The sequence below is a fragment of the Leucopleurus acutus genome (assembly GCF_964270905.1).
Source record: "Leucopleurus acutus genome assembly, chromosome: Y".
NCBI classification, from domain to species: Eukaryota; Metazoa; Chordata; class Mammalia; order Artiodactyla; family Delphinidae; genus Leucopleurus; species Leucopleurus acutus.
Genome location: NC_139164.1, coordinates 723684 through 864992, shown reverse-complemented (window position 1 = coordinate 864992; position 141309 = coordinate 723684). Strand labels below are relative to the sequence as shown.

The 141309-nt window shown below is 52.8% G+C and overlaps 5 protein-coding genes across 5 annotated transcripts; 3 read left to right on the top strand and 2 right to left on the bottom strand.

The window, feature by feature from the left end:
* Positions 1-655: 655 nt before the first annotated feature.
* Positions 656-27267, top strand: LOC309978902 (putative bifunctional dTTP/UTP pyrophosphatase/methyltransferase protein). Its single transcript, XM_082865566.1, has 13 exons — positions 656-838; positions 2244-2375; positions 3568-3615; positions 5614-5678; positions 6406-6467; positions 7940-8048; positions 9937-10324; positions 13161-13323; positions 17341-17528; positions 19001-19118; positions 19924-20067; positions 23230-23352; positions 26988-27267. Exons 1-13 carry the CDS (start codon positions 746-748, stop codon positions 27185-27187), a joined length of 1833 nt encoding a protein of 610 aa, XP_082721692.1. The 5' UTR covers positions 656-745; the 3' UTR covers positions 27188-27267.
* Positions 27268-32394: 5127 nt separating this feature from the next.
* Positions 32395-35493, top strand: LOC309978878 (ADP/ATP translocase 3). Its single transcript, XM_082865531.1, has 4 exons — positions 32395-32602; positions 33230-33716; positions 34380-34520; positions 34949-35493. Exons 1-4 carry the CDS (start codon positions 32492-32494, stop codon positions 35104-35106), a joined length of 897 nt encoding a protein of 298 aa, XP_082721657.1. The 5' UTR covers positions 32395-32491; the 3' UTR covers positions 35107-35493.
* A 1812-nt stretch (positions 35494-37305) lies between these two features.
* LOC309978903 (interleukin-3 receptor subunit alpha-like) lies at positions 37306-58630 on the bottom strand (the record flags this gene model as incomplete). Its single annotated transcript, XM_082865567.1, has 11 exons — positions 37306-37505; positions 37793-37874; positions 39054-39150; positions 39769-39889; positions 41616-41642; positions 44058-44176; positions 46250-46428; positions 46516-46648; positions 48177-48291; positions 50316-50458; positions 58567-58630. The coding sequence occupies 11 exons, from the start codon at positions 58628-58630 to the stop codon at positions 37431-37433; spliced, it is 1155 nt and encodes a 384-aa protein (XP_082721693.1). The 3' UTR covers positions 37306-37430.
* Positions 58631-80730: 22100 nt separating this feature from the next.
* On the bottom strand, positions 80731-101544 carry LOC309978861 (granulocyte-macrophage colony-stimulating factor receptor subunit alpha-like; the record flags this gene model as incomplete). The annotated part of the gene is made up of 13 exons (XM_082865508.1): positions 80731-81045; positions 81439-81544; positions 82268-82349; positions 84145-84241; positions 85997-86132; positions 86835-86864; positions 87328-87461; positions 89712-89884; positions 89977-90106; positions 93370-93493; positions 94497-94639; positions 95107-95214; positions 101508-101544. 12 exons carry the CDS (start codon positions 101542-101544, stop codon positions 81446-81448), a joined length of 1293 nt encoding a protein of 430 aa, XP_082721634.1. The 3' UTR covers positions 80731-81045; positions 81439-81445.
* Positions 101545-112103: 10559 nt separating this feature from the next.
* Positions 112104-140851, top strand: LOC309978839 (cytokine receptor-like factor 2; the record flags this gene model as incomplete). Its single annotated transcript, XM_082865486.1, has 8 exons — positions 112104-112170; positions 116365-116683; positions 131715-131878; positions 132804-132937; positions 134865-135027; positions 135800-135905; positions 138215-138299; positions 140585-140851. The coding sequence occupies 8 exons, from the start codon at positions 112104-112106 to the stop codon at positions 140849-140851; spliced, it is 1305 nt and encodes a 434-aa protein (XP_082721612.1).
* Positions 140852-141309: the final 458 nt, after the last annotated feature.

The following is a 141309-nucleotide window of genomic DNA, read 5'->3' as shown; positions in this document are numbered from 1 at the left end:
TCGGTCCCCCAGTGGCTAGGACATGCGCAGACGGTCGGTTGTCCCCAACTTGGAGGGCAGCTACTGCCATCTAGTGGACAGAAACCAGACATACTGCTAAATACCCTGCAATCGCCCAGGGCAGCCCCACAAAAATCAATGACCTGCCCCCAAACAGCACTAGCGCTGAGGCTGAGAAGTGCCGCACGCCCACTGCGCCCCGTCGACCCCATCTCCGCCCCCCACCGCGCCCCGGGGACCCGTCATCTCCGTCCCCCACAGCACCCGCGGGGACGCCTCCACCGATTCACACGGACACTCCTTTTTTTTCCCCCATCGCCCTCTTAGCGCTCCCAAGGTGCCCCTTGGTCTCCGGGTTCTGAGGACCTGGAGACCGCCCTCGCCCCAGGCCCCCAGCCCGCGCCCAGCTCGCGTCGCCGGCTGCAGGGCGGGGACGGGGCGAGCGTGGGGGCGGGGCTTCGTGGGTGGGGCGGGGCTTCGTTCGGGGCCGGCACGGAAGCGGTCCGGAGCCGCTTCCTCCGTGGGGGGGGGGGGGGGGGCGGGCCCTGGGTGGGGCTTCGTGGCGTGTGGGGGGGTGGGGGGCGGTGAGGCCTGGGCGGAGCTCCAGTGGCCGGGGTGGGGCTTGGTTGGGGCGGAGCCGGGGCGGGGCCTGGGCCGCGGTGGTAGGCGCCTGTCGCTGGGCGCGCGGCCTGGGGCGTGCGGTTCTAGGCGCGGAGTCGAGCTTGGGTCGGGTCGCGGCGGCACCATGGTGCTGTGCCCGGTGATCGGGAAGCTGCAGCACAAGCGCGTGGTGTTGGCCAGCGCCTCCCCGCGCCGCCAGGAGATCCTCAGCAACGCGGTGAGCGTCCGGGGCCTGGCCTGGGCCGGGGTCTGCAGGGCCGGGGTCTGGGGCGGGCCTAGTGGCCCGGGGGCTAGTGACCAGGACTTAGCTGGGGGCGGGGTGGTGTCTGCAGGGCCGGGGCCTAGTAACTGGGAGTGTCCAGTGATCGGGGGGCAGGGTCTAGTGGCTGGAGACGAGTGACCGAGGGTCCTAGTGACCTGGGCTTAGTGGGGGGCGGGGGCACGGGGGTCGGTTGGTCTGCAGGGCGGGGGCCTAGTGACTGGGGGTCTGGGGTCTCTGCAAGGCTGGGGCCTTGAGGGAACCAGGGGGCAGGACCCTAGTGACCGTGGTCCAGGCCTGTGGGCCGGGGGGAAGGAGGAGTCTACCTGATCTGGGGGCCAGCGTCTTCCAGCCAGGGCCTGGAGACCTGGTGCCCTGCCGGCCGGGGTCTGTGGGCCTTCAGGCCAAGGCCAGGTCTGTGGGCCTGAGCCGTGTCTGTCCAGGAGCCGGGAGGGAGCGGACAGAGGTTCCAGCGGAGGCTTGGTCTTGGTGGGGAGGCCCTGCCTGGCGGAGGGGAGTGGGCTGGGGTAGGGGTAGGTGCCGAGTAAGGGGTGCTGCCTGTACCTCCAGGGGGAGGACGGGCGGGTGCTGTGCTGTGTGGCGTGGGAGGGTAGGGGAGGGGGGAGTGGAGGGGGCCCTGGCAGGACATGGGCGGGGTGAGGAGCGGTAGGTGCAGAGAGAGGGGTGCCGGCTGGGGTTGTACAGAGCCAAGGGGGGCTCACAGTGTGGTCCAGGGGGACCTGGGGGTGTGGGAGGTCCGTGATGGAGGGGAGAGCGCTGGGATGCGGGGAAGGTAAGAGCCAGCTGGGTGCTCCACGGGGTTCCCCGTGGGGATGGGAGTTTTATCCTCTGTGGGTAAGACCCGCAGTCCTGTCCCCCATCCCACTCTGGATGTCGCTGTGTCCATGACCTGCCTTCCACAGGGGCTGCCTGGTCACACGTGTTAGGGGACCAAGTTAAAGCAGCCACGTTCACCCTCGCGCAGCCCTCGTTAGTGGTATTTTTCTGGCATTTCCTGCAGGCGGTGTCATTTCAGTAGTTTGACCCCTGTGGAGGCAAAGCCTTTGGGACTCTCTGGGAGCCCTTTGACCCCTCGGGGCTGCAGGCCCCAGCATCGTAATCAATACAGCCCTGCTGGCCTCTGCGTGTGCAGAGGTCTTCCCGCCAGCGCCCCTGGGTCCTCTGCAAGTCCCGCAGCCCCTGCGGCCGGGGGCTGGCGCTGGGTCAGCACCCAGTGTCTAGACCAGATAGTCAGGGAAGGGGGGCCGCGCGGGGCAAGGCCAGTTCCTGCAGAGCCTGCACATCCGTCAGCATCCTCAGGTTCCTCCCATAAACCCTCCTGACCCCTTCTGTCCCGTTTCAGGGCCTCAGGTTCGAGGTGGTCCCTTCCAGGTTCAAGGAGAAGCTGCACAAGGCCTCATTCGCTACTCCGTACGCATACGCGGTGGAAACAGCCAAGCAGAAGGCCCTGGAGGTGGCCGGCAGGATGCACCAGGCGAGGGCTCCTGCTTCTGCTTCTTCCTGGGTCTCCTGCTAGGAGGGCATCTTCAGGTGTTAAACATACGTGTTATCAATAAGTGCAGTTAGTCTAGCGTCTCTGCGGCTGAGGGTCCTCGTGTTGTCCACTGCTGTTAATTTATGTGATAGTATCACTTATAGAACATAGCTTACCTCTTACTTTGCTAGGATGTAACATACTATTGCAATTCCCATCATAGTATCGTTTACGATAAAGAATTGATCTACCTGATCTATTACTAGGTGTTACCATGTCATATGCTATTGTAACTAATGTAATAGCATCGTTTATGATATAGAATTAATGTAGTTTATCTGTTACTAAGTGTTACTATATAATATATTGTGATATTTAATATAACAGCATCATTTATGGTACAGAAATAGCCTAGCTTATCTACTACTGTTCCTATATAATATACTATGGTATTTAGTACATCAGCACCATTTACGATATAGAAACAATGTAGCTTATCTATTACTGTTACCATATAATATACTATGGTATTTAATATAACAACGTCATTTATGATATAGAAACAATACAGCCTCTGCATTACTATGAGTGTTACTATAGAATATATCATTGCAATTAACATAACAGTATGACTTACGATATAGAACTAACTATAGAATTAATGTACCTTATCTATTATTAGATCTTATTATATAATATACTCTTGTAATTAATGTAATGGTATCATTTATGATATGGAATTAATGTAGCTTCTCTATTGCTGTGTGTTACTATATAATATACTAATTAATATAATAGTGTCATTTACGATACAGAATTAAAGTAGCTTACCTGTTACTATGTGTTATAATAATACCTAATCGCAGTTAACATATAGGACCCATATATTCAAGTTAATGCTGTAAGAAGTATTGGTATAAATAAATGAACATTGATAGACTGATTTCCGGCCGTGGAAAGGTTAGAATTTAAGTGCAGCCAGAGCAGAAGGTTGTGTGCAGGTTTCCAATGAGTGTCTTGGGGTGTCGAGGACACTGAAATCTTGGCGTGTCGAGGACACTGAAATCTTGCTTTCCAAAGTGAGACTGGATTCGCAAGTAAGCAGCGATGCTGTGTCATGTGCGTCATGGCATGACAACGTGTAAGACGTGCAGAGTCGTCCTTTCTAAACCTGAGTCTGGATTTCTTGCAGAAGGACCTGCGGGCCCCTGACGTTGTCATCGGAGCAGACACCATCGTGGTGAGTCTGCTTTCTGGCTCTCCGTGTGGCGGGCATGTCCTTGGTAACTGAAATCAAGGCCTCGGCAAGGCTGGTTCTTTCTGGAAGACCTAAGGGAGGATCCGTCCCAGGCCTCTCTCTCTCTCCCCGCCCCCGGCTTCTGGTGGTTTGCCTGAAATCCCGGGTGTCCCTGGGCTTGTGGCCGCATCCCTCCCATCTCTGCCTCCGTCTTCACATGCCTTCTCCTCTGTGTCCCAGTTTCCTTCTTCTTATAAGGACACCAGTCGTCATGGATTAGGGCCCACCTACTGCAGTACGACCTCATCTTAAATTTTCTTACATCTGTAAAGACCCTGTTACCAAATAATGTCCTGTTCCCAGGGCCGGGCATCAGGGCCCCGGCATATGTTTTGGAGGGCAACGGTTCTCGCTAAGATAGGGGTTTTGGCCACTGAGGGTTGGACTTTTTGGTGGGAGGTCACAGTGATCGGTACGGTAGCTCTGCCGTGCTGGTGACAGCCCTCTGTCTGAGACCCTCGCTGGCCCGATGGCAGGCATCTCCCAGGGATGCTGGGCCTCATTGCTAGGGTACCGTCATGGTCTCCAGGCGAGGGACCACCTGTTTGAAAGAGTCTGGAGTTACTGTGTAGAACAGGGAACTATATTCAATATCTTGTAATAACCTGTAATGGAAACAGATCTGAAATACATATATGTACATATATATATATATATATATATATATGTATACGTATAACTGAACCACTTTGCTGTATACCTGAAAGTTACACAATATTGTAAATCAACTGTAAAGAGTCCAGGTTTGGAAAATGCCAGATGGGGTGATCCCAGGGTCTGCCTTGCCCTCAACGTGGCATTTGTTTCTGTGCAGCCCAGGTGGATGGGACCTACCTGTGTGCAGGTGAGAATCAGACATTGTTTCTGGTTCATGGTTAAAGCTGCATGGAAGTAAAAGAGTGAACGGTGCAGGTTCTTCAAAATGTTAATCGAAGAATTACTATATGACCCAGCAGTTGTGTTATGGGCTGAACTGTGTCCCCCAACCCGATTCCTATATTGAAGTCCTAGTGCCCAGAACCTCAGAACATGACTGTATTTGGAGATGGGGTCTTTAAAGAGGGGATGAAGGTAAAATGAGGTCACTAGGGTGGGTTCTGATCCCACAGGACTGGGGTCCTTATAAGAAGGGGAGATCAGGACACAGACACACACAGAGGGATGACCCTTTGAGGACACAGGGAGGAGACTGCTGTCTACACGCCCAGGAGAGAGGCCTCAAGAGGAACCAGCCCTGCTGACACCTGGATCTCAGATTCCAGCCTCCAGGACTGGGAGAAATAATATCTGCTGTTTAAGCTGCCCCGTCTGTACTGCTCTCGGGCAGCCCCAGCTAAGACATCTACGCTTAGGTACATGCCCCAAAGAATTGAAAACAGGTGTTCAGACAAATATTTGTACGTGAATGTTCATAGCATTATTCGCAACAGCCAAAAGGTGTGAACAGCCCAGACATCCCCCCCTTTGATGGACGGATGGGGTCCATCCACACAGTAGAATATGACTCAGCCGTGAAAAGGAGTGAAGCCCTGACACAGGCTACAGCGTGGATGGACCTTGGACCACAGGATGCTGAGTGAGAGAAGCAGACCCAGAAGGACACACAGTGTGTGATTCCATTGACAGGAAACGTCCAGAACAGACAAATCCACAGAGACAGAGAGCGGGTTGGGGTGTCAGGGGCTGGGGAGGGAGGTGGGGAGTGACAGCTCACGGGGATCGAGTGTTCCAGATGATGAAAAAGTTCTGGAACTCAACAGCGGTCCTCGCCCAGCCCTGGAAATGTACCACACGCTTGAGTTCAAAATGGTGAAATTCATGTTATACACATCTCTCCTGCTTTTAAAAAAAAAAACGTGAATCTAAACAGTGGACAGTGCCGCTTGCACAGACCAGCCCAGGGAGCGGAAAAAGACGCTTTCCCTCCCGTTTCTCTTGCAGGCGGTGGGAGCGATGATCCTGGAGAAGCCTGTGGACAAGCAGGACGCCTACCGCATGCTGTCAAGGTGGGTGGGCCTTGGCCATCCTACGGGGAAGTAGCCCTGCATCCGACAGAGCCTGGGCCCGGTGGAGGGGCCGGGCTTCCTCGGGGTGGGCTGTGGGTGTCCGTGCATCACCTCCCCCGTCTCCCACTGGCAGCCCCTCCAGGTCCAGGTCCGAGGATGGGCCGGTGCCTCGAATGTCCGCTGCGCTGGCTTCGCCCTAACGGGCTCGTCCGGGAGCCCCGTGTCTGCCCCTCCTCACTTTCCTCATCCTGACTCCCCCTGCCTTGTCGCCCCAGGAGCCCAGTGCCCCCGAGCTCCCGCCATGGGAAGCAGGCCCTGTCCCTCTCAGCGTCCCGGAACCCTGCCCCCGGGCGGGAGCGGGGGGCCACACCACCGCCCACCTTCAGGGTCTCTTCCTGGCTCAGCACCCCCGCGTGTCTGCGCCCAAGAGAGCGAAGGGACCCGAGAAAGAGCCGCTGAGAGCTGCCAGGACCCGGGTCCTCCCGGCGTGGCCCAGGTGCTCCGTCCTCGCATCCCGTGAGACGGCCCGGCCATCCCCCAGCCCCCACTCCGAGGGCACCGAGCGCCCTCTCGCCTGGACCTGCGCGCTTGCTGCGGGAAGGTTTCCCCGGAGGCCGCATGGCCAGGGCCGGCGGGTGGACCAGGGGCTCGCGCCCGGTGGTGGCAGGGATGGCGCTGTCTCGGACACCCCACACGGTCGCCTGCTGGGCCCCGTCGTGTTTTGCAGGCTGAACGGGAAGGAGCACAGTGTGTTCACAGGCGTGGCCATCGTCCACTGCTGCAGCAAAGGTACCACGGCCACCTCCGTCCCCGTCCCCCACCCCCACCCCCGGAGTCGGGCGTCGTGAAGGGAGCCTGGGGTCCTCGGGGACCCGGGTCCGCGGGGGCGTCTCTGTCATTGCTCCCCGTGACCCTGCCTTCCCGTCCTGCCTGGGAACGTCAGGGTCCCACGGGGAAATCCTGGGGTGCACCCTGAGCGCCCGATGGAGACCGTGCTGGGGGGTGGGGGCCGTCATAAAAGCCCGTCCAATGCGACCGGCCCAGATGCTTTCTTTGAGGTTTTTGGTCTGGAAGGTGGAGGAGTTTGGCCCCTGTTGGCGAGGGTTTTTCTCTGTGTGTGTTTTGGCCGAGCACTGTGGCTTGTGGGGTCTTAGTTCTCCGACCAGGAATCAAACCCGTACCCACTGCAGTGGAGGCGCAGAGTCCTAACCACTGGACCACCAGCGAAGTCCCAACGGGCTTTTTTTTTTTTTTTTAATGCACAATTTTTAAAGCTGCTTAAAAGATATTTTAGGTCCAGGAAGGACCCTGAGGCTGACTTTGAGCTCTTGGGCTCCCCGAGCACATCCCACAGGTGGGTGACCGTGCACCTGTCTGCTAATTAGTGATTGGGTTACTCTTACCTTCTTGGTCTGTCCTGGACTTTAACCTGTGCTCTTTGGGGAGAAAGCACTTGCTGGACAGTGTGGTTCCTTTACCTGGGGCTTGAGACCACAGGCATCCATCCTCCCCCATCCTGGACACCAGACGTCTGAGGTCAAGGTGGCCCAGGGCCGCGCTCCCTCCAGAGGCTCCAGGGGAGGGTCCTTCTTGCCTCTTCCAGCTTCTGGGGGCTCCAGGCATCCCTGGACTCGTGGCCGCCTCCCTCCCATCTCTGCCTCCGTCTTCACGGGTCTTCTTCTCTGTGTCTGTGTCTCTCCTCTTCTGTCTCTTAGAAGGACCCTGTCATTGGATATAGGGCCACCCTCCTCCAGGAGGACCTCATCTCAGACCCTTTGTTCCATCACATCTGCAGAGACCCTGTTTCCTAATAAGGTCCGGTTCTGAGGTTTTCAGAGGGTGTGACGTTTGGGGGGCACCGTTCACGCCGGGACGGCTGCTGTGGAGAGCCCTCACAACTGGCCGCCATGCACAGCCACCGTGCTGTGTGCCTGGGGCATTTCCGGCCCCACAGCCGAAGCCTCGTGTGGACTGCAGCATCACCCTGTGGTAGCTCTGCCCCACGACTTAGCGCAGAAACCAGAGGCCCGCGCCACCCGGCCCTGCAGGCCGCAGCTGTTTCTCCTGCTTTCGCCAATTCTGTTGCCCTCTTTTCTGTTTTATTCTTTCTCTTTTCCCTTGTCTAAAAGGAACCGTTAACGACCGTGTGTGAATTCCACGCAAAGCTCAGGCCAACTCCCCCCAAAGGCAGCGGCTAGAACCTGGGGACGCGGGGGCCTGGCGCCGGCCACATACCCTCACTGCGGGGTCCTTCCTTGCAGACGGCCGGCTGGACACGGAGGTCTCGGAGTTCTACGAGGAGACCACGGTGAAGTTCTCAGAGCTGTCAGAGGAGCTGCTGTGGGAGTATATCAACAGCGGAGAGCCCATGTGAGTCTCTGTTGGGAGCTGCGGTGCCGAGTCCCCACTGTGGGCGGCGGATACACCAGGCGCATGGCTCAGCCTGTGTTGGGGGCCAGGGCTCCTGACGAGCCCAGTGCCCCGGTGCCTGGAAGGTGCTGGAAGGATGCCTTCCTAGAGGTCCCCGTCCCGTGGATGCTCCTACAGCGCAGCCGGCCCTCCCAGGGCGCCACACCCGCTCCCATGATGGTGGGGCAGCCGGGGCCGGTCCCTGGAGGGCAGAGGTCACCATGACCCCAATGTCACTGACCGCCCCAAAGCGCGCCGGGTCCGGGCAGCAGTCTTCTCAAGGTCACGGAGGCTCAGCTCGTCCTGCAGCCTCGCTGGCTTCACTCCCCACCCCCGCCGGGGCTGGGCTCGGCGCCAGCTGGTGGCTGGTGGCCTCGCCACGGGTCTGACGGTGCCCCGGGGACCAGCCTCCCCATGTATCTTCAGGAAGCGGCTCACTCAGGGTGCTCGCGAGGGGCCGGGCACCGACAGCCGTGGGGAGGTGAGCGCAGAAGCCCTGGGCTCCTGAGACCGAGGGTCCGAGCGTGTGTTCTGCTGGTTAAAGCCGGTCTCAGGCCTGCTCAAGGTAAAGGCAGGGGAGAAGAGTCTCCCTGGGGTATTGATCTTGTGGAAGCAGCCCCAGCAAAGGAGCTCCCCGACCGGCCTGTCCTTCTGGCGGGCGTGGGAGCCCCCTTTGCAGGGTAGTACGGGAGTGCTGTGCGCCCAGCCCTGTTCTCACCATCTTCTGTGATGATGTGTCCTCACAGGAGCCTTAGATCTGGGCCATCCTAGTCTGCTTGGGGCCCTAAGAAAGCGCTACAGGCAGGGAGCTTGTAAACGAGAGACTTATTTCTCACCGTCCTGGAGGCTGCAGGTCTGAGATCCTGGCGGGGCCAGACTTAGCGTCTGGTGAGGCTGCTTCCTGGTTCATAGATGGTGACTCCTCGCTGTGTCCTCGCCTGGAGGAAGGGGCCAGGGAGCTCCCTGGGGTCTCTTTTAGGAGGACACTAATCCCATCCACGGGGGCTGCACTCTCATGACCTCATCACCTCCCCGAGGTCCCACCTCCTGACACCATCGCGTTGTGGGTTAGGATTCCGCGGGGCGCCGGGCTCTGGGTGGTGACGGCTGTCAAGAGCGGAGCTGCTGGGTATCGGGGTGTCTGATCAGGACAACACACCAAAACGAGGGGCAGGGTCAGGCCGTTCACCGCTGCAGCTGCAGCGGGACCAAGAGGCCGAACCAGAGGGCATGCCAGCTCCCCTGTCCCCTTTCCCCCAGGAAAGGGCCCGGGCGAGGGTTGGGGGGTGAGCGCAGGCGTGAGGACCATGGGGGTGGGTTCACTGCCGGGGGGGGGGGCCCAGATCACTGCCCCTGTCACTTTATGGACCCGTGTCTGGCACAGCGGGAGAGGCGGGGGAGTCAGGGCGGAGGGAGGGGCTTCACGGGCCCCTCTTCCCCTGTAAGGAGGTCTCAGCAGTGGCGCCCGGGGAAAACCTGGGCCGAGGACCCACATGAATGGACATCCGAGGGACGGGGATGCAGGTGGCAGGAGAGTACGGCCGGGGGCCTGGGTCCTTGACAGCAATCCCCCTCCCCTCAGAGAGCCTGCTGGTGGCCATGCGCCAGGCCTGGGGTCAGGGGGCAGCTTCCTGAGTGGCCGCCAGGTGCCCCTCGTCACGTCCCAGGGGCGGGACCGAGGGGTCACTGGGATCTGGGCCCGGACGCCCCAGTGCACAGCCACCCGGGTCCAAGGTTGGTGGGTTCCCCTGCAGGGGTCCTGGCTGCAGGTCTGCTGACCCCAGGAAGGTCAACATCGCTGCCATCTTCTCTACCCTCCTTCCCTCCCCGCTGTGGTTCCCCGCCCCAGGGACAAGGCTGGCGGCTACGGGATCCAGGCGCTGGGCGGGATGCTGGTGGAGTACGTGCACGGGGACTTCCTCAATGTCGTGGGCTTCCCCCTGAACCACTTCTGCAAGGAGCTGGCACGGCTGTACTGCCCGCCCCGCCCCGAGGACCTGCGGCGGGTCAGGCGCGACTCCATCCCCGCCGTCGACACCTTCGAGAACCTGAGTGACTCGGAGGCAGGTGGCTCAGAGCCAGGTCAGAGCGCCAAGGACGGCCACGGTGGCGAGCAGGCGGACGGAGACCGGTCACAGGCTCCGCACGCGCTGGATGCAGCCCTTAACGGGGCGAACAGCCGGCCCCCGTTCCCCACAGGCCTCCTGGAGCTGATGGACGGCTTCAAAGCATCCAAGGTACTTGTGTGATTCATGACCACATGACCCCAACACAGGGGGAGCCCCAAACCGCAGGCATCCATCCTCCCCCATCCCGGGGACCACAGCTCAAGGTGTCCCAGGGCTGCGCTCCCTCCGGAGGCTCCAGGGGAGGGTCCTTCCCGCCTCTTCCAGCTTCTGGGGGCTCCAGACGTCCCTGGGCTCGTGGCCGCGTCCCTCCCGTCTCTGCCTCTGTCTTCACGGGGCTTCTCCTCTGTGTCTGTGTCTCTCCTCTTCTGTGTCTGTCATTGGATGTAGGGCCACCCTCCTCCAGGAGGACCTCATCTCAGACCCTTCACTTCCTCACATCTGCAGAGACCCTGTTTCCACATAAGGCCTCATTCCCATATTTTGGGGGTCAGGGCATGCACATATCCTTTTGGGGCCACCGTCTGCAGAGACCCTGTTTCCACATAAGGCCTCATTCCCATATTTTGGGGGTCAGGGCATGCACATATCCTTTTGGGGCCACCGTTGAGCCCATAACTGTGGTCTGTGCCTGGAGGGGGCAGGGCAGGGTCTGTGCGGGTGTTTGAAGGTAAGCAGGCCTCACGTGACCCCAGCAAGGGGCCACATTATGTCCCCAGTCCAGGGAGGTGGGGCTGGAATGCCGGCCGTGCGGCCACCTCTGGGACCCTGCAGCCCTGCTGGCCGGGCAGCAGGTGGATGGTGGCCCCCAGGACACCAGCTGCCTGCAGGGCAGACCAGGTCAGCGTGTGTGTCCTCATCGTCCTGTGGCCTCGGGATCCTGGGCAGCCGTCCCAGCCAGAGGGTGTCCTGGGCAGGGGAGGGGCCAGTGCTGGGCCAGCTCGATGCTTCCTGGAACCACCAGGTACCTTTGACCACAGGTTGCCCTGTGCCCACGTGCAAGGCAGCTGTGTGCAGGTGCTTCAGGGAAGCCCCAGGCCCGGGGCCCGATGGGAAGTGGGCTGGGCAGCGGCCCATCCAGCTGGCCTCCACCATCTCTCTGGCTCTTGCGGACGCACTTGTGCACCCGCCCAGCTGTGACACGTGGCCCGGCCCACCCCCCTTCCCCACCAGACCCTCTCCTGCAGCTCTGGGCTCCTGGGCCTTGCTCGCGCTGGGGCCCCTCAGGGGTAGCCTCAGTGGCTCGTGGAGAGACAGGACACTGGCTGGGGAAGGACTGGGGGCCTGGCCTTCCCCCCTCCACCCCGGCCACCTCCCTGTCACCTCCTCCTCAGGAGAGGGGACCTGTGTGCCTAGGACAGAAGGTGGTTATGCTGTGTTGTAGGTCAGATTCTCTGATCCACCTGGAGGTGCTGGTGCAGACAGCGCTGCTGCAGCCCGTCAGGCTGGCGCTCGGTGGAGCTGTGCTGTGCTTCCACGGTCTGTCGCTCTAGCATCTGTCCATCCATCCGTCTATCCATTTCATTTGTCTGTCATCTATATCATCAAGCTATATATACTGTCGTTATCGTCTGTCTGTGTACCTGTCATCTGTCCATCCATCCTCTGATCTAGGTATAATCTATATCCGTCGTCTATGTATGTCTATTGTTTACCTGTATCTGTTGTTACTGTCATCTGTCTACCTTCTGTCCATCCATTCATACATCTGTCTCCCTACCTATCATTTATCTCTCCACCAATCTATCAATCATCTCTCCAGCTGTGTATCATCTGTGTCTATATCTATCATCTATCTATACACATCATTATATATATATATCATTATCTATCTTCTCTGTATCCACCATTAATCTAGCTATCATTTACCTATCTGTATCTATCTGTTATCTATATTTATCTATTTGCATCATCAATGTATGCATACCTATGGTTATCTATCTATATAACTATCATCTGTCTATCCATCCCTCTACTTATCTGTGTATAATATATATCTATTGTCTCTCTGTATCTGTTATCATCTGTCTTCTCTCCATTGTTCATCCATCCATTTTCCCATCATTTGTCTGTCTCTATCTCTGTTTATCTATTTATCTGTCATCTGTCTATCCACCTGCTTATCTGTCACGTCTATCTGTATCTATCGTCTGTGTCTATTATTATTCCTATCCATGTATCCACCCATTTATTTATCATCTCTGGCTATCTGTATATATCATCTACATGTCTATTATTATCACCTGCCTACCTGTCTATCCCTCCATCCACCCATTTACCTATCTATCACCTGTCTGTATCTGTCACCTATCTACATACCTCCCCATCTGTCCATCCACCCTCGTGTGACACGGGTCTCCCCTGCAAAGGTCTCCCAATGGCTGACCGTGCCGACCAAGCCGGGGTCTGCTGGGGGTCTTGGAGCAAGTGTCACCCACCCCCGCCCAAGGTCAGTCATGGTAGTTCTGGACGCAGCTCAGGTAGGGCCCTTTCCCGAAGTGCCCCTTTACTCGTCCCTGGAGGTGTTTGCGTTACGACGAGGTGAGAGCTCCAGGGAGGTTTACGGTGTCACGTGAGGGTGTGTCCTGAGCAGCGTGGAGCGTCCGCGTCCTGCGCAGAGGCCCCATCTCCACATGGTCTCATCCTGAGGTCCTGGGACTTGGGGCGTCGACGTAGGAACCTTGGGGGGACACCACACAGCCCCTGACAGCAGCGCTTTGGTCTTTCTCCGCTGGGACAGTTTCTCTGCTTGGTGTTCATCGACTTGGTCTTACCTGGAGCAAACCTTGTACAACCTGGAGCCTAAACCCACTGTCCTCTGCAGAAGTTTCCCTTGATGAGCTCGATGTTTTTGACCATCCTGCCGTCCCTCTTTGGAGTCCCTGGGAATAAAGAGCAGTTGATAAGTCACGTTGTACGTCTAACTGTAACTGTTCTTCACGGACAGGTCCTGTTCACGGCTTGCAAGCTCAGACTGTTCGATGTGTTAAAAGACCAAGGCCCCCTGCAGGCCGTGGATGTCGCCCGCAAACTCAGCACCTGCGCGGGCAGGACTGAGCAGCTGCTGGATGTGTGCGCGGCCCTGGGTTTACTGGAGAAGACGCGCAGAGGTGAGGGGCTTCCTGGGTGTCTTTCCAGCAACTGTGCCTGCGAGACCAAGTCACCAGGTGACAGTGGCTTCTGAGCCGAGGCAGGGAGGACAGACCATGCCTCATCCCTCTGCCCCAAGAATGCCCCAGAGGGTCAGCAGCGGAGGATGGATGGAAGGAGGAAACGCGCGCGCCTGTGTGCATGTGTGCGTGTGCGTACGTGTGCGTGCGTGCGTGGTGTGCGCGCGTGCATGGTGCGCGTGTGCACGTGCATGTGTGTGCGTGCGTGTGGTGCGCGCGTGCGTGTGTGGTGTGCACGTGTGTGCGCGCGTGTGTGCGCGCGTGCACGTGTGTGTGCGTGTGCGCGCGCGTGTGCGCATGTGCGTGTGGTGTGCATGTGTGTGTGCGTGTGCGCGTGTGCGTGTGTGGTGTGTTAGGAGACAGGCTTCTTTATGGGCTCAGAGGGCCTGTATCAGCCAGGGCTCTCGAGAGAAACAGCCCATAGGCTTTGCATGTGTGCACAGCATAGATAGCAGTTTATTCTTACTTATTTGTTTAGATAGGCAGACAGATGAGGTGGATGGATGGATAGATATCGATTGATAATAGAGATGATAGATAGGTACATGGATGGATAGCTAGATGATAGATAAACAGATGATACGTGGATGGGTGAATGGACAAGTAGGTAATAGATGGGTGGGTGGATAAATGACGGATAGATAGATTGTTTGGTTGATAGGTGGGTGCATAGATATGTAGATAGATAAGCAGATAGATGGATGAAGAGGTAGAGGATAGAAAGATAGCTAGGTTGATAGGTGATACATAAATAGACGACAGGTGGATGGATAAATAAATGGATGGATGGGTAGATAATAGGATAAGTAGATGGATAGTTGATAGATAAATAGATGATGGATGGATGCGTGGGTGGATAAATAGGTAGTAGATTGATAGATCAATAGATATAAATTGATAATAGAGATGATAGATAATAGATGGGTGGATAGACAAATGATAGATAAATAGATGGGTGGATGGATAAATAATAGATGAATAGACAGATGATAAAAAGATAGATAATAGATATAGATACATACACAAATGCTAGATGATAAGTAGATACATAGATGGATACATGATGGATATAGATGATTAATAGATGAGAGAGATACATGTAGATGATCGATAGGTCATAGATGCGTAGCTAGATAGATAGTTTGATAGGTGGATACTTAGGTATGTAAATAGATAAGTAGATGGATGAACAGGTAGGTGATAGAAAGATAGATAGATAATAGAATAGATATGATGGATTAGATAGATAATAGAATAGATATGATGGATGCATAGATCAATGATAGATAGATGATAGATGGTAGAAAGATAGATAGATAGATGATAGAAAATACATGATAGATGGAGGGATGGATGAATAGATAATAGATGGGTGGATGGATAAACGATAGATGAATAGAGAGATGATAAAAAGATAAATGATCGGTATATAGATCATGTATACATGCACAGGTGATAGATGATAAATGAATAGGTGGATGGTAGATGGATGAATAGGTGATGTTGAAGATAGGTGATTACTAGATGAGAGAGATACACGTAGGTGACTGATAGGTAATAGATGGATAGGTAGATACGTAGATAGAAAGACAGATAAAACGAAGTAGACGGCGTATGTGGTAAATGGACGGATGAAGGGTGACAGTGTGGGTTTGCTGGGTGCACAGAGCTCTCGAGGGTGTTCTCAGAGCAGAGGGTGCTACGCATGGTCCTTGAGCAGATGGAGAGAGGCAGGGGCTCAGAAGACCCCAGAGCAGGAGACACAGCATCCCTTCTGTGGTGAGCAGGGAAGCAGGGTGCTGGCGGAAGCCCCCCAGAGCCACCCCTCATACGAGAGGCGGACAAGTACACGCTAAAGGTTTGGGTTGCAGGATGCAGAACTTCCCCCCAGCCAGAGCGTCTTAGTAATGCTCTCCTCCATTTTTTAAAAAAATATATATTTATTTATTACGTTTGGCTGCGTTGGGTCTTTGTTGCTGCGTGCGGGCTTTCTCTAGTTGTGGCGAGCGGGGGCTACTCTTCATTGTGGTGCGCGGGCTTCTCATTGCGGTGGCTTCTCTTGGTGTGGAGCACAGGCTCTAGGCGCACGGGCTTCAGTAGTTGTGGTTCACGGGCTCAGTAGTTGTGGCTCGCGGGCTCTAGAGCACAGGCTCAGTAATTGTGGCACGTGGGCTCAGCAGTTGTGGCGCACGGGCTTAGTTGCTCTGCGGCATGTGGGATCTTCCCAGACCAGGGCTCGAACCCGTGTCCTCTGCATTGGCAGGCGGATTCTTAACCTCTGTGCCACCAGGGAAGCCCCTCTCCTCAACTGAAAATAATGACCAAATGTGGAGAAAGGGTCCAAGGTCCGGACTTCCAGTCCCTGCTACCTGGCAGACGCCCTGCAGGGTCCTCAGCTGAGCCCTGCCAGCCGTTCCTGTGCCTCTGCACGGGGCCTGGGGTGGGGCGGGCGGGGTGGGTGCTGCCCATCAGAGGACCCCAGGCCTCAGAACTCAGAGCTGTCGGTCACTAGGGAACACTGCTCAGCGTCTGTGACAACCTAAATGGGAAAAGAATTTGAAAAAGCACAGATACGTGTCTACGTGCAACTGAATCACTCTGAGTGCACCTCAAACTAACACAACATCGCTCACCAACTATACTCCAATATAAAATAAAAAGTTTAAAAAATATATATATTTATATAATTAAAGATAATAGTCTTTAAAAAAAAAACGTGTGAGGACGTCCCTGGCGGTTCAGTGGTTAAGGCTCCACGCTTCCACTGCAGGGGGCCTGGGTTCCATCGCTAACTAAGATCCCGCGTGCCGTGCGGTGCCGCCACAAAAAGGAAAAAAAGAAAATTAAGCAACAGTAAAAATCCAGTTTCTAAAACAAACAAAGACAACATGTAAAGTGCCAAATGGGGCTTCCCTGGTGGTGCAGTGGTTAAGAAGCCGCCTGCCGATGCAGGGGACACGGGTTCGAGCCCTGGTCCGGGAAGATCCCACATGCCGCGGAGCAACTAAGCCCGTGCGCCACAACTACTGAGCCTGCGCTCTAGAGCCCGCGAGCCACAACTACTGAGCCCGTGAACCACAACTATTGAAGCCCGTGCACCTAGAGCTCGTGCTCCGCAACAAGAGAAGCCACCGCAATGAGAAGCCTGTGCACCACAATGAAGAGCAGCCCCTGCTCGCCACAACTAGAGAAAGCCCGCGTGCAGCAACAAAGACCCAAACATAAATATAATTAATTAATTAATTAATTAAAAAAGAAAGTGTCAAATGGACAGTTAGTTTCAATAAACTTTTTAAAAGTTCAGAAAAGGAAAACCATAGACACCATGCTGTTCTGTCCGTCCTACGACAGACGGTGTTACGTGGGGCTGTGGAGGTACAGGGGGTCTCAGCCACCGTCCCCTCTGCCTGCAGCCTCCAATTCTGCAGGTAGGGGTGTCCCGGAAGGGCCCTTGGGGGCCGGGCCGGATGGACAGCCCGCCAGGAAGTGGGAAGAGAGCGGGCTGCCCCGTACCCCTCAGGGCTCCGGAGAGGCAGACCCCGCGGGATATGGACAGATGGGTCCGTGCCTTTGGGCTCCGGCGCGTCTGAACCCCTGCGGCTGGCCGCTCGGTGCTTCTCTGCTCTCAAGGCCGTCAGCTGATGGGATGAGACCCACCCACGTTACATAGGGTCACCTCCTTTACCCGAAGTCTGCTGACTTGCAGGTGCGAAGCACATGACCAAACCGCGCCCTCTCCCCGACGGGGACGTCTCACTGGGGACTGTAGCCTGGCCAAGTGACCATCCCAGGGGCTTGGAGGGCCACCTCGAGGAAGAGCAACACCCTTGCGTCGTTCTCTGGGCCGCCTCTGGGCGTCCGTGCGCTTGGCACTTAGTCAGTAGACATCCCGATGACGCTGGGCGGGGGCTCGCCCCGCGGTCAGCTGAGCCGTCACACGGCGCCCCGTCCTTTCAGGTTACAGCAACACGGAGGTGGCGACCCTGCACCTAGTGTCAGACGGCGAACACTCTCTCCAGGGCGTGGCCGAGTACCATGACGCCCACGTCTGGGGCGTCTTCACACGCCTGGGCCTGGCCGTGCGGGAGGGGGCAGACCAGACCCGCGGGGCTCCGGGGGCGATGGAGGAGGAACGCCTGTCCCAGGTACTGTAACCCCCGTGTTCCTTTTCACGCCCCGCCTGTGCTGCGAAAGGACCAGTGGGCACGGAAACATCTCAGATTCTGGCCGACGTGGGAATCCCTGCGGGAGGCCGCCGTGGCGGGGAGGGTGCGGCTGGCTGGTCACAGCTCCTGAAAAGAGGGCTTTTCTAGGAAGGGGCTGCCTTGAATCGAGGCACCGTGTTTCCTACGTGGAGTTGCATTGCACAGACTCCTGGTTCTTAGCTCAGCGCAGGGTGTGCAAAGGGCTTCCCGGCCCTTCCCCCGCCCCCTGGCACCCACGACCCCTGTTCACCGTTGTGTGGGAGGGAAGGAGTCTCAGAGGGTCTTGGAGGGTCTTGGGTGATAATCTGAGGGTCTTGGGTGGTCTGGGGGGTCTCGGGGGGTCTTGGAAGATCTTGGGTGGTCTTGGAGGGCCTCGAGGGGTCGTAGAGGACAGTGTCCTGGGAGATGCTGAGGTCCCCAGGCCCGAAATCTGGGTGAAATGGCAGCAGCACCATCGTGGCCTCAGGCAACGAGTCCGGCCCCCTCGGGCCCCGGTCTGCACCCCCCGCCCCTTGGGATTTCAGCTGACTCCCTGCCCATCCCTCGCCTCCTGACCACCCTCAGGAGCCCTAAGAGTGTCAGGCCCAGGCGGGTCTCCTGCACGCTGTCCTGCCGGCCTCCTTCTCTGCCCCAGGGACTCATTCCCTCGCACCCGGGTGGGGCCCGAGCACACGTGGACCCCACCGGGGAGCTGGGCAGGGAGCCCTGGTCTCTGTAAACGGTCAGATCAGATCATCCTCAGTGAGGTGACAGCTGAGGGGGCAGGGGGTCGTTACCCCCTAAGTCCTCCTGGTTTGGTCCAGTGAGACCCGAGTGGGGAGTCGGCAGTCTCCCAGGAGGAGACCCCCTGCAAACTGGAAATCAGACCCAGAGAGTGCGCTGTGTCAGGGTGCAGTGGAGCTGCCCTCCTGGCAACGCTCCAGCCTCACCGCCTAGGTGGACACAGTTCAGACCCAGTGCCCCCTCCCACCCTCCTCTACCCAGGCCCCTCCCACCCTGCTCTACTTAGGCCCCTCCCACCCTGCTCTACCCCGGACCCTCCCCGCCCTCCTCTACCCCAGACCCCTCCCACCCTGCTCTACCTAGGCCCCTCCCACCCTGCTCTACCCCGGACCCTCCCCGCCCTCCTCTACCCCAGACCCCTCCCACCCTGCTCTGCCTAGGCCCCTCCCACCCTGCTCTACCCCGGACCCTCCCCGCCCTCCTCTACCCAGACCCCTCCCACCCTGCTCTACCCCGGACCCCTCCCACCCTGCTCTACCCCGGACCCTCCCCGCCCTCCTCTACCCCGGACCCCTCTCCATGATCCCTGCTGAGCTCCCCACCCACACGAATGCCGGGTGGAACCACATCCCGGGTGCAGGACGGCCTGCGCTCCGGGTGGGTCTCCTCAGACCTGCTTCCACCACCAGAGCAGGGAGCTGACGCTGCAGTTCATGAGGGCCAAGCACAGCCTCAGCAAACTGACCGCCCACCACGTGGCCACGGCCTTCGACCTGTCCCGATTCGCCTCTGCCTGCGACCTGGGAGGTACACTCACCACCACCCCCCACCCCCCGCCAGTCGGGTGCAGAGGGCTACGTGCTTTTCTTCCTTTGTATTAAATCTAGGACACCTTACCTGCTAATGAGACTTGCAGAATGGGTTTATCTCTACAAACCATCTGAGGACCTAAATATATCCAGGGTGGGTGCGGGGGCTTGAGCTGATATTCCCAAGTGCTAGGAGGTCCCGGGGATGGCCCAGGACCCCCGTAGAGGTTATGGGACCCTTCCTGGTGGCTGCCAAGTAGGGGAGGGGCTGTGGAGCCCGTCTGCTGCCATTGCGTCAGGTCTTATTATGCCGCGCACACCCTCCACCCCATCCCAACCAGTCCTTTCCCCAGGACGGTGGACGGAGGAGGAGGAGTTGCCCTGCCCAAGGGGTGTAGTGGGATTGGTGTCCAGGAGGGCTCCTGCGCTGCCAGCTTGCGTTTCCCCACCCTCTGCACGCCTGTCCTCCTGGTGGTCCAGAGTGGCTGCTGTGGCAGCAGCCATTGCGTCTGCATTCCCGCAGCAGAAAGGGGCAGGGAAGAGTACGGCTGCCTAGAGCTTTGCTGCCAGGATTCCCCACGAGTCTGTGCCCACCCCACTCACCTGCTCTGGGCCAGCACCCGCCCACGAGGCCCTGACTTTGAGACACCAGTGATCTCCCCACTGGCTGACCTCATTTCAGGGCACGAGCTCAGGCCGCATCTGAGAGCATCGTTTTGGTTTTGCCAGAGCTGAACTCTGGAGACACTCCAAGGGTTTCACACATGCCAGGAGGGTCCAGAGTCTGCCTTTGCTTCCCGCAGGCTGCACGGGCATCCTGGCCCGCGAGCTCGCCCAGGAGTACCCGCGTCTGCAGGTGACGGTCTTTGACCTCCCAGAGGTCACTGAGCTCTCTGGGGGCTTTCAGCGTGGCGGACGACAGACAGAGCGGATCCGCTTTGTGCCAGGTTAGCGTGGCTTCGTGTCCGCCGGGTGTCAGCATTTGGGTGACCTTATTTATCTCGTATGCAGAGCGGGTGTGTGTGTGTGTGTCTGTATGTGTCGGTGTACGTGTGTCTGTGTCTGTGTGTATCCATCTTTCTCTGTGTTTCTGTCTGTATGTCTGAGTGTGTACATTTCTGTTTGTGTGTTTCTGTGTGTGTGTGTATGTGTATATATGCACATTTCTGTGTGTTTCTGTGTCTATGTACATGTATATGTATGTATCCGTGTGTCTGTGTATAGCTGTCTTTGTGTGTCTGTGTATGTATCCATGTTCCTGTGTCTGAATGTTTGTATCTGTATATCTGTGTGTATTCTCTGTGTGTCTGTATGTGTCTTATATCCATGTTTCTGTGTGTTTCTGTGTCTGTGTGTATATATATACTGGTGTATCTGTGTGTCTGTGTGTGTCTCAGTGTGTCTGTGTGTCTCTATACATGTATGTATCTGTGTGTCGATGTGTTTGTATATGCGTATGTGTCTGTGTGTGTGCGTGTATCTTGGTGGGTGTTTGCACATCTGCACACAGGGGAGCATCTGCAAACCCCGAGAACAGGAGTTTGAAGTTCTCAGCGAGGGGAGTAGCCGGGCGGGACGGCAGGTGGGGATGGGCACGGGCCAAGATCGGCGTCTGCAGATGTCGACCAGCGACCCAGGCCTCACAGGGAAGTGACACGGGGGCTACAGCAGGAGGGCCTTGGGGTGGATGTGAGGAAGGACTTCCCGGCGGGACCGGATTGAAGGGAAACTCTTGGCATCTGGTGACTCATCCACACTGCGGCCCGGCCTGAGGGTGGATGTGCTAGACGGGCCTGTGCCCCACGACCACCTGATACTTTCCTACTTAAAAAAAAAGAGCCAGTCACCCTGCTGTGGACTGAATTGTGTCCCCAAGTGCCTATGTTGAAGCCCCACCCCCAGTGTGACTCTTATCTGAAGGTAATTAAGGTGAAGCTTGAGGTCACAAGAGTGGAGTCCTAATCCCGCAAGACTGCGTCCTTAGAAGGGATACCAGGAACATCTATCTACGTATCTATCGTTTATCCATCATCTATCTATCTATGTATGTAGCGTTTGTCTATCATCTATCCATCCATCCTCTATCTTTGTATGTATGGTTGATCTATCTCTTTATCGTCTATCCATCCATCCACTTATTTGTCTATCAGTGTATCTATCCGTATCTATCCATCTATCTATCATCTATCTATGTATGTATCATTTATCTGTCATCTATCCATCCATCATCTATCTGTGTATCGTTTATTTATCTATCATCTATCCATCCATCCACTTAGTCATTTATCAGTGTATCTGTCTGTCCATCCATATCTATTTATCCGTCTATCCATCCAGCTATTATCTATGTATGTGTCATTTGTCTATCTGTCCGTCCATCATCTATCTACCTGTGTATCGTTTATCTATCATCTATCCATCCATCCACTTATTCATCTATCAGTGTATCTATCTGTCCATCCATATCTATCCATCTATCATCTGTCTGTCTGTCCGTGCATTATATCTACCATCTAGCTATCTATCCATCCATTCATCCATTTATTCATCTATCATCTATGTAACTTTCAATGTAGCTATCTATCCATCTGTCATATCTATCTTTTATCTACCTGTCTTTATATCACTCATCTATCATTTATCTATATATCTATCATCTATTATTTATCATCTATGCATCCATCCACCTATCATTTATGTCCTATCCTATTTATCTAATATCTATTATCTGTCTATATCATGTATGTATCCATCCATCATATCTATTCTATTATCTATCATCTATTTATCTATCACATGTCTATATCTATCTCTCCATCATATCTATTATCAATCTATGTATCATCTGTGTATCTATCATTTATCTATTATCTATATCTATCTATTCAATATTTATCAATCTATCAATCATTTGTCTACCTCTCTGTCTTTATAGCAATCATATATCTATCATCTCTTTACCTCTCTATTATTTATCATCGATCTCTCCGTCCATCCATTCACCTATCATTTATCTGTTCTTTCTATGTATGTATGTATGTATGTATCTATGTATCTATCATCTATCTCTCCCCACTGTGAGGACACAGCAAGTAGGCCACTACCTACAAGCCAAGCAGAGGGTCCTCCGCAGGAACTGACCCTGCCAACACCTTGATCTCGGATGTCCAGCCTCCAGACCATGAGAAATCAACGTGTGTTGTTGAAGCCCCTGTCGGTGGGACTTTGTTGCTTCTGCCTGAGCTGACAGAGACACACCCTAGAGCTTCAAATCTAGGAGCAGCACGATGGGAGCTGTGCTGCTGCTTCACCACGTATAGGAAGGAGAACCACGAAGGCAAAAGAAAAAGTGCATATTGCCCACCTCTGTGCAGCTGTCTGGGGCCACCCCGTGTAGACGTGTCTGCACCCCCGTGTTTACTCTCCCTTCATGCCAATTTGAAGCGTCTTCTTTCTTTCTTGTTTTGTTTTGTGTGTGTAAATGTGAGCTACATCTAACCCTTTGTGGAACGAGGCAGGGTTAGGAGTCACAAATAGCAAAGGTGTCTGTGTCCACAGTTACAGGTACACATTTGGTAGATGCAGGGACAAATGACCCCAAACTGGGGGCTTAAAATGACCCAAATCCATCCTCCTTCAGTTCTGGAGACCAGACCTCTGAGGTCAAGGTGTCCCAGGGCCGCGCTCCCTCCAGAGGCTCCAGGGGAGGGTCCCTCCTGCCTCTTCCAGCTTCTGGGGCCTCCAGGTGTCCCTGGGCTTGTGGCTGCCTCGTTCCCGTCTCTGCCTCCGTCTTCCCGGGGCTTCTCCTCTGTGTCTGTGTCTCTCCTCTTCTGTGTCTTAGAAGGACATTGGATGTAGGGCCACCCTCATCCAGGAGGACCTCATCTCAGACCCTTCCCTTCATTTCATCTGCAAAGACCCTATTTCCAGAGGGCCCGTCCCCAGGTCAGCCCTTGAACGTCTCTTCTTTGGAGAACACAGATCTCCCCACTGCAGGCAGCGTCTCTTTCGGTTTCATCCCTTGTAGAACGTGGTGCAACTCCTTTCCGTCGGGTGCAGGACCAGTTCCTGTGGCCCTAACGGTTCAATGCCATTTGTTTTTAAACCAGGTGACTTTTTCAAAGACAGCCTCCCGGAAGCAGATCTGTACGTCCTTTCCAGAATTCTGCAGGACTGGCCGGATGACAAACTCCACAAGCTACTGAGCCGGATCTCAAGCAGCTGCAAACCAGGTGAGACCACATCATGTACTTGCCTTTTTTAACACGTAAAGACAGTTTCCAATTTTAAAAAAAGCGTACATTTTATAGAGGAAGCTCCCCGTCCTCCAGCCCGCCGTCTGGTGCTCAGTTTACCGGCTCCCTGAGGACGTACCTGATTCTCGGGTGTCAGTGATGCGTTTCGGAACTTTATGGCGCCAGCGTCTGGGGCTTGGGCTCGTGGACGCCCCCCCACCCTAGCCGTGTCCCTCCCCGGGCCCCGCCTGGCTCAGGGTCTCCCTCCTCCGATGATGATGATTCTCCCGGCTGCTCTGTGGTACCCAGCCTCTCCCCACGGCGCTCGGGGCCAACGTGGGTCATCGGGCTCGTGGAGTCGAGGGCAGCAAGCCGCCCGGGCCCCTCCCTGGGTCCCCACGTCTAGCGGCGCAAGACGAGCTCTCTTTCCACATCCTGCGACCCCGGCGTCTCCCGGGGCACCTCCACTGCCTCTTCTGTGCGGTTATGAAACAAAATATTCAACAATCCGGGGTCATCTTCAACTCCCAGGAAAACGACCCCCATTCCCGATATTTTATTTGGGACAAAAACCAGAGCGAGGGTCGAGTCCATGCAGGCGGTGTCTACAGGAAGTAACCACGTGGCAGCCGTCCTGGGGCCCCGTCTCCTATAGCTGTGACCTGTTCCCAGGACCCGCGCGGTTCAGTACGACTGCAGCCCCTCCCCTGGGGTCTGAGCCCTGCAAGCTGTGACGAGCATCTCCATCCGGGGCACCCAAAGGGCCGTTTCTTTTTTCTTTTTTTAGATTGATTTATTCTTTTTTTAGACTGTAGTTGCTTTACAATGTTTCGTTAGTTTCTGCTGTAGAGCAAAGTGAATCAGTTGTATGTATACATATATCTCCTCTTTTATTTTATTTAATTTTATATACACTTTTTGGCTGCATCATGCGGCATGCGGATCCTAGCTCCCCATCCAGGGATCAAACCCGCACCCCCTGCATTGGAAGCGTGGAGTCCTAACCGCTGGACCGCCAGGGAAATGCCTAGGAAAATATTAATAAAAGCGTGGAAGGCTAAGTAAATTTTTTAAATGAGCCAGTTTTAGTCCCCCAAACAACAGTGTAGTTAAGGCATTCTTGTTGGTCCCTGTAGCACAATGAAGAGGGTCCCCCCCCAAATTCACGTCCACCTAGAATATTATTTGGAAGCAGGGTCTTTGCTGATGTGATGAAGTGAAGGGTCTGACATGAGGTCCTCCTGGATGAGGGTGGCCCTAAATCCAATGACAGGGTCCTTTCAAGAGACAGAAGAGCAGAGACACAGACACAGAGGAGAAGCCCCGGGAAGACAGAGGCAGAGACGGGAGGGACGCGGCCACAAGCCCAGGGACGCCTGGAGCCCCCAGAAGCTGGAAGAGGCGGGAAGGACCCTCCTCTGGAGCCTCTGGAGGGAGCGCGGCCCTGGGATACCCTGACCTCAGGCGCCTGGTCTCCAGGACTGGGGGAGGATGGAGGTCTGTGGTTTTAAGTAGTTTGTTCCAGCCGCCCCAGGACACCCACGCAGCCTGTGAGATGCAGGTTTTCGTGTGGTCACAGGAGCATCACACGGACATTCGGGGTCCAAGAATGTGGCCCCAGGAGGGCCGGTTCCTGTTTGCTCCCTGCTGTGCCCCAGCCCGAGAACAGAGTCCCCACATAATGGATGGAACACAGTTCAGAAGGAAGGAATCACAAAACAGGGGTGCCCCCGGGGGCGAGGAAGGGCCGGGAGATGTGAGAGCTGGATTCTCACCCGCCTCAGACAGGCACTGAACCTGGGGACAGTCAGTTCCAAGTTGCCTTTATGCTGCGAAGGGTTTTTGGGGGTGGGGGTGGGGGGGTGGGCATGGGTGTGTTGGAGCTTAGACCTGCTGGCTAGAACCGCTTGTTAAATGTTCAGCACTCCTGCCAGCCAGCTCATACCAAGCTGTCAGCGTGAAATTGGCAGTGGAGGAAATCCTTAGAGCTCAGAAATTGGCAGGCACGGGGAACCAGGGCTTCCCTCCACCCCCGTAGCTGGGATTGCAAAGGTTGCCTGCACCCTGGGGACAGTGGGGGTCACAGATAAGAACTGAGCGTGACCTCCTGGGAATTTCCTGGTGGTCCAGTGGTTAGGAGTCTGCGCTTTCAGTGCCGAGGGCGCGGGTTCAACCGCTGGTCAGGGAACTAAGATCCTGCCAGCTGCACGGCAAGGCCAAAAAAAAAAAAAAAACCCTCAATATAGGGCTTTTGGAGCTGCTGAGTTAATAAACCCGTGTATCCATGAGTCTGAAAAACATAAAAACTGACAGAATGAGCACACCATATGATCCCTTTTTTTTTTTTTTTTTTTTTTTGGCAGTACGCGGGCCTCTCACTGCTGTGGCCTCTCCCGTTGTGGAGCACAGGCTCCGGACGCGCAGGCTCAGCGGCCATGGCTCGCGGGCCCAGCCGCTCCGCAGCATGTGGGATCTTCCCAGACCGGGGCACGAACCCGCGTCCCCTGCATCGGCAGGCGGACTCCCAACCACTGCGCCACCAGGGAAGCCCGATCCCAATTCTTTTTTTTTTTTTTTCCCAATTCTTTTTATTGAAGTATAGCTGCTGTACAATGTTATATAAGTTACAGGTGTACAGTATAGTAATTCACCATGGTTAAAGGTTACACTCCATTTATAGTTATTATAAAATATGGACTCTATCCCCTGTGCTGTACCATACATCCTTGCAGCTGATTTTATACCTAATAGTGTGGAGCTATGATCCCAGTTTTGTTAACTTCATGTTTACTTAAATGCCTAGAACCCAAATGAGATTTTGCACCAAAATTCTCCCAGTTACCGTCACCAGCAAGCAGAGCTGGGGCTCGTGTGCCACCACCTGCTTTGTGTCTTTTCTCAGGGTCTCCCCCGGTAACCCAAACAAAAGGAAGAAGCAAGCGCGAGCTACCTCCTGCCCCTCTGCTTTCTGTCCCAAGGCTTATCTTCTCCCGGCTTGGTTCCCCCTTCTTCACAAGCCCTTCTGAAAATACATACACAGAGAGTTGGACAGATACAGGTGTGTGTACACACACACACACGCGTACTTTCTACTTCTCAAGGCTCTCATGTAGGTTGTTCCCACCAACAGTGCAGCTCCACATATAAACACCACTCTATATGAAACAGAGAACCAACAAGGACCTACTGTACAGCACAGGGAACTCTGCTCCCGTATGTTGGAATAACCTATAATTGAAGAGAATATCAAGAATATATATTTATATACATACATGTATAACGGAATCACTTGTCTGTACACCTAAAACTAACACAACGTTGCAAATCAAGTATAATTCAAAAAAAAAAAAGATAATCTCGCTGAACCAATTAAACGTCAGAAAAAAACAAATCGTGCTCCTGGCACCGTCGTGGCCGGTGCCGTCCCTGTGCCACGCAGGTCCGCCAGGGACGCTGCTGCCAGGGAAGTCCCGGTGCGAGGCTGCAGCTGTGTCCCTACATTCAGACTCCCTGCCGTCCGTGTCTTCCTGCAGCGAATCCCTTCAGTGGGGAGCCCGGGGCACCCGCAGCCTGGGTCCTGAGACTCTTCCCCCACCCCGTCTCTCTCTGTCTCTGTGTCTCTGGCTCCCCAGGCGGTGGCCTCCTGGTGGCTGAAGCAGCGGCAGAGGAGGGGGCATCGCGGAGCCCCCGGCTGCGGACCCTGAGCGCCGGGCAGCCCCGGAGCCCCGACGAGCACCGGCGCCTTCTGCAGCGACACGGCTTCCAGGACGTGCGGGTGGCGCGCGCGGGGGACCTGCTGTGCGTGGTCCTGGGCACCCGAGCTGCCCCCTGAGGGTCACCGGGGACCCGGCGGGCCCAGCACCCGGAAGTGAAGGGTTCCTGGAGAGCAGGAGTCACCGGACACATTAAAGGAGGCGGAAAGCACGGCTGTCTCCGCGCATCTGTGACGCGCCCGGGTGGTGGGATGCGCGGGCGGGGGGGACCCCGGGGCCGGGGGGGACCCCGGGGCCGGCGAGGGATGCGCGGGCCAGGCCAGGTCCCCAAGTGATGTCAGCATCTCCCTCGCTCCCTCTTAGCTGGTGACTAGATCTTGGCGCATCTAGACCCTACTTTCCAGTGTTTCACTCCTATTTTCAGTGCGTTTGTCCTCTGCCCTGCCGGCCGCGTGCACCTTCTCTTACCTTCAGGGCAGCGGAACCTACCTCTGCCCCCGTCCATGGTGAAACCGCGTACAGGAGCTCACGCGGTGGGAGGTTTATGGGGTCAAGATGCTTGTTTACTGCAAACGTCCTCCAGGTACCTGGGTGAGGCTAAGTGTCTCTTCTCTTAATGACTAGGCGAGTACAGTGGTGACTGCGTAGCAATGTATACGTTGTCTGTTACGTGTACACCATTATTGTTAGGAAAAAAATGCCCCGAATGTCAGATAGGGTCCTTTCAAACAGGCCCCGTGAGTGTTGACATTCACCTGTGCTTTCCAGCTAAAACCACCACAGACTCTTAGATACATAACTTCCAAGAATAGAGACATATGTATAATTTTCTAGGTGTAAGGATATATTTTAGGGGCTTCCCTGGTGGCGCAGTGGTTAAGAATTCGCCTGCCAACACAGGGGACACGGGTTCGAGCCCTGGTCCGGGAAGATCCCACATGCCATGAAGCAACTAAGCCCATACGCTGCAGATACTGAGCCTGCGCTCTAGAGCCCGTGAGCCACAACCACTGAGCCCGTGTGCCACAAGTACTGAAGCCCATGCACCTAGAGCCTGTGCTCCACAACAAGAGAAGCCACCGCAGTGAGAAGCCTGTGCACCGCAATGAAGAGTAGCCCCCGCTCGCCGCAACTACAGAAAGCCTGCGCTCAGCAACGAAGACCCAACACAGCCAAAAATAAATAATTTTTAAAAAATCCCTTAAAAAAATAATATATTTTATATATTTAGAGCATATAAACTATGTATGTCATATATAAATGGGTAAGTATATATTTGTAACATATAATATATACACACACACTAGTATATAATTTTGGACGGACTCCAATTTTTAAAAAATCACAGATTGTGTCTCCATGTGAGACAAAGACAGAGGAGGGAGGAAATGAAACACTGGCTATAAAGGGAGCTGCACCATCCCGATGGAGCGCCGGCAGCTCTCCTGAGTGAGAGGGACAAAGGAGAGGGGTCACGGCCCCTCCACCCGTCTGGCCCCGGGGTGGACCTGCAGCCTCAGTGAAACTGCAGCTAGGGTCGCAGGATACCGCCCACCCGGGTCCCCTCTGCCCGCCGCGTCCCTTCACCTGAGCAGGGCGGTGCTTGGCTGCTGGCAGGGCCACATCCCCTGCGCGGTGGACCCGGGGTGACGCCGACCCTGTTCACCGGGGGCCACTCCCTTCCACCCCCTTCCTACCCGGGAGGAGAGGTGAATCCCTGCAGGTGACCCTGCCTCGGCCAAGGGCACTGTGTTGCAGCAGGGCTGGGTCCCCAATAACAAGCGACGGGTACAGGGCATGTGGAACGCCCATGCTCTGGCCGGGCAGGGAGCCAGCCGTCTTGACACTGGGTTTGCTAGAAGAAACTGCACTTGTAACCAGAGGTGTCAGAGCGCCTGCCTCGGCCGGCGGAAGGGGGGTGGTACCCGACCCCCCCTTAGTCCTGGCTACTGGGAGCCCTGCAGGCTGCGGGCAGGGGGCCTGCTACAGGCAGGGCTCTGACCCACGACTGTTCCCGTAAACCAAGGATGGCCCGAGGGCCACGCCCAGTTGGAAGAGTAACTAACAGGCAGATGACGCTTGTGGAAGCAACGAAGGGCCCATGGCTTCCTTGTACCGCTCCCTCTCCTTGTGTTGGAACAGTTTGCAGTAAGAAAAAAAGATAAGAAACTAAAAGGTGAGAAAAGAAAGTGTGACTTCCACACAACCTGTCTCTTCATTTCTTAGAAATACATGCAAAAGCAGGACTTTTAGGGAAGCTGGCGTAAAACAGCACACGGGCGTGGCTGCCCGCACGTGCCTGTGTCTTTAAATCAACAGGGATTTCTAGGTTGGAATCGCCCTGGACCTGACCCCCGCCTTCCGGGTCACATTCATTCATTCATCCATCCATCCATCCATTCACTCAGGAGATGTCTGAGTGCCCACTGCAGACGGGGCCTGTCTGGATGCATCACTGGGTGACACCTCTGTCCTCTCCACTTGTCTGGGGTGGATGGGCAGTGGGCATAGGGGACGATAAGGATGACACCCGAGACAGCAGCGTGTGGTCCCCCCCAGGTCTCCCCTGCAGCGTCCCTCCACCAGGCAGGCGCCTTCCCTGAGCAGCCCCCCGCCCCTCACCAGACCAGTTCACTTAATGGCCACGCCCCCCAATGCCACCCTCATCCCTTCTGTGACTCACTCTGAGCCGTCAGTGGAAACCCGATCATCTTTAAGCACCTCCTCCTTTACTTTTCGTTAGGCCACCCGTTTTTCAGATACCCAGTTTCTAATACTGTCCAGGTCGCAGTAAGACTTTGGGGCAGCGTGAGGAAGGGGGGGCCATACCTCGGCCTCCCCACCCCTGCCCCTGGGGATCCTAGGACATAACCCCTTCCTCTCCCCGCCGCAACCCCACCTCTCAGCCCCCTTTCTCCCTTTCCAATCCCCGGTGCGCAGTCTACCTCCTTCACCAGGTACACGGTATTCTTGTGCGTGGTCCTGCCGCCCTCCCGGGTCAGCCCCTCTGAAGCACGAGGGGTGGGTCACCCCCGCTCAGCCCCACCCCGACAGAGGCACATATGCACTGGTTAGACAGATGGGTCTGTGTCTAAGGCCCGCATGAGATGCTTTTTAAAGAGAAACGCGTTCTGAACCCCAGTTAGCAATGGGGAAGAGGTCACAGCCATTCATTCCTCCCAACAGCGAGGTGCTGACCTGCGCGGGGGGTGGGGGGTGGGCGCTGGGAATGCAGGTGGGGCACAGGGAGGGGTGTCCCTTGCCTGGGGGAGGGGAGCGGGTCGCTCAGAGGTTAACCGCTCCCGCCGGGGCGGGAGAGGCTCTCCAACAGAAGCGCCTACTTCCAGGGCCTCACAGCCGGAGCCTGCAGGACCAGCTTCAGCTGGTTGGCCCCTGTCGGCCCAGCGGGCAGTGATAACTATCACAGGCTCCCTGCACGCCCAGACAGGCAGACAGGTGGCTCCGGCGTACAAATGCAGACAGGAGAGATGCTCTCTTCACCTGGGAGTGCCCAGACGGCGCCAGCACCCCGTCCCTGCCCAGAACCCACGGCCGCCCTGTCCTCTACCCCAGAGCCCTGCGGTTGCTGCCAGCGGGAGCCGGGCAGGGCCCCCCAGCTCTGTTCTGTCCCCCAGTCCCGTGAAGCCTCAGAAAGCGCCAGAACATCAAGCCCCCCCCGACACACACACACACCCACACACACACCCACCTCGCGCGCGCGCGCGCGCGCGGACACACACACACACACACACACACACACACACACCTCGCCCAGTGCTTGCCCTGAGCCGCCCCACCCTCTGCAGCGGCACCAGCCTCAGGTCCCGCCTCTTACCTGCTTCTCCACGGAAGTTATGAGAGGGCAGAGCAAGGCCCTGCAAGGACACCGGGGACCGGGGAAACGAATGGCAGGCTCCGGGTGCCCTGGGCTCTGGTGGGCCCGCCCCTGGCATCCATCCACCCAGCGTCACCGGCTGGAGGGGATGCAGGAAAGCCCCTCATGAAAATACGGGGGGTGGAGCAAAGAGAAAAAAGAGGAAGAGAGAAAGAAGAAACAGCCAGGGAGGGAAATAAATGAAAGGACGCATCCTTGCACCAAGAAAAGGATACTTTCTTGACCTGGGTGCTGAGACACCATTGCACTCACTTAGTGAAAATTCACAGAACAATACACTTACGACTTGTGCCATTTAGTTATAATTCAATAAAAAGTTCACAGCATTTCAAAACACCTAGGTCTCAGGAGACTTCCTGGGGGGGAGGGGGGTAGATGTGCTCCTGCGGGTGACATATGTGCCTGTCTGCGTGCGTATGCAGGTGTGCGTGCAGGTGTGCGTGGGCATGTGTGGGCACGTGTCTAGACATGGGCACGTGGATGCATGTGTGAGTGAGCGTGTGCGGGCAGCACATGTGCCCCCGTCGCTCTGGGAGCCGCCACGTCGCAGCGCGCGGCATGGCAGGGGGACCCGAGTCTGAGGCCCACTGGGCCCCGGGAGGTCAGGGCCCAGGGAAAGCGGCCGGGTGGGTGGAGAGGGACCCCCGGGACCCCCCAGTGCCCGGCGCGCCCAGTGCACCCGGAGTCTCGGGGTCAGGGTCGGGGGACCCCACAGCAGGGCGGGGTCCTCCGGGGGCGCTCCTACGGGCGGACCTGGGGCCTACCGGGCAGGGGACAGGCAAGCCCTCGAGAAACCGGGCCTGGGGGGCTCGGAGCGGCCTCCTACTCCGGCCCTGACCCCGAGAACTGTCGCTCCTCCCGCGGGGCGATCCCTGGGGTCGCGGCCGGGACTCGGGAGTCTACAGGGGTCATTAAGACGAGTCCGGGGTCGCCGCCGGTCCTCAAAGGTCAGCGGACTTAGACTGGGGGTCGCGGTCGGGACTCGGGAATCACCGGGACGACCCCAAGGGTCCGAGGGTCCGATGCCGGGGCCGGGGCAGGATGAACATCGGGCGTCGGACTCAGCTACCCCTGGCCTTCCCCTTACGTAACCGCCGTCTATCGCGTCCCCCTGGCCCGGCGTGACCTTCATAAGGTCAAGGCGGCCGCCGCGCCCCCCCAGCCCGCAAGGCGCATGGGCGGGGCCCGGCTCCCTACATGCCCCGGGCGCGGCTAGCGGGAAGGGGAGGGACGTCGGCGGCGGCTCAGCCAATGGGCGCGGCGCTCGAGGGCGAGGGGCGGGGCGCAAGCTGCTCCCGGCAGCCCGTGGGGGCGAGACGAGCGGGAAGGGGCGGGGCTTGTGCGGTGGCGCAGCCAATGGGCTCGGCGCGCGGGGGATCGGGGCGGGGCGTGGGCGCCTTAGCGGCTGCGCGCTGGCCACCCCGTCTTTTCGGTCCCGGCGGCGGCAGCGCAGACCAGCGGTGCCCACGCTCCGGCTCTCCGCGCCTCCCCTCCACTCTCTTCCCGCTGCGTTGCCCGCCTCGCCACCATGACGGAACAGGCCATCTCATTCGCCAAGGACTTCCTGGCCGGAGGCATCGCCGCCGCCATCTCCAAGACGGCCGTGGCCCCGATCGAGCGGGTCAAGCTGCTGCTACAGGTGGGAGCCGGCTACGCACACGCGGACGCCGGGCGAGGTGCGAGGGTCCGGGGCGCGGGGACGACGGGCCGGGCAGGCCGCGTGCACCGGAAGCGGGAGGCTGCGCCGCTTTGTCCGCGCGCCGCCGGCTTCCGGGGATTGCCCGGGCGCGCGTCACGTGGGCGCTATGGCTTGCGCAGAAAAGGGGCCGCGGGCGCGTACGCGCGTGCGCACTGGGCCTTGCGGCACAGTTCGGGGAACGCATGCGCATGGAGCAGCCGCGTGGACGGGCCCCGCGGGGCGAGGGCCGTGACCTTGGGCGGTCACGAGGGCAGTCGTCGTGTCCTTCATTGGACTTCCGTTCTTTTCCCCTTTTTATTTTCCTTTTGCTGTTCTGAGTCAGAATAAGCTGTTTTTGTTGCGGGATTGTTAGAAATGTAGCGCTAATGCAAACATCGTTGCTAGTTTGTTGTTTGTAACACTTGTAGGGACCCGTAGTGACCAAAAGATGCTTTTTTTCTGGTAGGACGTTTGGCCAGCTTAAAGGCCACATGCACATGTTATCTTACGAAGACGGCACCTTTCGTTGGGGGTTCTTGGGGGCGTGTGACTTAGGCCCTCGTGTAAAACCCGTCTCTCTGCCCCCAGGTACAGCACGCCAGCAAGCAGATCGCGGCCGACAAACAGTACAAGGGTATCGTGGACTGCATCGTGCGCATCCCCAAGGAGCAGGGTGTGCTGTCCTTCTGGAGGGGCAACCTGGCCAATGTCATCCGCTACTTCCCCACGCAAGCCCTCAACTTCGCCTTTAAGGATAAGTATAAGCAGATCTTCCTGGGGGGTGTGGACAAGCACACGCAGTTCTGGAAGTACTTCGCCGGCAACCTGGCCTCCGGCGGGGCGGCCGGAGCCACCTCGCTCTGCTTCGTCTACCCCCTGGATTTCGCCAGAACCCGGCTGGCGGCTGACGTCGGCAAATCCGGCACGGAGCGGGAGTTCAAAGGCCTGGGAGACTGTCTGGTGAAGATTACCAAGTCTGACGGCATCCGGGGGTTGTACCAGGGCTTCAACGTCTCTGTGCAGGGCATCATCATCTACCGGGCCGCGTACTTCGGCGTGTATGACACCGCCAAAGGTGAGTGCGCTCTGCTCTCGGGGCTGACTGGACAGGTGCTGGGCGGGGGGCTTCAACAGCATGTCTGTGGACTCCCAGTCCTGGAGGCTGGAATCTGAGATCGAGGTGTGGGCAGGGCTGGTTCCTCCCGAGGCCTCTCTCCTTGGCATGTAGACGGCTGTTTCCTCCCTGTGTCCTCACAGGGTTGTTCCCTTTGTGTGTCTGTGTCCCAATTTCTTCTTATAAGGACACCAGTTCTATGTGATCTGGACTCATTCTGATGACCTGATTTTTTTTACTTTAATTATCTCTGTAAAAGCTTTTATTTCCTAGTACAGTTACGCTCTGAGGTCCTGGGGTTTGGGGCTTTAGTATATTTTGGGGGAGGACACAGTTCACGCCCTGTAAAGTAAGTCACCCTGGAGGTCGGGGCCCAGGCCCGCTGGCACCTTTGCAGTGGAACGGGTGTGAAACCTTCCACTTGCCAAGGCCCGTCTGTTTCCCTCTAGAGAGGCCCCTGCCGCCGGGTACTGGGTTGGTCTCTGGGGCCATCCTCCCAGCCTGCAGGTGGCTTCCCCATGTCTGGCTGGTGTGCTGACCCCAGCGTGACCAGTCTAGTGTCACGTGGTGCTGGGATCCCCGCGTGGAGATCCCTGGGGCCTCACGCCCACGGTGACCCCGCAGGCATGCTCCCCGACCCCAAGAACACGCACATCGTGGTGAGCTGGATGATCGCGCAGACGGTGACGGCCGTGGCGGGCGTGGTCTCCTACCCCTTCGACACCGTACGGCGGAGGATGATGATGCAGTCGGGGCGCAAAGGAGGTACCGTCTCCGCCCTGCTCCGGGCCGCCTGTGCTCTGGGGGTGGGGCATCGCTGAGTGGCCTGGCGTTCGGCCCTTCGGAGGTGCACGGCCAGCACGTGAGGTGCTCTGTGCCGGGCGGGGGGGGGGGGTGGTGCAGCATTTGGTCCCGGAGGGAAGTAGCTGGGCTTCGTGGGGGAGGCCTGGGCCGGGTGCCTGCCCCCTCTCTGCTCTTGATCCTCGGGTGTGCTGGGCCCTAGGGAGGCTGGGGCTCGAGTTTGTGTTCGATCCCCACCCAAACTGTGGGTGTGCAGAGCTTCCTTTTCCTGCGGTTGAAACGCCTAGCCACCCAGATGGTGGCAGCTGGGGCCCCGCGTCGGCACCGTGTCTCTCCGGGGCCTGCTTCGCGCCTGTGTGATCCTCTCCGTGACCCCCGCCCTCTCCCCGCAGCCGACATCATGTACAGGGGCACTTTGGACTGCTGGCGAAAGATCTTCAAGGACGAGGGCGGCAGAGCCTTTTTTAAGGGTGCCTGGTCCAACGTGCTCCGCGGCATGGGCGGCGCCTTCGTGCTGGTCCTGTATGACGAGCTGAAGAAGGTCATCTAGGCGCCCTGCCCACTCGCCACAGCGACCAACACCTCCACATAGAGGAATACCTGTTACGGACCATTGACCTTCGAGAAATTCCAGTGTCCTCGCGGAGGGCTGGGGCAGCCCTGCAGAGGGCTCCTCGTGACCGTCGGCCCTGGGTCCATGTATTGATTACGGGGGGAGGGTAATCGTGACGTGTTCGTGGGTCCACAGGCGGTGAGGCACCTCTACCCGCCAGACCTAGATTCCAGGTGCTTGTAGGACCGACTCGTGTTTAAGTATTTATTTAAGAAAATCTCGTCTCCATTTGTACTTAAGCACTATTCTCTTTTGCACAGCCGAATATTTAGTTATGTTCTATGTCAGGCGTTCTGCTGCGAAACAATAAAATTAGGACACACGAACGCTGGTTTTGTTTCTGAATTGAGCGGCCTCGTGGGGTGGGAGCAGGAAACAGCAGGGTCTCAAGCTGGGGAGGGGGAGGCCCTGGCTGCCCATCTGTGGCCTGGCCTGTCCCAGGGGCCGCCCTCAGGTGCTGAGGGGAGCACGCAGATGCGGGGACCCTGGGGCTTCCTAACCTGAAGTTCCCTTCCCCCAGTGCCCGCCCTTCCAGGCCTACCTGTCACTGGGGTTTAACCACAGAGAAGCCCCCCAGGGTGGTAGCAGCTGTGTGTCCCGTGGGCCACCCCTGCCCTGGGCTCACAGGGGAATCCCTTGCAAGGTGAGCACGTGCACCCTCTCGGGTGTGCCTGACCCCCAGCCCCAGGCAGGCAAGCATCCTTCCGCCCCTTGGAGCCGTTATCTGCAGGAAGCCTGATGTCTCCCAGGCCGCCCCAGGGTCCTGGTACGTCATCATGGGGGAATGGGGTGTATTCTGGGGCTTGCTCTGGGTGTTCTCAGGGTCCGGGACTGTGCCTGCAGGGTCATCACCAGTCTGAGGTCTCACGGTCGCACACAGAGCCGCCCAAGAACAGAACTGTCCCCTGGGTCCACGTGGAGCTTCCAGCACCAAGTGACCTTGAAGAGGTCAGACGGGTCCGCTGCAGGGGCTGGAGAGGGGAAGCCAGCTGCAGGCCACAGCAGGACCGCCCCGAGGCCGGCTGAGTTCATCGGAGAGCAGAGCTTCCATCTCCAGCCCAGGGTGAGGTCGGTCAGAGAAGCCAAGCTGGAGCTGGCTTTCCCCAAGGTTACCTTGCTGGAGCTGGGTGGGGGACAGGACGGCACGGCCGCCACACGGCCACGTGGGTCCCGCCAGCCCGGGCTCCACAGAGGAGTCCTGAGTGGAGCTGGGTGGGGGACAGGACGGCACCGGCCGCTACACGCTCACGTGGGTCCCGCCAGCCCCGGCTCCACAGAGGAGTCCTGAGGAGCAGCCTGGGCTTCTGACCCACCTGTGCCCCAGCCCTTGGGGTGGAGTCACTTAGAACTGGGACATCGTCTGTCTGTCTACCCAGACCTGTGCTGACTGCCGGGGTCACACCTGGGACACGGTTCCACCCGTGTGCATTTAGGCCCATAGACTGTGCACCATCCTGCAGACGCAGCAGGAGTGCCTTCCGCAACGCTAGCAAGTCTGCATCTGCCGTTGGGTGTGAATTCTTTGCTACAGAACTTGACATATTAAGCGCGTAAACAAGGGAACGAAATTAGAAGTACTCCAGGGAAGCCTTGCCTCTTGGAGACTCGGGTTCCCGGGGGCCAGGCAGTGCACATGGGCGTCCTTTTCCGTGGGTGTACAGGTGGGTGCCTTCACTGCCCACCACGACCATGTCTGGACGCAGGGCCACACCTCTGCGCCTGCGGGTCCCCGAGGCCCACAGGCCACGCTGCCCTGACACCCCCTTTCCTGCCGCCTTGACGCCCGTCTCCCATGTGCCTTCCCTGGGGTCGCACACGTAGCCAGGGGAGGGATGTAGACACCACCCCCCCCCCGGCCCCGCGTTGTCACACAAGTGATTTAAGGGGCTTACAAAGGGGAAATGCAGCAAGAAAACAGTTCAAGACAGAGAAACCAGGCAGGCAGGGCCCCTTAACGGACTTGGGAAGGAGCAAACCCAGTGGGCATGTGGGCGTGCGAGCACTGGCCAAGTCCAGGAGGCTGGAACGTGGGGCTCAGCGGCGCTGGGGGGTGACCCCCACTTCCAGGGGTCACGGATGAGGAAAAAAGCCGTGACATGAGACATGAGCCCAACACATGTTTTGTTCTTTCTTCCTCGAGGTGACCCCGTGTCAACTGCACCGGGCTTTCCCATCCCTGACCCCGCTTGAAACATCCACGACCTGCCGTGAGCAGGCTGTGCGCCCTCTGCCTGGCGGAAAACCGGGCCTCTGCACCAGCTTCATGTTTCCCCCAGAACCTGCACCTCGGCCACTGGACACTCCTCCTGGCTGTCTTGGTCGGGGTCCCAGGTCATCTGCGGGGTGAGGGAGGCGAGGTGAGTGCAGAGCCACCGTGGGGGCAAGTGCACCCTGGAAAGCCCCAGGGGCAGGGCCAGCGCAGAACACACGTCGGCGGGAGGCTCCCCAGGGGCTCCCGGACCCGCATCTCGGGGTGACCGCCCGTGCCACAGGACCGGAGCCGGCTCCTCCCCTGCCCATCACATTCCCAGGCCACCCTCCAGGGCCAGCAGTGCCCTGCTCCCTGGGTGGGGCTGCAGGCACCTGGCACCAGATGTGTCCCCCGGCGGGAGACACCACGTACCGTCCTTCCGTTCTGAAGTTTGCCATTGATGTGGTCTTTCATGTGAGGGATGGGAGGGAACAGCTTCTGCATCACCGAGAACCTCGGAGGAGAGAGAGAGAGACACCTGTTCTGAAACCCGCACCCACCAGCGGAGGGGAGACGCGGCGTCCACTAGAGCCCCAGCGAGGCCCCGATGTAGTAGGAGTGCAGCCTCCTTTGGGAGGGGTCCCTGCAGGAGACGTGCGGAAATGAGAAAGCGGAGCCCTAGCAGAGCTGCATCTGCTCAGTCAGCTGCACCGCACGCACCTTGGCACCTCTCCCGAGACCCCATCCTATCACCATGGCAACCTCCCCCCCCCCCAGCCTCCGCGCCGAGCCGGTGGTCCCCTCCCTGGGGCGGCGTCCCATCCGCTCCCAAACCAAGCCCCTGGGCGGGGCGGCTCTGCCTGAAGCGGCTGGGAGGGGTGGGCGTGAAGCCAGCAGCCAGACGAGGCAGGAGCCGGCGCTCGGGGCGGGGCGGGGCCGGGCGGGGCCGGGCGCACCCTTTCGGCTCAGCACGCAGGCCTGTGGAAGGGACCGCAACCGGCCTGGCTGACGCTGCCGCGCGCCTGCTGCCTGCCGGGCTGGGGAGGGGTCCCGGAGCCCCGTCCGGAGGAGCTTCCTTTTCTAGGGTCGTTTTTACGGCTGCCCCAGGGAACCAAGATGGTCGCCCAAGAGAGAGCCCGGCCAGCCCCCCTTGGGAGACGGGAAGATGCCTGGTGCTCAGAGGGGCCTGGAACCTTAAGCTCCCTTTGCGTCTCAGCTCAGGCTCTTGGCATACAAAGAAAAATATTCTTTCTAATCACTAGAAGGTCAGTATTCGTGGTGGCCACCGCCGGTGAGGTCAAGAAGAGTGGTGGCATCTCGGGTGTCAGAGGGACGGAGGGGGCGGCGTCGGGGTGAGGTGTGAGGTAGCGAACAGCGCGGGCATGTGGGGACCAGCAGACCCCCACACAGGTGCTGGGGAGGGAGGGGCCCGCAGGGTGCTGCACGGGGGACCCGGCTCCTTGGGTTCCGCGGGCGGCAGGGACCAGGTGGCAGAAACCAGGCTCTGGTTGGCAAAAGACCGCTGGGGCGACGAGAGGCGGTGGCTTGCGACTGGCGGGGGCGCGTCCCGCAGCCCAGACGCACGGGCGCACGGGGCGGGGCGGGGGCGGCGGAGAGTGGGCAGCGCGGGCTGCGTGGCCTGCGGATCGCACTCCAGAATACGACCGCGCAAACCAGGGGCCCGCGGGCTCACCTGCAAAACCGGAGCACGAGCCCCATAGCCAGCAGCGTCCCCAGCGCGATCAGCAAAGACGTCAGCCAGACGGGGAGGCGCGCGCCCTCCTCACACACTAGGGAAGAGGGGCGGGACGCGTCGGGCAGGTCCCGGGAGGTCCGGGGTCAGCACCTCCACGGGGGCTCGGGGAGGAGGTGGCCGGCACGGGGGGCGGGGGGCGCGTCCAGGAGCGCCGTCCACCTGGGGACAGCGGCCACCTGCGCACCGGGCCGGGCCCCGCGGGAATCCCTCCCAAGTCGCCAGAATCCCGATGCCCCCCGACCACCGACCGACACTTGGAGTTGGGGGCTGGTAGCGCCGACCCCTCGGATCAATTCGGGTCGCGGGCGGGGGGGAGGGGGCGTCAGCCACGCCCATCGGGAGGGGCGGGGCCAAGGTTGGTCTGTTCCCCACCTCCCTCCCTCCCTGCCACGCTGCGTCCTGGGTGCGCGCTGCCTTAGTTCTTGAATTTAATATATGGATTTTTCGCCTCAATTTCGATTCTTTTTTTAAACTGCATTAAAAGGTTTGTCTTGTAACTCAGAGTGTTGGCGATAGCCGGCTCCGCGCGCCTGGCGCAGCGCCATGGGACAGCTTGGACACACCATCACAGACGGGAGGGAGGCGGTCACAAGCCCAGGGACGTCGGGAGCCCCCAGAAGCTGGAAGAGACAGGAGGGACCCTCCCACTCACCGAAGTGTTGGGGGACACTCCATGGGCCCCAAGGTTTGTAATGGGAGAAGGTGGCATCCCTGGCCCTTACTTGCACCGTGTAGGTCCCAGGATTGTTCAGCTCCAAGAAGGCTTTATAGATCTGCAGTTTAAAAGAAAGTAGAGGGGGGAAAAAAAAAAAAAAAGAAAGTAGAGGGGAAAGTCCATTCCCAGTCCGTGGCGGAAGAATGGGGCCTTCAAGGGGTTGAGTGGGTCCTCCCCACATTCACGTGTTGGGGTCCTAACACTCAGCGTCTCAGAAGACGACTTTATTTGGAAATAGGGTTGATGCAGATGTGATGAGTTAAGAGGAGATCGGATAGGGTACAGTGGACCCCTAGCCACTATGACTGGTGTCTTTATAAAGAGGGGAAACTCAGAGACAGACACGTGCATACACACAGGGAGACACCTTGTGGATATGGAAGGGATACGGCCACAAGCCTGGGGATGCCTGGAGCCCCCAGAAGCTGGAAGAGGCAGGAAGGACCCTCCGCTGGAGCCTTTGGAGGGAGCGTGGCCCTGGGACACATTGACCTCAGACGTCTGGTCTCCAGAACTGGGGGAGGGTGAATGTCTGTGGTTCTCAGTCACCCAGTACGGCTGCCCCAGGGAACTAAGACGGCCACCCAAGAGAGAGCCCGGCCAGCCCCCCTTGGGAGACAGGAAGATGCCTGGTGCTCAGAGGGGCCGGGAACCGCAAGCTCCCTTTGCGTCTCAGCCCAGGTTCTTGGCTTCTAAATAAAAATATTCTTTCTAATCACTAGAAGGTCATTATTCGTGGTGGCCACCGCTGGTGAGGTCAAGAAGAGTGGTGGCATCTCGGGTGTCAGGCAGAATGGAGCCTGTAGAACATTCAGTGGGGTCCCCCCAAGAAGAGTCGTACCCCCAGAACCTGGGACCTTATTTGGAAACAGGGTCTCTGCAGAGGTGATGCAGTGAAGGGTCTGAGATGAGGTCCTCCTGGAGGAGGGTGGCCCTACATTCAATGACAGGGTCCTTCTAAGACACAGAAGAGGAGAGACACAGAGGAGAAGCCCCGGGAAGACAGAGGCAGAGATGGGAGGGATGCGGCCACAAGCCCAGGGATGCCTGGAGGCCCCAGAAGCTGGAAGAGGCGGGAAGGACCCTCCCCTGGAGCCTCCGGAGGGAACTCGGCCCTGGGACACTTTTATCTCACTCAGACGTCTGGTCCCCAGGACTGAGGGAGAATGAAGGTCTGTTGCCCACATTGTGTGGTCCTCTGTATATACACACACACATATATCTAGTATTGATTTGAATCATATCCCCTAAAACAATAGATAAGTCCATATTCTAACAGCTGGTACCCGTGAATGGGATCTTACATGGACAAAGGGTCTTTGCAGATGTGATGAGGTGAAGGGTCTGAGATGTGGTCCTCCTGGAGGAAGGTGGCCCTACATCCAATGACAGGGTCCTTCTAAGACACAGAAGAGGAGAAACACAGACACAGAGGAGAAGCCCCGAGAAGACAGAGGCAGAGACGGGAGGAAGAGGCAGAGACAGAGACAGAGAGAGACAAAGGAGAGACGGTGGCCATGGGGTCTGTGGCCGGTAGTTGCGGTACGGAAGCAGCTGCCTCCGCAGGTTGGAGGCAGTTAGATAGTGAATTAGGGCGTGGTGACACTCCCACCGAATCCTGAGGGATTTGGGGGCCAGGGGGTGGACCTTTAGGGCAGCACCAGGCAGGTGATGGCATCCGGTCTATGGACCGGGGAGCTTCATCTCAGAGTCACTGGACAGTAATAGACATAAGGAGCCTGCGCTTGGGATGCCAGACTGGGGCGGGGGCGGGGGACACCCACCTCCTGTTTGTAGGCGAGCTCCGTACCCTGTAAGAGAAAAGCAGAGCATGGGTGCCTGACCCCATCCCCAGGAAGGGCCGTCATTTGTCAGGGCGTCTTCAGGTTTACAGAAAAGTCGAGGATAAAATAATCAGTCATTGAGTAGAAATAATAAATAGATACTTCTGTACACAAAAATAATAAATAGAGGTAACTGAGTATAACATATCGATGAACTAACAAGTACCTGGGGGAGGGATAAATTAGGAGTTTGGGATTAACAGACACACACTACTCTATATATATAATAGATAAATAACAAGGACCTACTGTAGAGCACAGGGAACTCTACTCACTATCTTGTAATAACATGATGGAAAAGAATCTGAAATATATATATATATATAACTGGACATATACAGTTAATATGTGTATGTAACTGAATCACTTTGCTGTGACCTGAAACTAACACAACATTGTAAATCAACTATGTTTCAATTAAAAACAAAAAGTTTTTTAAGTACCTAGTCTTTTATGAAAAAAATAAAATTGATAGACTTGCTTTTTTTGAGCCGTTTTGGTTAACAGAAAAATTGACCATACGCTAGTTGAGTCTAAATAAGAAATATAGTACATAAGTCAGTAGACAGCAATAGTGAATGGAAGTAAATTGTAGAGTATAAAATACCAACTACCTCAAAAATATCTGGTCTTTTTAATCAATAGACTTGACTTTTTTTGAGTGGTTTTGGGTTTACAGAAAACTTGAAGATAAGCAGTAATTGAGTATAAATCATAGGTATATAGATACATTGACATAATGAATAAATATAAGTAAATAATTGAGTATAAAAATGAGCTCAAAACTACTTATTTTCTTTTAATTTATGGACTAATTTTTTGAGCAGTTCTAGGTTTATAGAAGAGTTGAGTATGAAATAATCAGAACACGAATATAAATAATAAATACACACAAACAGGTAAATACGCATAAAAGATAAATATAAGTAAATAATTGAGTATAAGATGCTGATTAGTGCAAAAATATTTGGTCTTTTAAATTAATAGATTTTTTGAGTAGTTTTAAGGTTGTGGAAAAATTGAGTATAAGCAGTGATTGAACATAGATAAAAAATAAATGTAATAAATATAAGCAAATAATTGAGTATAAAATACTGATTGACTCAAAGTGCTCGGTCTTTTTTTAATTAATAGATTTTTTTGAATAGTTTTGTGTTTATAGAAAAATTGAGTAAACGGCAAGGTCCTACTGTGTAGCACAGGGAACTACATTCAATATCCCGTGACAAACCATCATGGAAAAGAATATGAAAAAGAATGCATATATGGGTATAACTGAATCACTTCTCTGTATAGCAGAAATTAACACAACAGAGTACATCAACTATACTTCAATAAAATAAAAAATGAGTACAAGCAGTTATTGACTATAAATACATAAACAATAAATAATTACAAGTAGACAATTAAGTACAAAATACCACCTAGCTCAAAAATAGCTGATCCCTTTTTTTTTAACCTATTGACTCCATTTTTTTGAGCAGTTTTCGGCTTATGAGAAAGTTGAGTGTAAAGTATAAATAAATGTAACACGCACAGAAAAATAAACGTAGTCAATAACTATGCCAGCCACTGAGTATAGAATACCGGTGATCTCCAGCATATTTTTTTAACAGTAGGTTTATTCAGGTATGATTTGCGTACAGCAAAGCACACCAGCAGAGCATATAATCTGCTGACTTTGGCAAACGTGTGCGTGAAACCGGCACAATACAGGAAACGTGTCCATCACCCCCAAATTCCCTCCAGCTTCTCCTCCATATGCCCTCCTCCCTGCGCCCCTGCCCCAGCCCTCAGATCTGTCCCTACAGAGCATCCTGAGTTTTCCTGTGTAAATTGTTTCTTTTATGACACTTTTAAACATACACAAGGGACCCTCCAGTTCTTGGTGGCTAGGATTCCACTGCGTGGCTATATTTTGTTCATCCCTTCCCTAGGGTTGTGTCCTGTTTAGGGACCATTATACACGTAGGTGCTACAAACACTTAGGTCCCATCTTTGGGGGGCTACTGGTTTCATTTCTCGCAGGGGAATTGCAGGCTCTGTGACATACGGTCAGACAGAGTTTCACCAAGTGGCTGTTTCAACCTTTTGCTCTTTTTCTGTAGGGTTATCTTCTGCGTGTTGACAGGTAAACATTCCTCCTCTACCCCAAACCTGACGAAAGTATGCAAGCATTCCCTTCCATATTCTGATTCCTTTCCAACGTCAGCGGTGTCACTCAAACGGCCAAACACTTGGAGTTTTGCTAAAGCTCATTTATTTTACAGTTCCTCTGTTTTTTTTTTGTTTGTTTGTTTTGAATGTTTCACCTACCCCCAAAGCCCCGGAGTCCAGGGGGATGTAAGAGTATAAGAGATGCCCACCCAGGAAACCGCTTACCTTCTGTATCTGCAGTTCATACTTGAAGTCATCATTAAGGTGACTCCTCACTTGCCACTGCATGAACAAGTAGCTTTGGTTACACCACCTGCTAGTGATGTTGGGAGCAGCTAATACCTCTAGGGAGAAAAAAAACACTTTTATGAGTAAAGCACATCAAAAAAGAATTTCTTCCCCCCCCCCCCCCGCCCAGAGATACTTTTAAAAGAGGCCTCCTACAAGCTGGGGGGGTGTGGGGGGAAAGAGAGGAAAATGTCATTCCAAGGTTAAAAAGTATCAAGAGACAGAGACAAGTGAGAGAAAACTGTTGGCATGATTAGGGTCACTGAGCCTGCGGACCAGCTCAGACACTGGCCCGGGGGGACCCCTCACCCACTCGGAGGCCCTTGCAAAGCTTTCTTCTCGTCTGTGCAGGGACACCCCTCAGAGCAGCGCTGTTCTTTTCCCTCTCGGCGATTCCAGTCCCTGGGGCTACGCTTCTCCAGCAGGGGGAGCAAAGCGCGGTCCAGCTGCAAGGTCCCGCCCTCCTGCCCACTGGACCAATCGGCTCTGCTCAGACCCCACCTCCAGGGCAGCTGGCCCCTCCCCGAGCTGCCCGGGGCCAGTCCTGCCCCCAAGACTTTGGCCGCCAATCCCACTCCCAAAAGTTCACCCGGAATCTTCTGCCCCCGCCTTGGACTCTGACCGGGTCCCACCCCCTGCTTCCTTCTCACCTGCCACCCCCAGCGTGGGACCCAGCTCCTCCAGGACCCTCGGGCCCCCTCTGTGGGCTGTCCCAGGGCTCCGCCCTTTGCCCTCCCTGGGGTGTTGTGCATCCCTGATTCCGGCTCCATCAGTTTCCTGAAGGACGGCGCCTAGGTCTACAGGTCTGACCCCCCGCCAGGACCCCACTGGTGTCTGCCCAGGCTCACCATGGGGTGGTCCCCAGTCCCGGATCCCCCCACTGATGTGCACTCAAACCTCCGGCCACCTCCACTCCCACTGCCACACGGGCTGGCACCACCCCGCCACCCCTGCTGGGAACCAGGCCGTGGACACCCCACGTGGACAGCAGGGCTGGGGCCGGAGCACAGTGCGGAGTTGCGGGCGGGGCTACACGTGTAGGGCTGCACTCGCCCAGGGGTGCGTGGTGTGTGAGGGACGTGGCATCAGAGTGAGGTTGGCTCCCGGGCCGGGGGGACACCACAGACAAAGGCAGGAGGCCCATCCCGGCTTCTGAACCGGAGGCCCCCATCTTCTCCCCTTTTGCACCCACCTCTCCGCTCATATGCTTCCCTGCTACACGTGGACCAGCCAGGGTGGTGAGGGGCCAGGTTTCATGGGACTTGAAGCTGTCCTAGTTTGGGGGGCAGTGGGGTCTAATTTAAAGTAAAAAGTATTGACAGAGCTTTGCTAAGATGGGTTTTGTGTCCTGAAAACCTGCCGTCGATAGATTCAAACAAAAAGAATAACTATTTTTGAGCTATTTTTGAACACAGGGCCTGGAGAGGGGCGACCCGTGTGAGACCCCCAGCCTCATGGTGCAGCTGTCCTCGGTGGATGGGGGGCACAGCGCCATCTGCTTGGTGTGTTCTGGAAATGCTTCCTTAGGTCCAGGGAACACAGAGCAGCTGCTGTGAGATAGGTGTCTGTGTCTCCCCAGATTCACGTGCGGAAGCCCTGACGCCCAGTGGGACGGCTTTAGAGGCAGGGCCTTTCGGACACAATCCGGGGTTAGATGAGGTCCTGAAGGTGAGGCCCCCATGATGGGATCAGTACCCTTATAATCAGAGCAAGGGGGTGTGGGATGAATTGGGAGATTGGGATGGACATACGTACACTAAGATGTGTAACACAGATACCTAATGAGAACCTGCCGTACAGCACAGGGAACTCTACTTCGCGTTACAGCAGAAACTAACACAACACTGTAAAACAACTCTACCCCAATAAGAAATAAGAATAAAAAAGAAGTGGGGGAAGAGGCACCAGAGTTCGCTCTCCACTGTGTGAGGACACAGCACACACGCAAGCCAGGAAGAGGGTCTCGCCAGGAACTGACGTGCCCACGCCCCGACCTCCGACTCCCAGCCCCCAGGACTCTGGGAGAGGAGTGTGCCATCTAAGCGCCCAGCCTCGGGTATTCGGTTTCAGGACAGCAGGCAGCATCTCCACGGAAGTACGGCACACGAAGCAGGCTCACATTTTCTCACCGATTTTGGCTAGTCTATCACTCGTTGCAGAGCAGGGGATTTTGGAGCCGCCGCCGGTACCATTCACCAGGAAACGCGTCTGATCCTTGGATAACACAGAGATGTTGTGAAAACGGCACTGGACGTTTGTTCCTCGCTCATCTGCTCTGTACTGGGAGCACGGCCACGTCTCGCAGGAGCTGCGAGGGGTGCGGCTGCGTCACGAGTGGCCCTGAAGCCCCCGCCCCAGCCCGGGGGAGCCCCGGCGAGCCCAAGGCCACACCTACTCCAGGTTCTCCAGGTAGAGATGGTACTGCACGTCCCTCGGGGCCTCCCGGCCCACCGCCCAGCTGCACGTCAGGAAATCCACGTCGTGAACCCAGCAGGTCAGGTTTTCTGCAGCCGCCCTGGGATTCCCTTCTGGGCTTGCAAAGAAGAGGGAAAAAAAAAACCCAAAACTGAGTCCCGGATAAACACCAAGGTCCTACTGTAGAGCCCAGGGAACTATATTCAATATCCTGGGATAAACCATCATGGAAAAGAATATGAAAAAGGATATTTATGTATAACTGAGTCACTTTACTGGGCAGCAGAAATTAACACAACGTTGTAAATCAACTATACGTCAATAAAATTTAAAAAAAAAGTTTTTGAAGTGAGTCTCTTTTTGGTGATCCTTGTGAATTCTCACGCGGTTCTAAGAAATAATAGAGGGGCTTCCCTGGTGGTGCAGTGGTTGAGAGTCCGCCTGCCGATGCAGGGGACATGGGTTCGTGCCCCAGTCCGGGAAGATCCCACGTGCGGTGGAGCGGCTGGGCCCGTGAGCCATGGCCGCTGAGCCTGCGCATCCGGAGCCTGTGCTCCGCAACGGGAGAGGCCGCAGCAGTGAGAGGCCCGCGTACCGCAAAAAAAGAAAAAGAGAAAAGAAAAGAAATAATAGACACATCCATGTAGCGCTTACCGTTTCTGCAGTGGTAACAACTCCCCTCCCTGCAAGGCTCCCCGCCCATGGCCCGCCCCCCGTGACCCTATATACCCTTACCGGATCCCTCCTGCCCCCAACCCTGCCCACCTAACCCTAAGCCTAAGAAACGCCCAACAGTCTTCTGGAACTTTCTTTCTTTCTCTTACTAGCTACTCCTCAGCTAAAGTCCGTTGCCATCAGAACCCTATTTTTAAGAAGTGACGTATTTTGGATGAAACGTGGATCAGCTAGAGTCACGGAAAACATTTTTTTTTTTTTTGGCGGTACGCAGGCCCCTCACTGCTGTGGCCTCTCCCGTCGCGGAGCACAGGCTCCAGACGCGCAGGCTCAGCGGCCGTGGCTCATGGGCCCAGCCGCTCCGCGGCCTGTGGGATCTTCCTAGACCAGGGCACGAACCTGTGTCCCCTGCATCGGCAGGCGGACTCTCAACCACTGTGCCACCAGGGAAGCCCCATTTTTTTTTTTCTTAATGAAAGGGGAAAAGAAAAATCCAACAACATAAACTGTATTTCCAACAATTTGGAGCCAGAGTTTATCTTCCTCGTTTTCCCATTCTCAGAAGAGCACAGTTTTGTGATATTCCAACTTCCTGACAAAGAGCGCAGGAGGTGTTCAGACTTGCTACTGTGTTCTCTCTGTCCAAACCGTATATGGGATCAGACAATCTGTTTGCTTGGCATGAGGAAAATGATAAAACTCTGTTCTCAAACTAAAAAGACAAAACAAAACAAAAAAGCAAAAACACAAAAACCAACAACAACAAAACCGCTCTATGTTTCTACAGCTCCATTCATTCAGCCAGGTGCCGTGTGTGAAATTGCGTGAGACCCTCCGAGATGGTCTTTTTCCCACGAAGCTATGTCCCTGGAGACCCATCCAAGGTAAAAGCCATTATTTTGGTATTCAGAGCACTAACAGATGATTGAAAGCAAAGAACACCCTGAAAGAGCATCTTCCCCTCACCTTGACTAGGATACTGAATCCACGTGGAGAATGGCTGACCTTTGGTCACCTTGATGCTGTAGTTTGTAGCTTGGCATGACAAGTCAGGAATACTGCAATACGCCCTTTTCCGTGCCTGAGAGAGACAGAGCAATCTATTATTGCTCTATCCCTAATTATTATTACCAATCATAATTAGGGGAGAACTAATAAAACACTGAGACTTTAGATTTTAAAAAGAAAGAAAGAAAACTATAGGTTTTCTTTAGTTTTCCTCAACCTCCAAAGCCGGAGTCTCGGTATGCAGAGAGAGAGAGAGAGAGAGGGAGATGAAAATGAGGAAATCACTCACCAAAAGGAAAAAAATATCCTAGAAGGTTCTAAGACAGAGTTGGCAGAATGCCTTGATATTTTGAGAAGATATTTAGCCATTTGGCCAAGAATGTGATGGTAAAGTAGTGATGGACAAACTGGGCAAACAGATAAAACCTCAAGGAAATGGAAATTATTAAATTTAGGAAAACAAACATTTGTGTAAGACAGGAAAGAAAAATCCCCATTAACCACATGGCTCAGGTGTGAATAGTGTTTATATGGTTATAATAAACTGAATATTTGTCGAGAGAGGAGAGAGTGTGAGCTGGGGATGGCAACTGCTGGGGAGGTGAGTTGTGCATAGGAAATAGAGAGTGAAGCCTCCCGTCCCTTAGGAGAAAAATCAACACATTTTGGCCAAACGGACTGAATCAAGAATTTGTGTTATAGAGAGATGCAGAGGTCTAGAACAACAGCATCGGGGGTAAAAAGGTAAAAAGTGATGTCTCACTGAAAAGCTGCTGTTTTGTTATAACGAACCCCGTACGACTATTTTCCTCTTTAAACTCTGTGCAGGTATTGATTTGGAAACAAAAAACAGAAAACAGGAAAAGAGGGCTTCCCTGGTGGCGCAGAGGTTAAGAATCCGCCTGCTGATGCAGGGGACACGGGTTCGAGCCCTGGTCCGGGAAGATCCCACATGCCGCGAGCAACTAAGCCCGTGCGCCACAACTACTGAGCCCACGTGCCACAACTACTGAAGGCCGTGTGCCTAGGGCCGTGCTCCGCAAGAAGAGAAGCCACCGCAATGAGAAGCCCGCGCACTGCAACGAAGAGTAGCCCCCGCTCGCCGCAACTAGAGAAAGCCTGCATGCAGCAACGAAGACCCAACACAGCCAAAAATAAATAAATAAACTAATTAAAAAAAATTTCTCGGTTCTTCTGCAACATTTGTTCTTGCAGATAGAGTTTAGGGTCAACTGGCCGAGCTCCATTAAAATCCCATAGGGGTTTGTCATGAACTGGATTGTGCCCTACCCACCCTGCAAAGAAAAAACCCTCATATATTGAAATCCAAACCCTTAATGGAAATGCATTTGGCGTTGGGGGTCCTTAAAGAGGGGATGAAAGCAAAATGAGATCATTAGGGTGGGTCCTGATCCCATAGGACTGCTGTCCTTATGAGAAGAGGAGATCAGGACACAGACACACACAGAGGGACGACCACGTGAGGACACAGGGAGGAGAGGGCCGTCTACACGCCCAGGAGAGAGGCCTCGGGAGGGACCAGCCCTGCCCACACCTGGATCCCAGATTCCAGCCTCCAGGACTTGGGGACATACATGTCTGTTGTTTATGCCGCCCCGTGTGCGGTGCTTTGCTACAGCAGCAGCCCAAGCGGACTAACATAGGGTGTGATTGGATTGTACTCAGTTGAGAGCCATTTGAGGGAACCAACGTTCTTCCCAAGGACGCGGACAGGTGCGTCCTTCTCATGAAACATGCTCAGCGGTTGGCATTCTCACCACGGCCTCTGCCCATGAGACGTGTCACAGTTCTCACGCCCTCCGAACCCTCTGATACAGGAGGGGATTTGAGTGGGGGGCAGGGGATGGTGGAGGGGGACAGTGTTTCCCGAGGTCTCACTTTCAACTGGGCTTGGTTCTCTACCTGCAGCATCTCAGCCCATTTCCACACCAACCCTCTCCGGTGGGTACCATTCTGGATGTCTTCCAGATCAGGAGCCCCAAGCCGCAGTGCCCGTAAAGGACCCCACATTCCACAGCTGAGCCCAGGAGTAGAACCCGTGTCTCTGTGATGCTATGTACAGGGAAGACGGTTTACCTTAGTGAAAGCTTTTGAATTGATGAAACACATAATTTCGGAAACGTTTCCATGGAGGTCCCAGGTCAATCTTTTTCTTCCCGGCTCCATCCTTAGGTTCTTGATTGGTGGGTCTGGATCGGAAATGTCTATAGGGTTAGGGTCTGGAGAGAGGCACACAGCGCTTAAACTGTGTCCTACTCAGTTACCCCTTGGGAAGCTGAGTTCCACACGGAGAAGTGGCTGCCTGAAGCAGGCAGAGGACCCGAATCTGTAGCACCTTAGTGAGCTCACCAGCTCACCCTCCCAACAATGGGGGCAGAGAGTCAGAAAAGCAGATCACCGCTGCCGTCCGCGTTGATGGGAAATGTGCCTTTCTTAAGCATGTATGTCAAAGAAGGTCGTTTTCACTGAAAACCAATTCAGGCTGAGAGAGTTGGCTCAGTGTCTGCTCTCCAGACTGAGAATTCGGAATGCTTTGCAAGTTGCAATAGAAATTTTAATGTAGGGACTTCCCTGGCGGTCCCGTGGTTAAGACTTCGCCTTCCAATGCAGGGGGTGCGGGTTCGATCCCTGGTTGGGGAGCTGAGATGCCACATGCCTCGGGGCCAAAAAACCCAAACATAAAACAGAAGAAGTATTGTAACAAATTCAATAAAGACTTTAAAAGTGGTCCACATCAGAAAATCTTAAAAAAAAAAGAAATTTTAATGTGATATATTAAAAATATATAAACTCATATACAAGTATATATAATGGAGTATATATTTTCATAAAGTAGGAGACCTGATCTTTACACAAGGATATTTATGTTCTTACACAGAGTGCCAGAGGAATTCTCATCTTCTTGGAAAACCACCCAAAATGCGTACATCTAAATACATTTTGAAGTGTAATCAAAGCACATATATATTCGTATGATGCTGTCAATGGGGACGGAGGTCAGAGTTTGCAGACCAAAGGATTCCACGTGTTTTATCAGTGACTTGCTTCATGAAGCAATCACATAGGACCAATAACTCAAAGTTATAAAGGTCCATCAGACATTTCTTCAGCTGTTATCTGTGACCCCTCATTTACAGGATTTCGCAGAAATGATTATAAACCGCAAGCGCTGTGATCAGTTATCAGGATCAACAACCTTAGTTTGACAAGCAAGACCAAATCCTGTGAATATCCTGGTTTCTGGCATTACGGTCTCCCAACCTATAAGGATAATTTATTCCTTAAAAAACAACTTCCCTAGGGAAATTTCTTACAAGTGAAAATGTAATTTTTAATGGATTCTTATGCCTCAGAATTTATATTCACTTCTTCCAAAACAACAGCAAATACCATTAAAACAGCTATGAGTGATGCAGTAGAAAATATGAGTTTTAGCGTATTTTTATTACATTTAAGTTTGTTTTTAATGTTTGTAGCTTTATTTACAACTTTAATTATTTTATTTTATTTTTTTTTGTTTTGTTTTTGTTTGTTTTTTTGCGGTACATGGGCCTGTCACTGTTGTGGCCTCTCTCGTTGTGGAGCACAGGCTCCGGACGCGCAGGCTCAGCGGCCATGGCTCACGGGCCCAGCCGCTCCGCGGCATGCGGGATCCTCCCGGACCGGGGCATGAACCCGCATCCCCTGTATCGGCAGGTGGACCCTCAACCACTGCGCCACCAGGGAAGCCCACAACTTTAATTATTTTAAAATTAAAATTTTAAAATAATCTTCATAATCTAATATGAAATGTACTTATATAAAATTATATATATTTATATAAATAAGTCCATATATATTTAAATCACATAACAAGGGAGTTTTCTGTCACTATGTTTTCCATAAAATCTACCTGTGCTCCCTTAGAGTGGTTATTATCTACCCAGTTACAGCTGTGCTCACAAATAAAAAAGAACTTTAATGCAAACATTAAAAGCAAATCTGTAAAGACAAAATGAAACAAAATCAATGCAAATACACATAAGAGTGTTTACTGCAATATACTCGTGTCCCTCCAGTACTCTGAAAGAAAAGGGACATAGTGTTCTCAACCCTAGAGCTTTTGAAAAACTATAGATGGTGGGAAATACTCTTCCAGTCATGATAAAGTAGCCTCAGATGTATCTCTCACCATAAGCCCCTAGAAAATGGCCAAATATATAAAGCAACTATTTTTAGACTTTCTGAAAACGAAGACAAACAATTCTGAGAGCGTATTCTGGGGTGGGAGACATTCACAATCCAATGGGACAAGGTGGAGATTCCTTGCTGAACACTGAGAAGTCAGTAAAGACCCCAGAAGAGTCATGCCTTTGTTGTCGGAGAGAAAAAGCTAAAAGTGACTCACCTTGAAAAACTTCAAAACAAGGCGACCCACCAATAAAGGAATGGCCTGCTGAAACAAAACTCACCATCCTTAAAGAAGGCAACCAGAGAAGACCCTCACCAACCCATCCTTCACAATATCCAGCACCCAATAAAAAATGACTAGACACGCAGAGAAGCAGGAATGCGTTGGCTGTGACCAGAAGAAATATCAGGTCATAGAAATCGTCCCCTAAGTGGCTGATGAAGAAATTAACAGAGACGTCCATTAAAACAGCCACTATACATATGTTAGAGGACTTGAAGGAAAACATGAACACTATGCAGTGAGGAATGGAAGATATAAAGGAGGAACCAAACAGAATTTTTAGAGGTAGAACATATAGCATCTGAGATGAAAAAATTCACGTGGATGAACTGGAAGACAATGGCAATGAGCTACGCTGAAGCCCCCAAAGAAAAATATTTGAAGAAATTGTGGCCAAACATTTCCTAACTTAATGAAAATTATAAACCTACAGGCCCAGAAAGCTCAAAAACCCTACCTAGGATACACAGACACACAGGTACCAACACACACAAACGCTAAGACGCATCATCCTCAAATGCCTTTTTAAAAAGTGGTATCGAGAAAATCTTAAAAAACCAACGGAAAAAAGGCATCGCACCTATCAGAGAACAAAGATAAGAATTTCTGCTGATTTCTCTTTAGAAACAATGGGAGACAGAAGGTACCAGAACGACTTCTCCCAATGCTGCAAGAAAACAATACAAATCCTGGTCAACCTAGAATCTATATCTTAGCGATAAATGGAAGGTGAAATATAAAGACTTTTTATAGTGACAAAAAGTGAAAGGTTTTTGTTTTTTGTATTTTTGTATTTGTTTTTTTGCCAGAAGAGCAGGTCTGTAAGAAATGTTTTCAAAAAAGGCTTGTGTGGCTGAAGGAGAAATCAGCAGATGGACACTCACGAAGGAATGTGGAACCAAGGTGAGCAGAGATGCAGAAATACCAGAAATAGTAGAAATGTAGGCAAACATGGAAAGCTTTCCCAGTTTTTTAAGGTTTTAAAAAGATAATTCTTTAAAAGAAAATATTGTATTGTGTATTGTGGGCTTATAGAGATGTAGAAGTACATGTGTGACATGGCATAAAGGATGAGGCAGGAAGTAAACGTATACTGTTTTGAGATTCCTATGTTCTATGTGAAGTAGAATAACATTATTTGAAGAGAGTATGTACTGAATGGAATCATCCCAGAGGAACCGCACAAGCCATAGAACAAAGAGGGCTAGCCCAAAAGCCAACGGTAGAGAAAAACACAAAAACAAGAAAAGCACTAAAAAAGTAACTGGAAAGAAGTCAGGAAAGGAGGGGCGAAAAAAAGAAAAAAAAGAAAAACTGAAAAAAAAAAAAAAACCAGCAAACAAGCAGCAAAATGGTAGAATTAAACTCAATCACCTTAATAAGTTCATTGCATGCAAATGGTCTAAACACTCCAGTGAGAAGGAAAGTTTTTCAGGCTAGACTTTAAAAGTACCCCACAGTATGCTGTCTGCAAGAAAGGTACTTTAAATATAGTTTAAATGGCAATAATAGGAAAGCATATTTTATGCAAGCTCCAATTGTATAAAACCTAGGATTTTATCCCAGGATTTTATTTCCGGGGGTAAGAAGGGACCATTTCAAGCGATTAAATGGCCAATTCATCCTAATATATGTGCTCTCAACAGTCATTTTGAAAATACATGAGGCATAAGCACCACCTCCCTGTCTAATAGAACAGATAGACAGAATACGGGAGGGATATACAGGACTTGAACAAAATATCAACAATTTGACCTAATTGACATTGTGGGGACATTCTAACCAATGACGGCAGGGTGCACATTTGTTTTTTGTTTTTTTTTTTGTCCGGGGGCGAGCCGCACGGCTTGCGGGATCTTAGTTCCCTGACCAGGGCTGGAACCCGCGTCCCCTGCAGTGGAAGTGCAGAGTCCGAACCACTGGACCACCAGGGAAGTCCCAGGATGCACATTTTTATCAACTACAAACAGAAGATTCATCAAAATAGACCGTGTACTGGCACGGGGAGTGTCAGTCCTTTTAAAAAGGTTTAAATCATTCACTGTGTATATATTCTCTGACTACAATTCTCTCTTGATTAAATTCAAGATCAGTCTTTTAAAATCTGGAACACACCAGATATTTGCAAACAAAACGACATACTGATAAATTACCATGTGCGTCTTAGAAGAAATCACAGGAAATGTAGAAAACATTTTGAACTGAATGAAAATGAAAGGAAAAAAAAGTGCGACGCAGCTACAGCAATGCTTACAGGGAAATTTATAACATTACATGTTTATGTTAGGAATAGAGTTTAAATTCAAGAATCAGTTTGCACATGAAGACGTTAGAGAAAGAAGAACAAATTAAACTGAAAAGAAATTAAGCCTAAAGCAAAATCCCTAAAAAAAATAAAGGGAACAAAAAAAATATCAGTGAAAAAGAAAGTGGAAAAACTATATAGATTGTCAAGGAAACCAAAAGCTGGTGCTATACAAGAGACAATATAATGGAAAAACCTCTCTCTTGCTACACTGATCAAGAAAAAAACAAAAAAAGACCAATTTTAGGAATGAAAGAGGGGACACTGATACACATCCTGAAAGACATTGAAAGAAGAATTGGGGGTAATTTGAACAAAAGTTATGCCAATACCTTCAACAATGTATGACATGAACCAGCTTCTTGAAAGACACACATTAGCAGTACTGACATAAGTGGCAAACCTGAATAACCCTGTAAGTATTAAAGGAATAGAATATATAATGAAAAAGCTTCCCGAAAGAAAGCATCAGGCACAGATGGCTTTGCGGCTGAATCCCACCAGCAATTTAAAAAAGAAATAGTAACAACGTGCGGAAACTTTCTGAAAACAGAGGAAAGGCGGGAAACATGTTCTGACTCACTTTATGAGGCCAGCGTTATCCTGATACCAAAATCAAAACATTAGAAGTAAACTGAAACCGAAAACGCCTTATACTCCTGGACACCAAATTCCTTCACAGAATACTAGCCCATAAAATCAGGTAAAGTACAAAAGTGGTAACACCTCCTGACCCAAAGGATTTACTCCAGGAATATTTTAAGGCTATTTTAACCATCACTATAATGGGCCCCTTTAACAGAAAACTGGTGATCGTATCCGTAGAAGCAGGAAAACCTTTTGACAATGTTTAACACCCCTTTGAGACGAAAAACTCTCAGCAAACTAGACAGGGACGAAAACGTCCTTCCCCTGATAAATCTCTGAAAATCCTGGCGCTAATTCAGACTCAGTAGGGAAGGACTAACCACTTCTCCATATGATTCGAACAAGACAAGGTGTCTGGTTTCAACGCTTCTATTCCACCGTGTCCTGTACCCACGGCTTCTCTAATGCACTTTGACCAACGTTGTACTTTTAGGGCGCTTAGGGGGGAAATGTTAGAACGGTACAACGCGCTCCCTGCTTCCTTCAGCGTTTGGCTCCTAGAAAGCTACTCACTTCCTGCCCGTGGTCAGTGACCCCAGAATACCCATGGGCCTGAAGCCACCACAAAGGTGGCAGCAGCCTCAGCCCCGTACAAGTGGGGCAGACAAAGACGGGGGGCGGGGGTGGGAGCCTCAGGCGTGGAGAAAGCCCCCTCCCCTCCCAGACCTCCTGCATCTCCCGGCCCCTCTGGTCACCAGGTGCGGCCACGTGACTGACTTGGAGTCCAGGCAATGGACAGAAGCAATGTGTGGTCCTCTTAGCTCAGACCTGTAAAAACTCCCGTGTGATCCGTCTACAAGCTCTTCCAAGGAGATGATGGAGCTTCCCAGGTCCATCCGTAGGTAAGGATCCCGGGTCTGTACATGGAACAGAGACCCCTGGGATGGAGTGAACTGTGTCCTTTCCCCAGCCCTCCCCAAATCATGCTGGAGTCCTAACCTCAGAACGGGACCTTAGCTGGAAATAGGGTGAGTGCAGATGTAATTAATTAAGATGAGGTCCCGCTGCCATACTGTGGCCCTAACCCAATCTGACTGGTGTCCTTATTAAGAGGGGAAATTTGGGTACAGGTACACACCCGGGGAGAACCCCCTGTGAAGACAGGAGGGAGGCAGCCACAAGCCCAGGGACACCTGGAGCCTCCCAAAGCTGGTAGAGGCGGGAAGGACCCTCCCCGGGAGCCTCTGGAGGGAGCGTGGCCCTGGGACACCTTGACCTCAGATGTCTGGTCTCCAGGACTGGGATAAATAAATGTATGTCACTCAAGTCCTCCAGACTACGGTATTTTGTTAAGGCAGCCTGAGCTGAGTAAGTCAGCAGTCCCCGGAAGAATGATACCTATGCCCTAACACACACACACGCACACACACACACTCACACCATCTGAACTCCACTACTCTTTGAGGAAGGAACGAACTTCTCATGGTTAGGCAATGCTGTGGCCATCACAGCGGCACAGGGCGCGGCGCCTGATGCAAGCACCCAGCGTCCGTGGTGAGGGGGTGCACTCTGTTCCCGTTGCCTGAAGCGCTGCTCCACATGTGCGTGTTGTGCGAGCTGGACAGGAGGCTTGGTCACTGTCCCGGGTCCACCGGTCACTCAGCGAAGCCCTGATGGGAGGGGCTTCTCTGCAGACCCTCCCCAAGGCAGCATGCCCGCCTGGAGGGCACCATATCTCTTGTACTCCTGTAAGCATCCAGGTCTTTGCACCCCGAGTTGGGCGCCCTCACTACTGGGCGCCCAGGAAACGTAGACTCTCCGTACCCCGGGGCCGAGGGCATGGCTCCCCTTGGGGGTTCTGCTGCCTGGTGGTGGGCACTCTCCACCAGCAGCAGACTGGCTCTGCACCCTGTCCCACCTGGGATATTCTCTCCCAGCCACACCTGTCACCCGAAGTCAGCCGGACACTGACAGTCAGAGGTGGGCACGGCAGCTTAAGAACCTACATCACTGTCTTTTCACCTCCTTATCGTGTGTCACGGTCGAACTTCACTATCACGTCGCGAATTGTTTCCTACCCATCACCACCGTGCTTGAAGATGGTGGGAACTTCCTGGACGCCACGGAGACCCTGGTTTTCACCCTAACCCCCCATAAATCTCCGTTACAAATGTGAGAAAAACAGGATGGAGTTGCCCCAAAAGCATCTTACTCGTTGCTTGTCTGCCTGTCCAAGCTCCAGACGACGCATCTCTCATGACACCTGGATTTTTATCTCCCGGTCCCGGAGGCCAGGATGCTATAGGATTGGTTCTTCCCACAGACTCAGAGGGAGAATCCGTTCCAGCTGGAGAACCTCTGCAGCTTCTGGGAGCTGCCCTGCCCCGGTCCTAGGCGTTCCTGCACTTGTGACTGCATCACCCCAATCTCTCCTCTATCGCCACCTGGCTTCTCCCTGTGTCCATGCCTGGGTCCAAATCTCCCCTCCTCATAAGGACACCCATTGTTCTGGACGGGGATCCACCCACGTGACCTCATCTTAACTCAGGGACGTCTGTAAAGACCCTATTTCCAAATAACTCCGGTTGACAGGTTCTGTTCGTTAGGACTTCAGCGCATGAATCTGGCGAGGACCCAGTTCAGCCCATCACCCTAATGTTTGCACGGGGTTCTTCCGACCCAGAGAGAGGGTGACAATACATCCAAGCACACTGCCGGGTCCCAGCGCCGTAGCTACACCCAGAGCTCTGCACGTAGTGTCTTGACCATATCAGGATGAACATCCTGTCTGTGAGGTACCAGTTTTGCAAGATGAACCCGCCGGGGTGACTGAGGGGAAGGCTACGTGGGAAGTGTCTGCACTATCTCTCATGGCAGCCGAGTGACTCGACCGTGACCCCAATGTAAACAGTTTCACTGAAAAGCAACACAGCCCCAGGGACCCACAGACCACACGCGGCTTTTCCTCCGGCTTTTCCTACCGTGGTCCGGTGGCAGCAGGCCGGAGACGGGCACCAGGAAGACCGCCAGCCAGACGAAAGCCATGGCCAAGGCAGCTCCCACAGGAGGGCGGGCACCAGCTGGAAGAGAAGAGACAGTGGCCGCATGGGGTGGCGGCAGGGAGGAGGCTGAGCCCCCCGGGCTGTCTTGCTCTGAGCGCAGGGAGCTGCTTCCGGGAGGAGAGCCTCCCGTACGTGAGCACGTGTGTGTGCACGTGTGTGCATGTGTGCGTATGTGTGTGTGCACGTGTGTATGCACCCGTGTATACCGCATGCCTGTGTGCATGTATATGCATGTGCCTGCACATATTACTTGTGTTTATGTGTCTGTGCACTGTGTGTGCACATGTGTGCACGTGTGTATCTGTGTGCATATCTCTGCGTCTTGTATATGTATCTGTGTGCGCTGCGTGTCTCTATATGCATATGCACGCATGTGTGTGCACACATTACATGTGTTTGTGTGTCTCTGTGTGTGCTGTGTATGCATGCATGTGTCTCTGTGTGTGTGCACACATTACACAGGTCTTTGTGTGTCTGTGTGTGCATGTATGTCTGTGTGCATGCATGTGTGCATGTGTGTATCTGTGTGTATTGCGCACACACATTACACAGGTCTGTGTGTGCATGTGTACATGCATTCCTGCGTGTATGCAGGTCTGCACATGTGTGTCTGTGTGCGTGCGTGTGTGTGTGCATGTGTGCGCGCGTGTGTGTGCGTGCATGTGTGTGTGTGTGTGTGTGTGTGTGTGAGCCTCTCTAAAAAGCTCCCGCCCTGGGGTTTGAGCTCACCCTTGGCTCCAGCCCCATCCCGGAACCCAGAAATCACCTTCCACGCAGCACCAGGAAACACTGGGCTCACAGAACAGTTGAAGGAAGTTTAGTTAAGAGCATGAAGTACAACGCAGTTTCCTGAACAGACCGAGTTACGGTCACTAAATCCCGTGCTGTCTCATCGTTCCTGCCAGAGCTTTTCCCCAGGTCCCCATGAAGCCCCCCTCTGCAGGCCGGCTCTCCTAGACCCTCCCCCGGGGGTCCACCTTCTGCACCTTCTGGGCCCCAGCGGCAGGGTCTCCCGACGGACCCCACCCATCCCCCCCCCCCACCTGAGTCACTCATGCAAATGCCCTTGGCGCCTGGAGGCCGACCTGGGGCTGCCACCCAAGCAGAGCCTGGGACCCTCAGCTGCCTCGGGGGCCACACCCTCAGCAGGGCCTCAGGCTCTCTGTGCCAGTCAGGGTCGCCCAAAGACCTGACCGCCACTCCCCGCCATCCCACCTGGAGCGTCTTGGCTGGGATTGGGGGGGACCCAGGACGCACCCTACCTCCTTCAGGGCCTGTCCAGCAGCCCCATCATGAGACCCAACCCGGACTCCATCCATCTGGGGTCTCACCTGCTCCCCCATCCAGGTCTGGGGCTCCCACAAGATTCCCCAGGACTGACCTGGTCCCCCAAAAGTGCCAACTTTCACACAGATTTGACACCAGAAGCCGACACCCAGGGTCCTTCTTGCCAAACTGGGTGGAGGGAAGCCCGAGAGACCCCTTTCCAGGACAAGGCAACGGGTCAGATCCGGAACTGCCCATCACGGGGAGGCGTCCCGGGACAGATGCCAAACCATCTATCTGTGGTACAGGGATGAGGGTGAGGAGGGCCACGCGTCGGGCACAAAGCTTCAGGGGAGGTGCCTCCCAGCCGGGCCTCACGATCCAGAGCAGTAAACGCCGCGCTCACAAAAGGCCCAGGCGCGGATCCATGGGGAGAAGAATCGCGGATGAGCACGACCTCGGGCTCCTCTTTGATCGATGAAGATGGGCCCCCATGGGCGTCGAGGCAGGGCTGGGTGTCTGTTCCTGGCGTCTGCTCAGGTGAGCCGAGCCCCACAGGTACCCACGGCTCCAGCCTCACGACACTGAGCCCACCCACAGGCATCTCTCCTCGCTCGGAGAAGCTCACGTCCTTTAAACACCCACATTGCATGGGGGTCATCGACGTAGCCTGCTGCCCCCAGATCGCAAAGGGAAGAGGCGTCCCTGGGCAGAGTCAAGCCCCCAGAGGCCGGGGATGGGGCCGGGCTCAGCAGGGTCGGGGCGAGGGAAGGGGCCTTGGGGCTCTGCACCCCGGCAGCTTGCCTGCCTGCGTCTGGGGGCAAGTGTGAGCCTGCAGGAGTCGGGGGCACTGTGATTAGGCAGAAGCCTCTCGTCCGAGGAGAGCCACCCCGAACCGTTCATCCATTCGGCCAACGCACAGGACCCGGCGCAAGACACAGAGGTGGTCAAGACCCCCGGGCATCCAGCCTAGTACAGGGTGGCACGGCGGTCGGATCCCGTAACCGGGGTCCGTGACACACTCGGCATCCTCCTTGGGCATAAAGGCTTTGAATCCGTTGTGTGTTGCCCCGGACGACACATCTCAGCGGCCACGAGCCATGTTCAAATCCTGGGGGTCCCGCCCCCACCCCCGGGGCTGGCGGTCAGTACTGAGTCTCCAGGGACAGCAGTCGAGGCCGCTGCCTGCCTCCTGCCCCCAAGCCCGGCCCCGGGGTCTTACCTGGGATGCAGAGCCCGGTCTGGCCGGAGAGAGGCCACCTCTCCTGGTGCTGGTCTAGCTAGCCTGGGGGTGGGCCCCAAGCTCTCCTGGCTTCTCAGCTGTGCTGCAGTCAGCCTCCCGAAAGAGAAAGAACCTTGTTTCTTCTCTCATCAGTGTTTTTATAGCCTCCGGGGTCAGCCCCACCCCTAAAAACTAAGCCCGGGTGAGCCGGGGAGGCGGGGAGAATGCGTTGAGGGTGTGACCAGGTCCAGGAGCGCTCTGCACCCCTCAGCTCAGAATTACGGTCTGGGGTCAGGAACAGGACTGCAGCTCTGTGCTCTCCTGGAAGGAACACCCTTGCTTTCAAAGTCTGCTTTTCCCGTTCTCACTTCTGTTTGCAGGTTCCTCTTTGTCACAATCCTAGTGGCTTCCCGCCATTCACCCGGCTTGGGCAGTTTCCTGGAGCCGTGTTGTGGGTAAAGCCGGTCAGCGTGAATGACCGGGGCCCTGGCCCCTTCCTTCGAGGTCTCATTGGAGTGACCGCTCGTGCCCAAGGGGACAGGGAGGTGACCCCGGGCCCCCGATGCGCTGGCTGCACGCGACTCACGCAGCTCTCAGCCTGGCCCCTACCAACCTGCTCCCAGGTGACCTTCCCTCACCCGGGCCCTCCTGGGCATCCCTTGCCTTCGCCCTACACCTGTCATCTGCCTGTCGCCGCTCCCAAGCTCCAGCCCCACGTGTCCGTCCCTCCACCCTCTCCCTTGAGGCAGGTCCTCTTGTCTCCTCCAGTGTTTCCTGTCTACTCCACAGCCCCAGTGCACATCCACCTGGACTCTCAGAGCGCAGTTTATTTAGAAACAGGGCTGTCACAGGTGTAGTGGATTAAGGTAACACAGACTCCACCTGGAACAGGCTGGTCCCTATGTCCCATGGGACTGCTGTCCTTATGAGAAGGTGGCCCCCGGGAGACAGGGACACAGGGAGGACACAGCCACATAAGGACAGAGGTGGGAGCCGCCTGGTGCCCCCAGAAGCTGGAAGAGCCGGGAAGGACCCTCCCCTGGAGCCTCTGGAGGGAGCGCAGCCCCGGGACACGTTGAGCTCAGACGTCTGGTCCCCGGGGCTGGGGGAGGATGCAGGCCTGTGGATTTAAGCCGAGCAGCCTGGGGTCCTTTGTGACGGCCGCCCACTTCCCGCAGAGCACGAGTCTTGGTGGCTGACCAGCGCCTCTGAGAGACAAAAGCCGCGTCTCCCCAAGGGAAGGACCAGACGCCCATCCCCTCATCCCTGTTCAGGGCTGGTGAGCATCTTGCTAAGAACTGAGGCGATTGTGAAATGCACGCTAGGCAGTGCCCACTCTTGGTGGACACCTCATGTCTGCCCAGGGTCCGTCTTCGTCTGGGACTGAAGCACAGTGATGCCGGGGCAGGGGGTGTCTAGGCAGATGCAGTGCGGGGCAGGGGTGGGCACAGATGACAAAGCTGAGGAATGACAGTCCAGAGTGGACTTCACCCACGGGGCTGAGCCCAGGCTGGACCCCTTTCCTGGCAGTGCGCCCCCAGATGCTGAGGGGTGACGTTCAGATGTGGGTTCTGACTCCTGGGTCTGGGGCGGATGCCCCACGACCCTTCTTTCTTTTCTTTCTCTTTCTCTCCCTCTCTCCCTCCCTCCTCTCCTTCCTGCCCTTTTAGTTTTCCCCGAAAAGCCCAAAACCCCAGTAGAAAAGGAAGACACAACAGAAAAGCACCGCGGGGCCTCCAGGCCACAGGACAGGTGCTCATTAGCTCAGCAGATCCAAAAAAGCTGAGCCCTGACTGTCCGTGGGGATACTCAGCCCCAAGGCAGCCCAAACGTGCGGGCACGGCACAGACCCCGGGAACCTTGCCAACCGGAGGCCCTGGGCGTGCGTACGTGGGGTGACAAGAGGACAAACAGGGGCCACTGGTGTCAAGTCTGTTCCATGAAGGCCACACCCCCAAATCCGCCCACAGCCCCGCCAGTGTCGCTATAACCCCGGGGAAGACTTGAGGTTTAGTGTTTGGGGGGGGGGTCTCCGGATGGGGGGTGGGACCAGGTGAGGCAGAGGATGGTGGCGCTACCCAGAGGAGGCGACAGAGGCCCAGGGGCGCATGCGTGCTGAGCCGTCTCCCTCCATGGGACCGCAGACCCCTCGGCCGCCCACTCCGGGGCCCCCGGCTCCGTCCCCATCAGCGGTTTAGTGCCGTCAGACAAGCAATGACTAATTTCAGAAAAGCCCCCACACACCCGGGGGCTGGCGGCGTGGGGAGCGTGCGTTGTGTGCCTGGAATCCAGCCCTCCATGTGGGGAAGGAGCTACGGGGAACAGAAATGGGGAACTGGGAAAGGGGGTTGGCGAGGCCAGGGCACGGAGCAGCTGGGCCGGGAGAGACCAGAATAGCAGCCGGTCCAGCCAGCGCCTAGCACCTGCCACGCGGCCCGGGGGCATGGCCGGCTCGGCGAGGAGGGCGGGGTCGGCAGCGCCTCCGCCCCAGGAAACCCGTGGCCCCGTGGACGGCAGACGACAGCCCACCCGGGGCTCCCGGCTGCCGGGGGACTCCTAGGGACCTGCCGAGGGGCGGGACGCCCCCCGCGGGATGCAGTGGATCAGTTCCCCGGGGGCTGCCTCCCTGTGGCCACGGTCACCGCCCAGCAACGCAGCCCCTAAACCCCCTTCCCACGCGGCCTCCGGCTGGGCCCGCGTACCCAGAACGCAGGCCACGGCACAGAGCTTCGACCGGCCCGTGGACATAAAAGTGATGGGCTCCCACCCTTATCATCCAGGCGCCCGGGCTTCCCATCCTCCCAACAACGTTTATGAGACAGGGTTTGGCCATGAGATGACGCTTTTTGGCTACATGTCCTTCAAACACCACAGTAAAATGCTAACAATACTAGTGACTGTGATTCTATGATGAAATAGTTGCAGGACCACCTTAAATCAAAGTAGGCTCACATATTTAAGAGAATATATTTACACAGTGCTATATATAGGATGGATAACCAACAAGGACCTACCGTGTAGCACAGGGAACTCCATTCAATATCTTGTAATAGGAAACGAATCTGGAAAAGAATATATATGTGTAACTGAATCACTTTGCTGCACACCTGAAACTAACACAACACTGGTAATCAACTATACTCCAATATAAAATAAAAAGTTTAAAAGTAAATAATAGGGACTTCCCTGGTGGCACAGTGGTTGAGAATCCGCCTGCCAATGCAGGGGACATGGGTTCGAGCCCTGGTCCAGGAAGATCCCACATGCCGTGGAGCAACTAAGCCCGTGTGCCACAACTGCTGAGCCTGCGCACTAGAGCCCTTGAGCCACAACTACTGAAGCCCACACGCCTAGAGCCCGAGCTCTGCGACAAGAGAAGCCACCGCAATGAGAAGCCCGCGCACCGCAAAGAAGAGCAGCCCCCACTCGCCGCAACTAGAGAAAGCCCGCGCGCAGCAATGAAGACCCAATGCAGCCAAAAATAAATAAATAAATTTTTTAAAAGTAAATAACAACTAAATAAAAGACTACATGTATATAGTATATTATAATCATACAGGTACATTAATGTATGACTTACATGGTGTACATTAATTAATGTTTGTATCAATGTTACATAGCGTTCATGTCTATTAATTAACCTTGGTGTATAAGTACATTCGTATACATTAAATATTAAATGTGTGTTTATTTATTTAAGGGAAAACGTTCCGTCTGTCTGTCGCTACAGACACACGCGTGTTTCCGGCGGGGTTCAGCCTGTCTCCCTGGGGCCTGCGTCTCACACACCCTGTTGTGTCCAGCGGGTCCATCCTGAGGGCAGAACCTGACCTTCCTGGGGCCACCATCCCCAGCCCCTGGGGGGCCCCGGACCCACTTCAAATCTACTCTGGTTTAGACGCCAACACCCACTCCTGCTCTGAAGCGTTTCAGGAACCTCTCTCTCACGGGGAGACTTGTATCTAGTCTTCCATCCAGAAAAACGTGCAGAGAGAAATTCTTGTCTCCAGGGAGTCCCCCCTCCCCCCCCCGTCCCCCTCCCCCCCCACCCCGCGCTCTGCCTCTAAACCGGAAGTCCCTCGATTTTGCACGACCTTCGGGGAAGCCAGGGCGGGGAGTGGCGGGGGGGGGGGGGGGGAGCGGGGGGTGTGTCTCAGGCAGGAGGCGCCAAACCGCAGCTCATGACCTGGGGCGGGGGCCCACCCCGCCCCCCTGAGCTGCGCTGCACCTCCCTCGCTGGCCGATGCCGAGCTTTGCAAAGCTGCAGACGGGCGTGGTGGGGTGCACGTCGGGACCTGCAGTCCTGCCGGTCTGAGAGCCCAGGGCAAGAGCGAGAAGTGAACACCACAGGCTGAGGGGACTTCCCTGGCCGTCCAGTGGCTAAGACTCCGCGCTCTCCATGCAGGGGGCCCGGGTTCGATCCCTGTTCAAGGAACTAAGATCCCACACGCGTGCCGCAACTAAGACCCGACGCAGCCAAATAAATAAATAAATATTTTCTTAAAAAAGAAAGAAAAATAAAGAAATTCGCAGGCTGAGGCACAGGGTACCCCGTGCGCTCTGAGGTCCCCAGAGACCCTCCAGGGCCACTTCCCGGCACAAGGCTGGGCCGTGCCCTCGGGGTCAGGCCGGGCTGGTCTCCGGGATTCTCCCGAGGGGAGGGGCTGCTCTCATGACCTTTCCCAACAAAAGCACTTCTGCCGTGGTGGCGGAGCGTCTTCCTGGAGGAGGGGACATGCCTTGCTGTAAGATTCCTGGCCTGGCGCTCCGGACACGGACACGGACACGGCGCGGGTGAGCTGTACCCTCTGCGTTCTCGGGGAACCTGCAGACCTGTCCTCCCAGCTGCTGCTTCTGGGGGCCCCGGCACTTAGGGACCACCAGCGCCCTGTCCGCTGGGGGTGGTAATCTTTGCTGCACTTTTTAATAACTCTCCAAATTCACATCCCTTAGAGCCTCAGAACGGGACCTTAGTAGGAAACAGGGCCTTTGCAGATGGGATAAAGTCAAAGATCTGAGCTGAGGTCCTCCTGGAGGAGGGTGGCCCTACATCCAATGACAGGGTCCTTCTAAGACACAGAAGGCGAGAGACCCAGACACAGAGGGCGAGAGACCCAGACACAGAGGAGAAGCCCCGTGAAGACAGAGGCAGAGACGGGAGGGACGCGGCCACGAGCCCAGGGACGCCCGGAGCCCCCAGGAGCTGGAAGAGGCGGGAAGGACCCTCCCCTGGAGCCTCTGGAGGGAGCGCGGCCCTGGGACACCTTGACCTCAGGCTTCTGGTCTCCAGGACTGGGGGGACGATGGATGCCTGTGGTTTTCGGCCCTCAGTGTGTGGTTGTTAGAGCCGCCCTGGACTCTGCTGTAAGAAATAACACTCTTTTTCTCTCACCGTGCACCCCTACCCCCTCCCTCTGGCCTCCTGAAACCTGCCCGGGTCCCCGGCCCCATGCCAGGGAAGCTTACCCTTCCCATAGGGTGCCTGTCCCACCGGTGCACAGGGCCGCTCTGGAACCTGCCGGTGGCCAGCCCAGGCTTGGGCTGACTTGCCAGGTTCTGATTTTTATCGTAAACCCTTCCGTGTACATAAGAGTGTGCCGGGGCCAAGCCCCTCCGTAGCCGGAGCTCATGCTCCCACGAGAAGCCCGTCTTTCCAGGCCCAGGTTGTCTCAGGTGGCGTCGTGGCCAGAGGCTCTCTAGGGTGATGACACAGGGTATCTCGGGGTCACGGGTTCCTCGGCCACAGCGATAGCGAGTGTTTCTTCCACTTAGACCTCATCTTTTCTATTTTCTCTGAAGCACCGCACGTCTTTTGAAAGAGACGCCTTCTTAGCTCTGGTCCAACCCCAAACATGGAAGTTTCTAAATGAAATCTTCCTCATCAGTGGCCGCAGCCTTTCGTGAAACGCCCGTTTCTTCGTAGTGTTGTCTTCGGTTGGGCTCAGGGCGTCCCAGGAAATCGGAGCGGGCGTCTCCCTCTGTGTCTCGGGCGCGACTCTGCTGTTTGCTTCCCTGGCCGACAGCCTGAGTGAGCCCCGCCTGGGAGATGGGTCTCTTCTGGGTGTGGACAGAACCCAACCTGCATGTTTAATGTGGGGTTGTAGAGACACGCCACCGAAGAGAACTGTCCTCAGCTGGGCGTTTTCCATCCTCGTCCTGTCCTGTCTGTACTCCCTTTGTCCTTCTTCCCCCCCCCGTGGCTGGAAGATAGGTGTCTTTGTTGTTCATATCGAGTTTTGGGGATGCCCCATGTTGGCCACCTTGGGGGGAAGTTTGTGATTATTTTCCTCAATGCCTTCGCTCATTCTTTCTTTCTTTTTTTTTAATAAATTTATTTATTTATTTTTGTCTGCGTTGGGTCTTCGTTGCTGCGAGTGGGCTTTCTCTAGTTGCGGCGAGCGGGGGCTACTCTTCGTTGCAGTGCGCGGGCTTCTCACTGCGGTGGCTTCTCTTGTTGCGGAGCACGGGCTCTAGGCGCACGGGCTTCAGTAGTTGTGGCTCACAGGCTCTAGGCGCGCGGGCTTCAGTAGTTGCGGTGCACGGGCTTAGCTGCTCCGCCACATGTGGGATCTTCCCGGACCAGGGCTTGAACCCGTGTCCCCTTCATTGGCAGGCAGATTCTTAACCACTGTGCCACCAGGGAAGTCCTGTCACTTTTTAATTTTACTAAAAATACACCACGAATATCTTTCCTTAGGCGCAGAAATGAATCTACGTCTCCTTACAGTTTCTGCACAGCCCACACCACTGCATTCATACAAGTCCGTGAATAAACATCCGGGCGATTTTTCGTTTTCTTTACTTATCATGAACGGTTTTCCCTGAAAGGGAGAGAGGTCACACCCGGACAGGGGAGGGTCAGGGCGGAGCACGGATGCCAGCTCCGAAGTCCGCACGTGGTAGTGTGACAGCAAGGATGGAGCCGTCTGTCCTAAGTCGGAGGCTGTCTGTCTGTCTGCCCCCCAAGAGACGGCGAAAACCCATCCCTCCACCTGGATTGCAGGCATCTCGGAGATGAAGGTGCCCGTGATGTGTTCGTTCTTTTCTTTCTTAACAACGGCTTTACTGGCGTGTAACTCACAAGCTGCAGAATTCATGCTAAGCGCGCAGTCTGACGGCGTTTCGCACATTCCCAGTGCTGTGCAACCATCACCTCTGGTGCCAAAGCCACTCTCATCCCCCCAGACGGAGGCCCTGGGGGCCCTACACATTCCCAAGCCCCCCCGGACTCCCCAAGTCTCTCCAGATGTCCCCCAGGGCTGCATGCTATCGGAGAACCCCAAGACGCTCCATCAGTGATTCTGGTCCTTGTGTATGCAATGGTCCACAGACGTCCGCAGCGGACATGGGACGCCCCCACCTTCCTCCACACGCCCGCAGCCCCTTGGCTGGGTGGTCTCCTAGGGATGCCCGTGCCCCAGGCACTCCAGGTGGTCACCTGGCATTCAACACATGCTGCACAGGCGTGGCGAGCCAGCCGGCAAGGGGGACAGAGCCTGCATCTGCAGCCAGGGCTGATGCCACCGCCCTGAGTCGACCCCTCGGGCCAGACACCACCGCCTCGGGGCCTGGGAAGCTGAGAAACTGGGGCCGGGAAATAGGCGGGTTGCTCACCGCTGCCCCCGTGTGGTGGCTGTGACCATAGCCGGCCTCCATCGCCCGTGCCTGGACGGTCACCCAGCAGGTGGTTCCGAATTGTGACACCAGGGACAGCCCCTAACCGGTACTGAGCTCACAGTCGCTTTGCCCGGCGGCGTCCTCAGGACCCGTCTTCCAGACACGCGTGTGCTCCCTGCAGAGACCCCTGGCTTTGCCTCTTTCTTGAAAGCCTCTTCTTTTTAATCAATACACTAATTTATTCATTTTTTATTGGCGTATAATTGCCTTACCATGGTGTGTTAGTTTCTGCTGTACAATGAAGTGATTCAGCTCTATGTAAACCTATATCCCCTCCCTCTTGGACCTTCCTTCCATCCCCCTCCCCCATCCCACCCACCTAGGTCATCACAGAGCACCGGAGCTGAGCTCCCTGTGCTATGCCGCAGGTTCCCACTGGCTATCTGTTACCCACGGTAGCGTATTTATGTCAATCCTAATCTCTTTTTAAAGTTTATTCTTTGGAGCACAAAATAATGACTGCCTTTTGCGGGAAGCGTAAAGCCCGCAAGCACACGGGAAAGTCAAACTCCCCCCGACCCGGCCATCAGGAGAGAACCAGTGCGGACATTGGGCCACCTATGGGGCTCAGGCAGCAGATGAGCCATCCCTTTAGCAGCCGCCCCCTGCCCTCATTCCCCTCCCTCCGCCCTAAGCAACCTCAAATCTGCTTTTTGAATCTGGGTTTCTGGCCGTTCTGCGTGCACGGGGTGACAGGCGTGGGCCCTTTTGTGTGTGGCCTCCGTCATGCTGTTCTCGAGGTTTTTTGGGGGGTGGGGGTGGGGGGGCGGGTGTTGCCTTTTACAGAGGAATTTCAGGCCCATGCTGGACAAAACCGCTGCCCTCACCACCAGCCTGATCAGGACCACAAGGAAGTTCTTCTCTGGGAAACCTGATGGGACAGAGGCGCAGAGGGTCAGGAGTGACCGGGTGGTCAGGTTTGCACACATCGGCTGCCGACCCGGTATCAGACTATGGGGCGGGGGAAGCAGGGCTGAGCAGAGGAGGAGAGAACTTCCAGACACAGGGGCGTGAGGAACGTGGGAATCCTGGCAGTGAAGAATCGATTCTTCTGCGATCCTGTCCCACCCCACCCCACCCCTTTTCACTGTCCCCATATTTCCCACCCTGCTGCTCACAAGAGAGGACCCACCAATTACATTTCCACGAGGGCACAGCTAATACCACACAATGCCTTCCTTCTCAATGGATATTAACTTTCAATACTGCACCACATAACCAAAGGAATGAATGTGTAATTGTGAAATGTCAAGGATGAGAGAAAGGGGTGTGTGTGTGTGTGTGTGTGTGTGTGTTGCTTTCATTTTAATTGCAAATGAGGCTTTTCTGGGGGAACTCTGACTTGACTCGTGTAGCCTGGACCCCTTCTGCAAGCCATGAACCCACTGCCTATGGGGAAGGAGGCTCAGACATGGATTTGGTAGCTCCTCTCTGGGGAAGGGGTGGGGCAGCCTGTATGTCTTTTAGGCATTCAGCAGGTGCATACTTAGAGCTCATGCCCTGTTGGCTGCTAATGAATCCCGAGGGAACCCTGGAGGGAGGGACTGGGTGGATCCCAACCTTGTGGGTTTTCTGCTGGTCCTACAGGGCAGGCATGAGGCTGCATGAGGTGCCCTGTGGGTCTGTCAACCTTGAGCTTACGGGGCCAACCCTTGGCATTTCCTGCCAGGAGCCAAGCCAGCCGTGCTGACAGATGGCAACTGTCAGATTTTCAGGCAACTCACTTTGTGACACCCCTCCCGGCCCCCTGAAGGAGGGAGGCACTCTGGAGGTCAGAGCCCCCTCATGTGGGGAGAGAAGTGGGGACACCTTGGCTGACCCCACGAGGCTGACATCCCTGGGGTGGGGGGTGACCGGCAGCCGGAGCCTCAGAGACATCCCAGTGAGATCGAGGCAGGAGTGACCACAGCAGCTTGTGTTCCTGTGGTTGCAGCTGGGTGGGGCCCTCCCCATAGGGTTACCCCAGAAACATGGGAGGGCGCGTAGGGCCGCAGGACAGGCTGCAGGTTGTGTGTTTAATCAGAGAGCTTGCGGGACCCACCCTGGGGCCCCTCTGCTGGGAGGGGCCCTGCAGTTGGCTCAGTGGACCCCTGTAAAGATGTGTCCCCATCCTATGCCCTGAGAATGGGACCTTATTTGGAAAGAGAGTCTCTGCAGATGTGATGCAGTGAAGGATCTGTGATGAGGTCCTCCTGGATGAGGGTGGCCCTATATCCAATGACAGGGTCCTTCTAAGAGACAGAAGATTCCTTCCTACCAACCAACCTCTGTACTGTTACCATTCTATAGGAGAATGGTTTCCAGGAACACATAATCTTTTAACAGTTCAATTATTAATGTGCAAGTTTTTAATTTATAGAACAAACATTAAAATTGCACTTACAGTTACCTCCTCGCAAAATGGAGATTCAATGAGATAATGCATATACCTGAGTGTTTTGTAAGCTCTTAATGAAGGTGAAACTATTTGAAATAAAAGAGAAACTGACCGCCCCCCAAAAAGAAGGAGGGTCAAGCAGCAGGATTCAGAGGAAGGGCCCCTGCTTCCCTCCCCCCTGGCCAGGCATCGGTGGCCTCGGGTGTTCCCGGGAGACTCACCGAAGTGCTGCGTGGAGCTCCATTCACTCCAGATTTTATAGGACACGCGCGTCACACGCATGCGGACGGTGTGCTCTCCCATCACGGCAGAATCGGGCATTCGCTACTCATTTTTATCACCTCCTCTTTGGAAAACCTTTAAAAGAAAAGAGGATCTTGTGATGGACTTTGGTGACAAACGCCAGGCTGGGAACAGGGAGAAGGCAGAGCGTGTGCACATCGCAGGAGAGCATCCTGACAGCGGGCGGACACCTGGGACCCGCTTCCTCGGTCCATATTCCCCTCCCTCCCCGCAATGGCAGGGCCCTAAGGGGCTTTGCCGGCTTGCACCTGGGTCTCACAGCTGTCCGTCTGTGCCCATATCTTGGGCAGGGTCCCCATGCCCTTGGGAAGTGAGGTTGGGGTTATTCTGATTCTTTCTACACAGAGGACAGATCCTTCACTTCATCACATCTGCAAAGGCCCTGCTTCCAAATGAAGTCCCATTCTGTGGTTCTGGGTGGACATGACTTTTAGGGGGACGCTTTCAGGTCGCTACACTGTGTACTGGGAAGGTGTCAGTAGCTCCATTGGGAAGAAGGACGTTGCTCTGTCCTCGGGGCGGGTGACAACCGGCTCCTTGAGCGGAGTCAGAGGCATTTGGGAAATCACAGCTTCACCATCGGAGGCAAAGCCCGGTGCCCCCTAAAGGGGCTCAGTGGGACCCGGGGCTGAGCTGTGCCGGCTGCCCGCTGAGGGCTCAACTTCGAGCATCCACGACCCAAGCAGGGAGGCTGCAGAGAAAGGAAGGGGTACTTACGGGGTCTCGCTTAGAGGGGCTGCCCTGTAGAGACAGAACAAAGGAAAGACGGTAAGTGGCTCTCCTCTCAGCCTGGTCTGCAAATGTGGGAACCCCCTCGCAACCCCAGGATGGGTATGAAATTATTTTAAGCAGAAGATATTTGGGATTCAACAGATGCAGGAAAAATAAGGCTTCTCGGAGTTTCTCGTATCAGACTGAAAGCAAAAACTTCTGGGAGTGAAGCATGCCATAAATTCCCTCGGGGACACTTCACTCCCAGGAAAGAGTTGGAACCATCATAAATTCTGTGTCCAGGGAAGTTTTATGGCCTTGAAGACAGTACCACTGTACTGGCATAAACAAACTTTCTCACAGACTTTCTTATGCACCATTTGTTCTCCTAGAAACCCATCTGTCTTTCCTAAAGATACCCATCTGTAGGAAATTCCCTGGTGGGCCAGTGCGCTTTCCCTGCCGTGGACCCGGGTTTGCAAGAAAGCCTTTTTTTTTTTTTTTTTCCCATTGAAGCCTCTTCTCCCTTCTTTCCTTTCCCCTATTCATTTAGGAAGAAAAGTTCCTAAGTTCAGCTATTTCAAAGTGAGTTCTTTTGTGCACTCCGTATGGATAGGAATCAATGTTGCCTTTTGTGACGGGGCCCCTGCTCTGAGGGGACTTGCTTTCCGAAGAAAGCAAATGTGGATGAAAACCCTAAAGGTAAGAGCTAACAGTACAAACCCCTCAGAATAAAAAAAAAGCGGAATCTTTACAACTTTGGGCGAGGCAAACCAGTTTGCTAGGTACTACAATGTCTTCTGTCTTTCAATGACAAAAGAAAGCAAGATAAGTGAACGTCTTCAAAAAGGAATGAGCAGGGCTTCCCTGCTGGCGCAGTGGTTGAGAGTCCGCCTGCCGATGCAGCGGACACGGGTTCGTGCCCCGGTCCGGGAAGATCCCACATGCCGCGGAGCGGCTGGGCCCGTGAGCCATGGCCGCTGAGCCTGCGCGTCCGGAGCCTGTGCTCCGCAACGGGAGAGGCCACAGCAGTGAGAGGCCCGCGTAGCGCAAAAAACAAAAAAAAAACAAAGATAAAGTTGCTAATTTCCTGACACTTTCAGACCAGAGGAGGATTTTAGAACCTAGAGCCACTAGCCAGATGAAGGAGATGGGTGTTTTCTTCCTGGATGTTTGGACATTTTAGACCAGTGCCCCCCCGGGGCCTTGAGGAAACGTTTCCGGACTGTGGGACAGCATTTAACGTGACGACCCCAGCGAGGCCTCATGTATAATTCACTGTACGTCTATTCGTCGTCAGTGACAAGATAAGAAAACAAAACCTCTTTGGGGGGTCACAGGAACTCTTGTCAAACCTGCACCTTCATCAGAGAGCTTGAACGACGTTCGTTACGGGGTACCATCTGCTATAGGTTTTAGACGCACTTGAACACACTGAATGTATGGTAAGATGATTTTGCAGGGTAGGGGATGTTTAGGGTGTTATGAAAATTTAACTTCGCCCACAGGTATGATATAGGATTCAAAAAGGCTCATGTTAGAAATTAAACCAGCAAAGTTGTAACCAAATTCCCAGGGAGGGAAGAGCCCATAAGACGGTATCACTGAGCTGAGAAATCATTCTTTCTTTTCAGCTAAAAGCTACTGACAGGGGCTTCCCTGGCGGTGCAGTGGTTAGGACTCTGTGCTTCCACTGCAGGGGGTGCAGTTTCCATCCCTGGTCGGGGAACTAAGATCCTGCAAGCCATGCGGTGCAGCCTCAATAAATAAATAAATAAAGCTGCTTTTTGGAATCACGCGGACGTTTTGATATCTAAGGGTAGGCATTCTATCAAAGCTCATATATATATAGAAACAAGCAGGGGGAAGGTTACGAAAAAGATCATAACGAGAGCTGCTAAGGATGCTGACGACCCAGCACCCTCACGCGCTGTTTGTGGGGATCTAAAATAGTGCAGCTGCCTTGGAGAACAGTCTGCCATTAACCTGCTCGAGGTGCCATAGCAAATACTATTAGTCGAGGGGTTTAAACCACAGACACTTATTTCCCACAGTTCTGGGGCTGAATGTCTAAGATCAGGGCACTGGCATGGCTGGGTTTCTGGAGAAAACCTTCTTCTTGTCCTTCGGACAGCCACCTTCTCACTGGGACCTCACGTGATGGAGAGAGGGGCTCTGGTGCATCTTCTTCTCTTTTAAGGACACTAATCTCATCATGGGGGCCCCACCCTCATGACCTCATCTAACCCTAATTAATCACCTCCCAAAAGCCTCACCTCCTAACACCATCCCATGGGGGGTCAGAGCTTCAGCATATAAATTTTGGGGAGGACACAGCAAAAAACAGGCAGTTCTTAGACCTTATAAAGTCAGACATACAGTTCCTACGCGGCTCGGGAATTTCACTCTCAGGTATTTACCCCAAATAAAGGAAGAATCCCTTCCACAGAAAGACTTGTACCCAAATGTCATACAGCGGCTTGATTTTATTGTCACCCCAAACTGGGAATGACCAAAACGCCCATCAATGGGAAAATGCACCTAGCAACTGTGATATAGACGTGCGCTGGGTTGGAGTGAGATTCATCCATGAAAAGCACCGAGCTACCCGTACACCCAAGGACGTGGACCAATCTCAGAACACGCTGAGCTAAAAGAAAGCCAGACAACAGGATTCATACCGTGGGCTTCCCTCTCTAGGAAACTCGGGAGATGGTGCGTCTCATCTGCAGGGGCTGGGGTGTCCCCTGGCTGAGGGAGGGACAGGGAGTCCAGAGGGAAGCATTCCACATCGTGCTTGTGACACGGGTTTGTCCACTTGCTAAACCGCACGAGGCTGCACTAAGGATGTTCAAATCATCCCTCCATCCGGCAGATTTTCCAGAAGACCTTAGAGTTGTTAGCTAGGAGATGTTGAATTAGGAGAGATGTGACTGCCCCCTCCTCACTCACCACACCCCTCCCAGGATTAGAGAAGGAGATCCCAGCCCTGGTAGATGTTTGTGCCGCCCTCAGCAATGGGGTCCCCGGCTGCCCTGAACTTTTAGGACCGCACAGGGTGATGCGGGGTGGGAAAGACCCGGTGCGCAGTGTCACCACGCAGAGTACTAACCCCACGGGCTGGCTGGTCCCAGGGACCCTGAGGGCTGCATCGCCCTGAAAGCTCAGGGATGGAACACCTTGAGGGCACCCTGGGGAGAGACAGGCCCTGCGCCTGCAGGATGGCGTGTGGGTCAGTGAGTGAGTCAACGAGTCCACGTCCCGTTTCCCCCTCTGACCTGGCCGCCCACGATGGACCGGGGTCCCTGGCGTGGACCCCAGAGGCAGCAGGCTTCACCCACGGCCGGGGTTTGTCCCCTGTGTCTCAATGAGAGGGGGGGCCTCCCCGGGACCCTCAGGTCCTGCAGGTCAGCCACTGCCCGCTGGGGACTCCACTGAGAAAGACAGAGACAGAGAGACACGGCCGGAAATAGTGCAAGTTGGCGGTGACTCAGTTTGTACTGCGGTCTGTCCGCAAATGACATTTCCTGAACTGTCACTATTCTGTGTTCCTTCCGTGTTTCATCACCTAAAAGAGAGAGTCTGCTGAGACACGGTTTTCCTTCCAGAGACCCTGATACGCTTTGCAGATATTCGCCTTTTATTTTCCTGCTGTTCCCCTAGCCTCTCCCCCCTGGCCCTTTAATATTATTATCATCCTCGTTACTCACGGACAATCTTTTCAGCAGGTTTCGCTTTTCGGAGACGCTCAGCGGAAGGCACGGAGTTCCCATGGACCCCTCTCCGACCCTCTCCCGGTTTCCCCTGTTACCCTCCTATTATGGAATATCCTGCGTTGGGTGGTGCATCTGTTACCATGGATACGTTGATACTGATAACATTGTTCTTAGCCGGGATGTCCTGTAGCCACACAGAACCGGTTCCCTGTCGGAACCAGGGCTTCCAAAGCCCCAGAACCCACTTTTCTATTTCTTTTTTTCCGCATAGGAAACAGAGAAGTGGCAGCTGCCATGGGGAGAGGATTGGGCTCCAGACTCTACCCTCATCCCCGCTTTCCTTGCCCTCCTTCCGCACCCCCAACCCATCTATGAATTTCTTTTTCTGTTTCAGCAAGACGTGGGACCCTTTATTAGTGAACTCAGCCGTGGTCCTTCCTTAGGGGGTTTTACGACCATCCGGTGTTTTGTGGTTTGTGAGCAGGGACTGTGCTGGTGACAGAGGAGCGTCCGTTTGTCTGATCTGGGTGGCCGGGCTGGACTTGAGGATTTGAGCTGGCGGGGTGGGGAAGGGGCTTCTGGGTTTGCTCGCTGAGTCCAGGTGGGTGGTCACGGGTCCCTGGTCCTGGACACCCTCCCCCCATGTGAGATGCCCCCGCAGGTCTTGTCTTGTAGGGCTGGACCCCTGTGTCCCTGTGGGGGGGGTGATGCCTGGTCCCGGAGACTACTGGGCCCCTCCTCCTGTGGGTGGCCTTCCCGCAGCACCCCAGCTTCTCCATCCCAGGGAGGCCTCAGCCCCCAGAGCACTGGGGTCCCCGGGGCAGCCCTGAGGAGGAATCAGTGTGCTGGGGTGAGGCAGGAAAGTGCATCCTCAGGGCTCTGAGAAAGTCAGGAAAATCCTGGCTTTATTCCGGGCTCTTCCCTCCCCACCCCATACTAGCCCCTCCAGACCCAGTACAGACAAAAGTCTCAGCACAAGCCCCTCCCGTTCCACCCCTCCCCTCCCCAAGCCTCAGGGCTCTGTTCAGGGACTTTGTGGGCCTCCCTGTGGAGGGAGGAAGCAAGCACTGTCTTCAATCCCGTTTCACAGATGCGGCCCAGAGAGGGCAAGCAGGCTGCCCAAAGTCACACAGCCTTGACGGCATATCCCCTGTGCGCACTGTTGGGACTGTTGCCTGGAGTTCCGAGTTGGCACTCAGCGAAACAAAGAAAGCATTGCTCTCTGAGCAGGTACGGCAAACACCCAAAGACCCTGCAGGGCGGGTATGGCCCAGTCACTCAGTGCCTGTGGGGATGTGCAGAGGGGTCCCCAGAACGGGGCGGAGGTCATTTATGACATTGGGGGATCCAGGTAGTGCGATGCCGTAGTGAGCAGATTCTCAGCCTCACACTGCTGGGGAAACATAATGAACCCCAAGCCTCCTGCGAACCCAGGAAACTTTCCCACAATGACTGGAGGGGAAGAACACAGTTTTATCACTGAAGGAGCCCAGAACCAGGAAGGGACGCCCATCACAGGCTGAGACCTGGCAGGGACCAGAAAAGTCCCACCTGCTCGCACAGCCCGGAGGGGACGACCAACCCCAGCCTCGTGGTCGGGATAAACGATCACTCTTTCCTGAAGCAACAGGCCTTGACTGCCCCGTGGGCCGTGCAGCGTTTGTCCTAAACCCCCTGGCTTATAGGGGCCCCATCTACGTTAACCAGTTGCCTCTCTCCGGAGAAAGAAAACACACGTCTCCCAGCTTTAGTGCCAGGAGGTACGCGTGCAACTTGGAGCGAGGTCGTACTTGCCCTGATGTCACAGAAGAGAGAGTTTAAATCATCTTTCTTGGCCTCCCACCTTCTGAGACGGCCCACACTCTATCTGTGGTGTGTGTTTCTCTCTAAATAAAGAAAAACAAATATCATATAATATCACTTCCATGTTGAATTTAGAAAAATGGTATAGATGGACTTATTTGCAGAGTAAAAAGAGAGTCACGAGATGTAGAGAACAAACGTATGGTTACCAAGGGGGGGTGGGGGGGTGGGATGAACTGGGCGACTGGGACGTACATCTATACACACTACTGTGTATAAAATAGGTAACTAAGGAGAACCTGCCGTATAGCACAGGGAACTCCACTCAGTGCTCTGCGGTGACCCGAACGGGAAGGACATCCAAAAAGGAGGGGACAGGTGTATATGTATAACTGATACACCTAGCTGTACAGCAGAAACTCACACAACAATGTAAAGCAGTAAAAATTAATTTTAAAAATAAATAAAATTATTTTCCTTAATTTTAATTTGTGTCTGTCCTTACAAATCTCATTTACCTGACCTTCACCTCAGAGAGGGCATGCACTGGGGTTACTGGCCAAAAGCGGCCTGTGTTTGGAGGGCCTGTGAGCTAAGAATAAATTGATACATTTTTAAAGGGTTGTTAAAAAAAAAAAAAGAGAGAGAGACCGGATCTGGTTGACAGATGCGCGTGGCCTGCGGAGCCTGAAATGTCTGGTTTTCACAGGAGCGAACGTTTGCGGACGCTTAGGGAAAGTGGATGGAGGTAGGGCTGTGGGTGCAGGTTGGGGGCACTTTGGGGCAGGGCTGGGGGTTAGGGGTGCACACAGTCGGGAAGGAGCCTCTTTAGAGGGGCGTGTGGGCAGAACTGTGTTCCTTCCAAAGCGGTAAGTCCACCTCTGGACCCCCCAGAACCTCAGAAAGTGACTTAATTTGGAAACAGGGACTCTGCAGAGGTGATGAAGGGAAGGGTCTGAGATGAGGTCCTCCTGGATGAGGGTGGTCCTACATCCAATGACAGGGTCCTTCTAAGACACAGAAGAGGAGGGACCCAGACACAGAGAAGCCACGTGCAGACAGGGGCAGAGACGGGAGGGAGGCGGCCACAAGCCCAGGGACACCTGGAGCCCCCAGAAGCTGGAAGAGGCAGGAAGCACCCTCCCCTGGAGCCTCTGGAGGGGGCGTGGCCCTGGAACACCTTGACCTCAGACGTCTGGTCCCCAGGATGGGGGAGGACGGATGCCTGTGGTGTTTAGCCCCCCGGTCTGCGTCATTTGCTGCTGCCGCCCCAGGACACCGTCCATGCTTCCCCCCAACCCCGGCCCTCCCGCCTGTACATCCAGACCCAGATTCTCCTCCAAAGGTCCCCATTTCCCCCCACCCAGCCATCACTGCCCCTGCTCCCTGGTCCCTGGCAGTGTGGAGACCCCTCGCCCTGCCCGGAATCCCCTCTCCGGCCTCCACGAGAGCCAGCACTTGCTGAGCTTTAGTTTTTCCCGGAAGAACCCTTTCCCCCCAGCACGGGGCTGAGAGCTCACCCTCAACTACGAGGTGTTTCCGAGTCCTCTGCCCCCGGATCACGTCACTCACACGCCGTCCGCGTCCTTCCCTGCTGTCCAATGGTCGGCTGCCTCAGCAGGAGGAGAGCTCCGTTGGGGCGGGACTTTTCTTCTGTCTCCGCCTTCCAGTGCCCCTTGGTACCCCGTGATCCTAGGACAGAGCCCGGTGCGTGAATCTGTGCCCGGTCAGTCTCTGCTGACCTAGTGCCTCAACTCTCTATTTAAGGAGGCAACTTAGGCAACTACACAGCTGCCCCGAGAGGGGTCCCCAGGAAGCACATGCTCACCCTTTGCCCTCCCACGGGGAGAGGATGCCGGGGAGACGGCTGGTGTCACTGGGACCAATCCCAGCACCCCAGCTGTGCCAGCCTCACACATCCTGTTGGGCAATGCTGTGGCCTGAGAGTTCCTGAAAGTCTGCCTCTGCAGCCGCTGACCCCTCGTGTGAGCACAGGGGCACCATTGTGCAAACCACACAGTCACCGGGAGGGTCCAGGCCGGGCCTCCCGGGTGGCAGAGACGGGCAGGCACCTGCAGCCTGAGCGTCGGGGAGATGATGGGCTGGGACGCTGCAGCCGGTCACCACTGGGGCCACAGAGGATACAGGGGCATTAGGCCCTGAGTGCCTGGGGCATCAGTCCAAGAACTCGTTTTTTTCCATTAGAATGACCTTAGTTTCTTTTTTAATTTTTATTTTATATGGGAGTCTAGTTGATTTGCAATGTTGTGTTGGTTTCAGGTGTACGACAAAGTGATTCAGTTATATATATATATATTTTTTTCAGATCATTTTCCACTCCAAGTTATTACAAGATATTGAATATTGTTCCCTGTGTTACAAAGTAAATCGTTGTTGCTTATCGATTTTATGTATAGTAGTTTGTATCTCTTAATCCCAAACTCCTAATTTATCCCCTCCCCCACTTCCTTTCTCCTTTGGTAATCATCACTTTGGAATCTAAAACGTAAATGAATTTATATACAAAGCAGAAACAGACTCACAGACATAAATAACTCATTTCTCTTGAGATGTGACATCCGTGCACTAAAACGCTCAGCTGCTCTGCCTTTCATGCGGGTGTGTGCGGTCTGCTGGGCCATTTTCCAACACCTACAACCGGCTCCCCAAGACTCCAGACCTCACTCCCTTCAGACCCCCAGGTGGGAGCCCCGGGCAGCCCGGACTTCGGAACGACTGGCTATGAATCAGGGCTTCCCATGACCCGCCTCCTCAGGGTTGATAATTTGCTAACACTGCTCACGGGACTCAGGCAAAGACGGGAACTGAAAACAAAGACTTTGCTGGCTTACGATAAAGCATGTAACTCAGCTGGTTTTGACTTAGGATCCAAGTCAGGTGGGAGGGATGCACAGGGCAGGTATGGGGACGGGGCACAGAGCCCAGTGGGCCAGGTGCGAATTCGGAGGAGTGAGGGCGGCTCTGAGCTCGCCCATCACAGCCGCTCAACCAAGCTTCCCTCCTTGGGCTCCGTGGGGCGGACAGAAAAATGTCCCCAAAGAGGTCCACATCCTAATACCTGGACCCTATAAAAATGTTGCCTTCTGACAGAAGGGACTTTACAGATGTGATTAAGTCCCGGGTGTCGATCTCAAGATGGGGACATGGTCCTGGATTGCCAGGTGGGTGTGACATAACCCACAAGCATCCCTGTAACAAGCAGGCAGGAGGGCTTACAAGCTATAATGAGTAGGCGTCCGCCGTGTCGACTCGGCAATTGTGGTCTTGTTAGAGCAGCCACTGGAAAGTCATTCCTTTCTGAACTGCAGCCAGTAGAGAAAGAAGGAGGATGTCAATTTTCTGCCAGTGGAAGCGGGCGGCGGCACAGACCCTCATCCCAGCCCCAGCGGCCAGCAGCAGCTCTGACCCCTCCCTGTGAGGAAGGGGTGGTGTTTCCCTGGAGCAGCTGGAAGGCGCATTACGTGGTCAGGGTCCACGGGCCTCGAAACATCCCTCCAACTACAAAGCATCTTTGCAAAACATCACATTAGTTTTTAGAGTAAAAAAATAAAACAAAACAGAACAGAAAGGTAGAAAAATGCTCAAAACAATTTAAAAAAGCTACATTCACAACAATTAAGCAAAACATTGAGAAAACATTAAAAGAAATTGTAAAAAAACCAACGACTTCCAGAAAGTGCCGGGGATGCAGACACCTGGAGTTCACGCATTCGCTGGGGCTTCTGTGACTTCTTCCACAGCTAAGACCTCTTCCTTGTCACCTTTCCCCGCGTCATGTGCAAATTTCTCCCAGAGGATCTGCTGGGGAGAAGGATGGGGGTGTCAGGAGCCCCGCGAGCAGTGGCCATGGGGGGTTTAGCTAGAAATCCGAGACGGCTCTCTGCGTCAGATCTTGTAGCTGGCAGATGAGCTTGTGGGAGGGACATCTGAGCCTAGGGTACCACATATGCTAGGGTCACCCGGAGCTCAGGGGTAGCGGGACGTGTCTCATGCTGGCCCCCTAGGGTGGGCGGGCCCCTGGAGGTCCCAGGGACCCGGAGAGGGTGTGGGTCGGTGCTCCTGAGAGGAGAGCTGCCCAGCTCAAGAATGGAGGCGAGCAAGCTGGTGGCTGGGGGACATGATGCCAGACAGCAGAGGAGGCAGACGCAGCCCCCGCCCCACGGAGATGCAGATGTGATGGGCGCACCCAAGGGGGGTGTCGCGTAGGGGGCGTCTCCCTTGTCCCTTGTCCTTTTTCACCCTCTCTGGGAGCTGTCCGCTCCCGGAGATCTGGTCAGACCCCTTTCACTGTCTCTACCTGTCTCTTTCTCCCTCCCCGTCTTCCTTCTCTCCTTCTCCCCGCACCCAGTTTCCCCAGACACAGCTCGCAGGTAAAACCCCAGTCCCTGACCCCTGCAGAAGGCCAGGGAGCAGGACACGGGATGGCAGCCACACCCTGTGGACCCCTTTGGGTGGACACAGTTGAGATTCTGGGGTCACTGTCCCCTCTTCTCCATCCTGGCTTGCCCCCCACCCCATATGTACCTGGTGGTCGATTTGATGGCTGTCGCTCAATTTATCTTTGATCCGTGGAATTGGCGGGAATAACCTGTTCATCCCTATGAACCTGGTGAGACAAGAAACGTGTGAAGAAAAGACCTAGACGCCCAATTTCCTTCTTGCATCCAAAGGGGACATGTTGTCATGTCACGTGCCAACACACCATGCAGGCTCATTTCTTCAGAACAATTTCCTTTGAGAATCACAGAAGGACCAACCCCAGGCTTAGACCATGGAGAAAATGATAGACTCTGTGAGGGTCTTTCTAGAACCTTCACTCACTCCCTTGGACACAGGGATGGGAGTGAGGGACATGTCCAGTCTCCGGCAGCTTGGAGGAGTCTGGGGTCTCTTGTGTTTAAAGGCCAGGAGGCTTATCCAACCTTGAAGCCCACGGTTCCAGATTGGGCCACCTTCGTCATGCCTTTTCAATGCTATCTCTTAACCAGCATATTCCATGGTCCCGCAGCACCCCAGTCCGCTGCATGTTCACAGGGGCGTTTTCTTTCTCACCACACGAATGGTACCTCCAATCCTGTGACATCATCAGGAGAGGTTGTACTGAGTTGAAACGTAGTCTCCAAAGATATATTCACCTCCTGACCCCTGAAACCTGGGAGCGGGAGTTTATGTGGAAACGGGGTCTTTGCAGATGTGATGTAGTGAAGGGTCTGAGATGAGGTCCCCCTGGATGAGGGTGGCCCTACATCCAATGACGGGGTCCTTCTAAGACACAGAAGAGGAGAGACACAGACACAGAGGAGAAGCCCCGTGAAGACAGAGGCAGAGACGAGAGGGACGCGGCCACAAGCCCAGGGATGCCTGGCGCTCCCAGGAGCTGGAAGAGGTGGGAAGGACCCTCCCCTGGAGCCTCTGGAGTGAACGTGACCCTGAGACACCTTGACCTCAGAGGTGTGCTCTCCAGGATGGGGGAGGATGGATGCCTGTGGCTTTAAGCCTCTGGCTTGTGGTCACTGGTTCCGGCAGCTACAGGAAACTCACACATCTTTGCTTTAAGATAAGTCTTCTGTGTAAGGCATGAGATCTGTCCCTGTCACCACAGCCAGTGGCCGGGCTGCCCAAACGCCTCTTTGCTCCCAGGTCCAGTGTCCCTCACAGTTGCTTTCGCAGGGCAGACCAGTGTCTCGCCTGGTCCTGGGAGACATTTAGCACAGGACGCCCAACCAGGACAGGGGCCTCAGGACAGGGCCGCAGGTGGACGCCCGCAGCATCGCCACACCCTGCAGGAGGGTCTCCAGGTGCAAAATCTCTCCATGCTTTGCAGAGTGCGTCATGCCGTACGCATGCAGGTTTAGTCTGCATGTTCATTGCAAAGCGTTTGCCCGGTGGCCACAGACCCTGTGTGATGCCTGGGTCACACAACAGGAAAGATGACGGCGGAGGTGCCCATGGACAGGCTGACTGCAGTGGTCTGGGAGCCGGGGCTGAATGACTTGTGCTGGGGGAAATGAAAACCAGAGGAGGAGAGACCTTCTGGGAACTCCAGAATCTCCAAGGGCTGAGGGCAGGCGGAGCTCTGAGCACAGCAGGGCTGTGAGGGGCGCCCGGCAGGAGTCTGGGGGCAGGAAAGAGCCTTGTTGGTTGCCAGCTCTCCTGCCTCTGACGGACGCAGCCTCAGAGCTGTTTCTCTCCTGTGTGTTTTTCCATCTCTCCAACTTCCTTCCCTTTTTCCAGACAAGTTTTCCTCCAGAAAACCCACACGCCAACTGGCTGCTAGGACGGCCTGGGATGTTTGCAGGCTGCCCTCTCTTTTTTGCCAGCCGATTGGGGCTGCCTTTGGAATAAACACCGGCCCCCTCCGCTGACCACGGGGATGCCCACCTAGGACGACCTGAGGTTACCTTTTGAAAAGGCAGCTGATGGCCAGGCCACAGACGAAGGTCCCCAGGACCACCAGCAGGTAGACGTGCACGAGGCTGGATTCTGGTTCCGCAGAGCCTGGGGAGAGAGAGGGGAACACGCCAAGTACGCCGGGGGCCGGGGCATGAGCGACCGCCACTCAGCCAGCTTATGTCCTCACTAGCTCACGGAGGAGGAAACATGCCCAGAGCAGGACGGACATCTAAGGAAAGGACCCAGTCCTGCAACTTTCACAAAAAGATATTCGTGAGACAACACGACCCCGGGATCACGTCCAAAACACATAAAGCGATTTTAAGACACAGCAACCCAAAGACCAAGAATTCAATTTAGAAACGGACCAAAAAAGGATGAATACACATTTCCAGGCATACGGTTTTAAACAAAATGGCGTCGCATCTATTCTTAAGCTTTAACTTCGCGTGTCATTTAGGATAAGTGCTCTTTACAGTACATTATTTTTCTAACAAGGCACATTTTGTCTGTAAATATTTAACAATCCAATGAGAAATCCCAGTTCTACCAGGAGCCTCATAACCTGATGGAGGGGCCGCCATTGTGAGATTTTTCAGTAGGAACAGATAAAATGTGACCTATTACACAGAGCTGTCGTTGTTTATTTTAAGCGATACGTTAATGGTCAAAAGTGCGTATTCCGGAGGGGAAATGAAACCAGAAAAAGCCACACGGATGTCAGCCAAGTCTGTTTAGAACTCTGTTCCGGGAAAAGTCTATTCTTATTTTTTTGGTGGGGCGGGGGGCATGTTTTAAACCCATTTGTAAAGTGGGTTGTCAGTGTTTTTGTTCTTGGCGTCTCAGAATATTTTATATGCTCTGGAGGCTTGGCCCTTATCAAATGATTTGAAATATTTCCTCCCCTTTCATGGGTTGTCTTTTCACTGTCTTGAGCGTGTCCTTTGATGCACAGGCGTTTTCATTTTTGATGAAGTCCGCTTTGCCAATTTGTTTCTTTCATCATTCCTGCTTTTGGTGTCACGGCTAAGAACCCACTGACAAACGCAACACGGCAAATCCATTCCTTACGGTACTCAGCTGTCGCTTCCAGCTTATGAAATATCGCTGAATCCTTATTTCATTTCATAAATTCGACACCGGCAGGTACCAAAGGCATTGATCTTGGATCAGAAAAAAACAACCACAAAAACAACGTATGCATACTATGCTTGCTAAAACACTGAAGGTGTTTGAGACTGGATGGAAGGGAAGGTAGGCTCTTAAGTATCAGATTGGCTTTATATTCCTGCCAGCTGATCAAAGTTAGAAGGAGGAAGGTAGTAAAATCTGTCAGGCTAGGGCTTCCCTGGTGGCGCAGTAGTTGGGAGTCCGCCTGCCGAGGCAGGGGACGCGGGTTCATGCCCCGGTCCGGGAAGATCCCACATGCCGCGGAGCGGCTGGGCCCGTGAGCCATGGCCACTGAGCCTTCGTGTCCGGAGCCTGTGCTCCACAACGGGAGGGGCCCCAACAGTAAGAGGCCCGCGTACCTCAAAAAAAAAAAAACCAAAAAACCAAAATCTGTCAGGTTAGCCCTCCCCCGATTAGAAAGAAACAGAGCCAGTTTGGATGTGAGCTGTATCCCGATCAGAGGTGGACCGTGACGGCTGTTTGGTGTGACCAGGAGGGATGGGTCATTTCCTGGTGGGGCGGAGGCTTAGGAAGGCTCTTAGTTATTCTTAAAGGGTCCCTCTCACGAGCCCTTGCTGTTGCCAGGGGAACAGTGTTGCGGGGGCCGGTGGACAGGAACCCCTCCCAGAATGGCTCAGAGATGAATTCAGGATGCCAGGATCTGTCTGGTGATGATCTCGGGACACGTACCAAACTCAGCTGGCTGACTCCAGGCACCCCAGTGGGCTTTCCGGGCGTCTGCCGTCCTGATCTTCACAGTATGTTTGGCTCTGAACCCCGGTGTCGGAAAGCTGTATTTATTCCCCGAGTCACCAGACACCACAATCTTTGGAGAAAACAGGAAGTTAGACAGGGTTGTTGCCTGTGTTGAGAAATAGAATGCGGGTGTCTTTTCAGTTGCCCAACTGAAGTGAAAGAGTCAAAGCCACACTCTCCCAATCTGGGCATGAATGTGGTATTTTACGTCCTGAGAACTTGGGAGGAATGCTTAAGGGAATAATGACAATGAGTGATTCTGCCATTTTCCGAGTAACCACTCCTGGGGTTGCTAGGATCGTAAGTATAGATGCAGAAATGATTCAAGAGCTACAGTGGGTATGAACCCACCCATGGATGGATAATGGCCCTGTAAATGATGTTAAGAGGACCAAGTTCGACTTCCTCATCAGACAGAGGAGGATACTGAGGTCAGAGTGGTGGTGAAACTTAGAAAAGATCAACAAAAATTACTTTGATGATCAACCTCAAGAGGAATTTTGGAAGAAGACATCATCCCCTTGACACTCCAAGGAATATTTCCTTGACCAACATGGATAGAAGAGGGAGACCCCATCCAGGGGCCTACTTGGGGGGGGGTGCCCCTATATCACTGACTGGACGGTACTCTAGGAAACCTCCATCCTCTGGTTTTTACCCCATCCCCATCCTGGCCACCGCTGGACGAAGTTTGCAGTTGGCATGTGTCCATTGCCCAACATCGTACGCTTAAGCTACAAGGGTGATATTTTGGGTCAGAGTTGTAACTCACCAGTTGATTTCCACTGCTTCCGGTATTACTCTAGAAAAAAAAAAAAAATCCAGACCAAAATAGAACGTTTATTTCTCTCCATTTTGAAGGTTTTTCATGGGTCTCATCCAATCTCCCCCTTTGAGCTCAGTCAGGAAAAACCAAAACAGTCAGGGTCCAACAAAGGGTTGAGCTCCTACTGTCCCCCCTAACCTGCAGTGGCCCCCAAATAGAAGGATGGAACATGCCCACAGGAGGGAGGGTGCCCCTGTTCATGGTTCCTTCTAGAACCTCAGCTGGTTATGGATCCTAATAAGAATTCAGGTGGGCTTGGAGCATAGGTTCCTCCTTGTCTACACTGGGTCCAGGTGGGCTTGGAGCAGACCCTGAATTTTCCCAGATGTTCACCCATTCTGAGCCCACCTCATGTGCCCCAGGTTCTCATGGTGGGTCATGGGGGTGGCTGCCAAGCTTCTTGAGGTGTGGTGCCCTGCTTGGAGCAGTGTCCACTCACCTGTCTCTGGATGTCCAGCTGGTACTGGAACTCCCTGATGGACAACGTTTTTCGGGTCCTGGGCTTTTCCCACCGGATGAAGCAGTGTGATTCGTTGCAGTGCACGGTGATATTGTTGGGTGGGTTGTATTGCTCTGTAATGAGAACCCAGCAGACACCTCTAATCCAGAATGCTTCCCCTGGACCACAGAGAGGAGACCCAGTTCTGCCTTCGCAACATTGATGGTGCCTCACCAAGGTCACCGGGAGGCAGGGGTGGGTCTGTGTGTCGTCTCTTGGGGAAGATATCAATCATCAGGCCGCCATGTGCAGAAGGGAGGAAATTGCGGTTCAACAAGACCTGGGGAGACTTTCCTGGTGGCGCAGTGATTAAGAATCCACCTGCTGATGCAGGGGACACGGGTTCGAGCCCTGTTCTGGGAAGATCCCACATGCCGCAGAGCAACTAAGCCAGTGAGCCACAATTACTGAGCCTGTGCTCTAGAGCCTGTGAGCCACAACTGCTGAAGCCCATGCACCACAACTACTGAAGCCCGCACGCCTAGAGCCCGTGCTCCACAACAAGAGAAGCCACCACAATGAGAAGCCCGTGCGCCATAACAAAGAGTAGCCCTCGCAACTAGAGAAAGCCCGCGCGCAGCAACGAAGACCCAACGCAGCCAAAAATAAATAAAATTTTTAAAAAAAGAAGACCTGGGGAGGTAGGTGGTGATGGGTTTGGAGGGCAGGAGAGAGGCCGGTTTGAAATGACTTTAGCCTTAAGAGGCCTGGACTATCCTATGGGATCAGGGAGCCTGCAGGTAGAAAGAGGGGCTGGCGTTCAAGAGAAGACATTGTTTGGCATACGGGAATATCTTCAAGAGACCAGCCTGGAGCAGAGCGCTAGAAAGAAGAGAAAGAGCTGGCAAAAAAAAGAAGAAGTAAATTCACAGTGGTCCAGGATGGGTGGAGGGGCTTGGACTGTCACATTCTAAGGAGAGAAAGAGGAGGTGGCATCTGGGTAGATTCAACTGGGTGTACACTTGTCCTTGTAGCAGGTTACCCAAAGGGAGGGAAGGAGGGAAAGATGGGGGCTTGGAGGAATTGGGTCCACATGGAGCTAGCAAAGTCATGGTTTCCAAATGGGGGAGTTGATGCATGTTTGAAAAGGTCAAGGAACTTCAGTGTCCTTCATCATTGAACAGATATCCAAACAGTGACCCCATGACGGTGCATGCCAGCAATCAACAGGATGGGAATTCTGTATCTGACTGCATTTTGATGGGCATCTGTTCCATTCTAAAAGCTGAGACTCAATTCTGTTGTTGGAATCTTTGAAGGTCTGTTTGGACAGCTTGGCTGTGTGAAGCTTCTCTTGTGACTGTGAATCTCACGGACTCCACTTCCACATTGAGTAGATCTGATCGTCTTTAAATTTAGAGATGAGATGCTCTATCCCTAGGATACTTACACTGGATTTTCCAGCTCAGAAAAAAGTAAGGGATATAACTCCTCTGGCCTATCGTTGTGATCTGGACTTAGGATTCTGCACCCAGTTCTAATGTGTGGGACTTCCCTCCGACCCCCAACACCACCAAGCAATTCTCTGACACCAGCTGGGTGTCCTACAATTCAACTCAATTTTGACACTATCTACCTGGAGGTAGCGTCAGATTCCACAGGTGAAGGGCTCAGTCCTCCCACTTCAAATGTCAGTCCCAAGTCCAGGTCATCACCTGTGCTTCCAACTGACCTGCTATAGATCAAAGATTCCCCTGACCTCCTCCGTGGGTTTGATTCATTTGCAAGAGAAGCTCACAGAACTCAGGAAACATTTTACTTACTAGATCACTATTTTACAATAAAAGGACAAAACTCAGGAGCAGCCAGACAGAAGAGATGCATAGGGCAAGGCATGGGCAAAGGGTGTGGAGCTACCATGCCTGCTCTTCTCGGGTGGCTGTCTCTCTAATTTGTGGACATGTTTGACTGAGTATTTAAGGATCTTGAGATGAGGTCATTCTGGATAAGATGAGCTCTAAATCCAATGACTGGTGTCTGTATAAAAGGAAGGAAGGGAGATTTGTGATATACCAGGAAGATGGACATGTGGACAGAGATTGAAAGGATGCATCCATAAGCCAGGACTCCTGGCCATCACCAGAAGCTAGGAAAGAGGCATGGGAGCAGAAGTTCTTTCAGACAGTCCGGAAGGAACCAGCCCTGCCAATGCCTTGATTTTGGATTTCTGGCCTCCAGAACTGCAAGACAATACGTTCCCATTGTTTTAAGCCTCCCAGTTTGTGGTCATTTGTTACAGCATCTCCAGGAAACTTACGCAGATTTCAACGCAAATTCTGTCGGACCTACTAGGCAGTGGTTAAATCACAGGTGGTTGCTCTCACCTATTTCTTTTAACAGCAAAACCGAATCGAAGAACTGGATTCCTGCTTCTTGGCTGGTACCGTTAACCAGGAAGTAACTGTACGAAGTTAATCCCGAGAGGTCTTGGAGGTGACATCCCACGTGGGTTCCCGAGTCTTTTAGGTAATGAGGACATTCTCTTTCGATTTTTTTCCTGTAAGATTCCAAAGTGTTCAGAGAACAATCAGGGCATATTTCTTTCTTCACTGTATTTCTCAGGGTTGTCTACATGAGGTCAACACTTACTTTGAGTCTCTTATATACAAAAAATATTGAACGTCGTTGGGCGCTGCTTGGCCCTTGGCCCAGGTGCAGTTCATGAAATCCGCATTGTAGATAAGACAGGAGAAGTTTTGGGCAGCTGTGCCCTCCCCACCTGGGAAGAGACAGAAACAAAATAATTTGTACATGGAGTTTAAAGGGGGATGGACCGGATGGCTTCATGGTTCAAAGAAGAATCAATACCAATTCTTCTCAAACTCTTCCCAAAAAGAGAAGAGGGAACACTTCTAAACTCATTTTCTGAGGTCAGCATCACTCATCACTCTGATACCAAAGCCAGACAAAGACACAAGAAAAGAAAATTACAGGCCAATATCCCTAATAAGCATAGATGTAAAAATCTCCAACAAAATGTTAGCAAACCACATCCAACAGCATGTTAAAAGTCAAATTTATCCCTTGAATGTAAGAATGATTCAACATATGCAAATCAATCAACGTGATGCACCACATTAACAGAGTGAAAGAGATAAACTACATAATCATCTCAATAGATGCAGAAAAAGTGTTTGACAAAATTCAACATCCATTCAGGATAAAAACTCTCAACAAAATAGGTATAAAAAGGATTTACTTCAGCACAATGAAGGCCAAATATGAAAATCCCACAGCTAATGTCATACTCAATGGAGAAAAACTGAAAGCGTTTCCTCTAAGGTCCTGTACAGGACAAGGATGCCACTCTCACCACCCCTATTTAACATAGTACCTGAAGTCCTAGCCAGAGCAATTAGACAAGAAAAAGAAATAAAGTTATTCAAATCAGAAAGGAAGAAGTAAGATGATCTCTGTTTGCAGATGATATGATCATATACGTAGAAAACCCTAAGACTAAACAAAAAAAATATTGAAACTAATACATTTAGTAAAGTTGCAGGATACAAAATCAACATACACAAATCAGTGGCATTTCCACACAGTAACAATGACATAGCTGAAACAGACATTAAGAAAAAAAAAATCTCATTTACAATAGCAACAAAAAGAGTAAAGTACCTAGGAATACACTTAACCAAGGAGGTGAAAGGCTTGTAAGTTCTATGCTGCAAGACATTGATGAGGGAAATGAAAAAAGACACAGATAAATGGAAAGACACCCTGTGTTAATGGACTGAAAGAATTAATAGTGTTAAAATGTCCATACTACCCAAAGTGATCTATAGATCAATGTGACCCCTATCAAAACCCCAATGACATTCTTTAAAGAAAAAGAAAAAACAGTCCTAAAATTTGTATGGAACCACAAGACTCCAAATAGTGAAAACCATCTTGAGCAAGAAGAACAAAGCTGGAAACTTCATGTTGCCTGATCCCAAGATATACTACAAAGCTACAGTAAGTAAAACTGTACTATGATGGCATAAAAGTAGATGTAGAGATAACTGAAACAGAGTAGAGAGCCCAGAAATAAATTCCCACACTTATGGTGTACTGATATTTGATAAACCTGCCAAGAACACACCAGGGAGAAAGGATTAGTGTCTTTACTAAATGATGATGGGACAACTGCATATACACATGCAGAAGAATGAAATTGGGTCCTTATCCCACACCACATACAGAAATCAAGTCAAAATGGATTAAAGACTTAAATATAAGATCTGAAACTGTAAAACTCCTAGAAGAAAGCATAGGGAAAGAACATCTTGACATTGGTCCCAGCAATGATTTTTTGGATTTAACACCAAAAGCACACGCAACAAAAACAAAAGTAGAAAACTAGAATTGGATCAAACTAAACACTTCTGCACAGCAAAGGAAACAATCAACACAGCGGAAAGCCAACCTATGGAATGGGAGAAAATATTTGCAAACCATATGTATCTGATAAGGAGTTAATATCCAAAATATATAAAGAGTTCAAGCAACCCAAGAGCAAAAAACAAATTTTTAAAAACAAATAATCTGATTAAAAACAGTCAAAGGATCTGAATAGATGTTTTTCCAAAGAAGACATCCAAATGTCCAACAGGTACCTAAGAAGATGCTCAACATCACTAATTGTCAGGGAAATGCAAATTAAAACCACAATGAGGTATCACCTCGCACCTGTCAGAACGGCTCTCATCAAAAAGACAAGAAATAACAAGTGTTGGCAAGGATATGGAGAAAAGGGAACCCTCGTGCCCTGTTGATGGGGATGTAAATTGGTGCAGCCACTATGGGAAACAGTGTGGCGATTCCCCCCAAAATTAAAAATGGAACTATCATATGATCCAGCGATCCTTTTTTTTTTTTTTGGTACGCGGGCTTCTCACTGTTGTGGCCTCTCCTGTTGCGGAGCACAGGCTCCGGACATGCAGGCTCAGCGGCCATGGCTCATGGGCCCAGCCGCTCCGTGGCATGTGGGATCTTCCCGGACCGGGGCACGAACCCGTGTCTCCTGCATCGGCAGGCAGACTGTCAACCACTGCGCCACCAGGGAAGCCCTCCAGCGATCCTTTTTATGAGTGTATATTCCATGGAAATAAAATCTGGATCTCGAAGAGATATCTGCACCCCCATCTGCACTGCAGAATTATTCACAGAAGCCAAGATATGGAAATAAACTAAGTGTCTGTGTGGACAGATGAATGAATAAAGAAGATGTGATACACACACACACACACACACACAAACACACACACAGAGGAATATTAATCAGCCATGAAAGGGAGGAAATTCTGCCATTTGCAACAACATGGATGGACCTGGGGGGTATTATGCTAAGTGAAATAAATCCGACAGAGAGAGACAAATACTATATGATTCACTTATATGTGGAATCTAACGAAAACTCATAGAAACACAGAATAGAATGGGGGTTCCAGGGGCTAGGGAGAGTGGGGGAAATGGGGAGATGTTCGTCAAAAGGTACAAATATCCAGCTATAAGATGAGTAAGTTCCAGGGATCTAACGCACAACATAGTGACTATAGTTAAAATACTGGATTGTTCACTTGAAAGTCACTAAGAGAGTAGATCTCCAGGGTTTTCACCACAAAACAAACAAACAAACAAAAAAACTACTTGACAGGATGGATACGTTAACAGCTCAATTGTGGTAATCATTTCACAAAGTATACGTACATCAAAACACCAAATGTGGGAATTCCCTGGGGGTCCAATGGTTAGGACTCTGCGCTCTCACTGCTGAGGGCCCAGGTTCAATCCCTGGTTTGGGAACTAAAATCCCACAAGCTGCGCAGCATGGCCAAAAAGATAAAAAAACAAAAAACAAAAAACCCACCAAATGTACCTCTTAAATATGTGCAATTCCTGTGTGTCAATTCTATCTCCATATAGCAGAAAAAAGTGGGGGAATGTACCCTGATGCTCATGTGGGAAGGAGAAGAATCACTACCATGTTTTCCCTACCTGGGTTCAGGTAGACCAGTGTTTCTGAAATTCGTCTTCGGTTGATATTTACTTCGACAGTGAGCGTGACTCCCCCATGGAGAGAACAGTCCTGAAAGGTGCACTGACATTCGTTGTCTTTGACCTGAAAAGATGTCACCAGTCAGTGAATTAAGAATCAGTCTTCTTTCGTTACATCCTGGTTGTTTGCTCCTACCCTGACCCTGTGATGACATCCACCTCCCTCTGTGACATCTCCCCCAGGTACCTTCTTTGGCAAGACGCCAACTAGCAGCCTTCATAAGGTCAGAATAGAGCTCGCTTTTTATTTTATTTTATTTATTTATGTTTGGCCGCGTTGGGTCTTCGTTGCCGTGTGCAAGCTTTCTCTAGTTGCAGCGAGCAGGGGTTACTCTTCATTGCGGTGTGTGGGCTTCTCATGGCAGTGGCTTCTCTTGTTGTGGAGCACAGGCCCTAGGAGCGAGGGCTTCAGCAGTTGTGGCATGCAGGCTCAGTAGTTGTGGTGAACAGGCTCTAGAGCACAGGCTCAGTAGTTGTGGCGCACGGGCTTAGTTGCTCTGCGGCATGTGGGATCTTCCTGGACCAGGGATCGAACCCATGTCCCCCGCATTGGCAGGCGGATTCTTAACCGCTGTGCCACCAGGGGAAGTCCCAGAGCTCACCTTTTAATACGAGAGCCCTCATCCCTTTAAACTGTATGGGAACTTCACACCCTCTTTTATGGGATTGACTTTTCTCGTCCTATCTCATACCCACCGTTCTCTCACAGGTGTCACGTTTACATTGTATCCAAGTCAGTCTGTTTACTTTATTTCCATTGAACAGGCAGAGCTAATGTTATTTCTCTCTCAGGATTAAGTCTTGCAGGTGGACCAACTGAGCAAAAGGCTGCCATTGCAGGCAGCCAGGAGCCCCCAGGCTAATTGGAATAGGGATGCCTGAGAGAGGAATGGGGTCCTCTCAGGGAATCAGCCCTCTGGACACATCTTGGACACAGCAGCACTTTCCTGGTGCACTTCGAACCATGAGTCTGTGATGTGTCCCAGTGTCACGTGTATGTTTTTTATTTGTCCTGCTTGACGAGAGCTCTACAAAGAACGTGATCGAGCACATCCAATCCATCTTACCTTTTTTTTAATCTGTCCCTTCTCCTTGTGAATCAACGCACATTCCCCGTAGGTAGCGTTTTCCTGGCAGTCCCAAGTTAACTTTGTCGTCTTTGGGTCAAACTTCATGTTTAGACTGGAGTTCTGTTCCACGGTTGGAAGATCTGAAACATACAGCCTCAGGAGTCAGAAACTACTCTTCTTCTCCCGTCTCCATTCTCCCTTAACCAATGCATCTCACATCTTGTGAGCAGAGATCAGGGCTGGGAATCACTGTGCCCCTACCCCTCTCACACACCCTCATCACCCCCTACCCCTTTCCCGCCTCTCCTTCCTGCCCTTTCTGCAAGGGGAGATGTCCACTGTGGAAATAAACGAAGACAGGAAGCAGCAAAGGCTATTTATCCAGATCCTGCCATAGTAAAGGGAGTCGGCCACCATCACCTGTGTCTGCACAATGGGTGGGGGGGAATTCACATCACCAGCAGGGGGAGCACAACAGGAGGTGTGATGCCGGTTGACCGTTGCATATGAGGATAAAATGAAATGAGATGCGGGCATTGGGATGTTTCCCCCAGAACCCAGGGTCATGGGAATGGGAGCAACGGGGAGAGGGGAAGCACATTCATACGTTTATCCCATTGGTCCTGGGTCAGGAAGAGTGAGGGTACCAGCAGCATGGAGAGTAGAACGGCCATCACCAGGGCACACAGGGGGCTGACCGAGGGACGTGAAAGTGCTGGGGGAAGAGAAAATCAGCTTTCATGGGGGTCTGGACATGGAGACCAGGGGTGTTTCCCTGGCGGGATGTCCAGGGAAAAAACACAGGACTCTCTCCAGGGTGATGGTCAGCATGGTGACCTGGCCAGCCTGGGTCACTGTTGGCTACAGGGGGTCCTCAGGCTTCAGTAAGCCTCAGAGATGGCCCCAGAACCAAGAGCCTGTCCTCAAGCCTGAGCACCACGTCCAGTCTTCCCTGTTACCGCCTGAATCACTTTGGGCAAGTTGCCCACCTGCCTGGTCTGTAACATGGTGGCAGGGCTTGGGAGGCTGGGGGATAACTCCCAAGTCAAAGGCAATGAAAGGCCATGTACCGTGCCCAAGGATGGGGTTCCTTCATGCAGTGGGAGACCCTTGGGAGACCCTCCACCTGACCCTTCAGCATCCTTTCTCCAGAGCCTGAGGACGAGGGTCCCTCCATGCAGTGCATTTGGGGAAACCCAAACCCTGAGTCTCCAACGTGGTTATCAGAGTCTGTGGATGGGAATCCCTCTGGGCAGTGTCTTTCTCTCTGCCCTGAGAGACTGTAAGCCCCCAGCCGTAGCTGTTTCTCTATCCCCAGAAATGCATCCCCAGCATATGGGTATCAGGGCGCTGGATACACATTTTACAAATTGAGTGGATTATTTCTCCAGAGCAGACTTGCTAAAAGCAGGTATAGCCCCTGGAGCAGCTGCTGAAGTTGGGAACAGAAGAGCAGGGATGGTCTATGTAAAGAAAATATAAGCCATTTATATACGTTATTATATAATTCCCCTAGGTATTAATTGTAAAATCTATCTCTTCATTTATAATAGAGATCTTCACAGAAAATTGTAAATATAATGTGAAATATATAGAAATAATCCATGTTTGTATGAATACGCACAATTTTATAAATACTATTGATACATAAGGACATTCTGTGACTTATTTCTATTATCTTTATGCTAGGAGACTCTCTCTCTGACAAGCTTGCTTCACACTTTGATCCCTTTGTTATTCACACCCGATGAGGGAAGTTGATAAATGAGCAGAAAGACAGACACAAAATCAGACAGATGTCATGAGTTTGTAGGGGCTGAGCCTGACGTGGATGTACAGTTCCCCACAGAGCGTGGAAACCGGGGAGCTTTCCCTGCCCCCCAAGAAAACTGTGTTACTTTCCTTGTGCTCCTGTAACAAATTCCCACAAACTTGGCTTTTTCTTTTTTAATTTTTTTATAAATTTATTTTAATTTATTTATTATTTTTGGTTGTGTTGGGTCTTTGTTGCTGCGCGCGGGCTTTTCTCTAGTTGCAGCGAGCGGGGGCTACTCTTCGTTGTGGTGCACGGGCTTCTCACTGCGGTGGCTTCTCTTGTGGCGGAGCTCGGGCTCTAGGTGCGTGGGCTTCAGGAGTTGTGGCGCACAGGCCGTTTAGTGGCTCCGCGGCATGTGGGATCCTCCCGGACCAGGGCTCGAACCCGCGTCCCCTGCATTGGCGGGCGGATTCTTAACCACTGCGCCGCCAGGGAAGCCCCAGACTTGGCATTTTAAAAACTCCGCACTGCATCTCTTGCAGTGCTGCCGATCAGAAGTCTGACAGGGTCCCTTTGCGGTAAAATCCAAGAATTGGCAGAGCTGCTTCCCCGTGAAAGCTCCACAGGGGAACGCGTTTCCTTGGCTTTTCCAGCTTCCGGAAGCCACCTCCTTCCTGGGTGCCTGGTCCCCCTCCATCTTCACAGTGCATTACTCCAGCCTCTTCATCATCACAGCACTGCCTCTCTCTTATAAGGACACTTGTGATGACACTGAGCTCAACCAGATAATCCAGAATAATCCACCATCTCAATACTTTTCACTTAGTCCTGTCTGTCATGTAAGGTAACATATCAAAGTTTCTAGGGATTAGGACGTGGGTGTTTTGGGGGACGTTTTCTGTCGACCATACGGGGACCAGGACTTGGAATTCGTGGCTCAGGTGACCCATGAATCCATGGCTGCCACATCACGGTGATTATAAGATGCTTTGGGGGGCTTCCCTGGTGGCGCAGTGGTTAAGAATCTGCCCATCAATGCAGGGGAAGTGGGTTCGAGCCCTGGTCCGAGAGATCCCACATGCCGCGGAGCAACTAAGCCCGTGCGCCACAACTACTGAGCCCGTGCGCCACAACTACTGAAGCCCGCGCGCCTAGAGCCCGTGCTCCGCAACAAGAGAAGCACCGCAATGAGCAGCCCGCGCACCGCAACGAAGAGTAGCCGCCGCTCGCGACAATTAGAGAAAGCCCGCGCGCAGCAAGGAAGCCCCAATGCGGCCAGAAATAAATAAATAAATTTATTAATTTTTTTTTACATAAAAGATGCTTTGGGGAAAATTACAGCCCCTTTGCTTTGTGTCTCATTGCTCTGACTCTCTCTTACTAATCAGACTGGATTTGGGGAGAGTGGAACAAGAAATGCGTGTTCAGGTTTCCTTTATGACATTAACACATTTTTTGAGATCTTAAAATATTTTTTACAACTTGAGTTTTGCAACAATTGAAAAGCGTCATTAGGAACAAAACAGAAAAATAGGAACAGTCAGTACACAGAGAGACGCGGAGGAACTTTCAGTGCATGTGACTGAGTAAAAGAACCAATCTGAAAAGGGCTTGTAGTGCATGATTCCAGCTCTATGACAGTCTGGACAAAGCAAAACTGTGCAGACAGTAAAAGCATCAGTGGTTGCCAGGGGTTAAGAGAGGAAGAGGGATGAAGAAGTGGAGCACAGGGGATTTTTAGGGCAATGAAACTACTCTGCATGACACTATATATGATGATGGATAGAGGTCATCATGCGTTTGTCCACACCCATAAAATGTGCAACACCAAGACTGACCCCTAATGCTAATTATGAACTTGAGTCAAGAATCCTGCGTCCAACTTGCTCCATCAGTCGTAAGACATGTGCCACACTGATGAATTGTGTCCGTCACGGGAACTATCTGTAGGGGAAGTGGGTACGTAGGAATCCCCTTACTTTCCACCTAATGTTTCTGTAAACCTACAACTGCCTTACACGAAGTCAATTAACATTACCAAAATATAGTGCTGCAAAAGCACCATGCTCTATTCCGATAAAGCCACACTCCACAGAAGACACCTGGTCTTCCGGCTGGGTCTGGGGTGGCACCTGTGACTCTGCTCACCGTTTCCCCAACACTGTCTTTGGTTGTGGTGATCCATTTTTTGGTGTTGCTGTGACTGGGAATGTGGCCTTTCCTTCTCTGGCGCTGAGTTCTGCCAGTGCGCGCCTCACCTCTCTGCGCTCCCAGAATCCCATCCTTTTAACGCTTCATCCTTTCCTGGAGGGCCCTCTCTCTCTGCATTTTATGGTGCACGATCATATTTTCTCTAATTTCCTTGCATTTATGGAGTCTATTGGTCTAAATGCAGCCTCTGATTCTTGGTGTTTTAGTTGACTGGGGGCTGCCCTAAGAAAGGACCACAAGTTTTCTTCCCTCCCTCTCTCCCCCCTCCCTCCCCCCTCCCTCCTGGCCTTCCTTCCTTCCTCCTGGCATTTCCCTAATTCATTCCTTCTCTATCCAATCCTGTCCTGCCTCTGCTTTTTTTCCCAATATGCCCAGCACTCCGACCCCTTGGACCTCCTTCTCCACATTCTCGTATCTCCGTCCTGGGCTCCAGCCCCACCAAGGGGGCTCCTCCATCTTCCACCAAGGCTCTCAGACGACCTACAGGACCCGCCATCAGCGGACCGCTGGCCCAGCTCCTCCGTGGCCTGTGTCACCCTGGGTGACTTTGGCATCCATTGTACAAGGGGGACCTCCCGACTTCCGTGAGCCATCTCCACCAGCAAAGACCCCTTCACCCCAGCTGCCTTCACACGCCCAGTCCCCCTGGCCCGTTATCATCTGGACCCCGCCCCCGCTCGGAGACATGTTCAGGAGTGTCCCGAGCCTGCTGGCGCTCCACAGGCACCGGACACCCTCTCCTCACACCCCAGCTGCCTCTGCTAAGAAGCCGCCAGCACCTCCTGCGTTTAATTCGCTGTTTCCATGAACGCGCCTCCTTTCCCACCTCCTCTGTCGAAGGCTGGACTGGCTCATCTATTGGAGCCGGGAAGGAAGGAAGGAAGGAAGGAAGGGAGGGAGGGAGGAGGGAAGGAAGGGAGGGAGGAGGGAGAAAGGAAAGAGATTCCCTGAACCTTCACCATCTCCTCCTGGCTGGGTCCCAAAAATGGAGGACCCCACCCACTCCCTTTTTCCGGTGTGCATACCTGGGCCACCGCACACCTGGAGACAAGCACCCAGCCTCAGATTCCTGCCCCCAACTCCCCCCCGGCCCCTGGGACCTCACTTGCTATCAGAGAGGAAATAAAAGCCACAGAGCCGACCTGTTCCAGCTTCCCCACCCGCCTGACATCTCCTGCCCTTCTCCCACGATGGGAAAGCACCCAGCTTCCTCCACCTGCGAACGGAACCCCGGACCAGCCAGCTTTCCTCTGGGTCTTGTCCCCGTCCTCTGTGCTGGGGCCGGGGCACCCAGAGGCTCTGAGAGAGGACCTTCCTGGGTCAGTGCACGCCCGCGGCGACTCTTGCCTGGATTTTCACATCCGCAATTTGTGCACTGCCCTTGCGGTTGGAGCTGAGCCTCGCTTCACAGGGCGGGGGATGGGCCGCGGAAGGGCCACGGCCCGGAGCACCTTAGTCCTCAGCGGTTACAGCACCTGCGCTCATCACCTGGCCCTCTGTCCCGTCAGCTTCCTGGGTGCACTTTTCTCCTCCGTAGTGCCTCGCATCGCACCTGCCTTGGGGAGCGGGATGGACACGCAGCGGGAACCCGAGGACACACACTGTCTTAGACCGATCGACACCCTACGGCGGCCCCCACTCAGCTTCCTCTGAACCGAAACGGCCTGGCTTCTCGCTCACCGCGATGGGGCAAAACCAGAGACCTCTGTGAACTTGACTTAAAAAACCAGCCAAAAACACAACAACAACAACAACAAAAAAAAAAAAAAAAAAAAAAAACCAGCCAAGCTCTCACACACCACAAAGGGACACAGAAATCCACCCAAAGGTTGCTGCTTTAGATCTGCGGTCCATCGCGGCCCCCCCGCCTTGGTCGAGGATGGCGAGAAGCCTCTAGAGGACAGCTCACGCAGAGCACGAGGTAATCAGTGCTATGGCGCATCGTGCAGACAGAGCCTGGTTTAACTCTCACCCCCGCCCTACGAGGCAGCTCCCGGCACCCTCGCAGAAGTGGCCGGAAGACCAAAGCCCAGTGAAATCTCATTCTTTTACTTTATTTGTTGCCTTGATTGTTTCTAAAGTCGCGGCAAAATTCACATGGCATAAAACTCGCCCTTTAAAACGTACAGCTCAGCAGCACTTAGGACATTCATAATGTTGTGTATCCCACCACCTCTATCTGGTTCCAGAACCTTCTCATCCCTCCAGAAGGAGACCCTGTCCGCATGAGCTGTCACTCCCCAGCCCACGCCCCCAGCCCCCAGACACCATGAACCCACTTTCTGTCTCTGTGGAGTTGCCCGTCTGCTTGTTTCCTGTAAATGGAATCGTGCCCTATTTTGCCTTTTGTACCCACTTTCCCTCTTCTTCTGGTTTTCACCAGGCTGGGTTTTCTTTCCTCTTTTAAAGATTTCAGCTTTACACAGATGTCAGCTGGAAAGAAGGCGCTGAGACCTTGTCTCAGAACAACATCTCTCAAATTCGAGGCACACAGGAAACACCTTGCAGGGGCGTGGGTCCACGGGGGACCCTGGCACAAGCTGGCATTTTGATCTCGCTGTGGTTCTGGGGTGCCACGTATCACCATGATCGGGCAACACACAGACACAGAATGCAACGCCACCCTCTTCAGCAGCACCTGTAACCTGGGCAGGCCACCCGCTCTGCAGGACACACAGCTCCACGAAGGCGTCCCACCCGAGCCTTTGGGCTAAATCCAAGCCATGTCCCAGGCACAGGCTTGTGCAGAGAACTCCACACACACTCACTGCAAGCTGGCTGGGTCCCTGGGACTCACTCAGACCTTACAATGCAGCTTCACGTGCTACGAGACGTACCCATCACCAGTAACCATCTTCACCTGGGTGCCCTTCACCCAGCAGTTTTTATTGCCCACCCTCAAGTTCTCGCCCACCTGGAGTGCCAGCTGCCCGGAGCAGCAACAGAGGCAGGAAAAGGTCCCCTAGTGACTTGACACTTCGGAGGACCCCAGGATCAAGGGGACCGGACTAGCCCACCGTACCACGCTCGCCCCTGCCAACCTGTGTTCCTCCATGCTGCTGCCTGACGCTCCCACATCTGGCCGCTCTGACAACTAAGTCTCTTCCTCGTCCGAAAGCAAGTGCCCAGATTGCGCAACAAGAACATTTCAGCTCAATATCTTCCTTTTTTTTTTTCCCTCCTTGATTCCCTCCCCCATCTGTGGTGTTTCTCATTACAAGGAATTGGGAAACCTTCGTGGTGGAGTTGCCCCCCTTCACCATAGATACAGAGAAGGTCACCCTCCTTAAAGTCCAAGCAGTGGCTCAGGAGGCTGCCCAGACCAGCTACCAGGTGGGCCTCTCGTGTCACTGCCCATTTTCATCATTGACGTGGAGAAGGTCATCCTCCTAACGGTTGGACCAGAGAGATCACCAGGTCTGCTCAGAGTGGACACCATGGTGGGTCTTCATGTCTTCGGTGGAGAACACCCCCTTGCTCACATTCACAACCAACCCAGTTCTGTTCAATTCAATTCATCAGAACTTTGCTGAGTATCCCAGGGATTTAAAACCAGCCAGAGTGGGTAGGAAGTGGCTTTCCAGCTCATGATGGGGCAAGGCTGAACAGAAGGGTCATGGGGGCTGGGGACACAAACGCAGCACTGGATGTCCCCAAGGAGGGTCTGTCACATGAGGTGGTGGACAAGAGTGGGTGTGGGGTTTCATGGGGACTACATCCTGGGTGTGAGGGAGAGATGTTGTCTCCCAAGCTCACTGGGGCTCCGGGGCTTCAGAAATGCAGGAATGCTGGTACAGATCAGAGTTAGGGCAAGAGGAGGTGCTGGCAAAGGGGATGGAGCTGGGGGAAGGCTCAGTCCTGCCATGTTTAAGTGGCTTCCCTGATGAGCCCCGAAGGGGAGGCGTCCATCAGGGAGTTGGATGTAGGGCTCGGCCTCAAGGGAGAGATCTGAAAATCTGAGCTCCCTTCCGGGCAGGACTCCTCTTCCTGATTCTTACAGGATTTGAGTGGCGGCAGAATGAACATACTTGGGTAGTAAAGGGTTACCTCAGCAGCCCTGGGTGGTCCACACCCTGCCCACTGCAAAGAAAGGTCTGACCCTTGACCAGCTCCCGGCAGGTCACCTATGAACCCTTGGAACATCCTGCCTTGTTTGCCTAGAGTCTTGGGTCACATCCAGTGGTCTGTGCTCCAATGTAAGTTATGATGGGACTGTGGGTCACGTCGTATCCAGACCTCGGGAGGGGCTGAGTAACTCAGGTCAGCCATGTGGACGCTCCGTGAGTGCTACGTGAGTGACCCCAATAAAAAGCCTGGACGCCACGGCTGGCTGAACTTTCCCGTTGACACATACCCCATGCCTGTCATCAGGCATCATTGCTGGGAGAAGTAAGCCCTGTCCAGACAAACCCGCAGGGAGCTGACACTGAGACGCCTAGTCCCTCCTGGACCCTGCTCCCTGCATCTTTTGCCTTTGATGACTTCAGTCTGTATCCCTTTGCCGTATGAAACCAGAGCTCTGTATATAACGGTCTTGCTGATTTCCGTAGGTCCTTCTAGTGAATTGTAGAACCTGAGGGTGGTCTCAAGGACCCCGACACACTACCTGTTTACCGTCGTACAGGCCGCTATGTCTGGTCAAGCATGACACACACAAGAGAAGGTGAATAACTAAAGGTCTGGACAAGCGACACCGTGATGTTTCTCGGGACCCCCTGGTGTTCATCTTTTTTTTAAATTAATTTTTATTAGAGTATAGTTGCTTTACACTGTCGTGTTAGTTTCTGCTGTACAGCAAAGTGAATCAGCTGTATGTATACATATATCCCCTCTTTTTTGGATTTCCTTCCCATGTAGGTCACCACAGAGCACCGAGTAGGGTTCTCTGCGCTATGCAGTAGGTTCTCATTAGTTATCTATTTTATACATAGCAGTGTATAGATGTCCATCCCAATCTCCCAATTCATCCCACCACCCACCTCTCCCCCTTGGTATGCATACACCTGTTCTCTACGTCTGTGTCTCTATTTCTGCTTTGCCAGTAAGTTCATCCGTATCGTCTTTCTAGACTCCACATATCTGTGTTTCTCTTTCTTAGTTCACTCTGTAGGACACTCTCTCGGTCTGCTTTTCATCTTCTGTGCTTTTCCCTGGCTTTTTCAGATTCGCTCAGAGTTTCCACCAGGGTGTGGACAAGGGGAAGGAGAGTAAAGGAGATGCTGCCTGGTCTTGGGTGTCTTGTAAGGGTCCTTCTGGGACAGGCTGGGGAGAGCATGCAGGGTGGGGCGGGGGCGCAGGCGCCAGAGTCCTCTCTAGCGACCACCAATTTCACAGGGCTTCTCACCATTAGACTGTCACTTTAGCACAATGCACTGTGTGTTCTCGTTTTCACTTTCTCTATTTGGGGCTTGGGTGTTTTGTTTTGTTTTATTCTGACACAATACATTTTACCCTTTATTAGAGGGTAAGTGTAACCTTTGTCATAAGTCACATTCTGAGAGCTGAATGTGGACCTGGATGGGCACACTCCAGCCTTCCAGGAACTCACAAAGGAGGAGGAAAGGTTAAACTGTCCCCAACAGCTCCAGCCCTCCGGTCCAGTACTGCTCCGGGCATCAGGATGGGGTGGGTTGGAAGCATCCCAGGGCCCGGGGACAGGCCACCAAGGCTGGGGACTCAGCGGCCATCACGCGTGCCAAGGAAGCACGAGCCCTCACTCCTTCTTGTTTTCGAGAATATTTTGGGTCTTCTGGATTCCTTGCATTTCTGTGTGAATTTTAGGATCAGCTGGTCCATTTCTGCAAAAAAAGGCAACTGGGCTTTTTGAAGGGATTGCATGAAACCTGAAGACCACGTGTGCGATTTCAGAGTGTCTTAAGAAGATGAAGGCTTCTGATGGAACACAGGATATCTTTCTATTTATTTGGGTCTTCTCGTCCCTTTCAGCAAAGCTTCGCAGGTTTCAGTGTATAGATCTTCCACTCTTTGGTTCAACTGATGTTATTACTTATTTATGGGTAAAACGACTCGACAGTAAACACGGATGTCCTCTGTTCTTTCGGATGCTCTCGTACACGGGCTTGTTTTCTTAACGTCATGTTTGGATGGCCCATTGCACACGGGTGTTGGCGTGTGCATCTCGTATCCTGCAGCCAAGCTGAATCTGTTTATTGGTTCGAGGAGTTCTTTAGTGAATTCCTTAAGATGGTCTATATATAATAGCCGTCTGCAAATACATAGAGTTTTACTTCTCTTTTCCGATCTGCATGTTTTGAAAAGATTTTTTTTTATTGAAGTATAGTTGGTTTACAATGTTGTGTTAGTTTTGGGTGTACAGCAAAGTGATTCGGCTATTATATATATATATATATTCTTTTTCAGGTTCTTTTCCCTTACCGGTTACTACAAAATATTGAGTACAGTTCCCTGTGCTGTACAGTAGGTCCTTGTTGGTTATTGCATCTGTTAAGGCAAGTTCATGTGCCTGACGCACAGTGAGGCCAAACAAGGTCACACAAGGAGATGAGGTACCTCGTGCCCTGAAAAGCCCCGAGCTCCCCGAAGGTTCTGGCAAAGCACTTTTACGAGCCAGGTGAGGGAGGGGTGTCGCAGGGTAGTGATCAGCTTGTGCACAGCTGTCTGACCCGCGGTTGGTGAGGCAGCAGGGTGGTGTCACAGGGGTCTGTGTGATCAGTCCTTAGGCTCCAGGAGGCCTGGGGTGCGTGTGCATGCTCTCCAAGGAGTTAACATCCACCATTCCGTACGGAGGTTTTCACATCTGCAAAAGAACTCGGGGAGGGCTTCCCTGCTGGCGCAGTGGTTGGGAGTCCGCCTGCCGATGCAGGGGACACGGGTTCGTGCCCCGGTCCGGGAAGATCCCACGTGCCGCGGAGCGGCTGGGCCCGTGAGCCATGGCCGCTGGGTACGCGCGTCCGGAGCCTGTGCTCCGCAACGGGAGAGGCCACAGCAGTGAGAGGCCCGCGTACCGAAAAAAAAAAAAAAAAAAAATTCAAAGAAAACACCGCCCCGCAAAGCGACTTTTCCTAAAGCACGTTTGGGGCAGCCAGTCCGGAGTCACAGCTGTAACAGAAATGATGACGCGCTGAGTGTCTACGTTGGGATGGTTTTTACTGACGTCACTCCCTGCAGCAGTTCCCCTGACACTGGTTAATCAACGGGGCCACGGCGATGACTCACGGGCCTGCAGCCAGTTCTGCCCACACCCTGGCTGTGAGACACCCACACCCACTGAAGCCCGACGCTCCCCCCATAAGAACACTGAGGTGCCAGGCGCTGGTGGGGAGCCTGTGTCCATCGCATCACCTGGCAACAGGATCCCAAGGTGTGCCTTCAACAGGGACGGATGCTGGGGGTGTACTTACCACCCAGTGTGGACGCTCCCCTGCCCCCGCCGACATTGGGGGAGCATCATGGGGCCCCCAGCTCGCAAAGCGCTTCCCGCGTCTAAAGCCCAGTTGCTGATACACGGAGCTGGAGATCACAGTCTTGACAGCAGACGGGTGAGGACCCGTCTTCCGCCTTCCTTTTCCTCGTCAAACCCGCCTTCCTGCAGGATTAAATTCTGCTTTACGCTATTTCACGCCAGACCTGCCCTCGCGCCCCACGTCCCGTGGAATGTGCTCTTTAGACAGGTTTGCTGACGTTCCCAATGGGGGGGTGGGAAGTTTGCTTTCCTACCCCCAGGGGACACTTGGTGATGTCTGGGGACATTTCTGGTTGTCACAGCTGGGAGAGGGGTTGCTCCTGGCACGTGATGGGTGGAGACCAGGATGCTGCCCCACACCCCACAGGGCCCAGGATGCCCCATGTGAGAGAGTCATCCAGCCCCAGATGTCAGCAGTGCTGAGGCTGAGACACCCTGACCGAGCATTAGAGACTTTATCTATCACCTCTCATCTCTCTATCCATCTATCCATGTATCTATATCCTCTATCATCTATCTATCTACCTACCTATCTATGTATCTATCTCTTGTCAATCTCTCTGTGTATCTGCCTATCTATCATCTATCTCTGTGTATCTCTTAACCCATACCTAATCTCCATCATCTATCCATCTTTCATCTATCATGTATATCGATCACGCATCTATCTGTCCATCCGTTTATCACCTCTCTATCTGTCTGTCTGTCTGTGGCAGTGGTTCAAAATCAGACATGACTTTGCCCCCAGGGGACACTTGGCAACAGCTGGAGACATTTTGGCTGTGACAGCTGTGGGGGAGGAGAGCTCCTGGCACGTGGTGGGTGGAGACCAGGGATGCTGCTTCACAGCCCACAGGGCCCAGGACGCCTCACACTGGAGTCACCCAGCCCCGACGTCAGTAATGCTGTGGCTTAGAACCCTGACAGCCTCAGAGACTTTATCTATCATCTATCCATGTATCTGTGTATCTATCTATCCATCATCTAGCCATCATTCATCTATCATCTCTATCGATCATGCAACTATCCATTTATCAGGCTGTCACTTCTCTGTCTGTCTGTGGCAGTGGTTCCAAACCAGAGATGACTTTGCCCCCAGGGGACACATAACAATGTCTGGAGACATTTTGGCTGTGACAGCTATGGGGGAGGGGAGCTCCCGGCACCTGGTGGGTGGAGACCAGGGAAGCTGCTGCACACCCCGCAGGGCCCAGGACGCCCCGCATCAGGGAGTCCTCCCACCGCAGATGCCCGTGGGGTGAGGCTGAGAAGCCCGCCCCAGGTGCTGGGTGAGTCTATCCGTTTGCCGACACCTGCCCCGCCCCCCGAGTCACGCTTTTCCTGCTTCCCCAGACTCTCCTCCTGGACAGAGAAGGGGGGTGGGAAAAGCAAGTCAGCCACTCTTCCAGAGAAAAACAGACGTGAGGGCAGGAGCTGCTTAGAAGCAGGACCTCTGTGAGTGAACGTTCTGGGGAGGGTGTAGCCCGGCAAGTTGTAGCATCTCTGTCCCCAGAAGTGGAAGCAGGTACTTGGAGACACATTTCCAAATAGCTCCACGTCGTCCGAACTTCCAGAAGGAGTGTCTTCAGGCCACAAGAAGGCTGGGCTGGGCTGCTTTTCTTCTTTTTTTTTTTAGGCTCCGGACGTGCAGGCTCAGCGGCCATGGCTCACGGGCCCAGCCGCTCCGCGGCATGTGGCATCCTCCCGGACCGGGGCACGAACCCGCGTCCCCTGCATCGGCAGGCGGACCCTCAACCACTGCGCCACCAGGGAAGCCCTGGGCTGCTCTTCTTAAATGCCTAGGTTTGTGTTGTTTAGTTTTTATTTTAGTTTTATTTATTTTATTATTGTGATGATTGTTTTTTTTTATTGTGATGATTTTTGACACGCGGCATGTGAGATCTTAGTTCCCTGACAAGGGATCGAACCCGTGCCCCCTGCAGTGGAAGTGCGGAGTCCTAACCCCTAGACTACCGGGGAAGCCCCTATTTTATTATTATTTTTTAAATTGCAATATAGTTGACTACCAATATTGTATGAGTTTCAGGTGTAGAGCAAAGTGATTCGGTTATACATATGTTTTTTTTTCAGATTCATTTCCATTATAGGTTATTACAAGATGCTGAGTCTAGTTCCCTGTGCTATCCAGTAGGTCCTTGTTGGTTATCTATTTTGTATATAGTAGTGTGTATCTGCTAATCCCAAACTCCTGATTTATCCCTCCCCCACCCCCTTTCGCCTTTGGTAACCATACGTTTGTTTTCTACGGCTAGGAGTATTTCTGTTTTGTAAATAAATTCATTTGTATCATTTTTTTAGATTTCACATATAAGTGATGTCATATGGTATTTGTCTTTCTTTTTCTGACTTACTTCACTCAGTATGATCATCTCTAGGTCCATCCATGTTGCTGCAAATGGCATTATTTCATACTTTTTCATGGCTGAGTAATATTCCGTTGTGTATAGGTACCACATCTTCTTTATCCACTCCTCTGTCGATGGGTTGTTTCCATGTCTTGGCTACTGTAAATAGTGCTACAGTGAACATTGGGGTGTGTGTGGACCTTAAACTTTTGCAACTGCTTTTCCTTATGCAGGTAAATCGGGCCACCCCAGGAGCAGGGAGCACCCATCACTAACCTGGCTTCAGGAATTGGCAGACAACTTTATGTGTCTCCTCGTGTAGACTAGGGTTCTACCTGGAAAGTGAGACTTGATCAGAGAAGAAATAAAATGGTAGGATGAGTTCCTGAGGTTTTCCCTGAAGGAATGAGCATGGTGTCCACCATCTCCTTGGCTGCCTAGATGACAGATACAAAGGTGACACTGATTAAGGTGTTCTGGAAACTTCCACCCCGCCCTGACCAGCAAGGCAAAGGAGGATTCGGCCAGGACCAGTGCACTGGAAGAACCCTGGGGCCTCACTTGCATCTCCGGCCCCTGTTTGCCTCTCGACCAAGATTCTTCCGTGCCTTGGTCTCTTCTCAGGTGTGCTGAAGCAAGGAGAAGCTTCTTCCTCTCCCTGGAAGACGCACCGAGACGCAGAACATGTCAGATTGCACAGAGCACACAGAATCCTTTCCTTCTGCCCTCACTCCATGGAGCGTGGTGGGCCTTGCCGTTCCACGTGCTCCCCAGGCCAGCAGCCAGCACGCCCCCATAGCATCTCCTGCACCTTGAAGATCAGCTGACCAGGGTCCTGGGAGCACATCGCTGCTCCGTCATCACATGGCTTCTCCTATGAGCGTCTCTGTGTCTTCTCTTCTTATAATGACACCGGTTATACTGGATTAAAGACCCACCCTCAGAAGCAACCTCAATGTCCATCGACAGACAAATGGATAAAGAAGATGCGGTACGTATATACAAGGGAATATTACCCAGCCAGGAAAAAGAATGCAATGATGCCATTGGCAGCGACATGGATGGACCTAGAGGTGATCATACTAAGTGAAGTCAGACACAGACAAATATCATACGATATCACTTATACACGGAATCTAAAGAAGATGATACAAAGGAACTTATCTACAAAACAGAAGCACACTCCCAGACCTAGAAAACAAACTTACGGGCACCAAAGGGGAAAGGGAGGGGAGGGATGAATTAGGAGTTTGGGATTGACAGATACACACCACTGTACACAAACTAGATAAACAACAGGACCTACTGTACAGCACGGGGAACTCTACTCAATATCTTATATAAAATATAAAAAAACAAGGAATTACCATATAGCACAGGGAACTATTCATATCTTGCAATAACCTATAATGGAAAATAATCTGAAAAAGATATATAGATATAAAGTTTAAGGTCGGTAGACATAAGCAAGACCCGTTCTTAAAAACGTTAAGACTCTTCATCCCAGCCTTCTGCCCTATTTTACAGAAAGAACTGAAAACCCTCATCAGAGATGAAAAGAACAAGAAAATACATCGACCAACATGGCAAGACAGAGTCAAAACCACGTAGCGCATACTTTGGACCGAAGAAAGCCAGGGCAGGACCCAGAGGACAGCGTCCCCTGCCCAGCCCGTTAGGAGAACGTGCTGGACACACAGTCAGAAATCCCCAAACAAAACCAACTGGGACCCACACCCTCCAGGATGCCTGATGGAAAATGTGACCTCCTTACTTTCAGGTCCTGCCTTTGAGCTACATTTCTCTCCAACTTCCTGAGAGGCAGGACTTAAGCCTGCTGCTGGCCCATGACTCTGGGTCCCTTGGAGGGGTCGCTCCTGGGGGACGGCTCGGACACTGCGCAGTGGTCCTGGGCCACCTCTGAGCTGCCCTCATGAGACATTCCGGGGCTCCAGACGTCCCTCCTCGCCCTGGGGCCTCCCGGGTGTTGGACTGTGCACCCCAGGCTCTCAGCTCGGCCTCCCTCACCACTCCCACCCCCGACCACCACGATGCCCAATTCAAACTTCAGTTTCACTTTTGAGCCCAGCGCTCCTGCACCTGGTTTGCAGAGAGCGCTACTGACCCCAGTGACCAAAACTTCTCAATGAAAGCACAAACCCCAGGACACGATGCTAGCCAGCCGGGCTCCTAGCCCAGTGAAGTAAAGAGCTTTCAGCACAGACCTACCCTCCCAAGTTCCGCCCAGCAGGACCTGAGTGCAAAGGCCTTCCTTGTAGCTCAGGATTTGCTGAGTCAGAAGGTGCAGGAAGTCCTGGATGCTTCGGTGGCTGGGTGGGTGGTCACAGCTGCTCTGGCCAATGTCCCCTGGTGTGGGTTTAATTGTCCCCCCGAAGATATACTGAAATCTGACTCCCTGGTACCTGTGACTTTGACAGCACTGGGAAATAGGGTGTTTGCAGATGTAATGAGTTGCGATGAGATCCCTAGGGTGGGTCCTTCATCCGACTGGACCAGCGTCCTTAAAAGAAGAGAAATTCAGGTGCGGATGCGTCTTAGAATTCCAGTGGAAGGACACTGCTGACCTTTACGTCCGGTGTTCCCTCTGCACCCCTCCATGCAAGGGTGGACAGCTCAGACCCCAGGGCGACCCCCCTGAATCTTTCTTGCCCAACTGTCTCGTTGCTGCCCTCCCCTCATTGGAAAGGTCTCTCTAGTTTGGGGATCAGTGAAAATATAGGGTGTTTTTTTAGAGGGTTGCATCTTTTGAAATACTTACCTGTCACCCCTTAATTATTCAACCCCAAAGTCTTCCAGGGGACGCTGAGAACTGGGCTTCTACTGGGAATCGGTCTGTTTCTGATGACACTCACCCCGCCATGGGTAGACCCTGGTCCCTGTGGACGGAGGGCTCAGGGGTTCAGGGTGAAGTTTGGGGGCAGGCGCTCTGGGCAACACCTTCAGGAGGAGCATCATATTTAGGGTGCTCTTGGCCCCAAGAAATGGTAAATGCTGTCAAGCTGTCCGCCAGGGAGCAGGGTGGCATCCTGTCCTGGGGTTTGCGCCTTGATTGGGAAGTTTTGGTCACTAGGGGTCAGTAGCGCTCTCTGCAAACCCGGTCCAGGCGCGCTGGGGTCTGAAGAGCGGCGGGCAGTGAAGGGGGCCTCCCTCGTCACAGGACTCAGAAACCCATCTTTGGCAAAGCAGGGGCGGTGCCCCGTCGTGGATGGCTCGGCGTAAGCAGTGGGGGATTGGGAAGTGCCCCTGCCTCGTGGGAGAGGTACCACTGGGCACAGGGGTCATGCTGGACCGGTGGGCTTCTCAGAAGCCCCCAGATTCTCTTTCGAATGCAGAAACGATTCTTCCCGGGGATGCTCTGTGATGCAACCCAGGAGAGAAATCGTTGGCCGTTCCGTTTTCGGGTTTCCAACCTCAGCCGGATGCCACGCCGCAAGGGGCTGGTTTGTGACAACCTGAGGGCCCGGACGGAAGCTCTCGCCCAAATCTGGAGCCCGGGAGAGGCCACCGGGCCCAGCCAAGGAGGCCTCCTTCTTTCATTTGCATTTTTTCTTCCACACCAGGCACTACCTCACCTGCAGGGGGGCTGCAGAACAGGCTCGGTAACAGTTTTGGGTTTTTTGTTTTTTTAATTTAAATAGGAGAATAGCATGCTTATCTCCCGGGCTTATCTCCATTGTTGCTGCAGTTTCGGAAACTCCCTCCCAGCCCCCTGGGCTGCGTGGAGCTGCTGTTCTGGAAAAGCAGGTAACCCGTGGGCAGAGATCAGATGCGCGAGAGATTGCGGGGTGACGGGGGAGGGGTTCACAATGGAGAGAGCGCCCCGCACCCCTCAACAGTGCGAAGCTCTGAGAGGCGCGGTGACGGCCTCGGCAGGTGCGCGGCTGTGTCGAGGGGTCTGCGTGGCCCTTCGCTCTGTGCCCTCCGGCTGCGCCCCGCCCCCAGCTCACACACCCGCGGCCTCTTTTTATCACTGGGCTGTGATAAGGTGTTTGTTGTTGGCTTCCTCTTGTGTTTCTTGTTTTTGAATCTTGTCGCGGGAGAAGGAACAAAGATAAATTTTCAGCCTTCTTGCACTTTCGATCCTGCGTCTGCTGGGCACAGGCAGCTTTAGGGTTACCCGATTTCTGACGATGCCCGGGCTCACTCCAGAGACCACCCCCCCGATCACCTCAGATATCCATCCCTCACCCCAGAGACCCTCAGGCTCACCCCACATTTCTATCAGTCACCCCAGGGGTTCCCCCATTCACCTCAAATTTCCATCCCTTATCCACAGTCCCTGAGGCTTGCTGACAACTTCCAGGATGGGAGAGATGGAGCTTTTCTACAGGGAGAGGGCTGTGTCAGCAACTCAGCGTTAGTCTCTGCTTGAAAAACCTCCTCGGTCTAGAGCCTGGGGTAGGGATGCTGCCGACACCCACTGTGGGTGGAAAATAAAACTGTATTCTCCACAAGGTGCTGAGGTCTAAGCGGAATTTAGAGACCACCACTCACTTTGCCCTCAATCCTTCTTTCCCTCCATCCCCTAAACCCTTTAGGACCTCCCTTTTCCGGGGGACCAGCAGAGCAGGGATCGAGGGGACCCGGGACCAGAAGTGTCAGCATCCCACGGGGCAGGTTAAAAACGCAGAGCCTCAGGTCCCAGCCAGATCCACTGCTCGGAACCTGCATTTTCCCCAGACCTCCTCTCTGCGTGATTCGTATGCACCTCACTGTTTGAGAATCTCTGCTTATCCCAAATTAGCTTTGGCGTCTCCTGAATTCTGCATTTCCTGCCCAGCTTCTTCGCAGAGTTTCTCTTTCTGTGAAACCAAAGCGGAGGGTAGATTCCTCTGTCCTAGACGTGGCTGCAGAGACGCACTCTGTTGTTTCATGATCCCCGGTGGTGGAGTATTAACTACTTACTGTGTTCCCCGAGAGGGCTGCTCTGTGGGATTTCAAGGTCCTTCCTGGGGAACAGTGAAACGCTTCTGAGATGTGGACAAAGCATTGACAGAGAATGTCAGGGACTGCTCTGTTTGCTCACTAAAAAAGAAAAATAATAATCGGAGGGGGCAAAACCAGAAAAATCCATGTCTCCCTTTGCCAGACACACGTATTGGGTTCTTTGGATGAACACAGCTAAGCAGCGTACACACCCTTAATTGCGTTTTCCACCCGGGGTGCTTCCATGTAAATGAAATGGACGAGAGAGCTGGCAGCCCACGTACCCGAAGCCACAGGGATGCGGGTACCAGGGCTGCAGGCGTTTTGGGTGAGGGGGCAGAAATACATCAGCAGCAAGTTCAGTGTGATTGCCCCCATTTTCCACCTGCCATGCTATCTAAGGCACAATCTGGAGATGCAAAGGTCACGTTTTCTCCCCCAGTCTCGGGGCATCATTGCACGCCCCCCCCCCCCCCCCGTGAAGGAATCAAGGGATCACTTGATCCCAAGGTAATTTCTGCAGCCTTTCTAGGCGCTTAACTCTGGTTAAGAACCGTGGCGTTTCATGGTTCATACCTGCTTAGATGCACCTGGGTCGTGGGCTCCAAGGAGCTCGAAGGAGCTTGCAGCTGCCGGGCCCTGCAAACAGTCCCAGGACCAAGCTGGGGAGGGCTGTGTGTGTGTGTTGGGGGCGGGGGTAGTAGGAACACAGCCTCCCAACTTTTCCAAACCAGGAGAGCAAAAGTTTGTGGGGCCGCCCCGAGATTCCAGAAAGCCCTTTCTGAGCCCGTCGATTAAGTTCTCCGTGTGCTTCCAAAGGTTACAAAAGCGGGTTTCACTAAGTCAGCCTCGGGGGGCGATCCCCTGGAGGGCTGTTTCTTGGGGTAAGATAGCCATTTTCAGGGTAAAGAGTTTCAGTGTCAGGAGGCTGACACACAGTTTACAGTTATTGCATCTTCGGCTGTAATTTCAATCACTTCTATACACGAAAGTTGAAATGTATTCCGAAGCGTGTCTCCTGATCTTTTGGAGGAAGGGCTTACAGGTTTTATTTTTATTTTTTTTCGTGCCCACTTATAATGCTGATAAAGTAGGCGAGAAGGCAAAGGGCCAAGACGTCTCTGTGGCCACTGGGAACTTGCTTAATGCTGAGAGAGGAATATCATGGGTGTTGGCTGCCACGTCAGGGAGAAGGAAGGACCCACATAAGGATCAAAACAACAGCGGAGACAAGATGTGATTTCCTGGGAAAAGGAATGTTCGTTTTCATGCATTTCAGAGCATCAAACTGCTCGCTTGCCAGGGGCAGGTCCAAGCAGTGAACATGCGACAGGAAAGCAAACGTGAATTTGGAACAGAGCAAGGGAGCACAAGCAGGGGCTCATTTCGAAACGCTGACCGATTCCCAAATATCCCAGCGTCCGGGAATGAGGCCTGAAACGCTGATGGACAGGCTGCTGGGTACGGCTCTGGTGCACCTTTCCACAGACCGGCTCGCTGCTCTGCACTTTCACACATGCTCCTGGCACGTGTGCCCTGACACAGAGATGCGTGACTACCATTGACCCCTGGCTCCTCCCATCATGGGCCAGTGAGTCAGGACCGTCGGTGGTAGGGATATTCATAGACGACACACCACTGGGCTGGCTAGTGACCCCAGAGTTAGACACGGCTGTGACTGGAAGGTAGTCAACACATCCCACACACGCACGCCCACAAAGGCATCCCCGCCCAGCTCCCTGCGGCCAATCCCGAAACACATTTGCCACAAAAGGGAAGCAGGAGCCACGAAAAGTGGGAGTGGAAAGATACCGTGGCTGAATGTGGCTTAATGTCACACAGAGCTCAATGCCAAATAAGGGGCGATTGTACCTCAGGCGTGAGCTATAAAGTCACTTTTCCGCTGTTTTACAAACGTCAGAGACTTCAGGGTTGCCGGCTTTTCCTACTGTTGGCCCTTCCTTCCAACGTTGGGTCCTTCCTCTAAAAGAAAACTCTTTTTATATTTCAGAGGCAGAACGTATACTTGTAAAAATTTATTTTTAATTGTGATAAAAACACACAACATAAAATTTCCCATCTTAACCATTTTTACAGGCGCAGTTCAGGGGCACCAAGTACATTCACCTTGTGTAACCATCCCCACCGTCCGTCTCCAGAACTTGTTCATCTTCCCAAACTGAGACTCTGTCCCCATAAAACACTCACTCCCCATCACCCTCCCCCAGCTCCTGGACCCACCATCTACTTTCTCTTTTTAAATTTATTTATTTATGTTTGGCTGCGTTGGGTCTTCGTTGCTGCGCACGGGCTTTCTCTAGCTGCGGCGAGCGGGGGCTACTCTTCCTTGCGGTGCGCGGGCTTCTCACTGCGGTGGCTTCTCTTGTTGCAGAGCATGGACTCTAGGTGTGTGGGCTTCAGTAGTTGTGGTGCGCGGGCTTCAGTAGTTGTGGTGCACGGGCTCTAGAGCACAGGCTCAGTAGTTGTGGCGCATGGGGGCTTAGTTGCTGGGATCTTCCCGGATCAGGGCTCAAACCCGTGTCCCCTGCATTGGCAGGCAGATTCTTAACCACTGCGCCACCAGGGAAGCCCAGAATAAAGGATTAAGACATTTTTGTGTGTGTGTGGTACGCGGGCCTCTCACTGCTGCGGCCTCTCCCGTTGCAGAGCACAGGCTCCGGACGCGCAGGCTCAGCGGCCATGGCTCACGGGCCCAGCCGCTCCGCGGCATGTGGGATCCTCCCGGACCGGGGCATAAACCCGCGTCCCCTGCATCGGCAGGCGGACTCCCAACCACTGCGCCACCAGGGAAGCCCAAGACATTTTTAAGAAGAAAACAATGGGGAGAGGTAGAGGAGTACCGTCCTGAATAACAAGATTAGGGTTATGAAGAGGCAAACACACTAACAGAACAGAAACACGTTCTTATGTAAACGGAAGCTCTGTTTATGGCAGAGAGGGCCACACGGTGGGGAAAGGGTGGGTGCAACAGTAGAAGGTAGTAGAGAACGGGGCATCCATAAGGAAAAAATAAATAAAATTAAATCTCTGTGATCGTGAGCACGCAGCCCCCAGACCTCCTGGCAGCTGAGGATTGATGACGTGAACCCCTGTGACCCTGTCCTGGTCCCTCACCGTCAGGCAATCAGAGAACTGTGCAGGAGCGCATCGCGCATCCTGGGACACGCCCACCGTGCTTCGCCTTTCCAAATGCCTCGCCGCAGCCCTTCGGGGAGGTCGGGTTTTTGAGCACCAGCCCTGCTCTCCTTGCCGGGCCCTGCAGTAAGGCTGCACTTGCCTTCGCCACGGGGGTGAAGGAGACCGGCTTTGCTGCCCGCAGGGCCCGAGCCCGGCTCCGTGAAGCCGGGGAAGGGGAAATCAAAGCCAGGACACCAGACCCTCAGGTCTCCGTTCGTGTAAAATGCGCGCAGCGCAAGACTGACCCTCTCTACCATTTCAGGTAAACAGCTCAGAAGCCTTTAGGACTTTCACAGAGCTGTGCAAACATCACCTCTATCAAACCTTCTCATCCCCCCCCCCCCCCCCCCGAGCAGACCCCGCCCCCATGAAAAGTCTCTCCCCCTCCCCCAGCCCCCGACAGCCATGGGTCTCCTTTCTTGTCTCTGGGGATCGGCCCGTTCCGGACGTTTCCTACCAACGGAATCACACACTGTGTGTCCTTCTGCGCCCGCTTCTCTCCCTGAGCATCGTGTGTTCAAGGTCCGTCCACGCGGTAGCCTGTGTCAGGGCTTCGCTCCTTTTCACAGACAAAGTTATCCTGTTTAGAGGCATCCACACCTGAGAAGGTGGAGGTCCCTTTCCAAGGACCCAGGCTGGGTTCTGGTCCTCTCAGACTGTTTAGTTCATCCAGTATCGCCCTATAAAGGATCCATTCCTTTAGGAACACGGGAAAAGTCCTACAGAGATGGACCGTGGGGTCGGTGATGCCCAGGGTATTAAGTGCTGGCCTTGCCCCGTCCTTGGAACAACCGTGCCAGCACAGGGGTATTTGGTGCCCGAGGAAGAGCCTTCAAGGGCTCCCGAGGCCAGGCACGGCCCCGATGACACCCCTGTGCTCAGGGTCAGAGATGGGCCCACAGGTCAGAGATGTAGTGCGGTCTCTAAGCCTGTGGCTGAGGGGTGAAAGGACTAAGAAGGAAACTGTGACCCCAGATTGCAGAGCCCTGGACATTAACCACTCAGTCTCTGGCAAACTGGGGGTGATGCGTTACCATCCCTGGAGAATTACTCCACATCCAAGGCAAGGCTTAGAACCCCAAATCTAGACAGCATCCCAGAGAAAAGGTCCTGGACTTTGTCGGTCACCCCTCCACACCTGCAGCCCCTCTTTCTCTTTGCTAGTTCTTCTCCTGGCTAACCCAGAACTCTAAAGGTTATGCCTATACAGGGGCTTCCCTGGTGGCGCAGCGATTGGGAATCCGCCTGCCAGTGCAGGGGACACAGGTTCGAGTCCTGGTCCAGGAAGCTCCCACATGCTGTGGAGCAACTAAGCACATGTGTGCCACACGTGAGCCAGCGTGCCACAACTACTGAAGCGCACGCGCCTAGAGCCCGTGCTCCGCAGCAAGAGAAGCCCCCGCAATGAGAAGCCCGCGCACCGCAACGACGAGTAGACCCCGCTCCCCGCAACTAGAGAAAGCCCGCGCGCAGCAACAGAGACTCAACACAGCCAAAAATAAAAATAAAATAAATATATATATGTATTTTAAAAGAGCATGCATAAAAAAAAAATAAATAAAAAAATAAATAAAAGAGCATGCATATACAGGCTTTTTGGGGAAGCATGACAGCTGATTCCCTTTTTCCGGTGCTCCAGGCGAGCTGTGCTGGCTGCTCAAGCCCACTTCAGGCCATGACACTGGGTTGGTGGGTCCAGGAGCTGGTGTGGATTCTTCGGTCTTGCTGGGTGTCCATCCTCCTCCTAACATCTGCTTCCGCCTTGTGCCTTACCCAGGCTCCTCCAGGCAAAGGGGCTCCCAGACTTCCTGGAGAATCCTCGACCCAGGCCTGTGAAGGAGATTTGAATATGCCACACCCCAAATAGGCCACTTTGGTATCAAGATGATTTTAACCTGAAGACAGTTGAAATTCAACAGATGCGGGGGGAAAAAAAAAACCTCTTCCTGGAGCTTCCCTGTCTGAACAAAAGCAGCAGTTTCTGAGAAATAGGGCTCCGCAAATTTCCCTTCAGGGAGGATCTGCTCCCAGAAGGGAAAAGGTAATCAAATCCACCCCCAGCCCCTTCTCCAGGGGAGTTTATGGCCAGGAAGGAGGTGGAAAGAGCGCTCATACCTGTGCACACAAACATCAGCCCACATTTTCTGATCTCCTGTTCGTTCACCTGAAAACCCACTTATCTTTTCAAAAGACGTTTGTTTTCCCCTAAGTGTCCCTTCTCCGCCTCCCCATAACCTGCTAAGTTAGGCACATAAACCCCAAATTCTAACCATCCCTTTGAGTTACTGATCATTGAGTTTCTCCCCCACGTATGCACGCTGCACGTGTAACTTCTGCTTTCTTCTTCCCTCTTCGCCTATCTTCTGTCAGTTTAATTTGCAGGGGCCTAGGGAAAGAACCTAAGAGGATAGAGGAAAAAGATTTTTTTTTCCTCCCTTCCCCTACAGTTTCACCTTCCCCCACTCGGATGTTTCCATCCCTGTAAGAGTCAATCCTCTCTCTTAGCCCAGAATCCTATAGAACCCTGTGCTCCGCCAGCGCCTGCCCCTCCTGTCCCCCTCCCTGTGATGGATTTATTCCCTTTCCCGTATTGCTGTTCAGCCACGTGAATGACCTCTATGGAGGGTCACCCAGCATCTTGAACCTGAGGGCTCATTGCCAGGACATCAGGCTACCGAAGCGTCTAGGAGCTCATGAGAGAATGAGGCTCGTTTAACCTGGAAACCAAGGTAGCGTTGGCCATCCTCAGTTATCTGAACAGGGCGCACACAGAGATGGGTTTTCTGTGTGGTCAGAGGACAGGCTGGGTCGGGGGAACAGGTGGACTTTCTGTGCATTGCAGCCATTCGGACACGAGATGGAATGTTCTGTCCATAACAAGCTTGGTGCCCCTACCAGACTTAGGGTGACGTCTGTATGAGTTTCCTGGTACAACCGTAACAAACACCACAGATGGCAAGCGGGTTGGGGGGGATTGGCGGGGGGGGGGGCTTACTGTCTGACAGTTCTGGACGCCGGAAGTGCCAAATCAAAGTGTCAGCAGGGTGGGTTCCTTTTGAGGGCCGTGAGGGTAAATCTTTTCAACGTCCTCTCTGCTAATTCTAGGAGCCTCGGGGGTTTCTTGACTTGTAGATGGCCATCTTCTCCCTGTGTCTTTACATGCTCCTCCCTTTGTATGTTTGTTGGCATGCCCAAGGTCCCGTTTTAGCAGGACACAAGTCATATTGGATCAGGGCCTACTCAAAATTTCATCTTAACTTGATCATCTGCAAAGACCCTGTTTCCGAATAAGGTCATAGGCATAGGTTCTGGGGGTTAGAGCTTCGATATGTATTTAGGGGGAAATTCAATCCACAATAACATCTTTCAGGGACCTTGAGAACCCAGACTGGATGATTCTTCCATGATTCTACCCACACGTCTGTCCATTCATCATTCACCCATCCAGCCAGCCAGCCAGCCAGCCAGCCACCCATTCATCCACCCATATGTTCCTCCATTTGTCCCTCTGTCAGCTTTCAGGATTATACACTTTCTGCGTGTCAGACACAGGGTGGACACCATATGCACCCGGGATGTGTAGACACAGACCAACAGAGTCCTACTAAGCCCATCATCATTGCACGACTATGCCAACACGTTACATTTAATTAGGCCTCCACTTAGCTAGTGTTGAACTCGTAATTTCATTTATGAGACTTTATCACATCACACATAAAGACCTTTTCCTTAGCCGAATTGTATTTCCTCGTTCTAGGAGAAGTCCAGGAGAACTGCTCTGGTTCCCCCATTTTTGCCCATGTCATTGGTCACTTCCTCCACCCCTTCCTGGTATTTCTGTGCGAAGCCAGGCTGGGTTTGGGGATAGGTGGGATGGAGCAGGGCAAGACAGGAGGCTGGGATGGGCTACAAAAACGTCAGCTCTTCCAAGACTCACTTGTTTATGAAGGGAACGTTGCTCAGCAGAGGCAGGCCCTTGTACTCAACGTTGTAACTCTCTGACCAAGAACACACCATGCCGTTAAGAAGTGAGTTTTCTTTGGCTTGTGATATAAGTAAGCATTGTGCACTGGTCCATGCTCTACACCGATGGTGTCTGCTGGCCCGTCCTCAGACTGAGCTGTTAACGTAACCACATGCGGACAAGGCATCCTTCTCCCAGATCCAGAGGCGTAGGCCCCCTGAGTTCCACTCACGCCCCCTCCGAAGCCAATCCCTCCGTTTCCAAGGTTCTGGATCAGTACAGCTGCCCATCTTCAAATCTCTCCTCAAACAAATGAAATAGCAAAGAGCTTCCCACACGGTTCTGTGCTGTAAAAATGCCGCTGTGCTACGTTCATCGCTCCCAGGCCTCTGCTGTCTGCTGAGCGGGGAAACCCTTCTGTCATGCAATAGTTCTCAATACACAGTAAACCCCGACACGCTTTCGCTGAGATTAATCTGAGAGCAAAGCGCGCAGCTCACGGCTTTCGCTGCCCGCCCCCGTGCCTTTTTGACATTACATCCAGCAGCGCCGGGCAGATTCAGGAACAGACCGGTGCGGGAGTAGAGGTGAGAGGTCGTGTCACGCTGCACATTCTGACACGATTCGGTGTGGCAGAAGCTGGACATTTAAGGCTGGTGGGACCAACACTGTGGTTCACTATCGTTGCTGCGAACCCATCGTATCTTGACTTCATGTGAGAAAGAACTGTCTTTTATGGAAATCACGTGGAACCTGATCAGACAGAGATCGCTATTGTGGAGAAATCTGGATGGGTGTGAATTCTTTCCAGCTCCTCCCAAGGGGCTTCGTTGTCGCTTGAGTCTGGGCTGGCCCGTGGCTTGCTTTGGCCAATCAAAGATAGCGGAAGTGACCGGACCTTGGGGAACGTTCCATGCAGTCAAGTCTTCCGGTCAGGGAAGGGACCAGTCAGGCTGTCAGCTACTACTCAGTCCAGAGGCCAGGTGTGTGAGCAAAGCTTCTAGAACATTCCCACTCAATCAATCCTCCCGTTGACGATGGATCCAGCCGACACCGAAGCTTCTGAGCATCTGAGTCCCAACCAGTCTGTGAATCGGGAGACATGACAAGCTGCTGTCCATGGGCGCCTCTAAGCTTTGGGGTGTTTTGTGCTACCTCCACAGGTCACCCAAATCGTTCCCACACGCAGGGGGAGTGGGCAGAACAGAAGAAAGCACAGAAACACTGACGTTTCCAGCTCCATTCACACCCACGTCTTATAACCTCCCTCCTCTTTGCTTTTCTCGCTTGCTGACTCACCCTGCACCTCTGATACGGAGAAGAGCGCACGGCACAGTACCCGTTTGTGGCTTTGAGCGCAGAGGGCGGACAGTGGGAAGGAGATGGCATGCGGTTTGATGTGTCATCTCCACGAGACATGGCCGTGGCCTCCGAGATTCACGTGCAGTTTGTTTCCATTCTGGAATCCAGAAGGGAGGGGACGGCTCGCCTGCCCATGTTCTCCCCCCCGCCCCCCCGCCCAGGTTTATGCGCCCGCGAAGGGCAGGACCAGAGAACGTAAAACCTTCCCGCGCAGTTCACCGAGGTGGCACAACCCCGGCCATCACGCTTTTCCCACCGGGTCGCCCTTCTCGGAGCGGTCCAGCGTCTCAGAGCCGTCAAAACATGGGGTGACAGCCTGTCGCAGTTTTCCAGGGAGTGCGAGAGAGCACCGCGGCTTCCCAGCCTCTCTTTGTGCCTCTTTGGTCCTCCCGAAGGGCAAACACTCTTTCACGTCATTGACCCGGGGAGCTGTGAGAACCCATCTTCGGGGACCACTCATCTCTGTTCCCATAAAATCCTAATCTCACAGGATCCCCATCCCTGCTGCAGAAGCACCACGGTGAGGTTTGGCTTTCTTCTCCGACCTCAGAGTGGCCTCCCAGGCCTTTTCTTCCCGTGTGGTCTGCCTGAGTATTTCCTTCTGTAGATAAAATTTCTGAAATGAACAGTTCCTTCAGGGCAAGGTCTGCTCTGGAAAAGAGCTAGAAGCTCTAGCTGCCCTGGATGGCGGGAAGGAGGGAGCAGTGGGGGGAGATGAAGGGATAAGGGGCCCCCCCACCAAAGGGAAGCTGGGGGATGCCTGGAGCCCTTTGGCTGTCCTGGCTGGGGGCGGGGAGCTCCTGGCACCTGGTGGGTGGAGACCAGGGAAGCTGCTCCGCCCCCCACAGGGCCCAGGATGCCCCACATCAGAGCGTCACCCAGCCCCGATGTCAGGAGTGCTGAGGCTGAGAAGCCCTGAGCTAGCATGAGAGGTTTTCTATCAATTATCTATCATCTATCTATCTATCTATCTATCTATCTATCTATCTATCTATCTATCATCTACCTACCATCTATCTCACTATCATCTATCTACTTATCTATCATCAATCTGTCATCAATGTACATGAGTATATATGCATGTCTGTGTCTGTCAATCTATCATCTATCACACTAAGGTGTCCACGTCGTAATCCCTGGGTAGTAGATAGACTAATGTCCCCAAAGATGTCCACGTCCTAATTCCTGGCAACTGCAAATATGTCACCTGACAGGCCAAAAGACCTTTTGCAGGGCTTCCCTGGTGGCGCAGTGGTTGAGAGTCCGCCTGCCGATGCAGGGGACACGGGTTCGTGCCCCGGTCCGGGAAGATCCCACGTGCCGCGGAGCGGCTGGGCCCGTGAGCCATGGCCGCTGAGCTTGCGCGTCCGGAGCCTGTGCTCCGCAACGGGAGAGGCCACAGCAGTGCGAGGCCCACGTACCGCAAAAAAAAAAAAAAAAAAAAAAAAAAAGACCTTTTGCAGATGTGATTAAGAATCTGGAGATGGGGACTTCCCCGGTGGTCCAGTGGTTAAGACTCTGTGCTTTCACTGCAGGGGGCGTGGGTTCAATCCCTGGTCAGGGTACTAAGATCCTGCAAGCCGCCACGGCACGGCCAAAAAAAAGAATCTGGAAGCGGAAAGAGTGTCCTGAGTTATCCAGGTGGGCACAAGGGCCCTTACTTGCAAGAAGGAAGCAGAAGGTTCAGAGTCAGAGAAGCAGAGGTTGGTGTCACGTGGGGACATGAGCTGAGGAAGGTGGGCGCCTCTAGAAGCTGGAAAGGCAAGAAGACGGATTCTCCCCGGAGCCTCCGGAAGGAGCCAGCCCTGCCCACACCTGGATTTCAGCCCAGGGACAGCAGTGTTGGACCTCTGACCTCCAGAAGGATGCCCACGGTGGAAGCACCCCTGATCTGGTGCCAGGAAGACCCGAGTCTCAACCTGCCCTGCAGTATGCCACTGGAAGTCAATCGGCCGCTGTCTGCTTCTGGGAAACTGAGTTCTTAACTCTACAATGGAGCAATTGGTGTTTACTCTGCCCATCTCCCGCCGCCCACAGATTCTGTCAGTGGATATCGGTGAAGGGGCTTTGTAGTTTTGACATGATTTCACAAGCACGGTTATCGCGGTGCGTGTCATGTTGCGTTAGAGTCACCCACTCCCGGGGACACATTTGGAGGCAGACACGGGGGCCATAAACTGGCCACTGGGGATCAATCCAGGCTTGCTTCTGTGGGAAAAAGCCCACCTACACATCCCCCTGGTAACATCTGGGAAACGATTCTCCTTGGGATTCTGCACGTCCCCAAACTTTGTCCTTTATGGATACCATGCTGTCCCCTGCTTGGCTTGAGGCCATTGGGAGAGGGACCAAGTGTCCCTGCTTCTGGGTGAGCAGCCAGGAAGCCTCAGCAAGACGAGGGCTGCAGGACCGCGCTTGGACCTCGACCTCCAAACGCAGGGTTCTCACAACCCAGCAGAGGGTGAGAGTCCTGGGTGCAGATCATATCTGATACTGTTTCAAGTGAGATGTATCCGGCGGGGCTGCAACAGTGCTCGGCGGGGCTGAAAAAATGATCCTGCACTTTTTTTTTTTTGACAAGAGTCATCTTTTAAAATAAAGCATGGCTGTTTCCTGTAGTCATTTCCCGAGTTTCTTTTCCACATTTTAAAGACGGGGGGACCTCTGTACGAGGAGCTGGGGCGCTGACCTTCTGCTCACTGCTTTCTCCTCCTTCAAGCATGGGGCGCATCCTTCTGCCCTGGGCAGCCTCAGCTGCTCTCTTCCTGCTGGGACATCTGATGGCTTCAGAAGAAACGGAGCTGAGTAAGTCAACGCTGGCGAACGTAGCCATTTGTCTGCCTGAAATGCCCTTTCTTTGAACAGCTCTGCTCTCTTCTTTTTATGGTGTCTTTTGCAACTGCAGTGTTTTCCTTGTCAAAGTGGCAAGGGCTTACACAGGTTCCTGAGTCTCGGGCAAAGCTCCATTTGCCTGTTGCAAAGGACCCACTGTTTTTTTTTTTAATTATTTTTTAAAATTAATTAATTAATTTATTTATGGCTGTGTTGGGTCTTGGTTTCTGTGCGAGGGCTTTCTCTAGTTGTGGCGAGCGGGGGCCACTCTTCATCGCGGTGCGCGGGCCTCTCACTATCGCGGCCTCTCCCGTTGCGGAGCACAGACTCCAGACGCGCAGGCTCAGTAGCTGTGGCTCATGGGCCCAGTTGCTCCGCGGCATGTGGGATCCTCCCAGACCAGGGCTCGAACCCGTGTCCCCTGCATCGGCAGGTGGAATCTCAACCACTGCGCCAGCAGGGAAGCCCCAGGACCCACTCTTGACTGAGCTCAGGATTAGGTCTGAATGGAAAAGAATCAATAGAAGAGCCCTTGTCCGCGGAACTGAGAATCTGGGCTGCTTTGCTGTTCTGTCTGCCTCCAAAGAGGTGAAAGGCTTTTGTCTGAATTAACATTTCCCTTCCCGTGGTGAGATCATGCCGCCACAGTGCCCCCGAGAAAGACAAGAGCCTCCCCAGTCACCCGTTGTCCGTGGGGTCACCCTTGAATCCCATCCCACGGCTGGCCGCACCTTCTGAGAACGATTATCAGAGTCACCTTTGCTCTCTGTCCGCAGGGCCTGGTTCCTGGGGCTTTTCCAGAGAATTGTTTCCAGGCTGCATGATCACCTTACAAGCTTTGTCAAAAGGCAGCAAGAGGAGGGGGCGGACGGGAGGTATCTGGTCCCCTCTTGCACTAGACAGCTTCGATTTGCTTTCCAGCTCAAGGGAGGCCCGGATGGGAGCAGGTGGTGGCACGTTCGTGACATGTAGCTTCTGAACTGTCCCCAGGCATCACCCCATGCTTGACCGTCCACGTCCGAGCTGGCCTCTCGCCTACCTGGTTTGGAAGGGTCCCTAGGGGCCTTCTTTGCTGCAGCCCTGGGGTTGCAAACTGGGTATCAAGTGGACACAGTGAGGAGGGTGAGAGAGCCTGGATGTGGGGTGTCCCCAGGGCTGGCACCCACATGATTCCCTAGCTCTGTGCAATGCCCGGTGCTCTGTTTTCACGTGGCCGAACCGAGGACTCCATCTGCCAGCGACAGAAGGCAGAGGGAGGAGAGAGTTGGCTGTGATCGGAGCTCCCTGTGGTCACAGACTCCTTGAGACCCATGGCTTCCTTCTGACAGCCCCCCTCTACCTGCCACCACTGCGCACGTGGAATTTGAGTGAAGAAAGAGCCCTTTAGACCAGTTCTAGATTCTGACCCACTTGAAGCACATCCGTGGGCAGAAGTAGGGGTTAAGGTCGTGGATGCACAGAGGGTCCCACCCGAGGCGGTTCTCATCCCTCTGTGAAGCCGGGCTCACTCAGAACCTTTGTAGGAACTTCCTGGAAAATGCAGAACTTGCTTTACGAAAGGCCTTTGTGGTTTGCCTGCTTTTCTTTTGCCCGAGGTCATCGCAGGTGTGTGAACACCTGCGGTCCCACTGGGCACAGTCTTAGGAAAGCCTCCCCCCATCGCACCCGAGGTCCCGGAGCTGCGCAGGGAGGTCCCTCCGGGGCCATTTCCACCCTGTCGATCCATTTTGAACCAACAGATTCAGACTTCACGACTCCATTGGCGATTCAGATCATGTTTCCACATAAGGCTACTGTGTTTCTGTTGGGGCTAGTGCTAATGCGCCTTTGCCCCGAACACGCCTAACCCTCATGAACCCTTGTGAACCGGTGTCAAAAGAAGCATGAGGAAATCGACCCAGAGACACCCCCCACCCCCACCCTTGCCTTGGTACAGACAACCTTTGTCACCAGGGCTGTCCTGGTACACTTTGCCATTTACACCTTCATCTCTTAAAATTTCCGAATAAGTTCATAATATCCCATAAAATCAGCACATACTTTCTAAGCAACAACGGGTCCTGCTGGCCCTGAGCTCTTTCCGTTCAGGAGCCGACATTCAGGTGGGAACAGTGAAATCACAGGAATGAGATGGTATCTCTCAGGGGCAATGGTGCCACCAGGATGGTTAACCACCGATGGCCCAGGTTGGCGGTAATTTCTGGAGAGATGGAGGTGTTTCTGATGGTACCGGAGAAATAGAATCAAAACTGGCATTTCTCGCCAACCCAGAATTCTTCTCCACCAAGGTAGAGATAAGAGAGACACGATTTCATGACTGAATAAGCATTGAACAAGCCTGCGCTCTGATGCACATGCTTTTTGAGAAAGAGGTTGACAAGACACAAACCCTCTTCTAGAGCAAGGTGGACACCAGCCACTGCACCCGCGTTCTCAAACGGGAGGATGTCCCAGTACCATTTGTAACCATAATTCTTCCTAAACTCACCTTCCAGGTGGAGGGACCACCTGGGTCAGATCATTGGCTTTCTCCAAGGGAAAAATTAACTCCTGTCTTTCTGACTGAAGGTGCTTTGACGACCTGGAGCCAGACTCTTAGCCCCTCACAGAAATGGGGCTCCACACCGTTCATGTTTGCTCTTCAAAGAGTTGGCTCCCTTGAGAAAGTTATGCCTAGGTCCCAAATCTGGCTAAAGCTCACTAACTTCGAAAAGTCTCTACCTATATTTCAAAGGGATGAAGAAAAAACTTACACATTTTATTTATTTATTTATTTTTAATATATTATGAGGGCTTCCCTGGTGGCGCAGTGGTTGAGAGTCCGCCTGCCGATGCAGGGGACATGGGTTCGTGCCCCGGTCCGGGAAGATCCCACAGGCCGCGGAGCGGCTGGTCCCGTGAGCCACGGCCGCTGAGCCTGCGCGTCCGGAGCCTGTGCTCCGCAACGGGAGAGGCCACAACAGTGAGAGGCCCGCGTACCGCAAAAAAAAAAAAAAAAAAAAAAAAAAAAATATATATATATATATATATATATATATATAATGAGTTTTGGGACTGCCCTGGTGGCGCAGTGGTTAAGAACCCACCTGCCAGTGCAGGGGACACGGATTCGAGCCCTGGTCCAGGAAGATCCCACATGCCGCGGAGCAACTAAGCCCGTGTGCCACAACTACTGAAGCCTGTGTCCCTAGAGCCCGTGCTCCGCAGCAAGAGAAGTCACCACAATGAGAAGCCCGTGTATTGGCTTCAAGTGTAGCCGCCACTCGCCACAACTAGAGAAAGCCCGCGTGCAGTTATGACGACCCAACGCAGCCAATAAATAAATAAAACAAATAAATAAATAAATTTATAAAAAATATATATTATGAGTTTTAAAATTGAGATATAGTTGATTTATAATATTATATATGTTTCAGGTATACAACATAGGGATTCACAATTTTTTAAAGATTATACTCCATGTAGAGTTATTATGAAATATTGGCTATATCCCCTGTGTTATACAATATATCCTTGTAGCTTATTTATTTTATACGTAATAGTTTGTACCTCTTAATCCTCTACCCCTGTCTTGACACTTGCCCCCTTCCCTCTCCCCACTTGTAACCGCTAGTTTGTTTTTGTATCTGTGAGTCTGCTTCTGTTTTGTTACATTCACTAGTTTGTGTCATATTTTAGATCCCACATGTAAGTGATATCATGTGATATTGGTCTTTGTCTGACTTGCTTCACTCAGTATGATCATCTCTAGGTCCATCCATGTTGCTGCCAATGGCATTATTTCATTCTTTTTTATGGCTGAGTGGTATTCCATTGTACACATGTACCACATCTTCTTTATCCATTCCTTTGTTGACGGACATTTAAGTTGCTTCCGTGTCTTGGCTATTGCAAGTAGTACTGCTATGAACATTGGGTGCATGTGTCTTTTCAAATTAGAGTTTTTGTTTTTTTGCGATAAATGCCCAGGAGTGGAATCGCTGGTTTCTATGGCAGCTCTATTTTTATCTTTTAGAGAAACTGCCGTAGTGTTCTCCACAGTGGCTGCACCAATTTGCATCCCTACCAACAGTGTGCCAGGGTTCCCTTTTCTCCACACCCTCGCCAACATTTATTATTTGTGGTCTTTTTGATGATGGCCATTCTGACAGGTGTGGAGCCTAAGTAGCTTGTAAAGCACACATTGAAGGACTCACTTGACCTTGAGCTTTTCCTCGACTCGTCATGTGTGGTGTTCTGAGTAAGACAGTGACTTTGGTGGATGGGACAGTGTCCAGTTCCTCTCTGTGTGCCCACAAAACATGGTGCCACTGGACACACAGTCGGCACTCACTGTTTACTCTTCACACTAACCGATAATCCTTACCTCTTGCCAACGAGAGAAGAAAGTCCGCTGTAATCTTGCACTGACTGTTGTCTCTCAAAGTGATTGAGTTTTCTCACCGACCTCCATAGATCCTGCAGTTCTTACTGACATAAGTCATGACCGGTTTGTTTGTGAGAATCTTGGTTTTCTCTGTCCCTTTAAAGCACTCTATCATTCTTGTATTATAAGTATGAAACACATAACAGACTCTGGACACATAGTAAGAATATAAAATATCTTGTTGATAATTACAGATAGATGACATAGGTAACAGATAGATGATGACAAGATAGATGATAGATAGGTAGATAGACGATATAGATGATAGATACATAAATAGATAGTAGATAAATAATAGCTAGATGATGCTGATGATAGATAGATACATAGATAGATAATAGAGATAGATAGATAATAGAGGTAGATAGATAGATGGATAGATAGATATAGATATCATGTTGAAATGATAGTATTCTGGATATATAGGGTTAAATAAAATATATCATCAAATTTTTTTAAAAAGCACTATATCATTCTTATAACATGAGTGCCGACATCATTTTACAAATTTCAAGCTCTTTCCAGCATCGCCTCGAAGTCTACTCTATGTGTGTCTTTTTACCCAGGAGAAACATTGCAGCTTCAAATCATCAACTTCAATTTCGAAACTGTGAAGGTTACATGGAACGCAAGTGAATACCCCGGGACTAATTTGACATTCCTCCAGAAGTAAGTGCCCTGAGGAAGGGAAAACCATGCCCATGGCTAAAATAGTTCCTCTTCTAAGATGTCAACAGCTGGGAGGCCCAGGACGCGAGCGTGTGAAGGATCAGAAGGTGCAAGTGTGTATGTGTGTGCCCTCTAGCTCTCAGGCCTCACCACAGCTGCAGCCACAGCTCCCAGACCTTCTAACGGAGTGATGACTGACTCATGCTCGAAACCACTTAGATTATTTTTTTTTAAATAGATATTTGATTATATCTTTTTTCTTTTTTTTAGTGAATGAATTAATTTATTTTTGGCTGCGTTGGGTCTTCCTTGCTGCGCACAGGCTTTCTCTAGTTGCAGCGAGCAGGGGCTACTCTTTGTTGCGGTGCGCGGGCTTCTCATTGCTGTGGCTTCTCTTGTTGCGGAGCACGGGCTCTAGGCATGTGGGCTTCAGTAGTTGTGGTTCGCGGGCTCTAGAGCGCAGGCTCAGTAGTTGTGGCGCACGGGCTTAGTTGCTCCGGGGCATGTGGGATCTTCCCAGACCAGGGCTCGAACCCGTGTCCCCTGCATTGGTAGGCAGATTCTTAACCACAAGGGAAGTCCCGCATCCATTTCTTTAATCATAAAGGAGATAATTCTTCGTCTCGTCACTGCTTGGGTTTGAGATCTTAAGGATGGAGTATAAGCTGGTCTCACACTCGGTCCTATAGGCTTCTTCTTAATATTGCAGGGAAGCCTCAAAGATATACCCAATCTTGGGATATCCCTACTAAAAGTGTCTCCTGGAAGGGATAGTTAGGGAGTTTGCTACATTTAAAAAGGATAACCAGGGACTTCCCTGGTGGCGCAGTGGTTAAGAATCTACCTGCCAATGCAGGGGACACGGGTTTGAGCCCTGGTCCAGGAAGATCCCACATGCCCCGGAGCAACTAAGCCTGTGCGCCACAACTACTGAGCCTGCACTCTAGAGCCCGCGAGCCACAATTACTGAGCTCGTGAGCTGCAACTACTGAAGCCCACGTGCCTAGAGCCCATGCTCCACAACAAGAGAAGCCACTGCAATGAGAAGCCCGCGCACCGCAACGAAGAGTAGCCCCCGCTCACCGCAACTAGAGAAAAGCCCACGCGCAGCAACAAAGACCCAATGCAGCCAGAAGTAAATAAATAAATTTTATTTTTAAAAAAATGATAACCAACAAGGACCTACTGTATAATACAGGGAAGTCTGCTCAATGTTATGTGGCAGCCTGGATGGGAGGGGAGACTGGATACATGTATATGCATGGCTGATTCACTTTGCTGTGCACCTGGAGCTATCACAACACTGTTAATCAGCTCTACTCCAATAGAAAATAAAAATGCCTCTTTGAGTCAAGGGCTGGGTTACTCTGCAGGTCAATTACTTTCCTAGGGCGGCCGCAACAAAGTACCCAAAACTGGGCAGCTTAAAACAAGGAAAATTCATCCTCCCCCATCCTGGAGACCAGATGTCTGAGGTCAAGGTGTCCCAGGACCGCGCTCCCTCCTGAGGCTCCAGGGGAGGCTCCTTCCTGCCCCTTCCAGCTTCTGGGGGCTCCAGGCGTCCCTGGGCTTGTGGCCGCGTCCCTCCCATCTCTGCCTCTGTCTTCCCGGGCCTTCTCCTCTGTGTCTGTGTCTCTCGTCTTCTGTCTCTTAGAAGGACCCTGTCATGGGGTGTAGGGCCACCATCATCCAAGAGGACCTCATCTCAGACCCCTCACTTCATCACATCTGCAAAGATCCTATTTCCTAATGAGGTCCTGTTCCCAGGTTCCGGGGTTAGTATCGATACGTAGGCATGCCATTTGGAGGGCCACAGTTCGAGCCCTACAAGATCCATTCAAGGGGGGTAAACATTGGAGAGAGGGGTACTTTTCTGTTTCGACAGGTCTTGCTGTAGTTTTGTAAGGGGAGGGGGTCATTGAAGCGAGTGACGTGGTACCCAATCTGAGTCAGTGACAGAGTCATGGAGCAAAGGAACGGCCCTTAAGTTGTTATTTTTAAGATGCTACATAGCTGAATTTTTCTCTTTTTAAATCACAGGTTAAGCAGCAATGAGGCCTACAGACCGTGCTCCCAGTATACCCTTCAACAAGGTTACACTGCCGGGTGCCTCTTGGAAGTAGAGAAAGATGAAGTTCTATATTTTTCCATCAGGAATGGAACACACCCTCTTCTCAGCAAGAGTCTGTGGATCAGCAGTTACCGTACGTGCTTTAGTACCTTGAGGGTTGACTGTCCATTTTGGATTAGGATACATCATACAAAGGTAGTGAAACCCTCTCTCCAAAGATTCATGTTTTCGTCTGGATTTCTGTGAGGCAGAGTTTCTTTCCCCTCCCCCCCTGTTTTGAGGGATGGGATGTCACAGGTCCATCTCAGAATCCCATGAGAGCTATGGACCCCCTACTGAAAACAATCCCTCATAGACATTGTGTAAGTCTCCTCGGGCTGCCATCAAAAATGATCAGAAATTGTGTTGCTTAAAATAAACATTATCTTCCAGTTCTGGACAACAGAAATTCTACAGTCGAGATGTGGGTAGGGTTGGTTCCTTCTGGAAGTTCTGAGGGAGAATCTGCTCCAAGCCTCTCCCAATTCTTGGGAGCTGCTCGTAACCTTGGGCGTCCCTGGGCTTGGGGCCGCCTCCTCCCGTCTCTGCATCCGTCTTCATGTGGCTTCTCCTCTGTGTCTGTGTCTCTTCTCTTCTGATAAGGACACCAGTCATACAGGATTAGGGCTCACGCTACTCCAGGATGACCTCATCTTATCTTAAACAATTACACCTGTAATGACCCTCTTTCCAAAGATTCTGAGGTGCTAGGGTCCAGGACTTCAAAGTGTCTTTTTCTGGTGGGACACAATTCATCCCATAACAGATACAGAAAAGTTTTTCAAGCAATTTCAGAGCGCTCTTTCCACGAGACACCTAAGGGTCCTTGGAGAGCTGGCTAAAAGTTCTATTGTCAATGTACTAAAGACAAGGAAACCCCACATCTCATAAGGTATTAGAGGAAGGATTGGAACAGTCAGAGGAAAGTGAATCCAAACCCAGTTACCACTGTAATTTCAGAGATGTGGAATGTTTATCTTGGCAGAGGTGTTAGTCATTGTGCTATTTCTCCTTCTTAGTGAAACCCAGATCCCTGAGTGATCTGAGCTTCCAGTGGCATCAGGGAGCAGTGACAGTGACTTGCTCTGACCTGTGGTACAAAGGTCTCGTGTATGAAATCCAGCACAAGAGCACCTTTGACACCGAGTGGCAGGTGAGGGCAGGGACGTCTTCTCAGGCCAGGTGTACGTAAGTATCCCCAAGATGCGAACGGTGGAGAAAGATGGAGAGACACAGAGACAAAGATATTGAGATTTATTTTAAGGACTTGGTCATGTGATTGTGGAGCCCAGTGTATGTGACAGAAGCAGGGGGCACTCATCCAAAAAGGGAGAAGACGGACAAATGGCTGGAATCAGTAGAATAGAATCACTGCTCATCAAAGAAATACACATTAAAATAGAGGGATACTTGGCTTCCCTGGTGGCGCAGTGGTTACGAATCTGCCTGCCAATGCAGGGGACACGGGATCGAGCCCAGGTCAGGGAAGATCCCACGTGCCATGGAGCAACTAAGCCCGGGAGCCACAACTACTGAGCCCGCGTGCCGCATCTACTGAAGCCCACGTGCCTAGAGCCCGTGCTCCGCAACAAGAGAAGCCACCGCAATGAGAAGCCCGCCCACCGCAACAAAGAGTAGCCCCCACTCACCGCAACTAGAGAAAGCCCGTGCGTAGCAACGAAGACCCAACACAGCCAAAAATAAATAATATAAATAAATTAAAATTAAAAAAGAAATAGAGGGATACTGGAGTTCTCCTAAATATCTGATCATAAAATGTGATCATTTTTAATGATGTTGAACACCAGGAAACTTTAAGACCTCCGTCCTTGTTGTGATCAATTAATTCCCTTTGCAGAAATCAATCCTCAGGGAATAATTCAAAATGTGGATGAGGCTCTATGCACGAAGACGTCTATCGAAGCACTATCTAAAATAAATACATGGACTTAGGGACCACCTATGTGGCATACAGCAGGAGAACAGTCAAACAAATTATGGTGCATTTATAATAAAATATTTAAGAGCCATCAAAAGGTATTTTGAAGAATATTTAGTGATAAGAAGCAATGCGTACATTAAATATTGTGTTCAATGAATACCGTACCCCCGGAAGGAGAGAAATGATATCAATTTGTTAATGGTGATTGTATTTTGGAGCTAGGATAAAGACGGGTTTTAAGTGTCTTATTTTGCCTTTGTGTGTGTGTATGTGTGTGTGTGTGTGTGTGTGTGTGTGTGTTTGTGTGTGTTTTCTAAAGTCTCAAATGTAAGCATGCATTACTTTTCTTTCTTTTTAAATTAATTAATTAATTTATTTTGGGGCTGTGTTGGGTCTTTGTTGCTGCGTGCGGGGTTTCTCTAGTTGCGGCGAGCGGAGGCTACTCTTTGTTGCGGTGCACGGGCTTCTCATTGCGGTGGCTTCTCTTGTTGCGGAGCACGGGCTCTAGGCGCACGGGTTTCAGTAGTTGTGGCACGCGGGCTCAGTAGTTGTGGCTTGCGGGCTCTAGAGCGCAGGCTCAGTAGTTGTGGCGCACGGGCTTAGTTGCTCCGTGGCATGTGGGATCTTCCCAGACCAGGGCTCGAACCCATGTCCCCTGCATTGGCAGGCGGATTCTTAACCACTGTGCCACCAGGGAAGCCACAGCATACATTACTTTTATATTCATAAAAAAAGTTACTTGGGAAATATAGCCAATATTTTATAATAACTGTAAATGAAGTCTAACCCTTAAAAATTGTGAACCACTATATTGTACACCCGTAACATATAATACTGTACAGCAACTATACTTCTATTTTAAAAAATTACTTTTTTTTTTAAAAGAAAGAACTTAGTAATTCTTCAAAAGCGTCTGTCATCATGTTTGTCATAACGAATTTTTTTTCCTTTTTGGAGGGAGGTGTAGAGGTGCTGCCACATTTGTTTTTGCTGCTGTTTGGAGGATAAATATCTGGGCAGAGAGAGGAAGTTAAACAAGAGAGGGAAATCCTGCAAGGAGGAATCTTGTGTGAATCCCTGGTAGAAGATGAAAAAGTCTGGGTCAATCATGGGTCATCGTGTCTGTTTTTCCTTCTAGTCCAAGGAGGCAAAAACCTGCAATGTCACGCTCGACAGTTTGGATGATGAGAAGTGTTATTTCTTTCGGGCCAGAGTGAAAACGCTGGAGTCCAGCTACGGCTCTGACACATACCCAAGTGACTGGTCAGAGGTGATACACCAGCAGAGGGGCAAGCTAACAGGTAATGTCACACAGCATCGCTGCACAACATGGTCCAGCACCCTACGTTGGGGGGAGGGTGGAATGGGGCACCCGAAAACACGGATGACCCCAAGTTCTGCTCCAGAGGTCACGGTGGAAGAATTCCTCTTCTAGATTCCATCATTATTGGACTAATTTTCATTTTTATTTCATAGCAAGAATAATGTGTCATTTATGAATGTGGTTCCATGGATATAGATACAGATGCATAGAGAGATCTATAGATAAATAGGTGATAGATGGATAGATTGATAGATGATAGATGATGAGAGATAGATGAGAGATATAAATAGGTGATAGATAGATGACATATATAGATAGATAGACATAGATGGATGATAGGTGATAGATAGCTAGATAGATGGATAGGTAAGTAGACAGATATATATCGTAGATAGATAAGTAGATAGGCAGGTAGGTAAATAGATAGATGATAGATAGATAGATGATAGACAGATAGGTAGATAGATGATAGATAGATAGATAGATGATAGATATGGATAGACCAAAGAAAGCCCTGATATCCTCAAATACCCCTGGCAGTGAGTTAAATCTACACTCCCTCCTTCCTGATGTTTGCCTGTCCAGTGTCACCATCTCTCTTTCCAGGATATTTCACACCAAAATCAAGATTTGCTGACCCTGACATTTATAAAGGAAGAAACAATGTGGGTGGCAGGGTTTGGAGTGCGATCTAGTATTATGTTGAAATTATCTTGATAACTTACGGCCCTCATTCTGTTTTGCTTTAGATTTGTGCCAGGAAAAGAGCCTTTTCCCAAATTTTATTTTAATTGCTGGCATGGTCACCTTCCTGATAGCCTCCCTTCTCCTTCTGCCTTTATGGAAACTACGGAGGTAAGGATGACCCTGACAGAATCCTCAGACACATGGGCTTTGGTTCCAATATGTCCCTGAACTGGGGGGGGAAAAAAAGAATTGTCTGATATGATTATTTAGCTGAATATCACTTTCTCTATAATACACACTTTGCCAGTGGTATATGACAAGAAAATTGAGAGGGAAATAATGCCAAAGGTGCAGAGATATCTGCAGAATTCATTGACAAATATTCTCTTGGAGACAGTAGGATATAAGAATGCTCATTCCTATGAGAGCGTTACCTTGCTTCAAACACACGCCCCATTGAGCTGTGTCCTCCTGTCATGTTACGATGACAGGTACGTAAAACACTTTTAATTTTTATTGAGATTTATTAAATGAGACAATTTGGTGAGTGAGGTGAGAAAAACTGGACAAGAAGAAAGCTTGTCTGGTTTGTAAATCCATTTACAGATACAGCAAAACAATATTCTTTGAGACCATAGAAAGCATTTCAAAAATATGATATTAAATATTTCTCCCCATTAACCTTCCGTGCAATAATTTAACAACCGCTATTTCCATCTTTCTTTAAACGTACTTGCGCCCGGGCCTTTTACTTCTTGATGATGTTTGAAGGCACTGACGCCCAGGGCCGTGGGTGCCATCTTTGTTTCTTAGGATGAGGTTTCCATACCAACGACTGGAGTGATGCATAGAGAAACATGGACCGCCATTCTGGACAACTCAGGCTGGGTCTGAGCTAGGCTAAGTTAGACAATTTCAAGGACGTCCCGTCATGGTTGGATACAGCTTCTCTTGATTCTTGCAAATCGCCCCATTTTTTCTTCAGTCTGCTCTTCTCTCTTTGACCAGCTCAGACAGATGCCTGCAATATGGTTCTCTGCAAGGGAGTAGATGAAGCAATCAGATAAGCGTGTTGACAGGTGACATGTCTGATGTTTTTAATACAAAACTGAAATCATCCCTGAGGGAATCTGAGGGGTACACTTCTTGGAAAAAACTAACACTTGTCCTGTCTTCAAGGAAGTCCCTGTTCATGACGAGAGGTGAAATCAACTGTATTATTTTCCTGGGGTTGCCATAACAAAGCACCCCAGACTGGGGGGGGGGGCTCAAACAAAAGACGTTTATTTCTCCCAGTACTGGAGGCTTGAATCTGAGGTCCAGGTGCGGGCAGGGCTGGTTCCTCCCGCGGCCTCTCTCCTGGGTGTGTAGACGGCCCTCTCCTCCCTGTGTCCTCACACGGTCGTCCCTCTGTGTGCATCTGTGTACTAATCTCCTCTTCTTTTAAGGACACCAGTCACATAGGGTTAGCATCTTATTAGATGAAAACCTCTTAGGTTCTGTATCTGGGGGCCTGCGAATTAAACTGACCAAAGACAGAGCAACGTAAGAAAATGCATGTTTCTTTACTGATGTAAAGTTTTTAAGCGCGTGGAGATTCGTAGAAAGGAAGTGAACACCTAACAAGGCAGTTAATTCGGGGGCTTCTGTACCATTTTAACAAAAGGTGATAATTTGTGGAGAAGTGGAAAAGGAAGACAAATGAAAAGGGAGTTTGGATGTGGGTAACTAGTGGGAGGGTGACTAAGAAATGCGTGGGGGAAACTACAGGCAGATAACGGTTGTCTGTGTGGAAGCATCTTGGTGCCTCTCAGTGACGTGACTCGTCCATTTCCAGGTAAAGGGGGGGGGCACCTTTACAAATGGAATTGTTTTTTTTTGTAAAGAGGGAAATTTGTGGTCTGCTTTTAGGTGGGTGGGGGAGGGCAGAGGGCTTCTCCTACCTCTGCTGTTTCTCAAGTGCCTTCACCTCCAAATACACAATATCCCCAAGTGGCATATTTTGGGGTGGTGTATCCTGTTCACATTCATACCCCATGTCTATGACCTCATTTCACCCTAATTACCTCCTAAGAAGTATAACCTCCAGATACGGTCAGATTGAGGGGCTAGGGTTTCAAGTTATGAATTTGGGGAGGTGGGGACACGATTCAGTCCGCAATGTCAACAGAAGTAGTGATTCCTGGGTAATGAGAATTGCTCTTTGGCAGAGACGGGCTCCACGCCCCTAATATCACATTCCTGGTGAGGGCTTCTCGTGGATGCTGGGAGCAGGGTACCTGCGAGGGTAGGAGCGGGGCACGTGTTTTGAAATTGGGGACGCAGTTCCGCCAAGGTGTGCAGCCTCTGGGGTCAAAGTCTGCAGCCATCCCGGGCCCCTCATGGCGGGGCGGTGGGTGGGGTCTGTCCGCCTGGACGTCCACAGCCCTGCTCAGGGGCGCCAGCCTGTCCGACCAGACTCTCCATGTCCATTTCAGGGTTAAGAAGGTTCTCATGCCCAGCGTGCCGGATCCCAGATTCACCTTCTCGGGGCTCTTTGAGTCTCACCAAGGTAACTTCCAGGTAAGCGTCATGTCCTTGGGCCTGAGAAACAGGCTTGCTCTGTGCCGTCCTGCTACCCCCCTGTGCACCATGTAAACCCCGCGTTTATTCCAGCAGCCTCTTTAAATGCCTGGAGCCCTTTTGCATTTGAAAGCAGCAGCACGTTCTTTTCTCTTTGGGTCAGAGAGAGCAGATCCAAGGGCCTCCGAGGGTGGCTTCTCTTGAAATCAGCCCCGGAGATCAGTGGCCCCCACTACGGGATTTTCCAGCCTAATCACTTTCTGATCTTATCAGGAAGTTGTGTTCTTAATCTGTTCCCTCTGCAGAGCTGACAACAAAACCTACACTTCCTTTTTCAAACTTTACGGTTGTTGTTTCATTCACATGACAAATGCTTAAGGAGTTGGGAGGAATGAGACGGAGGGAATCAGCACCGTGTCCCCAGGAGATTGCCAGCAGTGGACACCCAGGCGTAGACTTTACGGGACCATGGGATCAGAGTTATGCCAGTTCCCTGCGGCTGCCACAAACGGCGGGGTTCAAAACATCACACATTCATCCTCCCCCATCCTGGAGACCAGACGTGTGAGGTCCAGGTGTCCCAGGGCCGTGCTCCCTCCAGAGGCTCCAGGGGAGGGTCCTTCCTGCCCCTTCCAGCTCCTGGGGGCTCCAGGCGTCCCTGGGCTTGTGGCTGCCTCCCTCCCGTCTCTGCCTCTGTCTTCATGGGGCTTCTCCTCTGTGTCTGTGTCTCTCCTCTTCTGTCTCTTAGAAGGACCCTGTCATTGGATGTAGGGCCACCCTCCTCCAGGAGGACCTCGTGTCAGACCCTTCACTTCATCACATCTGCAAGGACCCTATTTCCAAATAAAGTCCCATTCCCAGGTTCTGAGGGTTAGCACTGGGGCATATCCTTATTTTGGAAGGGATGCACTATTTAACCTTCCAGAGGAGCAAAAAGGTGAATTTTAAAACTACTTATAGGTATAGGAGAGGGAAAGAAATGGAAAGAAAACCCACAAAAACATGCCTCTATCCTGTTAAGTTCTGTCCCTGATACCTGCAAATTAAATGGACAAAAAAAAAAAGATTAAGAAGAGAAAAGGTTTATTTTGTATGCACATGAAAACAAGTGAAAACAAAGAGTGACAGAGTGTGGAGGAGACACCAAGTAAAAGAAAAGGGGTTGGGGACTTGGGGGTGGCAGGCAAGATATGGGAAGGTGACTAGGAAATGCATGAGAAATAAGGGTTCTTTAGTAAGATTTTATGCGGACTCAAGTTCTCCCAGGTGATAAGTGTTGTCTCTGGAGTTGGAAGGGTCAGGGTGACCGTTTACAAATGTACATTTCCTTGCCAAAAGGGCCATTTATGCCCTGCTTCTAGGGAGGATAAACGGAGAGCAGAGAATGCTCTCTGCAGCGGTGCATTCTCCATTGCCTGCAGCTGAAAATAATCCTTGTGCCAAAGCGGCATATTTAGGGGTGTCCCAGTTCCTTTCAAGGGAGAAGAGAGGGGGTTACAGCAGAGTTTAGGACAGGAAATCTGAAGCTTTTCAATACTTGGGGCTAGAAGAAGGAGATGGGGGAGGCTGGGCCGGGGAAGGGAGATGTTATAGGGAACAGAGGAGTCACCCGGTGGAATACAGTCCCCTGGAGCACCGTATTCCAGATGTGCTCCCAGCCAGCATCAGGAAATCCCAGGGCACCTGTTAGGATTCAGCATCTGGGCCCCCTGGCCCTGCTGAGTGACAATCCTTCTGAAAAGTCACTCCCATCTCAGAGAACATACCTGCGGGGTGGGGGCGCAGGGAGGAATCTGTGTTTCCTGTTTTGGGTTCCGGAAAAGCCCCTCAGGCGGTCCTCATGTGTGAGGAGTGACCACAGGCCAGCCGCTTTGAGGCTGATGACAAAAGGCAGGTCTGGGGCTTCCCTGGTGGCGCAGTGGTTGGGAGTCCGCCTGCCGATGCAGGGGACACGGGTCCGTGCGCCGGTCCGGGAAGATCCCGCATGCCGCGGAGCGGCTGGGCCCGTGAGCCATGGCCGCTGAGCCTGCGCGTCCGGAGCCTGTGCTCCGCAGCGGGAGAGGCCGCAGCAGTGAGAAGCCCGCGTACAGCAAAAAAAAAAAAAAAAAAAAAGGCGGGTCTGAAACCACAAGCTCTATGCCAAGATACTAAACATGAGAGCTTTCTTGTTCTGCTGGGGGTGGCATCACCTCCGGAGGGAGGCTGCCAGGGTCCCGGGGATGCACGGGCCCCGAGGGGAGGGGTTTGCCGCACGGAGCCTGAGTCACAGTGTTTCATCCTGGCAGGAGTGGATCAAGGACACGCAGAACGTGGCTCATGTGAATAAGATGGAAGACGGGGAGTGGGAGTCTCTCCCGGAAGAGGCCGTGGTGGTCCAGCTGGCCGAGATGCCCAAGACAGCGGTGACGAGCCCTGCGTACCGGCAGACAGCGGAGGAAGAGGCCACCGGGGAGCCCGGCCAGCTGCCTCGCCAGCCCCCCCAGGGCGGCGAGGTGGTCTCTCTCGGGGATGTTACGTTTGTGATGAGTGACAGCTCATACGTGATGTTCTGAGGGGGTGCAGACTCAAAAGCCAACATCAAAATCTACGTTGACATTGTAGGACCCAGGACAGCATCTCAGGGGCTAAACACCGCTGTGAAGGGAACTCCCCAGAACCGAGGATGCTGGTGTCTGGGGTCACCCAACATCCCACCCATCCAACCAATGCATCCCATCCATGTCGATATCCAAGGGCTTGAAGGCGGATTCCCTATAGGCGGCAGACTGTTGGTTGGGCTTGTTCTTGCTGTCACCTGGCACGTTGTCACGGTTCACTTAAATCCTAAGGAAGGACAGCCCGTGGCCTGAGCCCACCTTCCTTCGCACGTGTGCACCCAGTCCTGCCCTTTCGCCATTACTGCTCGCACCTGAGTGGCTCCTCAGATCTTTTGCTATGCGGCACCTGTACCCAGCAGGTGAGGCACGGCACCCCCAGGTACAAAAGGAATTCTGGGTTACCAGCAACAACC

What these genes read in the sequence shown, in the direction of transcription:
- LOC309978902 (XM_082865566.1), top strand. Translation starts at nt 746, where the DNA reads ATGGTGCTGTGCCCGGTGATCGGGAAGCTGCAGCACAAGCGCGTGGTG. An exon ending in TGGCCGGCAGGATGCACCAG is followed by an intron (nt 2,376 to 3,567) that starts GCGAGGGCTCCT and finishes GATTTCTTGCAG; the next exon opens with AAGGACCTGCGGGCCCCTGA. An exon ending in CGTCCACTGCTGCAGCAAAG is followed by an intron (nt 6,468 to 7,939) that starts GTACCACGGCCA and finishes CCTTCCTTGCAG; the next exon opens with ACGGCCGGCTGGACACGGAG.
- LOC309978878 (XM_082865531.1), top strand. Translation starts at nt 32,492, where the DNA reads ATGACGGAACAGGCCATCTCATTCGCCAAGGACTTCCTGGCCGGAGGC. An exon ending in GGGTCAAGCTGCTGCTACAG is followed by an intron (nt 32,603 to 33,229) that starts GTGGGAGCCGGC and finishes CTCTGCCCCCAG; the next exon opens with GTACAGCACGCCAGCAAGCA. An exon ending in CGTGTATGACACCGCCAAAG is followed by an intron (nt 33,717 to 34,379) that starts GTGAGTGCGCTC and finishes GTGACCCCGCAG; the next exon opens with GCATGCTCCCCGACCCCAAG.